Source organism: Ornithorhynchus anatinus, chromosome 1 (assembly GCF_004115215.2).
Source record: "Ornithorhynchus anatinus isolate Pmale09 chromosome 1, mOrnAna1.pri.v4, whole genome shotgun sequence".
Classification (NCBI taxonomy): Eukaryota; Metazoa; Chordata; class Mammalia; order Monotremata; family Ornithorhynchidae; genus Ornithorhynchus; species Ornithorhynchus anatinus.
Genome location: NC_041728.1, coordinates 65,859,517 through 66,003,695, shown reverse-complemented (window position 1 = coordinate 66,003,695; position 144,179 = coordinate 65,859,517). Strand labels below are relative to the sequence as shown.

Here is a 144,179-nt window from a genome sequence, read left to right as displayed (position 1 = left end):
GGAGGGCTTAGTCTGGGAAGGCCTCCTGGAGGAAGTGAGCTCTCAGTAGGGCTTTGAAGGGGGGAAGTGTGCTAGTTCGGCGGATTTGAGGAGGGAGGGCATTTCAGGCCAGAGGTAGGACGTGGGCCTGGGGTCGACGGCGGGACAGGTGGGAACGAGGCACAGTGAGGAGGTGAGCGGCAGAGGAGCAGAGTGTAAGGCATGGGGTGTAGAAGGAGAGAAGGGAGGTGAAGTAGGAGGGGGCAACGGGATGGACAGCTTTGAAACCAGAAGTGAGGAGTTTTTGCTTGATACGGAGGTTGATGGGCAACCACTGGAGATTTTTGAGGAGTGGAATGACATGCCCAGGGCACTTCTGTAGAAAGATAATCCGGGCAGCGGAATGAAGAATAGACTGGAGCCGGGAGAGACAGGAGGATGGGAGATCAGAGTGGAGGCTGATACAATAATCCAGTCCTGCATGGGGTTGGTTCACAGCCTAAGTAGGAGGGAGAACAGGTATTTAATTCCCATTTTTTATTGTCTTATGCTGGCGAGTCGTGTCCGACCCATAGCGATGCCAGGGACACATCTCTCCCGGAACGCCCCACCTCCATCCTGGTAGTAGATCCATAGAGCTTTCTTGGTAAAAATATGGAAGCGGTTTACCATTGCCTCCTTCCGCGCGGTAAACCTAAGTCTCCACCCTCGACCCTCTCCCATGCCGCCGCTGCCCGGCACAGGTGAGTTTTGACTTGTAACGGATTGCCTTCCACTCGTTAGCCATTGCCCAAGTTAGATGACTCTCCTTGACTCTTCCTCCCGTAGTCGAGACTGGCAGAGGACTGGAAACTCTCCAGGTGCCATCCCGAGAGGTGTGTCCTTGGTATCAATGCTTAAAGTTATTTCTAGGAAAAGACAGAGATCGACAGTGTCAAAGGCAGAAGTGAGGTCAAGAAGAATTAGAAATGAGATGAAGCCATTTCAAATCCCCCCTTTACGGTTGAGGAAACTGAGGCAAAGAAAAGTTAAATGATTCATCCGAGGTCACACAGCAAATAACCGGAAGAGCGGAGATTAGTAACCCTGACTCCCGTGCGTCGACTGACTGATTGACTGAAGAGTGCCAAAATGAATAAACAATATTTATCTTCGGATTTAAAATTACGGCACCGCTAGAAGAATGAATAACGGGTGATATCGCTTCAGATTCATATTCTTGGTCTCGTTCCAAGCGCCATGAGTTTGGCTATTCTATACACGATAAATGGCTCTTGTTCAGTTTAGCAAAAACCATTGGCGGCTGAGTGAAAACACCAATCATTTCCTCAGAACGCTGATGTTCCTTCATTCTAACAATGAGATTTTCCTTCACAGTCCAAGAAGGAAATGAATCTGGCCCATGTTGTTTGCCTGGGGCTCAGCGACAAAATCTTTAGCAATCTTGTGTGAGAACCTATAGCCAACCAAACCTGGAAGGAAAATCGCCCCTGTATCATAGGGCGAACTCAGGGTCCCAAGGAGTTTACCCCAAAAGGATCATGAAGGTGTTCCGGCTCCTCTGAGGAGAGCAGCCTGGGGCAGATCCATACCTCTGAACATTCCCCTAAAATCTTCTCAAAGCATTTATGTTTGCTCTCTAGACTGTAAGTTCATCCTCACTGTGCCTCGTTCTCACCTGTCCCGCGGTCGACCCCTGGCCCATGTCCTACCTCCGGCCTGGAACGCCCTCCCTCCTCACCTCCGCCAAACTAATTCTCTTCCCCTCTTCAAAGCCCTACTGAGAGCTCCCCTCCTCCAAGAGGCCCTCCCAGACTGGGTCCTCCCTTTCCCTCCCTATTCCCCCTGCTCCCTCCCTCTGCTCTACCCCCTTCCCTTCCCCACAGCACTTGTGTATATTTGTACATATAATAATAATTAATAAAATGATGTATATATACTTACGATTCTATTCATCTATTTTGACGGTACTGATGCCTGTCTACTTGTTTGTTGTCTCTCCGTGGACACATGTCTCCAGAACGCCCCTCCTCCATCTGCAATCATTCTGGTAGTGGATCCAGAGACTTCTCTTGGTCAAAATACGAAAGGGGTTCTTCCACGCAGTAAACTTGAGTCTTCACCCTTGACTCTCTCCCATGCCGCTGCTGCCCAGCACAGGGGAGTTTTGACTTGTAGCAGATTTCCTGCCACTGGCTAGCCGCTGGCCAAGCTAGGAATGGAATGGGTAGGCCTCCGCTTGACTCCTGTAGCCGGGACTGGTAGAATACTGGAAAGTCTCCAGGTGTCATCCTGAGAGGGGGGCAGCATCGTAGCATAACTAAATTAAGCTCATTGCGTCACTGACAAAGTTTAACTAATCAATCAATCATCAATCAATTTTTTTTAATTTTCCCCAGCTCCCTCTGCCTTCTGTCTTGTCTATGCACTTGGGTCTGTGCCCTTTAAGCATTTGATATTCACCCCACCGTCAGTCCCACAACACTTGTGTACATATTCATGATTTACTTTAATGTCTGTCTCCTCCCTCTTGACCGAAAGCTCTTTGTGGGCAGGAAAAAATCTACCGACTCTTTTGTCCTCTCCCAAGTGATTAATCCGGTGGTCAGTACACAGTAAGCGCTCAATCAGTGGTATTTATTAAGCTCTTACTATATGCAGAGCACCGTACTAAGCGTTTGGGAGTGGCTCAGTGGAAAGAGCACGGGCTTGGGAGTCAGAGGTGGAAAGAGCACGGGTTTGGGAGTCAGAGGTCATGGGTTCGACTCCCGGCTCTGCCACTTGTCAGCTGTGTGACTGTGGGCAAGTCACTTCACTTCTCTGGGCCTCAGTGACCTCATCTGTAAAATGGGGATTAACTGTGAGCCTCACGTGGGACAACCTGATTACCCTGCATCTCCCCCAGCGCTTAGAACAGTGCTCGGCACATAGTAATCGCTTAACAAATACCAACACTACAGTATAACAGAATTAGCAGACATATTCTCTGCCTGTAGTGAGTTTACAGTCTGGAGGGGAGCTTACTCTTTAGTACACACAGTTAATACCACTGGTTGATTATTTACTGAGTACAGAGCACTGGACTAAGCACTTGGGAGGGTACAGTATAATAAAGATGGGAGGCATGATCCCTTCCCGCAAACGGCTCACAGTCTACTGTGTGCAGGGTACTGACCTAAGCGCTTAGGAAGGTACAATACAATAGTGATGAGATTCACAATCCCTGCCCACATGGTGAAGCAGGGTGACCTAGTGGAACAGCACAGGCCTGGGAATCAGAGCACCTGGGTTCAGCTTGATGATGTCTCTAAGTGGGGTCAGGAAGTACTGCTCCTTTAAGGCCCCACAGGCTTCCGGGCCTTTCCCTGTCCTATATAAGGGATGAAGACCGTGAGTCTCATGTGGGACAACTTCATTCCCCTGTATCTCCCCCAGTGCTTAGAACAGTGCCCTGCATGTAGTAAGTGCTTAGCGAATACCAACATTATTATATAAGCCTCCTTAATCAAGCCTCCCCTAGTAGGCAAGTGGAGAGGAGTCAGAGGGTGTCCTGCCCAGGATTTTGGTGAGTGGGGGATGTTGCTGGCTGATTTTGCTACCTTCACTCCATACAATCTTTTAGGGTGGACTGGGTTTGCTGGGATTGGTGATGCCAGTTGTATTGGTGATGGTGATGAAGAGGGTGGGGGAATCAGGGTTTTCAGGGTTGGGCTGATTGGGTGGAGAGGGGATTGCAGAAATGACTTAGACATGTTGTTGATGTGTGTGTGCTGGGGCAGGTCGGGGGATGAAGGTTGGGAGGGCAAGCAGGGATTGTCTCTCTCTATTCCTGTGTTGTACTTTCCAAATGCTTAGTACAGTATTCTGCACACAGTGAGCACTCAATAAATAATAATAATAATGGTATTTGTTAAGTGCTTTGTTAAGTGCCAAACACTGGGGTACATACAAGGTAATCAGGTTCCCAGCTGGGGCTCAGTCTTATTCCCCGTTATACAGATGAGGTAACTGGGGCACCGAGAAGTTAAGTGACTTGCCCAAAGTCACACAGCTGATAAAGGGTGGAGCCAAGATTAGAACCCATGACTTCTGATTCTCAAGCCCAGGCTCTTGCTATTAAACCTTGCTGCTTCTCTAGGATTGAATGAAAAGGAGAGGGATTGGGGTGCTTGATACTGATGGGTTGTGACACGGTTAATGATGTGTATATATTGCGCATTGCCTGGTTAGGGAAGACACGTGGGGAGGGGTTGGGATGGTGATGATTGTGTTGGGAGTTCTGATTTATGTTTCTGATATTGCCGATGGGTTGGGGCTGGGGGGAGGGTCTGAGAGAGGAGCGGGTGGAGGTTGAGAGCTCCTCTGCTTGATTAGTCTGGGGGTGGATGGCATAAGCAGCATGGCATCGTGGCTAGAGCACAGGCCTGGGAATCAGAAGTTTATGGGTGCTAATCCTGACTCCCCCATTTATCTGCTGGGTGACCTTGGGAAAGTCATTTCACTTCTTTGGGCCCTAGTTACCTCATCTGTAGAAAGGGGATTGTGACTGTGAGCCCTATGGGGGACAGGGACTGTGTCCAACCCGATTTGTTTGTATCCACCCGGGTGCTTTAATAAAGTGCCTGGCACGTAATAAGTGCTTAACAATTACCTTTATTATTATTATTATTATCCTTATAAGCAGGTGGGGATGGGTTGGAGGAAGACTTTGGGATCAGATAGCCTTGGTGTTGGAGAAGGTCAGGCTTGGTTTGGGATGACTGCTGACCTGAGGTTGAGGATACTGTGGGGCTGGGGCAGATGACACTTTACTGACAGTGCAAGGGACACGCACGGCCCGTCTCTGTGTGACCCCTGCTTCCACTAGTTCAAGGACTGGGACAAGGTCCTCTCAGTCCTCGCAGAATATGGGGCGGCACTTGGTGTCCAGTGCACACTGGTCATGGTGGGGAAGGGTTATCCCCTGCTGCTGCAGTGCTCAGCCCCCTGCTCCTTCCTACCCTGCAAGGCAGTGGGGGCACGAGAGCGGAGACTGTGTCTCTTCTTCAGGGGGCTGCTTCCCGCTTTATCTCTCTTCTCGCTCCTTCCTCTCCCAACTAGGTGTAAAGAATTGGAAACTCATTTCCAGCCAAATCAATGGATGATAGTCATTCATTCGTTCAGTTGAATTTATTGAGCGCCTACTGTGTGCAGAGCACTGTACTAAGTGCTCGAAAAGTACAGTTCGGCAATAGAGACGATCCCTGCCCAACAACGGGCTCCTAGTCTAGAAGGGGGAAGACAAAGAAACAGACATCAATACATCAATATAAATAGAATTATTGATATATATATACACAATAAAATAAGTAGAATCATAAATATGTACATATATACACAGGTGCTGTGGGGAGGGGAAGGGGGTAGAGCAGAGGAAGGGAGTCAGGACGATGGGGAGGGGAGGAGGAGCAGAGGAAAGGTTTTTGAGCACTTGCTGTATTCAGAGCACTGTCCTTCGTCATATTGTGAACTCCTGAAGAGCGGCATTAATGTCTCGTCTGTGCTGAATTCTCCCAAGAGCTTAGCGGTCGAATAGTACATTCCAAGCGCTTAGTACAGTGCTCTGCGCGTAATGAATGAATGAACTGAGCTCATTCAACGCCCTTCACGTGAATCTGTGGCCACTCCACTGCTCTGCACAGCGTATGACAGACGGTGGATCCACGGGCCCGTCCAACCCAGTGAGCCCGCTGAGGGCAAGGCCACCGTGACCATGGGACTGTCTGTTACCGCGAGCCGCCCGAGGGCAGGGCTACCATCACCTTGAGTCTGTCTGACATAGTGAGCCCCCCGCACAGGCCCCTCGGGGCAGGACCGCTATGACCTTGTACCCGCCTGATATTGTGACCCCTCGAGGGCAGAGCCGCCCTGACCGTGAGCCTGTTTGACAGTGGAAGACCACCGTGACCTGGGACCTGCAGAGCCGCCATGACTGTGGGCCTGTCTGATCTTGTGAGCCCCCTGAGGACAGGGCCACCGTGACCGTGGGCCTGTGTGACATTTTTGAGCCCCCGAGGGCAGGGCCATGGTGACTGTGGGCCTTCTGGTGCTGTGAGTCCCTCAAGGCAGGGCTGCAATGACTTTTTCGCCTGTCTGCTATTGAGGTCTCTGAGGGCAGGACCACCATCACCGAGGGCCTGTCTAATGGCGTGAGCCCCCTGAGTGCAGGGCTGCCCCATCGGCGCATCGTAGACAGACAAGAACGTGAGGCTCGACCTAACAGAGGTACAACACCGATGGAAGAGTGGGATGGGACGTCGTCATCAGAGTCCGCCCTACAGGGACTGTTACACTGGAAGCCCGTGAGCCCACTGTTGGGCAGGGATTGTCTCTATCTGTTGCCGAATGGTACTTTCCAAACGCTTAGTACAGTGCTCTGCACACAGTGAGCGCTCAATAAATACGACTGAATGAATGTGGGCAGGGATTGTATCTCCTACTTGTCTGCTCCAAAGCCCTCGGGGCCATGAGCGTTCCATACCATATAGCCATCCCCTGGCCCTCCTGTTGGCCAGGGTCATCGGTGACCAGTTATATTGCTGTATTGTACTCTCCCGAGTGCTCAGTACAGTGCTTTGTACACAGTAAGTGCTGGATAAATACAGTTGAATGCATGACTGAAGTTTGTATCTGTATGTACAGTTTATATTATTGTCTGTCTCCTCATCTAGACTGTAAGCTCGTAGGCAGGGAATGTGTTCATTATATTGTTATACCGTACTCTCCCAAGTGCTTACTACAGTGCTCTGCACACAGTAACCACTCAAAAGATACGAGTGACCGACTGATCCTGGATCTGCCCCTTGTCCACTGTGTGACCTTGGGCAAATCATTTCTCCGTTCTCCCTTCGACTTAGACTGTGAGCCCCACACGGGACAGGGACTGTTTCCAGCCTAATTAACGTGTATCTATTCCAGCACTTTAAAATAGTGTTTGACCCATAGTAAGTGCTTAACAAATACCATTTAAAAAAAGAAAAAGAAGAACTTACAGAATAGTGTCAAACTAGGCTGGATTGGAGATCGGGGTTAACACCTTGAGACCATGTGGTAAAGGACTTGTCAGTAAAGAATCTTTCAGTAGGACCAGAAATTCAGTTTAAAGACCCTCGCCAAGTAGAAAGCAATTAAGTCAACAATCCATACCAGTAACTGGAGAATAATATTTGCAGTGACACGAATCCCTTACCAGCTCTCGGAGCCACTGAACCTCAACTTTCTGCAGTTCTAAGCCTCCAGTTGATGCTGAAGCAGTATCACTAAAATGCCGACATTTTAAAAGAATCAGAATAAGAACTGATCTTTACTCCTCGCCTGACAAAGAAAATGCATCGGTGTCAGTAAAATGTGAAATTAAGTTTCCTCTTGAGAAAGGGCTGTCATATTTTAGTAGAGGCTTCAGTGCTCTTGAACTCTACGTCGGTCACAAGTAAATTTTCTGCTCCATCTAATGCTCACCACAGATGTTCCATCTATTATAATGGAGTCGGTTTAAAAAAAAACAAAAAACCAAGAACCTTTCATTTGGGTTCAATTCAAGGCTTCAGAAATTTAGCTGCTGTTCCCGATTCAGATACCGATCACGTTATTCCCTCGATGCCTGTGTCTCAAGCCCAGCTCACCATGTGAATGATTAATATCACACGGCCTCATGGATTTTATTTTAATCTCGTTGACAAACTCTAGTTTCAAATGAATGGCTACAGATCTACTAGTCTGTTTCTGGAATGCCAAGTGATACTAGCAGACCGTGTCCAGCTTACTGAAATGATCCTGAGCACGTGGACCCTTCTCTAGATTCCAGAAACTTTAGTAGGAAGGAACCATTCTCTTTATCATTTACTGGAACCCCCGGTGGACCAGAGAATGTCCGCAACCTCGGTGTCATCCTTGACTCTGCTCTCTCGTTCACCCCACGCATCCAATCCGCCACCAAAACCTGCCGGTCTCACCTTCACAACATCGCCAAGATCCGCCCTTTCCTCTCCTTCCAAACCACTACCTTGCTGGTATAATTGCCCATCCTATCCCGACTGGATTACTGCGTCAGCCTCCTTTCAGATCTCCTATCTTCCTGTCTCTCCCGGCTTCCATCTATACTTCACTCTGCTGCCTGGATGATCTTTCTACAGAAATGCTCTGGACATGTCACTCCCCTCCTCAAAAATGTCCAGTGGTTGCCTATCAACCTTCACATGAAGCAAAAGCTCCTCACTATGGGCTTCAAAGCTCTCTATCACCTTGCCCCCTCCTACCTCACCTCCCTTCTCCTTCTCCAGCCCAACCCACATACTCCTCCTCTGCCGACGCTAACCTCTTCACTGTGCCTGGTTCTCACCCATCCCTCTGTCAACCCCTGGCCCACGTCCTACCTCTGGCCTGGAATGCCCTCCCTCTTCACATCTGCCAAACGAGCTCTCTTCCCCCTTCAACGCCCTACTGAGAGCTCCCCTCCTCCAGGAGGCCTTCTCAGACTGAGCCCCCCTTTTCCTCTGCTCCTCCTTCCCTCCCCATCAACCCGACTCCCTCCCTCTGCTCTACTCCCTCCCCCACCCCACAGGATTTGTGTATATTTGTATGTATTTTTCTATTGATTGTATTAATGGTGTGTGTGTATAAATCTATAATTCTATTTACTATTTTAATGCTATTGATGCCTTTCTATTTTTTTGGTTCTGTTGTTTGTCTCCCCCTTCTAGACTGTGAGCCCGTTTGGGGGCAGGGATTGTCTCTATCTGTTGCCAAATTGTACTTTCCAGTACAGTGCTCTATGCCCAGTAAGTGCTCAATAAATGATTGAATGTGTCTGAACTACTTGCCTTGTACCTACCCCGTGCTTAGCACAGTCCTTAGCACATAGTAGGCATTTAACAAATACCACTGTTATAAGCTCACTGTGGACAGGGAATGTCTGTTTATTGATATGTTGTACTCTGCCAAAAACTTAATACAGTGCTCTGCACATGGTAGGTACTCAAATACAATTGAGTGACTATTGTTATCATCATCATCATCCCACTAAAGGTAAGAGTGAAGTGACTTGCCCAAGGTCACACAGCAGACAAGTGTTCTTTCCACTTAAGTCACACTGCTTCCCATGTGGGACAGGTTACTGGAAGCAATTTTACGATGGTCATCCCCTCAATGACAGTTCTCGGGGTTAGGTGTTGGCCACTTAATAATAACAATATTTAAGAGCTTATTATGCACCAAGCACTGGATAATCAGATCATTTCAGACCGGATGAGATTCACAATCTAAGAAGGAGGGAAAGCAGGTATATTATACACATTTTACTGAGGCAGAAACTGAGGCACAAAGAGATTAAGAGGTTTGCCCCAATTCACATAGCAGGTAAGCAGCAGAGCCGAGATCAGAACCCAGATCTCCTATCCGTCTCGTGCTCTTCCCACAAGGTCACGCTGTGTCCTTAAAAGTGAATTAAAATAACTAATTCACAAATCTTCCTACCGAATTTTCTCCGTACTTGTAGCATCGCCAGAAAAGCCCAGACACCCTCGGTGTGGCTGGCCTGTCGATCTTTCTGCTGCCTCGCCTATTAAAACTTTCCCCAAGATGTTCAGATTTTTCTCGCGTGCAGGTTTTGGAGTCAGTCATATTTATTGGGCGCTTACTGTGTGCAGAGCACTGTAGTAAGCACTTGGAAAAGTACAACAGACACATTCCCTACCCACAACAAGCTTACAGTCTAAAGGGGAATGATATGGGTCCAAGTATCTGGATGTACTTGGCTTGTCAGCAGATACTTTTCCTCTTTTTGGAACATTTGGTTTCTTAACGACTTCTCGGTTTCCTCTCGAGCCTTGCCAAGTCCCCTCATTTAAAGAAAGGAGTAAGATTTAACAATGATGAGTTACAGCAGATCCAGTCTTAATGATCCAGTAATGTAATTGCCATACAAAGTGGATGGGTTTTTCTTGTCGTTTCGCTTTATGGTATTTAAGTGCGTACTATGCGCCAGGCACTGTACTAAGCACTGAGGAAGATACAAGTTAATCGGTTTGGACACGGTCCATGTCTCACGTGGGGCTTACAGTCTTTATCCCAGTTTAAAAGATGAGGCAACTGGAAGTAAAGTGGCTTAATAATGATAATGTCGGTATTTGTTAAGCGCTTACTATGGGCCGGGCACTGTTCTAAGCGCTGGGGTAGATACAGGGTAATCAGATTGCCCCACGCGAGGCTCACAGTCTTCATCCCCATTTTACAGATGAGGGAACTGAGGCACAGAGAAGTCAAGTGACTTGCCCAAGGTCACACAGTAGCCGAGTGGGTTGCTTGGCAGTACTCAGCAGAGTAGAGCAAATGGATTACAAGGGAGATGGTAATGGGATGTGGGGAGCACCTGCCCCTTCCTTACAAGTTGGGTTTATGAAGGGACGTGGGTGTTCTCTGGGCCTCAGTTTCCTCATCTGTAAAATGGGGATTCAGTACCTATCTTCCCGCCCCCATAGACTGTGAACCTCATTTAAGAGGCGAACATCCTATACCAGCCCAAATGCTTAATACAGTGTTTGACACCTAGTAAGTGCTTAAAAAATACCATAATTTGGTGAGACGGTGAATATCAGCCTAAACCTCCATTTTCTTTTTACCTTGCCTGCCCACCTGAACCGAGCTTCAAGGACGTGCAGCTTCTTTCCACAGCTGTAGGATACACTGTAGTCCAGAGAAAGACCCCAGCCTTGACCTGACTATGGTGGCGGGACCGGGCAAGCTGGGCAGTAAATGCAGTTGGGCTTAGTCGTTTGTTTGGGAATTGCCCTACCAAGGTATCCAGGACATTGTTGAACCTTGGGGGATTGGTCTTGAAGGAAGACTGACAGTAGACCCAGTCAGTCGGTCAATCGTATTTATTGAGCACTTACTGTATGCAGAGCACCGTACTAAACACGTGGGAGAGTACAATAATAAATAGACACATTCCCCCGACCCCTCCGCTTGCTTCTTATCTCCCCCTCCCGGGTCCCCTTGAGCAAAGATGGTGCTTCCTGGCTACAGGAGCAGGAGTGGAAGTGGGAGGAGGCTGGAGTTTAAAATAAAATCACCAGACACAAAGGCAGACGGGGCCACATCCCTACCTCGCAAAGGGCAGACCAGTTGAAAGCCCGTCAAATTGTCACCATTCTCTTGCCTGCTCCCTTTCCGTTGTCTCTAGGAAATCTAAATGTTTTTAGGGAAGGGGGGAGCTGGGAGGAGAGAGGGAGAGCCGGAAGAGGAGAGCTGGGTTTGGTCGGAAGTCCGTCTGCGGGTTTTAAAGGACGATGACCAGCTGCCCCTTCCCTCGTCTCTCCCTGTCTTCTCCCACCCTACCATTCTGGCACGGAGACAGGGTTAGAGTTGAGTCATCTCAAAAGAATAACAGCTATAATCTCAAAGAATAACAGCTATAATCTCACCGTGGGCAAGGGATATGTCTACCGACTCAGTTGAACTGTACTCTCCCAAGTGTTTAGTAGTCAATCATATTTATGGAGCGTTTAGTGTGTGAAGAGCACACAAGAATATGACAGACACATTCTCGGTCCACAACGAGCTTACTGTCTAGAGTGAGAGCCAGACGTTAAGCAGCGTGGCTCGGAGGAAAGAGCCTGGGCTTGGGAGTCAGAGGTCATGGGTTTGAATCCCGGCTCTGCCACTTGTCAGCTGTGTGACTGTGGGCAAGTCACTTAACTTCTCTGTGCCTCAGTGACCTCATCTGTAAAATGGGGATTAACTATGAGCCTCATGTGGGACAACCTGATTCCCTGTATCTACCCCAGCGCTTAGAACAGTGCTCTGCACATAGTAAGTGCTTAACAAATACCAACATTATTATTATTATTGTTATAAATAAATAACGGATATGTACATAAGTGCTCTGGGGATGGGAAGGGGGGAATGAATCAAGGGAACAAGTCAGGGTGATGCAGAAGGGAGTGGGAGAAGAGGAAAGCGGAGGTTAGTGAAGGCCTCTTGGAGGAGAGGTGCCTTCGATAAGGCTTTGAAGGTGGGGGGAGTAGATATGAAGAGGGAGGGCATGCCAGGCCAGAGGCAGGATGTGGGAGAGAGGTCAGCGGTGAGATAGATGAGAGTGAGGTACAGTGAGTAGGTTGGCATTAGAGGAGCAAGATGGGCAGGCTGGGTTGTAATAGGAGGGTAGCGAGGTGAGGTAGGAGCGGGCAAGGTGGTTGACTGCTTTAAAACCAATGGTAAGAAGTTTCTCTTGGATGTGGAGGTTGGATGGGCACCTACTGGATGTTCTTGAGGAGTGGGGAAGCATGGACAGAACGTTTTTGTAGAAAAATGATCTGGGCGGCAGAGTGAAGCATGGTCTGGCACGGAGGGGACAGGTGGCAGGGAGGTCAGCAAGGAGGCTGGCAAAGTAATCAAGGAGAGATAGGATAAATGCTCGCATTAACATGGTAGCTGTTTGGAGAGGAAAGAATGGATTTTAGTGTTGTCGTGAAGGCTGAATCAACAGGATTTAGTGATAGATTGAACATGCGGGTTGAGTGAGAAAGAGAAGAGTCAAGCATAACTCCAAGGTTATGGGCTCGTGAGGCAGGAAAGATCGTGGTGATGTCTACACTGATGGGAAAGTCAGAGTTTGGGAAGATACGAGTTCTGTTTTGGACACGGTAAGTTGCAGGTGACAGCAGGACATTCAAGAAGAGCTGTCTTGAAGGCAAGAGGAAATGAGAGATTATAGAAAGGGAGAGAGATCAGGGCTGGAGATGCAGCCTTGAGAATCATCGACCTAAAAGATGGTAGTTGAAGCCATGGGAGCAAATGAGTTCCCCAGGGGAGTGGGTGTAGATGGAGAACAGAAGGAGATCCAGAACTTAATCTTGAAGGAACCCCACAGTTAGAGGAGGAGCCCGTGAAAGAGACTGAAAATGAGCAGCAAGAGAGATTGGAGGAGAACGAGGAGAGAACAGTGTCAGTGAAGCAGAGGTTCGTTAATATTTCCAGGAGAAGGGGGTGTTCAACAGTGTCAAAGACACTGAGAGGTCAAGGAGAATTAGGATGGAATAGGGGGCCATTGGATTAGCAAGAAGGAGCTCATCTGTGGCTTTTGGGGGCTTATTACTGTGCTCTGAATGCAGTAAGCACTCAGAGAAGCAGCGTGGCTCAGTGGAAAGAGCCTGGGTTTCGGAGTCAGAGGTCATGGGTTCGACTCCCGGCTCCGCCACTTGTCAGCTGTGTGACTGTGGGCAAGTCACTTAACTTCTCGGTGCCTCAGTTACCTCATCTGTAAAATGGGGATGAAGACTATGCGCCTCACGTGGGACAACCTGATTACCCTGTATCTACTCCAGCGCTTAGAACAGTGCTCTGCACATAGTAAGCGCTTAACAAATACCAACATTATTATCATTATTATTATTATTAGGCCCAGGCAATGGAATCAGTACTCCCAGTTCCTTAGCTGGAATAAAAGATCCCTGGATTGGACATTTATAGTTTGCTGCCACCCAACCCCTCACTGTCCTATACGCCTGTGAAAGAGAACAGGAAAGCGTCTACAGCAAGAGTTAAGCTGGCCGAAGAAGGCAGAAGACGAGCTCAGTTTTCTCCTAGAGATGGTTCCCGAAGAACACCTCTTTGCCAAAGATGAAACAATCGGACTTGGGCCTCGGGAATTCATTTTCCCTCCATCGTCATTCAGAGATAGATTGCTGAGTTAGCCGCTGAAGCTCCAGCTTCCCCAGATTTCCGACCAAGAGAAATCACAGAGCTGTCTTTTTTTTTTTTAATTTCATAAATGCACACTGTAATCTGTAAATGATCACCCTGGTCATTGTACTCGCCAAGAACGGTACCGAAAAATCAATTAAACTGCCGATGAACTCAGATCCATTAGCGATGCAATCAGCATTTTATGCGTATGACCAGCTAGTGTAATTTTCTCTGTTTTCAGAGAGATTCTTCCAACTCTCATCTCCAGCTCTTAATTCTCCCCCTAAAGCACTTAAGTATATTTCATGGGTATCCTTTGTGATTATGCCTTTCTGTTATCACTAGTTGGTCTCCATGCCAACTTCAGTAGAAGTAGATGTACTTCACAGTGAGGAATAAGGCCCAAATTCGGCAGGGAGAAGTCACGATTGTGGGATTACCTGCCTGGAGGCAAGGCTGTTCGGTCGTAAAAGAGAAAAAGCAAAATGTATTTTTCCGTACATCTCCCTCTGAGGCTTCTCAAATATTTAAACAGTGCAAGTTCTGCAGACACAAGTCCAGTAAATTTGGATAGCAATGACATATAACCGTGATACCAAATTCCTAGAGCCGTGTATAAACCGAAGAGGATTGGCAGCGGGAAAATGGATTTACGTGAAATCAAAATAGTTTTCTAGCTGTGTAATCAAAACATGCCCTATATTGAATTGGGGTTCAGGAAAAACATGTGGGTGGAATTTGAATTTCAGATCACAGTAACCAAAACGGCAACAATAGTAATAATAATAATAGTTGGGGCATTTATTAGTTGCTCACTATATGCCAAGCACTGGGGTTGGTGCAATACGAATAGATCAGGCGCAGCCTCTGTCCCACATGGGTCAATACTCTGTCCGAATCCAGCAGTGTAGCCTAGTGGATAAAGCAAGGGTTTGGGGGTCCAGAGGACCTGGGTTCTAATCCCTGATCACCACTTGTCTGCTGTGTGGCCTTAGGCAGGTCACTTAACTTCTCTGGGTCTCAGTTACCTCTTCAGTAGGACCGTGAGCCCCATGTGGGACATGAACTGTGTCCAGCCTGATTAGCTTGTATCTACCCCAGTGCTCTGTACATTGCTTGACACATAGTAAGCACTTAACAAATATTATCAAAAAGCCTTTAAATGCCATCAAAAAATATTTTGCACATAAATCTACAAAAATACAAGTGTGGCTCCACATGCACTTAAAAAAGCAAAACAAAAACGCTGAGAATTAACATTAGCACACCCCAGGGAAGGGTTTTGCCAAGGTTTCCTGCTTATCAGAAGAGAAAAAAATGCCTTTGGTAAATCCCTGTGGCTTAATATATTCAAGAATAAAATCTTGTGTGTCTTCAGCATTTTTTCCTCTATCACTTTTTTGTTTCCCCTCTCTACCTTCTGTCCATTATTATCTTTTCTCACAGTTTCTTTCAAGAGCTTGCCCAAATCACTCATGTGGTGACATTATAAATAATAATAATAATTATGGTATTTCTTAAGTGCTTTCTATGTGCCAAGCACTGTTCTAAGCCCTGGGGAAGAACAAGTTAATCAGTTCAGACACAGTCCCTGTCCCACATGGGGCTCACACTCTCATCCCCATTTTACAGATGAAGTAACTGAGGCCCAGAAAAGTAAAATTACTTCTGCCAGTTTGGTCACGCCGGAGGAATGCGAGTCTACGGTTTGTAAGGCAACTGCAGTTGGAAAAAATACCAACGGGAAAGTTGAATTGATTATTGAAATGGCTGTAAGGGAAGAGGGGTGCTGAAAAATTCCCGCCACCCTCCCCTTACTACAAATCTGTCACTGTAGACCAAAGTTCATCGGGCTATTGGAAAATTCTCCCTGGCTGGCATGGGCAGCGTTCATTCTGGCCCTCTAGACAGTCCGTCTAGACTTTAATAATAATAATGTTGGTATTTGTGAAGCGCTTACTATGTGCCGAGCACCGTTCTAAGCGCTGGGGTGGACACAGGGGAATCAGGATGTCCCACGTGGGGTTCACAGTCTTAATCCCCATTTTACAGATGAGGTAAGTGAAGCACAGAGAAGTTAAGTGACTCACCCACAGTCACACAGCTGACAAGTGGCAGAGCCGGGATTCGAACCCATGACCTCTGACTCCAAAGCCCCTGCTCTTTCCACTGAGCCACGCTGCTTCTCTAGGCTCACTGTGGGCAGGGAACGTGTCTGCCACCTCTGCTGTATTGCACTCTTCCAAACTCAGAGTACAGTGCTCTGCGCCAAGTGCTCTGTACTACCTCAAACTTAAAATATCCAAAACGGAACTCATTTTCCCACCCAAAATCTGACCTCCCCTTGAGTTTCCCGGAAATGTAGACGGCACCACTGTCCTTCCTGACTCATAAGCCCATAACCGTGGTGTTAGCCTTGATTCGTCATTCTCATTCAACCCACGTATTCAGTCCATCACTAATCCGTCCCTTCAACCTTCCCAACGTCACTAAAATTCACCCTTTCCTCCAGATCCAAACTGCTCCCACATTAACCCAAGCACTTATCCTATCCCACCTTGATGAATGCGTCGGTCTTTTTGGTGATCTCCCTGCCTGTCTCGCCCCACTCCGGTCCCTACTTTACTCTGCCGCCCCAATCATTTGTCTACCAAAATGTTCAATCATGTTTCCTCAAGAACCTCCAGCGGTTGCCGCTCCACCTCCACGTCAAACAGAAACTCCTCACCGTCGGCTTTAAGCCACCTTACCCCTCCTACCTCACCGCAACGTTTCCCACTACAGCGTAGCCTGCGCGCTTTCCTCCTCTAATGCCAGCCTGCCTGCTGTACCTCGATCTTTTCTATCTCGCTGCCGACCTCTCGCCCACATCCTGCCTCTGGCCTGGAGTGCCCCCCCGTCCCCATTTTTGACGGACAGTTATTCCCCCCACCTCTGTTATATCGTTCCAGTGTATTCTCCCAAAAGTACAGTGCTCTGCACACAGTGATAGCTCAATAAATAGGATCGATCGATTGCTTCTCCCCCCGTTGACTGTAAATGCCTTGTGTCTACAGACTTCCCTAAGGAATTGTACACTGCGCATCGTAATGCATAACAAATAATGAAAAGGATTTGGGCATTTGTTAAGCGCTTACTGTGTGCTGAGCACTGTACTAAATAATAATAATAATGTTGATATTTGTTAAGTGCTTACTAGGTGCAGAGCACTGTTCTAAGCGCTGGGGTAGACACAGGGGAATCAGGATGTCCCACGTGGGGCTCACAGTCTTAATCCCCATTTTACAGATGAGGTAACGGAGGCACAGAGAAGTGAAGTGACTTGCCCACAGTCACACAGCTGACAAGTGGCAAAGCCGGGATTCGAACCCATGACCTCTGACTCCAAAGCCCGTGCTCTTTCCACTGACCACGCTGCTTCTCTGGGGTATACTGGGGTACTGGGGTAAATACTGGGGTAGATACAAGAAAATTAGGTCCCTCGTGGGATTTACAGTCTAAAGAGAAGGGAGAAGGGGTATTGACTCCCCATTTTACAGATGAGGAAACTGAGGCACAGTCAATCAATGGCATTTATTGAGTGCTCATTATGCAGAGCACTTGGGAGAGTAACCGTTTAACGAGCTTACAGTTTGGAGATGAGCTTATGGTCTAGAGAGGCCCAGAGAAGTTAACTGACTTGCCCAAGGTCACACAGCAGGTACGTGGTGGAGCCGGAAATAGCACCCAGGTCCTCTGTCTCTCAGGCCGTAACCTTTCCAGTAGGTTACACTGCTTCCCACTATCGACTGATTGAGCGATTGCTTCTGAAGCGAGACTCTCCCCCAAACCAACGATGGCGCGAGTCACTCGATCATTCAGTTCAGATCAGGGCCAGGTCCTGCAAGGTCTGGAAGAAGGACACACTGCGGACCAGTGGCAGAGCCGGGATTAGAACCCAGATCCTTCCAACTCCCAGGCCTGTGCTCTCTCCACTGCTGCTCCATTTTCCAGTTTCTAGATCGGACGGTGCTCCCCGATTAGAGCAGTGCCTCGGACCCAGTGACGCCTCAAGAACCGTTAATTGACGAAGACGGTTACTTGGAATCGAAACCTCAGAAGCAAAATCCTACCACTTGGAAAAATCCCGAATCACCGTGCTTTAAAAGAGCCTTGCATTCATCCTGCTTTCCAATTCAATGTAGCTAGGACACATTCTCCAAGAAGACTTCCTTCTGAATCGGTGTCCGTCTACAACCTCGGGGCCGGAATATTTCCTTGCTGTATTAACATTAAGCCCATTTTGTAACGTCAGTTTTAAAGGAGGGCAAGAAAAACACGAACCTCAGACAGTAGCTTGTTGAGGATCTAGATCCGGTAGTCTAGCTGCGTAATATTGCATTTAATAGTTTCCTCCTGGAAGAAGGAGAGCATTCTCTCTCACAGGAGATAGATGGAGAGACAGATAGAAGGGGAGACATCAAGCTGTAGCCCTGGTGCCCCCCTCATAAGACTGGCAAGGGGAGCAAGTGAGCAAATTCCCTAAGGACGTAGTAGAGTACTCTGCACATTGTAACACGCAACGAATAATTATAATTTTGGCATTTAAGCTTTTACTTTGAGCCCAGCAAGTGAGTACCTCTTGTACCACCGGGAAGACAGTCGCACCCCTAACTGGATCCCTGGAGGGTCTGCAAGGGGTGGGAGGGAGCACTGAGGAAGGGGGAACGATTTTCCATAATCTATCACCACTCGATGCTATTTATTGAGCACTTACTACCCGCAGAGAGCTGCACTAAGCACTTGGGAGAGACAGTGCGACGGAATTAGCCGACACGTTCCCTGCCCGTAACGAGCTTGCTGTCTAGAGAAGCGCAGTGAATGTGTCTGTTTGCCGTTCGTTTGTTCATTCGATCGAATCTACCGTGTGTGTACTCCCTAATATTGCCATGATCCGTCTCCTCAGGAAAGCTAATCACTTTGGTAATTGCAAAGCACTCGCATTAAGCTCTGGGATAGGTACGAGATCATCAGGTCCCTCGGGATTCCCGGTCTAAGTAGGAGGGAGAACAGGTAACTCTGTCCCCATTTTGCAGATGAGGGAAGTGAGCAGCGTGGCTCAGCGGAAAGAGTCCGGGCTTGGGAGTCAGGGGTCAGGGGTTCGAATCCCGACTCTGCCCCTTGTCAGCTGTGTGACTGTGGGCAAGTCACTTCACTTCTCTGGGCCTCAGTTACCTCATCTGTAAAATGGGGATGAAGACTGTGAGCCCCACGTGGGACAACCCGATTCCCGTGTCTACCCCAGCGCTTAGAACAGTGCTCTGCACATAGTAAGCGCTTAACAAATACCAACATTATTATTCAATAGTATTTATTGAGCGCTTACTATGTGCCGAGCACTGTACTAAGTGCTTGGAATGTACAAATCGGTAACAGAGACAGTTAATCTACCTATCTGTCAGTTATATTTATTGAGCATTCACTTTGCATAGAGCACTGTTCTAAGCATGTGGGTCAGTACAATCTAAAAGAGTTGGTAGACGCGTTCCCGGTCCCCCTAGATCTTACAGTCTAGAAGAGGAGATAGATAATAAGAAAAGTGAATAAATTACAGATCTGGATGTTCCGTGCGGCTGAGGAAAGGGTGAATAAAGGGTGCAAGGGTGACGCAGAAGAGAGTGAGATAAGAGGAAATGGAAAAGTTAAATGAGTTGCCCAAGGTCACGCAGCAGACAAGTGGCGGAGCCGAGATTAGAACCCAGGTCCTCTGACTCCCGGGCCCGTGTTCTATCCACTAGACCACACTGCTTCTCAGCTAATGGGATGAGCAAACGGTTCATGGTTATATTTAAAGCCCTAAAGTCCTCAGAAGCCAAAGTCTCTCCGAGCGGACCCTCATAACAATTCTAGTCTTGTCCAGTTAAATCTGGAATCGAGTCGGATCGTTTCTCTCCCCCGAGGACCTTGGATGGGAATGTCACTGTGCTGATTTAGACTCGTTCCAACAGCAGCGGGGGAAGAGATGCATTCACTGTGGTAAATATGCTGGTTTCCCAAAAAAAAAAAAAAAAGAAAAAAAAAAGAAAAATTCCCCACACAATCCACAAGGAGAGCTTTTTGGAGAACAAAAGCAGCAGCTTTTATGCAAATCGAATCTCCCAGTAATTAGTCTGCTTTAAATACATATTGCTTAAAATGAAGCCATATTGAGTAAGGGATGCAAGGAATATAATTGTGGCCTCCCTGCTATCGGGGCCACACGAGAACTTTGGTTATAATTGAGCAGATATAAAAATACACATGCCGGTATGTGGGTTTCAACACAAATCTTATGGCTGTCATGAATAAGTAATTTCACAGCGGCACGATGAAAATATACTGTTTTTAGAAAAACCGTATAGAGGAGATCTGGTATCGCTTCAAAGAGCCGGGCCAACGGTACCATATGTCAAAGGAACATTTCCCCAGTTCCAAAGACACTCCGCGTGTAAGGTTACTACAGCATAATGCGGGTGAGTTTGGGAAACTGACATTTTGTTCCCTTTCATCTGACGAGATCGGCGGCGCTACAATAACAAGTGGAGCGGGGTCTTGTGGAAAGATAGATTCGGTTGCTGGCCTGCTGTGTGACCTTGGGCAAGTCACTTAACTTCACTCATTTCATCCGTCGGTGGTATTTACGGTGTGGGGAGCACTGTCCTAAAAGGTGGGGAGAGTATAATGCAGCCAAGTTGGTAGGCATGATCCCTGCCCTCAAGGATCTGATAATTCAGTGGCATTTGGTCAAGATAATGATGGTATTTATTATTATTATTATGGTATTTGTTGAGCACTTACTATATGCTGAGCACTGTTGTAAACGCTGGGGTTGATACAGGGTAATCAGATTGTCCCACTGGGGCTCACATTTTTTAATCCCCATTTTTAAAGGTGAGGTAACTGAGGCACAGAGAAGCTAAGTGACTAGCCCAAGGTCACACAGCAGACACGTGGCGGAGTGGGAATTAGAACCCACGTCCTCTGACTCCCAGACCTGGGCTCTTTCCACTAAGCCACGCTGCTGCCATGTGCCCGGCACTGGACTACATTCTGGGGTAAGTGCAAGGTAATCAGGCTGGACCCGATCCCAGTCTCGCGGTCTAAGTCGGAGGGGGCGTTGGTATTGAGCACCCATTTTGCAGAGGCAAAAATTTAGGCACAGAGATGCTAAGCGATTTGCCCCAGGACACACAGCGGGCAAGTAGCAGAGCCGGGATTAGAATACAGGACCTTTGAGTCCTAGGCCCGTGCTCTTTCCGCTAGCCCACGCTGCCCGTTGAAACAAGCCCCCAAGTGATCAGGCTCTTTGCATCGTATCATCATTAATCCCGACATTCAGAGTGGTTTAAGAAGGGTTGGGACATGCTGGGTATTTCTACTCCCATGCGAAAACCAAGCAAAAAGCAAAAAAAATCAAGAAACAAAATAAAAAACAATAGAAAATATATTTATGTACATACATAAAGAGTGCTGCTCTTTGCAGCTAGACAGGCCAGAGCTGTAAAACAGTAGAAGTATGTCAGAGTAGCCTAAGCACTTAGTCCACTACTCTGCATGTAGTAAGTGGTCAGTCAGAAGGACCTGGGTTCAAATCCCGGCTCCGCCACTTGTCTGCTGTGTGACCTCGGGCAAGTTATTTAATTTCTCTGTGCCTCAATTGTCTTGTCTTATGCCACCGAGTCGTTTCCGACCCATAGCGACCCCACGGACACCGCTCTCCATCCGCGATCGTTCTGGGAGTGGATCCAGAGAGTTTTCTTGGTAGAACTCCGGAAGCGGTTTACCTTTGCCGCCTTCCGCGGAGTAAACGCGAGTCTCCGCCCTCGACTCCCTCCCGTGCCGCTGCTGCCCAGCACAGGGGAGTTTTGACTCGTAGCCGATCGCCTTCCACTCGCTAGTCACTGGCCAAGCTGGGAATGGAATGGATAGGCCTCTGCTTGACTCTCCCTCCCATAGCCGAGACTGGTAGAGGACTGGAAACCCTCCAGGTGTGACCCTGAAATGGGGTGCCTCAGTTACCTCGTCTTTAAAACAGGGATTGAGTCTGTGAGCCCTCTGTGGGACAGGGACTGTGTCCAACCTGATTTGCTTGTATCTACCCCAGCGCTTATTATACTGCCCGGCAAACAGTAAATGCTTAACTAATACCATAAAAAACTATCATTGATTGAGCTACGCTGTACATATCGTTGTTTTTCAGAGCAAGGATGCGCTTCCAGTCCACTCTGGCTCTGGGCAGTTTGGGAAGGCCAGATGTTCACAAATGTCTGACTGGGCAACTGTCCTCCCTGTCAGCTCAGGTAGGCCAAGACCGCTCTGCAACCAGGCGCGTCCAGTCCCGCGTCCCCAGGCTTCTCCAAGGCCCAGCTGGTCCGTGAGCTTGTGAGAGGCCCCACTTTTCCTCATCTCCCTCTCCCTTCTGCGTTGCCCTGACTCGCTCCCTTTGCTCTTCTCCCCGCCCCACACCAGCCCCACAGCACTTATGCAAATATCAGTAATTTTATTTATTTGTATTGATGTCTGTCTTCCCACCCCTGGATTGTGAGCTCGCTCTAGGCAGGGAGTGTCACCGATTACTGACTTTCCCAAGCGCTTAGTACACCGTAACTGCCTAATGAATACGATTGAATGAATGAATGGATAGGGGACGGGGCCTGGGAGCCGGAAGCACCTGGGTTCTAATCCCAGCTCCTCCTCTAGTCTACTATGAGACCTTGGGCAAATCTTCTCACTTGGGGACTCGGTTTCCTCATCTATAAAATGGGGAGGCCCACGTGGGACAGGGACTGTGTCCAACCGGATTAATTTGTATCTACTCGGGTGCTTAGAACAGTCCTTGGTGCGTAGTACGCACATTAGCAAATAATAATAATGATCATGGTATCTGTTGAGCGCATATTGGGTGTCAGACACCGTAGTAAGCAGTGGGGTGAGTAGAAGCAAATTGGGTTGGATACAGCCCCTGTCCCACCTGGGGCTCCTATTCTCAAGATGGCACCCAATCAATACCATAATCATTATTATTATGAATTAATTTTCCTCTTGCCTTCCGGGACCTAAATTCTCATCTGCACTCAGCGTTTAGGTCAGAAGGGGTACAGAGTGGAGGGAGCTGCCCTGGGAGAAAGTGGAGTGCGGGACGAAGCGAATAGAAGCAGTGGAAAGATCAGGGGCCTGGGAATCAGAGGACCTGGGTTCTAATCTTGACTCTGCCACGTTGTGGGCAAGTCACTTCACCTCTTTGGGCCTCAGTTCCCTTCATCTGTTAAAAGAGGTTTAAGACTGCGAGTTCCTTTTGGGACTTGAACTGTGCCCCATCTGATTAGCTTGTATCTACCTCAGTGCTTCGTACAGTACCTGGTACGTAGTAAACGCTTAACAAATACTATTCCAGTCTTCTCAGTTCTTAGAGCTCGTCTATCCAGCCGCCAACCTCTCACCTACGTCCTGTTTCTAGTCTGGAATGCCCACCCTCTTCATATCTGACAGACGGTTTATCTCCACTCCTTCCAAGTCTTTTTGAAGTCACATCTCCAAGAGGCCTTCCCCGATTAAGCCCTCCTTTCCACTTCTCTTTCTCCATTTGAATTTGTTCCCTTTTTCCACCCCTCCCTCAGCCCCAAAGCACTTATGTCCATATCCATAATTTATTGATTTAAATTAACGTCTGTCTCCCCTTCTAGACTGCAAGCTGGTCGTGGGCGAGGAACGCATCTGCTAATTCTGTGTATTAATAATAATGTTGGTATTTGTTAAGTGCTTACTATGTGCAGAGCATTGTTCTAAGTGCTGGGGTAGATACAAGGTCATCAGGTTGTCCCACATGAGGCTCACAGACTTAACCCCCATTTTACAGATGAGGTAACTGAGGCCCAGAGAAGTTAAGTGACTTGCCCACAGTCACCCAGCTGACAAGCGGTGGAGCCGGAATTCGAACCCATGGCCTCTGACTCCCAAGCCCGGGCTCTTTCCACTGAGCCACGCTGCTTCTCAAATAATAATGTTGCTATTTGTTGAGTGCTTACTATGTGCAGAGCACTGTTCTAATCACTGGGGGAGATACAGGGTAATCGGGTTGTCCCACGGGAGGCTCACAGTTAATCCCCATTTTACAGATGAGGTAACTGAGGCCCAGAGAAGTGAAGTGACTTGCCCACAGTCACACAGCTGACAAGTGGGAGAGCGGGATTCGAACTCATGACCTCTGACTCCGAAGCCCAGGCCCCTTCCACTGAGCCACGCTGCTACCCATTGTATTCTGCTTAGTACAGTGCTCTGCACATAGTAAACACTCAATAAACATGATTGATTGATAGAAACCGGGACTCAAGCATCCTCCCAGTCCTCTGTGCTCTTTCCACAAAGCCATGCTGTTTTTCCCCAGAGTCTATTGATACTATCAAGGTGTTTTCCAGAAAGAAGGACAATAAAAGGCATTGTTTGTTGATGCTTTCATTCATTCAATAGTATTTATTGAGCGCTTACTATGTGCAGAGCACTGTACTAAGCGCTTGGAACGAACAAGTCGGCAACAGATAGAGACGGTCCCCGCCGTTTGACGGGCTCACGGTCTGATCGGGGGAGACGGACGGACGAGAACGATGGCGATAAATAGAGTCGAGGGGAAGAACATCTCGAAAACAGTGGCAACTAAATAGAATCAAGCTTTCATGTGCTCCCTTTTAGTTTTATTCAAGACAAACATCTTCAAGTCAGTGATTTCAATATCATGTACCCGGCAAACTCTGGAAGCGATTCACACAAAGAAATTGTGGTATTTGTTAGGCCCTTGTGGGAATTTTACTAAGTGCTGGGGTGGATAGGAGCAAATCGGGTTGGATAATAATAATGTAATAATGTTGGTATTTGTTAAGCGCTTACTATGTGCCGAGCACTGTTCTAAGCGCTGGGGTAGACACAGGAATCAGGTTGTCCCACGTGGGGCTCACAGTCTTCATCCCCATTTTACAGATGAGGGAACTGAGGCACAGAGAGGTTAAGTGACTCGCCCACAGTCACACAGCTGACAAGTGGCAGATCTGGGATTCGAACTCACGAGCCCTGACTCCAAAGTCCGTGCTCTTTCCACTGCGCCACGTTGATGCAGTCCCTGTCCCCCAAAGGGCTCACAATCACAATCCCCTTTCTGCAGATGAGGTAACTGAGTCCCAGAGAAGTGAAGTGACTTGCCCAAGGTCACCCAGCAGACAAATGGGGGAGTGAGGATTAGAACCCAGGTCCTTTTGGCTCCCGGGCCTGGGCTCTTTCATGCTGCTTCACAGGACCACACCCCCTGCCCACCTTCTGCTCCTTCTCAGGCCTTGCTGGCCGCCTTCCAAGGGGAAGACCGAACGCAGCTGAGGTGAACTGAGGCAGGAGAAGACCGGGGCCCTCACGGAGACGGACGGAGGCGGGGAGTCGCTCCCATCCCTCTCCTCCAGGGGAAAATTTCTGGAACAGCTGTCGTTCCATCCCTCTGGATTTTGTGTGCACATTCTCTTGTGTTTGTCCAGGCTTTCAGAAGCAGCATGGCCTAGTGGGAAGAGCACAAGCCTGGGAGTCACAGGATCGGGGTTTTAATCCTGGCTCTGCCACCTGCCTGCTGTGTGACCTTGGACAGGTCACTTTACCTCTCTGGTCCTCATCTGTAAAATGGGAATTCAATACTTGTCCTCCCACTGAAACTGAGTCCCATGTAAACGGGGTCTGTGTCCAATGTGATGAACTCGGATCCAGCACTTGTCAGAAGGCCCATTTGTCCATGAGGGATTTTTGATTCAGCTTCCCTGTTCCTTCCTAGGGAAACAGCATGGCCCAGTAGTATGAGCACGGGCCTGAGAGTGAGAGGAGCTGGGTTCTAATCCCAGATCCACCACTTAATAATAATAATAATGTTGGTATTTGTTAAGCGCTTACTGTGTGCCGAGCACTGTTCTAAGCACTGGGGTAGACACAGGGGGAATCAGGTTGTCCCACGTGGGGCTCACAGTCTTAATCCCCATTTTATAGATGAGGGAACTGAGGCACAGAGAAGAACAAATTTAATGGAGAGTAGGTCTTTCTAGGGACCAGGGTAGAATTTTGCCAAACCAGAAGCAGCCCTGAACACTGCCAGCCACCAGACGAACCCTTTTTTTTGTTATTTTTCATTTCCCAAATCACCTGGGGTTAACGGCATCTCTCTGCCCTGGCACCATTTTACTAAAGGAACCGCGGAGTTATCGACGCGTACTCTGTATCGGTTACATTCAACCAGGCCAGCAATGACGTCTACATCTATAATTGATTTTAACGCCTGCCTCCCCCTCTAGATTGTAAACTTGTGGGCTTATTGTACTCTCCCAAATGCTTAGTACAGTGCTGTGCACATACTAAGCGCTCAATACCCTTGATGGTGCTCTTCACTCTGCCAGTACATTTCCACAACTGATTTTAATGTCCGTAACTCTCCGGTAATAATAATGATAATGTTGGTATTTGTTAAGCGCTTGCTGTGTGCAGAGCACTGTTCTAAGTGCTGGGGTAGATACAGGGCAATCGGGTTGTCCCACGTGAGGCTCACCGTCTTCATCCCCATTTTACAGATGAGGTAACTGAGGCACAGAGAAGTGAAGTGACTTGCCCAAAGTCACACAGCTGACAAGGGGCCGAGCCGGGATTCGAACCCATGACCTCTGACTCCAAAACCCATGCTCTTTCCACCGAGCCACGCTGCTTCTCTAGCCACGCTGCTTGTCTGCTGAGTGACCTTAGGCAACTCAGTTCACTTCTCTGGGTCTCGGTTTCCTCCTCTGTAAAATGGAGATGATTAAGAGCGCAAGCCCTATGTGGGACAGGGACTGTGTCCAACCTGATTATCTTGTATCAACCCCAGTGTTCTGTGCCTGGCACATAACAATACCATTATTATTATTATTACTATTATTACCTTACCTCAACATTCTCCTCCTACATCCCAACCTCCCCACTTCACTCTTCCAACACCATCTTATTCACTGTACCTTGATCTCATCTATCTCACTGCCAACCCCTTGTCCATGTCCTCCCTCTGGCCTGGAACTCCTCTCCTGTTATCATAATAATAATAATGTTGGTATTTGTTAAACACTTACTATGTGCAGAGCACTGTTCTAAGCGCTGGGGGAGATACAGGATAATCAGATTGTCCCACATGAGGCTCACAGTCTTAATCCCTATTTTACAGATACAGAGGGAACTGAGGCACAGAGAAGTGACTTGCCCACAGTCACACAGCTGATAAGTGGCAGAGCCAGGATTCGAACCCTCTCCCAAACGCTTAGGGTAGTGCTCTGCACATAGCAAGTGCTCGATAAATACCCTTGATCGATCGATTGACCAATTGCTCCTTAAGGACACCCCCCCCCCCCCAGGCTTCGCAGGGCTAACCTACAAGTGAAGTTCTCAACCTAGCCCTGCTTTCCTTCCTTTAAGGACATCTTACCAACCTGTCTCCCCTCAGGATGGCACCTGGGGAGTTTCCAGTCCTCTACCAGTCCCAACTGCGGGAGGGAGAATCAAGCAGAGGCCTACTCATTCCATTTCCAGTTTGGCCAGTGGCTAGCGAGTGGAAGGCAATCTGCTACAGGTCAAAACTCCCCCGTGCTGGGCAGCAGCGGCACGGGAGAGAGTCGAGGGCGGAGACTCGAGTTCACTGCACGGAAGAAGGCCGTGGTCAACCACTTCCGTATTTCAACCAAGAAAACTGTGTATTTTTACCAAGAAAACGATTGCAGATGGAGGTGGGGCGTTCTGGGAGAGATGCGTCCACGGAGTCGCTATGGGTCGGAGACGACTCGACAGCATAAGACAAGACCAACCCGTCGACCCCTTCCCTCACCCTTCCTTCTGTCAGCCAAGCCGGGCCTCCGGGATCTGGGGCGGGGGAAAGGATTTCCGTTTGGCCTCCCGAGAAGTCAGATATCCCTCTGATAACCCGCCCAAGTCCTGTTTGAAAATGAAAAATGAGTTACAGTTACCGATGCAAGGCCACTGATAACTCGGTGACTTCGAATGCATCCTCGCCGGCACTTGTCAGAGGCCCATTTTGTCCATGAGGGATTTTTGAAAATATCTGTAAAACCAGACGAACAGAGCAGCATTCCCAAATGTACACCTTATTATACAAAAGAAATATTCTGCTGCATCAAGCATTTCTTATCATACACGCTCTTCACCTCCGCACAGTAATTTGATTCCTTTTTCTTCAACTACATCCGCGCGGGTCTTGTACCTACAAAAGAAATAAAAATGGAAGGGATTGCTTTTTTTGTTTGTTTTAACAATAAGGGAAGCAGAGAATGAGAAAGAGTCGGACAATTTATTAGAAACTCTTTTCAAGGTCAGTGAGCAGATGGTAAGAATTCGTTCATTTAATCGTATTTACTGAGCGCTTCCTGTGTGCAGAGCTCTGTACTAAGCGCTTGGGAAGTACATTTCGGCAACAGTAGAGACAATCCCCGGCCTACAGTGGGCTCAAGGTCTAGAAGAATTGCCTCCTGTGTCTACTCCATGATCTATCCAGCCCGGGACCTTGTCATGGAACAGGGTCGCCAGAAAATTTGGAAGAACCAAGATCTATCTGCTTACCGGTCCACCACGCTCATAGTTCTGGATGGACCAGCCAGGACTCCTAACTCTCCCTTTTCCCACCCTGAAATCCCCTTCCAGTGACCCAGCATGGCCAACGCCTCTCCATCCTTGATTCTTCCTCCAGTCACCCAGCACAGACCATTCGATACCCCTAATTCTCCCCTCTCCATCCCCGACTCTCCCTCCAGTGACCCGGCATGGTCCGTCCAACACCCCAACTCTCCCCTCTCCGGCCCGGACTTTGGACCCAGCATAGACCATCCAACATCCCTAATACTCCCTTTCCCAGCACTGACTTACCCTCCAGTGTCCCAGCGCGGGCCCTCCAACACCCCCTCTCTCCCCTCTCCATCCCTGACCATCTCATCCATCCTCCAATGCCCGATCGTAGACTCTCTAATAATAATAATGTTGGTATTTGTTAAGCGCTTACTATGTGCCGAGCACTGTTCTAAGCGCTGGGGTAGACACAGGGGAATCAGGTTGTCCCACTTGAGGCTCACAGTTAATCCCCATTTTACAGATGAGGTAACTGAGGCACAGAGAAGTTAAGTGACTCGCCCACAGTCACGCAGCTGACGAGTGGCAGAACCGGGATTCGAACCCATGACCTCTGGCTCCCAAGCCCGGGCTCTTTCCGCTGAGCCACGCTGCTTCCCCCATTCTCCCTTCTCCATCACTGACTCTCCTTCCAAAGACCAAGGATGGACCAACCAACACCCCAAACAATCAATTGACCCATCATCTGTATTTCCTGAGCACTCACTATGTGCAGAGCACTGTGGTAAGCACTTGTTTTCTGTCTTCAGAGTGATCCATGTAAGGAATGACTGAACCGAGCACTAGATCTTCATTTGGAAAACCCCCCGAACAAGACAGCACTCAAAAATGATCATTATAGGTGAGGGGAAGTTGGTGCTAAGTACGTTTTCGACTTTCGATACGTCATTGGACGAGTGGTCCATGCCGGATCACTTAATAATAATAATTGTCATATTTGTTAAGTGCTGTTTTAAGCATTTCACAGACGCTGTTCTAAGCGCTGGGGTAGAAGCAAGCTTATGCAAGTCTGATATATAAGGGTTTTGCCATTGTCTTTACGAGATGTTCTTCCCCTCGACTCTATTTATCGCCATCGTTCTCGTCCGTCCGTCTCCCCCGATTAGACCGTGAGCCCGTCAGACGGCGGGGACCGTCTCTATCTGTTGCCGACTTGTTCGTTCCAAGCGCTTAGTACAGTGCTCTGCACATAGTAAGCGCTCAATAAATACTATTGAATGAATGAATGTATACAAGTATAATATACAACGTGTCTGTATATTATACAGACAAATTTCCCTGCCCATAATGATTTTACAATCTGCGGTCTAACTCTCCCTTCTCCATCTCTGACTCCCCTTCAAGAAGCAGCGTGGCCTAGTGGATAGAGCAGAGGGCTGGGAGTCAGAAGGACCTGGATTCTAATCCCAGCTCTGCCACTTGTCTGCTGTGTGACCTTGGGCAAGTCATTTCACTTCTCTGTGCCTCAGTTACCTCAGCTATAAAATGAGTATTAAGACTGTAAGCCCCAGGTGGGACAGGGACAGTGCCTAATCTAGCTTGTATCTACCCCAGCGCTTAGAACAGCGTCTGTTAAATGCTTAAAAGAGCACTTAACAAATACCACAATTAAGCGTTCCAGCATGGACCACTCATCCAATAGTGTATCGAAAGTTGAAAACGTACTTAGCACCAACTTCCCCTCACCTATAATGATCATTTTTGGTAGTTGTCTTGTTTGGGGTTTTTCCAAACAATAATAATAATGTTGGTATTTGTTAAGCGCTTACTATGTACAGAGCACTGTTCTAAGCGCTGGGGTAGACACAGGGGAATCAGGTTGTCCCACGTGGGGCTCACAGTCTTAATCCCCATTTTCCAGATGAGGGAACTGAGGCACGGAGAAGTTAAGAGACTTGCCCGGGGTCACCCGGCAGACAAGTGGCAGAGCCGGGATTCGAACCCATGACCTCTGCCTCCAAAGCCCGTGCTCTTTCCACTGAGCCAGGCTGCTTCTCAAATGAAGATCAAGCGTTCGGTTCAGTCATTCCATACATGGATCACTCTGAAGACAGAAAACAAGAGAGGACCTTAAATGTGGAATACTTCATTCCGGAAGGATTTTGATGATCAATGTGCCTGAGTCATCTCATTAGCTAATATGCTTGCGGAGGGCTTTTCTGTTGGTTCATTTCTACTGAAAAGTGCCTGGCCTCTTGGATTTTCGCATATCCAGAAAACGAAGCATTAACAGAAAGTTCTGAAACTTAAGGGAGTCATTTACAAGGGACGGGGTGTGGAAAAGGGCAGGACGTGATGAAAAAAGGGATACAGCTCCCTTAGGCAATTCTTTCCCACTTCTGAATATATCTGTTTCAGAGTCATAATAGTTCCTGAAAGCTCTACTTTTTGCCTACTGGAGGTTGAGCCAAAAATACAGTCAATCGACATGATCAAATCCAAGTTCAAAGGTCAGCTGTGACTCACTGGAGCTGCATGAGAGAGAATATTAATATGTATTAAGTGTTTACTACGTGCCAAGAACTATACTAAGCAGCGGGGTAGATACAGAATGAGCCGGCCATGAAGAAATAGGTTGGCCTAGCATGAGCTTGGGAGTCAAAAAGACCTGAGTTCTAATCCACATTCTGCCACACATCTGCTGGGTGACCTTGGGCAAGTCACTTCACTTCTCTGTGCCTCGGTTACCTCATCTGTATACTGGGGGTGAAGACTGTGAGCCCCATGTGGGACAGGGACTGTGTCCAACCTAATTAACTTGTCTCTTCCCAGCACTTAGAACTGCGCCTGACACATAATAAGTGCTTACCAAATGCCATTATTATAATTATTATAATTATTATTACCCCTCATGGGGCTCATGCTCTAAAGGAGAGGAAGAACAGGTATTTCATCCCAATTTTTTAAACGTAGAAACCGAGGAAATTAAGGAACTAGGAAATTAAGGAACTTGCCCAAGGTCTACACACAGTGAAGCCCGGACCTCTGACTCCCAGGCCCGTGCTCTTTCCACTGGGCCATGGTGCTTCCCGTTATATATTCAGATCTGTACCAGAACCTCTCAAACAGTGCCTGCGACATAGGAAACACTTAACAGATACCATAGTTATTATATAAAATTGTTTTAGATGCTTTTTACAGCAATGAGAAACATCACTAAACTACTGTTTAATATTTATTAAAGTCATAAGCATCACGACAGCCAAACAAGGTGAATTTGCAAGACAAGGCAAGCCACGTGGAAGGAGTACGGGCCTGGGAATCAGAGGACTTGGGTTCTAAACCCAGGTCCACCACTTTCCTCCTGTGTGACCTTGGGGGAGTCACTTAACTTCTCCGTGCCCTAGTTTCCTCATCTGTCAAATATAGATTCAGTACCTGTTCTCCCTCCTATTTAGAATGCGAACCCTACTTAGGGCAGAGACTGTGTCAATCAGAATCAATTAATGGTATTTATTGAGCACTTATTGTGCGCAGAAAACTCTACTAAGCACCTGGGAGAGGACAATACGTAGAGTTGGTAGACACATCCCCTCCCCACAGTGAGCTGACAGTTTACAGGTGGAAACAGACATTAAAATAAATTACAGATATCTTCAGAAGTGAGGCTGAAGGTGGGGTGAATATCAGGTGGGGAGTTCATGGTCGAGAAAAGTGATGCTCAGAGAAGTTAATTGGCTTGCCCAAGGTCACTCAGCAGGCAGATAGAGGATCCGGGATTAGAACCCTGGTCTCCGACTCTGTACTCCTTCCGCTGGGCCGAGCTCCTTCCCAAACGAGTAGGGGGACAATGGGAACCAAAATATTTTAATAATAATAACGTTGGTATTTGTTAAGCGCTTACTATGTGCAGAGCACTGTTCTAAGCGCTGGGGTAGACACAGGGGAATCGGGTTGTCCCACGTGGGGCTCACAGTCTTAATCCCCATTTTACAGATGAGGGAACTGAGGCGCAGAGAAGTTAAGTGACTTGCCCACATATCATCAATCACAGGTATTTATTCAACACTTACTCTATGCAGAGCACTGCACTAAGCTCTTGAGGGAGTCCGATATAACGGGGTTGGTAGACATATAGCCTGCCCGCAGCGAGCTTACATCAGCATAGGACTGATGTTGTCCTCTGATGGCCCCAGCGATAGTCAGTGTAATAATGTTGGCATTTGTTAAGCGCCTACTATGTGCAGAGCACTGTTCTAAACTCTGGGGTAGATACGGGGTCATCAGGTTGCCCCACGTGAGGCTCACAGTCTTAATCCCCATTTTCCAGATGAGGGAACTGAGGCACGGAGAAGTGAAGTGACTTGCCCACAGTCACACAGCTGACAAGCGGCGGACCCGGGATTGGAACCCACAGTCTCTGACTCCCAAGCCCGTGGTCTTTCCACTGAGCCACGCTGCTTCTCTGCTGCAGTGTAGCCGCCGTGGCCTTGGCTATCCCGGGAGCCAGCTATTTTCCACATTCCCTCTACCGACGTCCGCCACCTGAAACACCCTAGAGACGTCGCTTCTGACAGCGTAGCTCCAGAGGTCCCTCCCCCTACTTCTGCCTGTTACTTTGGGGAATAAAGATCAACGCGGGTGCTCAATAGAATCATCACCCGTCTCCAGAACATTCACCGTGCAGGAATAAAAGCATCTGCCGCTCTCTCACGCAAATTTTCATCTAACACCCCCCCTCCCCGCTCCCACCAATCCAGAGGTATCACACTATTGTACTCTCCTAGCACTTAGTACAGTGCTCTGCACACTTTAAGGGCTCAATAAATGCGATTGAATGGATGAATGAATGTCTGAATTCCCCTCCCTCTCTTCCACTCTTTTTATTTTTCCTTTAATGGTTTCTGTTACACGCTTACTATATCGAGCACTTAATACAAGGCCATGCACGTAGTTAGCACCCACTGTACTCGTCCGCTCAACTGTATATAATAATGTTGGTATTTGTTAAGCGCTTCCTATGTGCAGAGCGCTGTTCTAAGCGCTGGGGTAGACAAAGGGGAAGCAGGTTGTCCCCCGTGGGGCTCCCAGTCTTCATCCCCATTTTCCAGATGAGGGAACTGAGGCACAGAGAAGTGAAGTGACTCGCCCACGGTCACACAGCTGACAAGGGGCGGAGCTGGGATTCGAACTCATGACCCCCGACTCCAAAGCCCGTGCTCTTTCCGTTGAGCCACGCTGCTTCTCTATTTTCATTACCCTATTGATTTTGTTAATGAGATGTACATCACCTTGCTTCTATTTATTTGCTATGGTTTTAATGAGATGTTCTTCCCCTCGATTCTATTTATCGCCATCGTTCTCGTCCGTCCGTCTCCCCCCGATTAGACCGTGAGCCCGTCAAAGGGCGGGAACTGTCTCTATCTCTTACCGATTTGTCATTCATTCATTCCATAGTATTTATTGAGCGCTTACTATGTGCAGAGCACTGTACTAAGCGCTTGGAACGAACAAGTCGGCAACAGATAGAGACGGTCCCCGCCGTCTGACGGGCTCACGGTCTGATCGGGGGAGACGGACGGACGAGAACGATGGCGATAAATAGAGTCGAGGGGAAGAACATCTCGTAAAAACAGTGGCACTATTCCAAGCGCTTAGTACAGTGCTCTGCACGTAGGAAGCGCTCAATAAATACTATTGAATGAATGAATACCTTTGATTGGCGTGCCAGGCACTGTTCTAAACCCTGGGGTAGATACAAGCTAATCAGGTTGGACGCGGCGCATGACCCACATGGGGCTCACAGTCTCAATCCCCATTTTACAGATGAGGGATCTGAAGCCCAGGGAAGTGAAGTGACTTGGCCGGTCTCAATCCTCATTTTACAGATGAGGTAACCGAGACACAGAGAAATGGAGGGAACTGCCCGAGTTAATAATAATAATAACAATGTTGGTATTTGTTGAGCGCTTACTATGTGCCGAGCACTGTTCTAAGCGCTGGGGGAGACACAGGGGAATCAGCTTGCCCCACGTGGGGCTCACGGTCTTAATCCCCATTTTACAGATGAGGTAACTGAGGCCCCGAGAAGTGAAGTGACTCACACAGCGGACACGCGGCGAAGCCAGGATTAGAACCCAGGTACTTGTGAGTCCCGGGGCCCGGGCTCTAGCCACCGTACTGTGCTGCTCTCTCCCCTAGACACGGATGGAGACAGCCCCAGATTTCCTGATTAGACTGTAAGCCCTTCTAAGGGCAGGGACTGTCTCTATCTGTTACCGATCTGTACATTCCAAGCGCTTAGTACAGTGCTCTGCACGTAGTAAGCGCTCAATAAATACGAGTGAATGAAATGTCATTCCGTGGCTCAGTGGAAAGAGCACGGGCTTGGGAGTCAGAGGTCATGGGTTCAAATCCCGGCTCGGCCATTCGGGCAAGTCACTTCTCGGTGCCTTAGTGACCTCACCTGTAAAATGGGGGTTAAGACCGGGAGCCCCACGTGGGACAACCTGACTCCCCTGCGTCTACCCCAGCGCTTAGAACAGTGCCCGGCACGTAGTAAGCGCTTAACAAATACCAACAGTATCATTATTATTAGTCCAAAATGTAGCTGAGGGTCACCAACCCCCTCGGGCTCTGTTAGCTGTTTACTGTGCTTTCAGATCCGGATTCCATTTTCTACCTCCAAAGCCTTACTGACGGCACATCTTTTCCGAGAGGCCTTCCATCACTAAGCCCTCCTTTCCTCTTCTCCTACTCCCTTTTGTCTTGCCCCGACTCACTCCCTTTATTCATCACCCCCCCCCCCCCACCAGCCGCCATCCTGGCCCCGTAGCATGCACGTAACATATCTGTAATTTATATATTTTTATGTCTGTCTCCCCCTTCGGACTGCAAGCTCGCTGTGGACAGAGAATGTGTCTGTTATATTGTTATATTAGTACAGTGCTCTGCACACAGTCAGCGCTCAATAAATACGATTGATTGAATGAACTTAGGACAGTGTTCTGCACACAGTAAATATGAGTGAATGACAGGGAATGTGTCTGTTATACTAGTACAGTGCTCTGCACACAGTAAGCGCTCAATAAATACGATGGGATGAATGAACTTAGAACAGTGTTCTGCACACGGTAAATACGATTGAAACACTGATTTAGATTCCTCTAAACACCCTAACTTTCCTCAGAATACTTTTTTTTTCCCGCCTTTATTAGCCAACAAGGAACGCAGCCTTGAGACGATGACTTCGAGGGGTTCTGAAGCTCCCTATTTTTCATATACGTGGCTCAGTGGAAAGAGCCCGGGCTTGGGAGTCAGAGGTCATGGGTTCGACTCCCGGCTCTGCCGCTTAGCTGTGTGACTGTGGGCAAGACACTTCACTTCTCTGTGCCTCAGTTACCTCATCTGGAAAATGGGGATTAACTGGGAGCCTCACGTGGGACAACCTGATGACCCTGTATCTCCCCCAGCGCCTAGAACAGTGCTCTGCACATAGTAAGCGCTTAGCAAATACCAACATTATTATTATTATTTATTCTTCCCCCCCAGCATGCACGTAACATATCTGTAATTCATATATTTGACTTTGAGGGGTTCTGAAGCTCCCTATTTTTCATATATGAAAAACTATAATTATGGTATCTGTTAACTGCTTATTGGGTGTTAAGCCCTGTTTTTAAGTGCTGGGGTAGCTACAACCTGAAAACCTTGTCTATCTATATCTATCCCCACACTTAGTACAGTGCTTGGCACATTCATTCATGCAATAGTATTTATTGAGCGCTTACTATGTGCAGAGCACTGTACTAAGCGCTTGGAATATACAGATCGGTAACAGAGACAGTCCCTGCCCATTGACGGGCTTATAGTAAGCGCTTAACCAAGACCACAATTATTATTGTTATTGTATATCTTAGAGAAGCAGCGTGGCTCAGTGGAAAGAGCCCGGGCTTTGGAGTCAGAGGTCATGAGTTCGAATCCCGGCTCTGCCACTTGTCAGCTGTGTGACCGTGGGCGAGTCCCTTCACTTCTCTGTGCCTCAGTTCCCTCATCTGTAAAATGGGGGTGAAGACTGGGAGCCCCACGTGGGACATCCTGATTCCCCTGTGTCTACCCCAGCGCTTAGAACGGTGCTCGGCACATAGTCAGCGCTTAACAAATACCAACAGTATCATTATTATTATATATAATGCATTTTTATTATTCTATTATTATTTGGGATTATGAGGCATTTCAGGAGGCTATGGAAGTAGAAACGTCTCTGCTGCGGTGTTGCCTTTTCAACTTTAGTGAAGAATTTGTCTAATTCCTTCATCAGCCACCTTGCCTTGGGCTAATGCCTTCTGAACACTCGAATCCCCTCTCCATTAAGATCATTTTTCTTCCGTTGTTTTTATGAGTGCACCTGCTTCCTTGGAAAATGGATGCAAGACATTTTAATCCCCAGCTTTCAGGAGGCGGGACAGAAGGCCTAACTTTCTGTCTGCGGCAGGCTCTTGCAGGGATGCATCGGGGTGTCAACATCCGCAGAGGTCATCCACGGACGGTCCCTCGGAACGAGGAGCAGTGTGGCCCAGTGGAAGGAGCTCCGGCATGGGTTCTAATCCCACCTCCCCCACCCTTCCTTTTTTTTTTTTTTTTTTGGAAGTGGCATTTGGTAAGCACTTGCTACGCATCAAATAACCTCTCTCGGTCACACCTGGAGTTTCCAGGCCTCTACCCGTCTCGACTACGGGAGGAGGAGTCCAGCAGAGGCCTGTCCCATTCCAGAAGCAGCGTGGCTCAGTGGAAAGAGCCCGGGCTTGGGAGTCATGGGTTCGAATCCCGGCTCGGCCCCTTGTCAGCTGTGGGACTGTGGGCCAGTCACTTCACTTCTCTGGGCCTCAGTTCCCTCATCTGTCAAATGGGGATGAATAATAATAATAATAATAATGTTGGTATTTGTTAAGCGCTTACTATGTGCAGAGCACTGTTCTAAGCGCTGGGGGAGACACAGGGGAATCAGGTTGTCCCACGTGGGACTCACAGTCTTCATTCCCATTTTACAGATGAGGGAACTGAGGCACAGAGAAGTTAAGTGACTCGCCCACAGTCACACAGCTGACAAGTGGCAGAGCTGGGAATCGAACTCATGACCTCTGACTCCAAAGCCCGTGCTCTTTCCACTGAGCCAGGCTGCTTCTCTAGACTGTGAGCCTCACGTGGGACCACCTGATGACCCTGGATCTCCCCCAGCGCTTAGAACAGTGCTCGGCACATAGGAAGCGCTTAACAAATACCAACGTTATTATCATTATATTATATATATATAATATTATATAATTATTATTATCATTATAGAAGCAGCGTGGCTCAGTGGAAAGAGCCCGGGCTTTGGAGTCAGAGTTCGTGGGTTCGAATCCCGGCTCGGCCACTTTTCAGCTGTGTGATTTTGGGCCAGTCACTTCACTTCTCTGTGCCTCAGTTCCCTCATCTGCAAAATGGGGATGAAGACTGTGAGCCCCACGTGGGACAACCTGATTCCCCTGTGTCTACCCCAGCGCTTAGAACAGCGCTGTGCACATAGTAAACGCTTAACAAATACCAACGTTATTATCATTAGTATAACAGGGGGAGCGCCAGGCCTCGGGAACAGCCAGGCCGGCCCACGTGACCCGGCCCCGCCCTATCTGGTCACGTGCTCTGGCCCCACCCCTCTCTGGTGACGTAATGGCCCCGCCCCTCTCCTATTTCGTGTCGTGGCCCCGCCCCCTCGGGTCACGTGCTCCTGTCTCTCCCCTCTCTGATTCCGTGCAGTGGCCCCTCCCTATCTGGTCACGTGTTCCGGCCCCGCCCCCCTCTGGTGACATGTGGCCCCGCCCCTCTCCTAATACGTGCCGTGGCTCCGCCCCCTCTGATCACGTGCTCCTGCCCCGCCCCCTCTGGCTCTGTGCCGTGGCCCCGCCCCCTCGGTCACGTGCTCCTGCCTCTCCCCTCTCTGGTTCCCTGCCGTGGCCCCGCCCCCTCGGGTCACGTGCTCCTGCCTCTCCCCTCTCGGATGCCGTGCCGGGGCCCCGCCCCTCTGCTATCACGTGCCCCGCCCCCGCCCCCTCCCGGATCGCGCACCTCCCCCGCCCCGCCCCTCGTTGGTCACGTGCTGCGGCCCCGCCCCTCCCTGAATCTGTGCCGTGGCCCCGCCCTTCTCTGATCACGTGCCCCGCCCCCTCTCGGATCGCGCGCCCTCCGGCCCCTCCCCTCTCCGATTCTGGGCCGTGGCCCCGCCCCTTCGTGATCACGTGCTCCTGCCCCGCCCCGATTCCGTGCCCCGGCCACGCCCCCTCTGCGATCACGTGTCCAGGCCCCGCCCCCTCGGGCCACGTGCCCCTCCCTCCCCTCCATCCCGCCCGCCCGGGGTCCTTCCAGGAAGGCCCCCTCGACATAGGTGCCCCTCTCTATGCCTGAGGGGAGGCCCTCGGGGCCGCCCCGCAGATCGCCTCCGGGGCTCCGCCGGGGGTGGGGACGCAGACGCGCAGGAGTCTGTCCAGCTCGGAAGGGGGTCCGGAGTCTCCGGGAGGGGAGGAAGGGCGGAGGGGGAGGGGCGGGGTGACAGGCAGCGCGCGGGGCAGCCGGCGGGGGGGGGAGGGGGAGGGCGCGCGGACATGGCGATGAGCGGGGCGCTGCTCCGGCGCTTTGCACGAGCTGCATCCACAGGTGACCTCCTGACCTCTAGGCACCGACCCCCCCTCCACCCCCCGCGCCGAGCCTTCCCTCGCCTGCATTGCGAGGTGCAGAGCACTGTGCTAAGCGCTTGGGGAGAGCGGCCTGCAGCAGGAGAGCTGGAGGTTTAGAGACTGGGTGCAGAGCATTGTGCTAAGCGCTTGGGGAGAGCGCCCTGCAGCAGGAGAGCTGGCAGTCAAGAGATTGGGTGCAGAGCATTGTGCTAAGCGTTTAGGAGAGCCGGCAGTCGAGAGATTGGGTGCAGAGCATTGTGCTAAGCGCTTGGGGAGAGCGCCCTGCAGCAGGAGAGCTGGCAGTCAAGAGATTGGGTGCAGAGCATTGTGCTAAGCGCTTGGGGAGAGCGCCCTGCAGCAGGAGAGCTGGCAGTCAAGAGACTGGGTGCAGAGCATTGTGCTAAGCGTTTAGGAGAGCTGGCAGTCAAGAGATTGGGTGCAGAGCATTGTGCTAAGCGCTTGGGGAGAGCGCCCTGCAGCAGGAGAGCTGGCAGTCTAGAGACTGGGTGCAGAGCACTGTGCTAAGCGCTTGGGAGAGCGCCCAGCAACCGGAGAGCTGGCAGCCTGGAGACGGGGTGCAGAGCATTGTGCGAAGCGTTTGGGAGAGCACCCCGCAGCAGGAGAGCTCACAGGCTAGAGACCGGGTGCAGAGCACTGTGCTAAGCCTTTGGGAGAGCGGCCTGCAGCAGGAGAGCTGGCAGTCTAGAGATCGGGTGCAGAGCACTGTGCTAAACGCTTGGGAGAGTGGCCTGCAGCTGGAGAGCTGGCAGTGTAGAGACTGGGTGCAGAGCACTGTGCTAAGCCCTTCGGAGAGCGCCCTGCAGCAGGAGAGCTGACAGTCAAGTGCAGAGCACTGTGCTAGGCGCTTGGGAGAGCATCCTGCAGCAGGAGAGCTGGCAGTGTAGAGGCCGGGTGCAGAGCACTGTGCTAAGCGCTTGGGAGAGCGCCCTGCAGCAGGAGAGCTCACAGTCTAGAGACCGGGTGCAGAACACTGTGCTAAGCGCTTGGGAGAGCGGCCTGCAGCAGGAGAGCCGGCAGTGTAGAGGCCGGGTGCAGAGCACTGTGCTAAGCGTTTGGGAGAGCGGCCTGCAGCAGGAGAGGCGGTCCCGGCCCGCAGCGAGCTCGCAGTCTGGTGGGGGGAGAGGGGAGACGAGCCTTGGCGTTGTGGCCTAGTGGGTAGAGCCCGGGCCTGGGGGTCAGAAGGACCTGGGTTCTAATCCCGGCTCCACCACACGTCTGCTGTGGGACCTGAAGCAAGTCGCTTCACCTCTCGGGGCCTCGGGGCCCGAATCTGGAAAATGGGATTCAGAGTGTTCGTCCCCCATCGGGGGAGGAACTGTGTCCGACAAGTCCGAGGTCATGAGTTCGAATCCCACCTCTGCCCCTTGTCGGCTGTGTGACTGTGGGCAAGTCCCTTCACTTCTCTGGGCCTCAGTGACCTCATCTGTAAAATGGGGATTAAGACTGCGAGCCCCACGTGGGACAACCTGATTCCCCTGTGTCTACCCCAGCGCTTAGAACAGTGCTCTGCACATAGTAAGCGCTTAACAAATACCAACATTATTATTATTAACAGTGCTCTGCACATAGTAGGCGCTTAACAAATACCAACATTATTATTATTATTAACAGCGCTCTGCACATAGTAAGCGCTTAAATACCAACATTATTATTCACTTCTCTGGGCCTCAGTTACCTCAGCGATAAAATGGGGGTGAAAACTGTGAGCGTCACACGGACAACCTGTATCTCCCCCAGCGCTTAGAACAGTGCTCTGCACATAGTAAGCGCTTAACAAATACCAGCATTATTATTATCTAGCGAATGTCAGGTGTGCCCCGCCAGCTCGCTGTGGGCAGTGAACGTGTCCGATGAGTATCTGTGATCCTCTCCCAAACGCTTACAACAGTGCTTTGCACGCAGCGAGCACTCCGTAGATGCGATTGGGTGAATGCATTTGAACGACTTTACTCGAGGATAAACAATTGCCGAGCCCCGCTTAGCAGCATGGAGCGCCGCAGGGAATTTCACGTTTGGTTTTCCCGGCGGTCCTGGAACGGATCCCCATTTATAATTCGTACGTCTCTTGGAAAACCTGCCCCACGGGTCCTCCGTCGATGAAATAACCACATTTTTAAGGAACGGGATCCCGGTCGAATCACGGACGGTGCCGGTTCTCAATTGCCGCCGACGGTGTCTAATCGCAGTCGAGGAAGAAGGTTTCCTCCTTTAGTAATAATAATGGTGGTACTTGATAAGCGCTTACTATGTGCAAACACTGTTCTAAGCGCTGAGGGGATAGAAGGTGATCAGGTTGTCCCACGTGGGGCTCACTATCTTCATCCCCATTTTCCAGATGAGGGAACTGAGGCCCAGAGAAGTGAAGTGACTTGCCCCAAGTCGCAGCGGCGGAGCCAGGATTCGAACCCATAATAATGTTGGTATTTGTTAAGCGCTTTCTATGTGTAGAGCACTGTTCTAAGCGCTGGGGTAGATACAGGGCCATCAGGTTGTCCCACGTGAGGCTTACCCTTAATCCCCATTTTACAGATGAGGTCACTGAGGCACAGAGAAGTGACTGACTGGCCCACAGTCACACAGCTGACAAGTGGCAGAGGTGGGATTCGAACCCATGACCTCTGACTCCCAAGCTCGGGCTCTTTCCACTGAGCCACGCTGCTTCCCTGTGACCTCTGACTCCCAAGCCCGGGCTCTTTCCACTGAGCCAAGCTGCTTCTCTAGTTTCTTCGGAAGCAGATTCATTCCTCCAGGCGTATTTATTGAGCGCTTGCTGTGTGCAGAGCACTGTACTAAGCGCTTGGGAGAGGACAGTATAACAATAAAAGGACACATTCCCTGCCCGCAACGAGTTTACAGTCTAGAGGGGGGAGACAGATATTAATATAAGTAAATGAATTACGGATCTGTCCATAAATGCTGTGGAGCTGCGGGGGGAGGATGAGTAATGATCATCACGATGGTACTTGTTAAGCGCTTACTGTGCGCCACGCACTGTTCTAAGCGCTGGGGTAGATACAAGGTCATCAGGTTGTCCCACGTGGGGCTCACAGTCTTCATTCCCATTTTCCAGATGAGGGAACTGAGGCCCAGAGAAGTGAAGTGACTTGCCCACAGTCCCACAGCTGACAAGAGGCAGAGCTGGGATTAGAACCCATGACCTCTGACTCCCAAGCCTGGGCTCTTGCCACTAAGCCACGCTGCTTCTCGGTATATCTTAAGGCTAAGTAGGAGGGAGAAGAGATATTTAAATCCCCATTTTAGTCACTTGATTGTATTTATTGAGCTCTTACTGTGTGCAAAGCACTGTACTAAGTGCTTGGGAGAGTACAATATAACAATAAACAGACACATTCCCTGCCTGCAACAAAAGCACCTAGTGCGGTGCTTATAGGCTAGAGGGGAAGACATGAAAATCAATTAAGGAGATGCAGCGTGGCTCAGTGGAAAGAGCCTGGGCTTGGGAGTCAGAGATCATGGGTTCGAATCCCGACTCGGCCCCTTGTCAGCTGTGTGACTGTGGGCAAGTCACTTCACTTCTCTGTGCCTCAGTTCCCTCATTTGTAAAATGGGGATGAAGACGGTGAGCCTCACGTGGGACAACCCGATTGCCCTGTATCTACCCCAGCACTTAGAACAGTGCTCTGCACACAGTAAGCGCTTAACAAATACCAACATTATCATTATTATTACCGGAGAGTTACGGACATTAAAATCAGTTGTGGAAATGTACTGGCAGAGTGAAGAGCACCATCAAGGGTATTGAGCGCTTAGTATGTGCACAGCACTGTACTAAGCATTTGGGAGAGTACAATAAGCCCACAAGCTTACAATCTAGAGGGGGAGGCAGGCGTTAAAATCAATTATAGATGTAGACGTCATTGCTGGCCTGGTTGAATGTAACCGATACAGAGTACGCGTCGATAACTCCGCGGTTCCTTTAGTAAAATGGTGCCAGGGCAGAGAGATGCCGTTAACCCCAGGTGATTTGGGAAATGAAAAATAACAAAAAAAAGGGTTCGTCTGGGGGCTGGCAGTGTTCAGGCCTGCATCTGGTTTGGCAAAATTGTACCCTGGTCCCTAGAAAAACCTACTCTCCATTAAATTTGTTCTTCATGGAGTTTTATCTGTGGTAATTACCACTTTGTTCACTGCGGGTACGTGAGAGTTAGTGAGTGTGCACAGCGTGAAGATGAAAGGAACTGAGCTAAAATTCATTCAGTAGTATTTATTGAGCGCTTACTATGTGGAGAGCACTGTAGTAAGCGCTTGGACAGTTGGGCAACAGAGACAAAAGTGAAGGTGTTCCATAAACGTATATAATATGAATAGGTGTGTGGATATATAAAATAAGTCTTCCAGTAGTTCACCTTGCGACTTTGTCCAGATTTGACCCAGTTGGACCAAGTCACTCAGAATTTTCCGGAGTTTTGTGTTTTTGAGGGTTTTTTTTAATCTGAAGAATGAACCTAAAGGCCACACCTTTATAGCAGTGCTGAGAATAATGGAATGAAAGGTGTCCAATGCCTTCAGTCTCCTTAAGGAGAGGCTCCAGAAAAAAAATCCAATGATTCTTTTCTGTTTCATCCCCTCAAAGCTACCGTCCTGAGAGGACAATAGCGTCTGTTGCTTCCTCGAGAAATATCTGGTGCTAAACTTGGAGTTTATTGGTTTGATGTTGCGCTTCATAGCTATTAACTCGGGACAGTTGCGTTGTCCTTTGCAAATTTTTCCTGCCTAGTTTCATTCATTCCTTCAAACGTATTGAGCGCTTACCGTGTGCAGAACACCGTACTAAGCGCTTGGGAGAGTAAACTACCACAGCAAACAGGTTCCCTGCCCGCAACAGGCTTCTGGAGTTGGTGGAAGCTCTTTGGAATGAACGAGCAAAGACGCGATGAAGGAACCAGAATACGGTCACTGGGTCTGTGACCGGCACCTGACCATCGGTGCTGGGTTCGGGGGCACGATGAGTCTGTGGGAGTTTTTCCAGAGTTTGGATTTCAGAATTAACTGCTTGTCCGGTATTGGCATTTCATATTTTTAAACAGGAGCAAAATTCCGTTATTGCGCTTACCCCACCTCAGTTATATCAGAAATGCAGCGCGATGTTTTGAGATTTGCTTTGGGGGTCCCGGCGTGTCCCGCCGTGTCCATTTGAGGGGGTCACCGGGGCCGGAAGGAGCAGCCGTGGGTGTGAAGGCCTCAGATTGCTTAGTACAGTGCTTTGCGCACAAGAAGCGCTCAATAAATACAGCCGACTGGCTGCTAAATACGATCCACTGGCGGATCGTTTGGGGCAAAACCAGAGGGCCATGGCAGAGTAATGGAGAATCAGTCCATCAGTGGTATTTGTTGAGTGCTTAACGTGTGCAGAGCACTGTACCGCGCGCTTGGGAGAGTACAATATACCCGAGTAGGTAGACACGTTCCCCTTGTTAAGATGTAAGCCAGTCTGGCGTTAAAATTCAGTAGAACAACCGCGGAAGAGCACTTACCAACGAGCCCTAGGTCCAACTATAGCAGGTGATTTGATTATTTCGATTGGAAAGTCAGATTCGCTTCATGCAGCCAGTTGATTTTCTGCCATTCTCTATCGGAGTTGGAGTTTGAGCAGACCTGGTTTCCCCTAGTATTCTGATAATATAATGTTGGTATTTGTTAAGCGCTTACTATGTGCAGAGCACCGTTCTAAGCGCTGGGGGAGATACAGGGTCATCAGGTGGTCCTACGTGAGGCTCACAGTCTTCATCCTCATTTTACAGATGAGGTCACTGAGGCACAGAGAAGTGAAGTGACTTGCCCAGAGTCACACAGCTGACAAGGGGCAGAACTGGGATTCGAACTCATGACCCCCGACTCCGAAGCCCGTGCTCTTTCCATTGAGCCATGCTGCTTCTCTATTTTCATTACCCTATTTATTTTGTTAATGATTATTAATAATAATAATGTTGGTATTTATTAAGTGCTTACTGTGTGCAGAGCACTGTTCTAAGTGCTGGGGTAGATGCAGGGCAATCGGGTTGTCCCACGTGAGGCTCACAGTCTTAATCCCCATTTTACAGATGAGGGAACTGAGGCACAGAGAAGTGAAGTGACTTGCCCACAGCCACACAGCTGACAAGCGGCAGAGCCGGGATTCGAACCCATAACCTCTGACTCCCAAACCCGGGCTCGTTCCACTGAGCTACGCTGCTTCTGATGCAGCCTATAAAGTAAAAGCTTTACTTAGATAGGGAGCAGCATGGCCTAAGGGTTAGAGCGTGGGCCGAAGACTCAGAAGAATTTGGATTCTAATCCTGGCTCTTTCACTTGCCTGCTGGGTGATCTTGGGTCACTGCACTTCGCTGTGCCTCAGTTCCCTCATCTGTAAAATGGGGATTAAGACTGCGATGCCCATGTGGGACAGGGATTGGGTCCAACTCAGTTACCTTGTGTCTACCCCAGCGCTTAGCATGGTACCCGGCACATAATAAGGGCTTAACAAATACCATCAAAAAATGGTAGCCAGTTACTCTCCCGAGCGCCTAGTACAGTGCTGTGTACACAATAAGCACTCAAGAGATACAACTGATTGATTAATGATGATGATGGCATTTATTAAGCGCTTACTACGGGCAAAGCACCGTTCTAAGCGCTGGGAGGGATACAAGGTGAACAGATTGTCCCACATGGGGCTCACGGTCTTCATCCCCATTTTACAGATGAGGGAACTGAGGCGCAGAGAAGTGAAAGGACTTGCCCATAGGACCCGGGCTCTGGAAAATGGGGATAAAATTTGGGGGCCTCACATGGGACATGGACTGTGTCCAACCTGATTAGCTTATATCTGCTCCAGCGCTTAGTACAGTGCCAAGCACGTAGTAAACACGTATCAAATAGTATTCAAAGTGAAGTGAAACATGGAGTAACTTGGAGCACCGAAAGACTCGGCCTCCCTGAATGTTATGCTTTACGTTGACTGGATCAAGAAGAAATACATTTTTCCTCCCTTTTTCAGGCCAGCTTTTGTCCAAACAGCTTTACCCGAACACCGTGGCAGCAACTTCTACCTTCACTTCAACGAATACCCTCTCCACTGGTAAGAAGATTAAAATAGCGAATCAAATGCGTTTTGGGGTAATAGATCATTTAACATCCGTAACTTCTCTATACCTCAATTACCTCATCCGTAAATATGGGGATGAAGACTCCGAGCCCCACGTGGGACGGGGGACAGTGTCCAACCCGATTAGCTCGTGTCTACCCCAGTGCTAGGATTGATACTAAAGGAACTAGTAATCAAGAAATATGCCAAAGATTAACGTGATAAAGATCTGCTTTGAAGAGCCCGGGAAAAAGATCTTGAAACGTGCTGACAGAACAATTGCCACACAAATACAAATTGTCAATTCTGTGGTGTTTCCAGTGACGCGTATGGATCCGAAAGCTGGACAGTGAAAGAATGGGATAGAAAGAGCACTGATTCTTTTAAAATGTGGTTTTGGAGAAGGCTTTTGCAAATACCTTGGACTGCCCTAAAAATAAACAAATGAGTTTTGGGAGACGGAACGTGAGTCCCATTCGACCAGAGTGGTCTTTCGATGGCCAGATAGCTTGACTTAGATTAGCGTATTTTGGACGTAGAGTCAGGAAGACTGATTCTCTGGAGAAAGCCCTAGTGCTAAGAAAAGTCCAGGGAAAGCGTGGAACAAGCAGCCTGGCAGCTAGATGGATAATAATAATAATAATAATTATGGCATTTGTTAAGCGCTTACTATGTGCCAAGCACTGTTCTAAGCGCCGGGGAGGATACAAGGTGATCAGGTTGACCCACGTGGGGCTCACAGTCTTCATCCCCATTTTCCAGATGAGGTAACTGAGGCACAGAGAAGTGAAGTGACTTGCCCAAAGTCACACAGCTGACTAGCTTCTGAGCCGGGATTTGAACCCACGACCTCTGACTCCCAAGCCCGGGCCCTTGCCACTGAGCCACGCTGCATCTCTAGGGGCCACACCAATGATAATGGAAAAACTGTTAGCCCGGTTACGGGTTATGGCAGGAGACGGGATGATCTGGAGAAAATAATAATAATAATGTTGGTATTTGTTAAGCGCTTACTATGTGCAGAGCACTGTTCTAAGCGCTGGGGTAGTTACAGGGTAATTGGGTTGTCCCACGTGAGGCTCACAGTTAATCCCCATTTTACAGATGAGGTAACTGAGGCACAGAGAAGTTAAGTGACCTGCCCAAAGTCACACAGCTGACAAGTGGCAGAGGTGGGATTCGAACTCATGACCTCTGACTCCCAAGCCCGGGCTCTTTCCGCTGAGCCACGCTGCTTCTCTGATCCATCCATAGAGTCACTGAGAATCGGAACCAACTTGACAGCACTTGATGAAATAACTCAGGGACTCGGTATGGCTCCTGGCACATAGTAAGCACTTAATAATAATAATAATAATGTTGGTATTTGTTAAGTGCTTACTACGTGCCGAGCACTGTTCTAAGCGCTGGGGTAGATACAGGGTAATCAGGTTGTCCCACGTGAGGCTCCCAGTTAATCCCCGTTTTACAGATGAGGTAACTGAGGCCCAGAGAAGTGAAGTGACTTGCCCACAGTCACACAGCTGACGAGCGGCAGAGCCGGGAGTCGAACCCATGACCTCTGACTCCGAAGCGTCTTTCCACAGAGCCACGCTGCTTCTCTGCAAATGCCATTAAAACAAATCCGTCTCGGAAATGTCTGGGGCTTGTTAGAACCTATTGAGTGCCCTGCTGAGCCTTGGAGATTAACACGCATACAAACACACACACTTCCCACCCCCCCCCAGTAACCAGTAGGCACAGCTCTGAGCAGAAGGCAGAAATTTCTTAGCCGAAGAGGGTCGGAGCTTGAAAAAGCTGAACCGGTTCGATCAGCCAGAAAGAGGGTCTCGTTTGGTGGCAGTGACCGCCCAGCTTTGGCCGAGCCACGACAGGGACTGGTGGCAGAGTCCCTGGACGGGATTGGACCAGCGGTCGATGTTGATCCTAGCCCTGGCCCCGATAAGTAATGATAATAATTCATTCAATAGTATTTATTGAGCGCTTACTATGTGCAGAGCACTGGACTAAGCGCTTGGGATGAACAAGTCGGCAACAGATAGAGACGGTCCCTGCCCTTTGACGGGCTCACGGTCTGATCGGGGGAGACGGACGGACGAGAACAATGGCAATAGGGTCAAGGGGAAGAACATCTCGTAAAAACAGTGGCAACTAAATAAATAATTGTGATGTTCTGTTAAGTGCTTACTATATGCTAAGCACCCTAATAAATGTGATATTTTGTTAAGTGCTTACTATATGCTAAGCACCCTACTAAGTGGTGGACACAAGCAGATCAGTTTGGACCCAGTCCCTGTCCCACATGGGGCTCCAGTCTCATTCCCCATTTTATAGACGAAGTAACTGAGGCACAGAGAAGTAAAGTGACTTGCCCAGAGTCACACAACAGACGCGTTGGCAGAGCCGGGATTAGAACCCAAGACCTTCTAGCTCCCCGGCCGGTGCTCCGTCTACTAAGCGTGGCTCAGTGGAAAGAGCCTGGGCTTCGGAGTCAGTGGTCATGGCTTCGACTCCCGGCTCTGCCACTTGTCAGCTGTGTGACTGTGGGCAAGTCACTTCACTTCTCTGTACCTCAGTTACCTCATCTGTAAAATGGGGATTAACTGTGAGCCTCACGTGGGACGACCCGATTACCCTGTATCTACCCCAGCGCTTAGAACAGTGCCCTGCACCTGGTAAGCGCTTAACAAATACCAACATTATTATTATTATTACGCCATGCTGCTGCTTTTGTATGTACCTCTCCAGAGATGCGTGGGAGCTGTGAGTCGGTCGACGGGGAACGTGTCTGCTAATTCTCTTGTATTCTATTCTCCCAAGTGCTTAGAACAGTGGTTCGCACATAGTAAGCATTCAGTAAATACCCTTGACTGACTGATGCAGACACATGGCCACCACTACCATAGTTTATAATAATAATTGTATTCGCTGAGCACTTAGGATGTTCCAAGCACTGTACTAAGCTCTGGGATAGATACAAGCCTATCAGTTTGGACACAGTCCCTGCCCTACATAGGGCTCACAGTCTTCATCCCCCTTTTACAGACGAGATAACTGCGGCACAGAGAAGTTAATTGACTTCCCCGCGGTCACTCGGCGGACAAGAGGCAGAGGCGAGATTAGAACCCAGACCCGCACTCTTTCCAGTAGGCCACCCTGCAGGCCATTCTACTCTTGAAGGATCCAGCAAGAGGAAATAGCTTAGGTCCCAAAATGTTGGGTGACGGTTTTATAAAAGGGAATAATGCCTGGCAGTGGGGGGAGAAGCGGGAGAGGAGGGAGGGCATTAAGTCCTGGATTAGATTATCAAGCCAGGGCTACTTCTGGGACATCTTGGAAGCTCTGGGCAACTTTCCCTGGGACAGGAGGGGAATTGATTAGGGATGACCTGGTCGTTGCATCCAGGTTTTTCAATCAATCACCAGTGGTATTTATTGAGCACTTACTATGTGCAGAGCACTGTACTAAAGCCCTTTGGAAAGTAGACTGTAACAGAATTAGCAGACAGCTTTCCTGCCCATAATGAGTTTTCAGTCTACAGGAGTTATGCTTCCAAAAGGATTAATTAATTACTAATGACGTTTGGCTAGCTGGGCCATTGCAGATGGCAGTTCATGCTTACTATGTGCCAGGCACTGTTCTAAGCACTGGGGTAGATACAAGATAATCAGGGCGGACACAGTCCCTGTCCCACATAGGGCCCAAGGTTTTACAGATTCAGAGTTTTACACTCCTCATTTTACAGATGAGGGAACTGAAGCGCGGAGAAGGGAAGTGGCTTGCCCAAGGTCACACAGCAGGCAAGTGGCAGAGCTAAGATTAGAACCCAGGTCCTTCTGACGCCCAGGCTCTATCCACTAGAAGCAACTTTATCAGGGAAGGATCGAATCTCCCGCTGGGCAATTAAAAATGAAAGCCACCCACCACAGTGGCGACTTGGCCAATTCACACTTTCACAAAGCCTAAAAATCAATTTCTCAGCACTGCCATTTGCCAAACCTTTATAGGCCAAATGTATTATCTGCAGTGATTTTGTCTTCCGGACCGTGAAGGATCCGTTCTCGTGAATAATAAGAATTTGAAATCTGGCAATGGGAAGAATTGATTATTATACAGCTAGTGTACTTTCAATCATCCAATCGTATTTATTGAGCGCTTACTCTGTGCCGAGCACTGCACTAAGCATTTGGAAAGTACAATTTGGCAACAGATAGAGACAATCCCTACCCAACAACGGGCTCACAGTCTAAAAGGAAGATCAGGGATCATAAATCACCGAACAGGGCAGGAAAGGGTTTTACAAATAAAGTTGAAATCATTATCTTGTGGAAGCTAAAGGGCGGTTACGTAAGGAAGTAAAAATGATAGCAAAAACATAATTTAAGTGATTTGAATTCCAAAACGAAAAGATTGGGTCATTTTCATTTATGTAGAACACCCACATTAAGTAAATCATGCCCGTGGCTGCCTTTCTTGACTTAAGTCACTCTTTTGTACTCCCAAGCATTTAATACAGTGCCCTGCACACAGGAAGTGATCAATAAATACCATTAATGATTACCAGGTAGAATGTTTTCATGACTGCTACCCACTTCTACCAGTGAGCATTCATGGCCTAGTGGATAGAGCCCGGGCCTGGGAGTCGGAAGGACCTGGGTTCTAATCCCACTCGGCCACTTATTTGCTGTGTGACCTTGGGCAAGTCACTTTACTTCTCTTTACCTGTTACCTCGTCTGTAAAATGAGGATTAATACTCTGAGCCCAGTGTGGGACGGGGACTGTGTCCAACCTAATTACCTTGTATCTCCCCCAGTACTTAGCACTTAGTACACTTAGTATAATAACCCCTAACTGCAGGGGTCCTTCAAGGTTCAGTTCTTGATCCCCTTCTATTCTCCAGCTACAATTACGCCCTTGGAGAGCTCATTCGCTCCCAAGGCTTCAACTGTTATCTCTAGGCAGATGACACCCAAATCTCTATCTCCTCCCTTGTTCTCTCTCATTCCCTCCAGGCTCGCATCTCCTCCTGCCTTCAGGACATCTCCACCTGGATGTCCTCTCGCCACCTAAAACTCAGCATGTCCAAGATTGAGCTCCTTATCTTCCCTCCCAAACTCTGTCCTCTCCCTGACTTTCCCATTACTGTAGGCAGCACAGTCACCCTTCCCTTCTCACAAGCCCACAACCTTGGTGTGTTCCTTGACTCCGCTCTCGCTCACAACCCCACGTATCCAGTCCGTCACCAAATCCTGCCGGTCTCACCTTCACAACGTCGCCAAGATCCATCCTTTCCTCTCCATCCAGACGGCTATCTTGCTGGTACAAGCTCTCATGATATCCCGACTGGATTATTGTGTCAACCTCCTCTCGGATCTCCCTTCCTCCTGTCTCTCCCTTCTCCAGTCTATTCTTTATTCCGCTGCCCGGATCATCTTTCTACAGAAACTGTCTGGGCATGTCACTCCCCTCCTCAAAAAACCTCCAGTGATTGCCTATCAACCTCCGTATCAAGCAAAAACTCCTCACTCTTGGCTTCAGAGCTTTCCATCCCCTTGCCCCCTCCTACCTCACCTCCCTTCTCTCCTTCTCCAGCCCAGCCCGTACACTCTGCTCCTCTGCCAATCTCTTCACGGTGCCTCGTTCTCACCTCTGCCTCCATCCACCCCGGCCCACATCCTACCTCTGGCCTGGAATGCCCTCCTTCTTCAGATCCACCAAACTAGCACATTTCCCCCCTTTAAAGCCCTACTGAGAGCTCACTTCCTCCAGGAGGCCTTCCCAGACTAAACCCTCCTTTTCCTCTGCTCCCCGTCCCTTCTGCACCACCTTGACTCGCTCCCTTTGTTCTCTCCCCCCGCCCCACAGCATTCATATGTATATATCTATAATTCTATTTAAATTTATATTCATACATGTTTACTTGTTTTATCTATATATACATGTATACGTATATATCTGTAATTCTATTTATTTATATTGATGCCTGTTTACTTGTTTTGATGTCTGTCTTCCACCTTCTAATAAGGTAGGCTGTTAGCCCAGTGTGGGCAGAGATTGTCTCTCTTTATTGCTGAATTGTACTTTCCAAGCACTTAGTACAGTGCTCTGCACATAGTAAGCGCTCAATAAATACGATTGAATGAATGAATAAGTACGATTGAATGAATAATCACTTAATAAATATCAAAATGATTTCTTTTTTAGTATTATAATTTTATGATTAATGACATGAGAGTTGTGTTTTTGGGTGTGTGATGGCATTTGTTGGCAGGCTTTCTTTATTATGTTGTTGACCTAATTACTCAAAAGCGGCATGGCCTAGGGATAGAACCTGGGCCTTGAAGTCAGAAGGTTCTAGCCCTGGCTCCGCCACTTGTCTGTTTTGCGACTTTGGGCAAGTCACTTCACTTTGCTGGGCCTCAGTTCCCTTATCCTTAAAATGGGGAGTAAGACTGTGAGCCCCATGTGGGAAGGGGACTGTGTCCAAACCAATTAGCTTGTATCTACCCCAGTACTTAGAACAGTGCCTGGCACATAGCCAGCACTTAACAAATACCACAACTGTTATTATTCTTATTAATTGTAATTATTCATAACATGGGAAATTATACTAGAGCTGTGTTTCTGGGTATGTGATGGCACGTGTTGGCAGGCTTTCCTTATGTTGTTGTCCTGATTAATGTGCATTCGGTTGGGAAGCAGGATAAAGCTTTTCTTTTCCTCCACAGGCAACTTGTCATGGGCAAGAATTGGGACCAGCCACTCCAACGTGTCTTGGGCTCTCCACACCCAGTATTGTGTGTTTGCTCCCGGCAACCTTACGGCGCAACAACATCGGCAGTACAGTTTCTTCAATAAACGTAAGTCAGACGGTGTCATAAAACAAACAGCCACACTCCTGTAAGGGAAAGAGAAGATTCTGGCACTTCTTGGTTCTCGTTTTCATTTTGCCTGTCTGCGATCCATTCGATTTCCTTCCAAAGGCCCGGTCGATTCGATTACTCGGACGCCGGTCGTTGTTCGATCTAGGTTTTAGGGCTCGTTTTTCAGGGGAAGGAGAGGAGCCTCGGCCTCTTCGCTCGGTCAGTCGCTCTGGAGTGGGAGTTTGGATACCAAAGTTCGGTTCTCCGATGGGCAGTTAGAGACATTGCATCAGCAGGTCTACTACACTCCTCGCTTCTGTCTTTTTACGTCGCTTTCTGTCCATTGTTTTACCTCCCTTGTGTTTCTGGGGCCTTGTCTGTTTTCCTCTCATGAGTTCTTTCCCCATGCTTAATACGGTGCTTAACACATAGTAGGTATTTAAATACTGTTTCTTTAGTGCTAATGCTGTTATTTCTACCACCACGAGTATATTAGAGTGTAAGCTGCTTGTGGGCAGTTCTGCTGCTCTTGTCCCAATCCTTCTATAATGAATTCCACCCAGAGGGCACTTAATAAATAGAATTACTACCACTGGTAGAAATATGTCAGTGCAGCAGTTTAGCTGCCATTAATTATTTCCCTGACTCGTGAGGGTGCCTGTCTTGACTCCTGAAATCATATAGGAAATAGGGAAGTAGCGTGGCTCAGTGGATAGAGCCCGGGCCTGGGAGTCAGAAAGTCATGGGGTCGAATGCCAGCTCTGCCACTTGCCTGCTTTGTGACCTTGGGCAAGTGAGTTGACTTCTCTGGGCCTCAGTTCCCTCATCTGGAAAATGGGGGGTTAAGACTGTGAGCCCTATGTGAGATAGGGGCCGTTTCCAACCCGATTATCTTGTATCTACCCCAGCGCTTGGAACAGTGCCTGGCAGCGTGGCGCAGTGGAAAGAGCACGGGCTTTGGAGTCAGGGCTCATGAGTTCGAATCCCAGCTCTGCCACTTGTCAGCTGTGTGACTGTGGGCAAGTCACTTAACTTCTCTGTGCCTCAGTTCCCTCATCTGTAAAATGGGGATTAAGTGTGAGCCCCACGTGGGACAACCTGATTCCCCTGTGTTTACCCCAGCGCTTAGAACAGTGCTCGGCACATAGTAAGCGCTTAACAAAATACCAACACATAGTAAACACTTAACAACTACCTTTATTATTATTGTTATTATTAGATCGGATGTGCACATTCCATTTCTGCATTTAGTACCAACTAAATGCAGGTGTTCAGCGAGGTGGGGAAGGAAGGGAGAGGGAGCACTTTGGCAAAGAGTTGGTTCCAAAAAGGATCAGGGCAAGTATAGGAAGGAAACAGATCAAGAAGAGAGAGGTGCCGGAGGGGGAGGATAAGGGGAAGGGACACAAATCCTAACCTAATCCAGGTGGTCCTGAAAGTGCAGGTTTCTGTCACGGAAACTGATGGTTTTCTTTTATTGTCCTTTCCTCTTCCACATTCAGTCCCTCATTTTTCAAGGAGTCCATCGTATTGATTGAGCACTTACTGTGTGCAGAGCACCCTACTAAGCACTTGAAAGTACAGTACAATAGAGTTGGTAGTCAGGTTCCCTGCCCGCAAGGAGCTTACAGCCTAGAGGACCGTATGTTGAATTAGCTGCTGTTTCCCATTCCCCTTTTCCTTCCTCTCTTGTCTCTCCTAAAGCGGGAGAATATGTTGAATTAGAGTGGAATCTATTGAATTAAAAGCTTCTGTTTGAAGTAGTGGGTTTGTGCATGCTCAATAGTATGTGTGTGTGTTGGGTGAGAGAGAGAGAGAAAGGAAGGAAGAAAGGAAGGAGAGAGGAAGGAAGGAAGGAGAGAGGAAGGAAGAAGGGAGAGAGAAAGAAAGGAAAGGAGAGAGAGAGAAAAGAAGGAATGAGAGAATGAAAAAGAAAGGAGAGGAAGGAAGGAGAGAGAGAGAAAAGAAGGAAGGAGAGAGAAACAAAGGAAGAAAAGGAAAGAAAGAAAGGAAAGATAAGAAAGAAAGAAACTGACTTCCTTGGACCGTGGATCAGAGGGTCTGTGAGGCTCTTCCAGATCTATGGTTCTATTGCTAATTATCTATCAGAGCTATTGATAGAGTGCTAACTGTGTGCCGAGCAGTGTACTGAGCACTTGGGAAAATACAGTAGAGGTGGTAGTCATGCTCCATATCTACAAGGAGCTTAGTCTTAAGTGCCAGTTTTGTTGAAAAGGGGAAGGCTGGCTTGTGACACTTTCGTACAACAAACCGAATAATAATTATAGAAGAATTTGTTCGTGATGCCGTGTACTTGGGGAACCGAAAGGACTTCTCGTACATCCTCGTGCCTCTAGGACAGATTCCAACTAAATCATGCCAGGCTGTTGTTAATCTTGATGAGTAATCAATCATATTTATTAAACTCTTATTGTGCGAAGCACTGTACTAAGGGCTTGGGAGAGTACAATGTAATAAAGTTGGTAAACATATTCCCTGCCCACAACAAGCTTATAATCTAAAGTACAAAATCTCCAAAAAAGGTAATTCCATAATTACCCTAAGCAGCGAAGCCCCACGTTTTGTAGCTGTAACGTACGTATTTTGCACCATTTTGCTGACGTGAACGTATATTGCAGAAAAATTAAGTAAGATCACGTTCAATTATAGCTTAATGTGGAGAATATAGTCTGGTGGAGCCTTTATGAGTTATGCTTGGGTTGGTACAGTTTATCAATGTTTGAATGCTGCCATCTAAATGTATTTGATTAACTGGTTTACCGTGGCATGACATTACAATAGATTATTTTGTTTAGCAGCAAAGGTGATTATGTAATTTGTTAAAATGTTAGAGGAATTACTTCTTAGAGTGAGAGTTTCTCGAGTTGGCTACTCCTGCGCTGGAAATATGTCCACCAACTCTGTTGTATTGTTCTCTCCTAAGCACTTAGTCTGGCAATCTGCACACAGGAATCGCTCGACATACTCTTGATCCTGTGGGCATCAACATCAGGGAGCGACCCATGGGGGAATAAGTAGAGAAAGTCCTCCTTTGGTTCATTCAGTCATATTTATTGAGCTCTTACCATGTGCAAAGCACTGTACTAAGCGCTTGGGAGAGTACAATACAATAATAAATGGATCTGTTCCCTGCCCACAACGAGCAACAGTCTAGAGCGGGAGACAGGCATTAATATAGATAATTGACTTTAGCAAGATAATAATGTTGGTAATTGTTAAGCGCTTACTATGTGCAGAGCACTGTTCTGAGCGCTGGGGAAGATACAGGGTCATCAGGTTGTCCCACTTGAGGCTCACAGTGAATCCCCATTTTCCAGATGAGGTGACTGAGGCCCAGAGAAGTGAAGTGACTTGCCCACAGTCACACAGCTGACAAGTGGCAGAGCCGGGATTCGAACCCATGACCTCTGACTCCCAAGCCCGGGCTCTTTCCACTGAGCCACGCCACTTCTCTAAAAAAGTTGACCTTTGTCTTATAAAACGAGCGGTTCTAAGAGAGTTGTCTATCAGTTACAGTGGTGAAACCCTCCGGCCCTGGCTTATCATCAGTAGGGCGGTGGGGGGGGGGCGGGGGGAGTCACCGTTTGGAATAGGGAGAGAGGAAGGAAAAAAGCCGTGTATACTTGGGGAGTCCTTCCCATTCCCAAAAGCCCCTGCCTTCTTGGCTAATTCTCAGGAGCATGAAGGAAAAGAAGAATTATGGTGGTGGGTGGGTGTCAAAATCTGTACTGAGCCCTGGAGTGGGTGCAAGATGATCAGTTTGGGCACAGTCCCTGCCCTCTAGACTATAAGCTTATTGTGGGCAGGGACTGTGATTGTTTGCTGTGGTATTGTACTCTCCCAAGCGCTTCGTACTGTGCTGCGCAGAAGCACCCCATAAATACCATCGACCGACCGACTGCCTCATAGTCTATAGGGGAGGGAATTGGATCTCAACCCCATTTTACAGATGAGGAAAGTGAGGCCCGGAGCAGTGGAATGACTTCCCCAAGGTCACACAGCAGACAGGCAGCAGAGCCAGGAGTAGAACCCAGATCCTCCGATTCTCAGGGCTGGGCTCTTTTTCCTAGACTTCACTGTGTCCCTGTGACTGTGGGCAAGTCACTTCACTTCTCTGTGCCTCACTTCCCTCGTCTGTAAAATGGGGATGAAGACGGTGAGCCTCACGTGGGACAACCTCATTCCCCTGTATCTACCCCAGCGCTTAGAACAGTGCTCTGAACCTAGTAAGCGCTTAACAAATACCAACATTATTATTTTCCTTCGGTGGCGGGAGCCGGGGCTGCCAGAAGAAGGGCGAAGATATAGTTGATTAAACTGTAAACCCGTCAATGGGCAGGGATTGTCTCTATCTGTTGCCGAATTGTCCATTCCAAGCGCTTAGTACAGTGTTCTGCACATTGTAAGCGCTCAATAAATATTATTGAATGAATGGTTTCGAGCAGCTCACCGGCTCAGCCTTGGCTCTCGGAAGATCGCCGTTATCTGACAGTCGGGCCAAGGAGTATATAGATAAGACGCAGCTCCTAAGTCCTAAGAGGGTGGAAGAAAAAGAAAAGAGAGCTCAGGCAGGGAAGGCCTCTTGGGGGAAATACGTCTCCAATAAGGCTTTGAAGCAGAGGAGGGTATTTGTTGGATATAAAGAGGGAGGACGTTCCAGGTCAGACGCCGTGTGGGCGAGAGGTCAGCGGCAAGATAGACAAGATGGAGGTACAGTGAATAGGTTGGCATTAGGGGAGCAAAGTGTGAACGTCTAAGTGGATATTGAAGTCTCCAAGGATCACTGTCGGGATGGAGAGAGAGAAGGAATGTGAAAAAGGGATGAACGCATCTTTCAATAATATATTATGACATTTTTCTTTATATTATTGTCTGTCTTCCCCTCTAGACTGTAAGCTCATTATGGGCAGGGAACTTCCCTGCTAACTCTGTGGTATTGTACTCTCCCAAGTGCTTAGTTGAGCTCCCAGTAAATACCACTGATTGGTGAATACGTTCTCTGCCTAGAAGAAACTTAGAATTCTGCCTCTGTCTGTGCGTGATTTAGAAGGAATTGTTGGTTTGATATTGGACCCTTCAACCACGGGTAAACGTCTACTGATTCACCATCAGTGACGTCATCCCTGAATGCAAAGCACAAGTATCATAGAGATGCAAATAAATTTCTTTTCACTTCAAGGCTGAATAAAACTATAATTTAAGGTTATGTTAACTGAATCTTCTTAGTGGAAGAACTGCCTCATTGATTTTACAGTAGAGCAAAGAAATATATCTTTTCCTTTGGGTTTTACGTTTGCTCTTTCAAAGGTTTCACTTTTAAAATATTGCATTTTTTCATTCATGTTATTCCATAATATTAAGATTTATTTTTCTTAAAACCCATTACTTTTTACTTCCCTTTCAGTCTGTCATGGTCAATGTGTTTATAGTTGAAGGAAAAAACGTACTCTGTCCTGTAATAGAATGTCAAAATGTTACATTTTATTCTCCCAAGGGCTTAGTACAGTGCTGCGCACACAGTAAGCACTCAGTAAATATGAGTGATTGGTTTATTATTGAGAGCTGGAAAGGCATCTAAATTCATTGTCATTATTATTCACTTTTAAGTGCTTACTATCCACCAGACAGTGTTCGAAACACTAAGTTGCAAGTTAATCTGGTTGGGCACAGTCCATGTCTCATATGGACCTCCAAATCCAAGTAGCGGGGAGAACAGGTTTTGAATCCCCCATTTTCCAAATGAGGGAACTGAGGCACAGAGAAATTAAGTGACTTGCCCGTGGTCACACAGCAAGCAATAGGCAGAGGCGGGATCAGAACCCAGATCCTACGGCTCCCAAACCCATGCTTTTTCCACTAGGCCATGCTGCTTCTCCTAATGTTTTTTTTTTTTTTTTTTTATCAACAAGCAGCTACGACTTCTTTTTAAAGGTATGGATTTTATCTTTGGCCATCGAAGCTGGATCCCCCCCCGACCCTAGCCTGGTGACCGGGTTCAGCAGGCCAACCCGGAGGACCCAAGAGTGTGTGCTTTCAAACCTGCCTCCGATTCTGCGGTTGGCTTCCCCTAATAATAATAGTAACAGTAATAATTGTATCTGTTAAGCACTTACTATGTGCCAGGCACTGTCCTAAGGACTGGGGTAGATAAAAGATAATCGGGTTGGAACACAGTTCCTGTCTCACATGGGGCTCATGGCCTTAACCCTCATTTTCCAGATGAGGCCCAGAGAAATGAAGTGACTTGCCCAAGGTCACACAGCAGACAAGGGGCAAAGCCAGGAGTAGAACTCAGGTCCTTTTGACTCTCAGGCCCGTGCTCTATCCACAAGACCTCGCTGCGTCTAAACAGTATTTGTTAAATGCTTACTAGGTGTCAAGCACTGTTCTGGGCGCTGGGAGAGATCATAGTTAATCAAGTTGGACAGTCTCTGTCCCATATGGGGTTCAAAGTCTGTAGGAGGGGGGAACAGGGATTGAATCCCTACTTTGAAGTTGGAAAATGAGGCACGGAGACGTAAAGTGATTTGACCAAGGTCATACAGCAGAGAAGTGGTGGAACTGGGATTAGAACCCAGGCCCAGGCTCTTTCTACTAAGGCACGCTGCTTTGCCGCACCCCCTTTCAGGACACCGGCTATCGATTGCAAGCCTCCACCTAAGTGGGAAGGGAAGTTCTGCAGAGCCCATAGATTCCTGTCCACCACCCTGAAGGGACTCGTTAAGCTCGTGGGAATCGTGACATTTAAGTGCTTACTAAGTGCCAGGCGCCGTACTAAGCGCCGGGCTGGATACAAGCCAGTCCGGTTGGGCCCAGTCCCTGTCCCACGTGGGGTTCGTGGTCTCAATCCCCATTTTCCAGATGTAACTGAAGCCCCAGAGAAGTGAAGTGACTTGCCCACGGTCACACAGCAGACAAGTGGCAGAACCCATGACCTTCTGACTCCCAGGCCTGCGGTCTATCCACGACTTCTCCCAGTATACAAGCAGGCACCCCCTTACCCTCTCCGTGATCTAAATGGCGCTGTGTGAGCCACGGGGGCGATTATATTCTGGAAGGCTTTTCTCAGTTCTCACATTCTTCAGGGATTTTCTCATTGCCCTCCTTGGTGTGTTCATCACCTCAGAGTAAATGAAATAGTCATCCAGTTTATAGACTGTAAAATTGGGCATTTGGCTCGTCCCATAAAATGATCATTTTCAAGTGAAACACTGACTGAAAATAATTATAGAACAGCATATTGTTTTTGTAAGCCGTAGCCCATCAGTTACAATTGGGGTGTTTGGATTGTAACCCATAAATTGAAACCAAATATAAATACATTCGGAGAGCCCTCCGAAAGCAATCTTTCTTGCATGATTGAAAAGTAATACTGTCAGGGAAAATGTTCTTGCATTTTGATTATGGAAATAAGGACGGCAGCATTTTGGAAAGGAAGCGAAATCCATATCGTCAGCCCCTGGGTTAAAGGTGGAACCCATAGGTAGTAGCTTAGCTAGTAGTTAGAGAAGCAACATGGCCTAGTGGATAGATCATGGTCCTGGGAGTCAGAGGACCTGGATTCTAATTCTGCCCCCTTCACTGGTCTACTGTGTGACCTTGGGCAAGTCACTTCACTTCTCTAGGTCTCAATTTCCTCATCTATAAATGGGGATTAAGAAGGTGAGACACATGTGGGGTCAGGACTGTGTCCAGCCCGATTTGCGTGAAGCCACCCCAGGGCTTAGTGGTGCCTAGTATATAGTAAGCACTTAACAAATGCTATAATCATTATTATTATCATTATTATTATTATTACCAGACTGCAGATAAAGCCTAAGGAGGAAATCCTTTAAAAAGATAGACCCTGTCGTTCATTTAAGAAATTCATCAGAGAATAGTGCCATGACAGAACAGTGAATAATTAGCAATTCAGTCCTGTGGAGACGGTGCTAGGAGTAGTATGTTGTAGTAGATAGAGCCTGAGCCTGAGAGTCAGAGGACATGGGTTCTAATCCTGGCTCCCCCACTTGTCTGCTGTGAGACCTTGGCCAAGCCATTTCACTTCTCTAGGCCTCAGTTACCTCATCTGTTAAATGGGGATTGAGACTGTGAGCCCCACATGGGACCAACCTGATTTGCTTGTGTCCACCCTAGTGCTTAGTACGGTGCCTGGCACATAGTAAGCACTTAGCAAATGCTGTAATTTTTATTACTATTATTATTGGCCGTACTTTTGAACCATGTGCTAATCCTGACCACTGATCTCATTCGAAACCAGGCGGCCTGATTTTCGGCTGCTCTGACCGCTCGCTGTTACTGGCTTAATCCCGGTTGACTTTGTGTCCATTATCTGTCGTCTTAAACATTCAAACTCCCTTCACTATTTTTTGTTTAATGGCATTTGTTCAGCGCTTACTAGGTGCCAGACAGTGTACTAATCCCTGGGGTAGATACAAGCTAATCAGGACTCACAAGGGCCTCCCACTCTAATTGAGAGGGAGAACAGGTATTGAATCCCCATTTTCCAGATGAGGGAACAGAGGCCCAGTGAAGTGACTTGCCCATGGTCACAAGCAGACAAGGGGCAGAGCAGGGATTAAAACTCAGGTCTTCTGACTCCCAGGCTCGTGCTCTAGCCACTAGGCCATACTGCTCCTTCCTTCATCTCTTACTGCCAAGTCCTATGGCTCACAAGTGGTACCCGGGCTAACGGAAACCTGGGAAGAAAGCCCAGTGGGTCTGGAGTGATGGAGGGCAGGACCTCCGCCCCGTCCCCAGAGAAACGCTCTAGTTTCGGGCATACCTCCCTTACGTGGCCTGAATGGCATCATGACATCATAATAATAATAATTACAGTACTTGTCAAGTGCTTACGTTGTGCCAAGCACTATTCTAAGCACTGGAGTAGATAAGAAGAAGAATGATATTTGTTAAGCACTTACTCTGTGCCAGGTACTGTACTAAGCACTGGGGTGGATACAGGCAAACCAGGTTGGACACAGTCCCTTGTCCCACATGGGACTCACAATCGCAATCCCCATTTTACAGATGAGAGAACTGAGGCCCAGAGAAGTGAAGCGACTTGCCCAAGGTCCCAAGCAGACAAGTGGCAGAGTGGGGATTAGACCCCATGACTTTTTCATTCCCAGGCCTGTGCTCTATCCACTACAAGTTAATCAGGTTAGACACAGTCCCTGTCCCCCATGGGGCTCACACTCTTAATCCCCATTTTACAGATGAGGCAGCTGGGAACCAGGGAATCGAAGTGACTTAACCAAGGTCACACAGCCGGCGTGTGGCAAAGCCAGGATTAGAACCCAGGTCCTTGCTCTGTCCATTAAGTTGCACTGCTTCGGGACAGTATCCCATTCCCCTGAGTGACCAATAGCTGCTCGTGCCATCACTCTCCACCCTGTGGGCACCTCTCTACTGCTGCCGGGACCTGGGCCTCTGCTAATCAATCAATCAATCAGTGGTTTCAATTGAGCGCTTACTATGTGCAGAGCACCATACCCCGTACTTGGGAGAGTACACTAGAACGATATGACAGGCACATTTCCTCGTCTCGGATACTGTGCTCAGAGCTCCGTGAAGGGCGACAGTCTTGAGGACGAGGGAGACTCAGAGCCAGCCTGATCAGTTGAAGGGGTTTTTAACAAATGGGTGAGTTTTTCTGTTTTTCCGCCCTCTTTTCCCCAACTCCCTCTTCCTACCTTGTCTGTGCACTTAGATCTGTACCCTTTGGGGACTTGATAGTCACCCGTCAGCCCCACAGTTCTTTGGTAAATATCTGTAAATTATGTATGATATTGTCTGTGTCCCCCTCTAGACTGAAAGCTTGCTAATAAAAACAGTGGTATTTGTTAAATACTATGTGCCAAGCACTGTACTAAGTGCTGGGGTAGATAGAAAATATCCAGATCCCACAAGTAGGAGGGAGAATAGAATTGAATCCCCATGTTACAGATGAAGGAATGGAGGCCCAGAGAAGTTAAGTGAGTTGCCCAAGGTCACACGGAAGGTAAGTGGCAGAGTCGGGGATAGAGCCCACGCCCTCTAACTCCTAGGCCTTTCCAGTAACCACGCTGCTTTTCTTAGAGGACATGGAATGTGTCTACCAGCTTATATTGTACTCTCCCAAGCGCTTATGCAGTGCACCGCACACCGTAGGCATTGAGTAAATATCATTGATTGAGGTAAACCATGAGTGACGTTATCAGCTTAGATTCCCTCCTGTGCCAGTGGAGGGAAGTGATATTAAGATTTGGTTGAGGTTGGAGATGGAGAAAAAATGACTGGGAAAAGGTACAATAATCATGAAGTGATTTTGAAAGAGTGAAAATGCATGCAGAAAAAGTACCCACTGATTAATTATGCTGATCTAAAACGGTGATGATAAAAACAAAATGAAGAGGAACCAGAGAAATAGAATGCTTCCATATTATCACTTAACGTTGGTCTTGTACTCATCAGAGAAAAAAGCATTAGGTTTTCTCTAATGCAATTAAACTGCTTAAAAGTCAGCAATAAATATTCTCTGCCACTGTGCGGGCAAGCAGAATACAGCATGAGCAAGAAGGGGAAAATGTCCAAATTAGCACAGTAAAAGAAAGAGACAGCTATGTAGAGAAGCAGTGTTGCCCAGTGGATAGAACACAGGCCGGGGAGCCAAAGGACCTATGACCTTCTGATTCCCAGGTCCGAGCTGTATTCCTACACCATGCTTCTATATTGTAAGCTCGTGGTGGGCAGGAAATCTATCTATCCACTATATTGTTATATCGTACTCTCCCAAACAGTAAGTAGTCAATAAACACGATTGATTGGGAACTGGATCAGATGGAGAGAGCTCCCCTAATAATGTTACTACTAATAGTGGTAATTGTGGGTGTTGGAAGAAGTTACCCCTCCTCTCAAGGAGCTTCCAGTTGATTAGGGGAAACAGACATTGACATAAATAAGAGAAATGTCAAGGTATAAATCCTCCCGCTGCTAGCAGTCACCGACTCAGGTAGCTTTTCAGCAGTTAGCAGAAATGCAGATTCTGTGAAACCGTGTCAAAACGATGTTAAAGTTGCCCTTTAGTAAATCCAGTCACTACTCCTAGTCTTAATTCCTGAAGAAAGGAAACTAGTTGTCACTTAATATAGCATTTGTTCTCCCCTGCATTGAGGTGACTCAATTTTTACACTGGGGAGACTACTTTAAAGTTTTCTGAACGTACATATATTTTTTGAGGACTTCAAGCCATTGTAGAGAAGTGTTTAATGTTGGAAATCGCTGTGGGGGAAGTTAAGTGGTTAAATATTGATGTTTTGTTTTAATTTACCCAGTATTTAGACACTGATTAAATCTAAAAGTACATCGTATCCGCTAGGCAAATTCGTACTGTTTTCTAGGGTGTGAAATTTTCCGTCATTTAGTTATTCAGTGTTGTTTATTTCTTATGTCAAAAACACGTTCGCAACTTCCTGCCAATGAATTTTAGTGAAAAAGAGGGTTTCTCTGTTCTCCGAGATAGACAATTGGAAGACCATTCCTCCCTAACCCCTCATTATGCACAGTCCCATGTTTAACCCAAAGCTACCCTACTTGCTCATCAAAATTGTCATTATTCTGTCTTCATGAACTGCTAAGGCTATAATGCTCTCCTGTGACACTGATGTAATGATTAACTTTTTAAATTTACTTTTCGGCTCAAAACAATGGCGAATTTTGATTTGCAGTGCAGAAATCTATTATGAGAAGAGGGCCAACGTCAGACATTTGGCTTTCTCGAGGCAACAATTGAATGTGCCACCCCCAGACGCCACATCCATCCATCCCCCACGCTCCCACCCCAGCTCTGTGTGGTGCAATGACATCATTGGCAATATTTCCTGAAGGAGCATTCCCTAGCGGCCACCCCTGTTTATTTTCATCGCCAGCGCCAGGCCAGTCGTGGTGGATAGCAGCAATGGTGTGGTGCTGGTGGTTTTTTTGGTGGTGGTTTTTTCCCCCCCCAAATGGTATTTGTAAAGTGCTCACTATGTGCCAGGCACTGGACTCCACACTGGAGTAGGTGCACGCTAATCAGGTTGGACCACAGTCGTTGGACCACTGTCTTACAGAAGCAGTGTGGCTCAACAGAAGCAGTGTGGCTCAGTGGAAAGAGCACGGGCTTTGGAGTCAGAAGTCATGGGTTCGAATGCCGCCTCGGCCACTTGTCAGCTGTGTGACTTAGGGCAAGTCACTTAACTTCTCGGTGCCTCGGTTACCTCATCTGTAAAATGGGGATTACTGTGAGCCCCACGTGGGACAACTTGATTCCCCTGTGTCTACCCCAGCGCTTAGAACAGTACTCAGCACATAGTAAGCACTTAGCAAATACCAACATTATTATTATTATTATTATTATTAATCCCCATTTTGCAGATGAAGGAACCGAGGCCCAGAGAAATGAAGCGTCTTGCCCAACGTCACAGAACAGACACATGGAAGAGCCGGGGTTAGGACCAGTGTCCTTCTGATTCCCGGGTCCGGGCTTTTTCCACAGCTTCGGGTGTCCTAGTCGCGGGGGCCAGCGGGGAACCACCCGTCACGGTGCCGTTGTCGGAATCGATGCCCATTCTTCATCCCCTGGGGGCTGGCAGCCCGTCAGGGGCCAGCCCACGACGAGGCTGCTGTCCACCTTGTCCCCCCATGGAGGTGGTCGAACCTCAGCCCTTTGGGAGAATGAGAGGAATTCTGTTCATATCCCAGTGCCAGCTGGGTTTCAAGTCATTTTTGACTCCTTCAGGGGTAATAATAATAAGAATAATTATGGTATTTGTTAAGCACTTACCATGTGCCAGGCATTCTACTAAGCGCTGGAGTCCATGCAAATTGGAATGGACACAATCCCTGTCCCACGCAGGGCTCACAGTCTCAATCCCCATTATATAGATGAGGTAACTGAGGCACGGATAAGTGAAGTGACTTGCCCAAGGTCACAAAGCAGACACGAGGCGGAGCTGGGATTAGAACCCATGACCTTCTGACTCCCAGGCCAGGCTCTACTGAGCCATGCTGCTTCTCTGTGGTTGGCTTATGCGGTTGGCTTCCAGCACATTATTTCTTTTCCACTCTCTCCGTTTGTTCTATTCTTGAAAAAAAAAGTATCTTTTAAGAAGTAGGATCATCTTTTGAAGGGCATTCTGGCTGGGGTCGTCTGCGATGGCTTTGATTATTTTTTGCACGTAGATGCTTTAAATGACCCGACCGGATCTACAGCGGGACAGACTGCATCGGTACAGTATCAGATCCCTCCTTAAGAGAAAGTTAAAAACCGGCAGTGCGAGGTAATCTAAGAAACCAACATGCTCCTGAATGATATATTGAGAAATTAGGAAAGTTTTAATAAAATGAATTTCAAAGGAGATCACAGATTTTGTTAGTTTTTCCTCCCTTATTTTTGCTTGGTTGGGTAATCAAACAATGAGCGATTTAAGGAATACAGAACAGAGACTTCCCTTGGGTGACCAAAAGATGCAATAAACCTGGAGATTTATTTTCAAGGAAGCAATGTACTCTTTTTATTTTCCTCCAAGGTCATTGTTCTTCATGTTTTGTTTTTTGTCTTTTAGTAGTTTAAGGGCTTAGTGATATTTTTGAAAACCGCCTAGCTCTCCTTCTGTCACTTTCATTAAGGCCAAGTGATCTCTTCTAAAGAAAAATGGTGATGGAGTGTTGACTCAAGGTAGATTTGGTGGCAAATGAAGGGCCTAGCCTTCTTATACTTTCATTCAATCGCATTTAGTGAGCCCTAACTGTTTGCAGAGCATTGTTCTGAGTGCTTGGGAAAGTACAGTACAACAATAAACAGACACATTCCGTGCCCATAACAAGCTTACAGTCTACAGGGCTTATACCACTGACTGCGTGTGTGTCTCTCAGTCTCTTTGTCTGGGATTCGCTCCCTTTGTTCATTCATTCAGGTGTATTTCTTGAGGGCTTACTGTGTGCAAAACAGTGTACTAAGCACTTCCCTGGCTTAGTGGAAAGAACTTGGGAGTCAGAGGCTGTGGGTTGTAATCCTGCCTCTGCCACTTGTCAGCTCTGTGACTTGGAGCAAGTCACTTCACTTCTCTGTGCCTCAGTTGCCTCATCTGTAAAATGGGGATGATGCATGTAAGCCCTACGTGGGACAACGTGATTACCTTGTATCTACCCCCAGCGGTTAGAACAGTGCTTGGCACATAGTAAGCACTTAACAAAAACCATAATTATCATTATTATTATTCACTAAGGCACACTGCTTCCCTTTGCTCTGTGAATCCATATAACGAGGACGGTGATTTGACTTTTGTTATTTTTCCATTTTAAAGTCTGTGAATAGTAGAGTTTTACTCTTATTTTCTTTGCCCTACTTGAAGTAAGTTTTGGTACTGTACTTTCATTCTCCCCATGCTGGTTTTTTATTTTTATTTATTTATTATCATATGGTGTGTGTGGGCTGCTCGCTCTCCATGAGGCTTTGCCTTTTGAGTTGAATCATTTTAGAAAAGCAGTTAAGCTATTGATTTTTACATGACCCTAACATGAGTAGTTACAAATTCAATCGTATCACAGTTTTTACAGTCAAAAATCAGTATTTCTGGCACTCTTTTATAATAGCTGAACAATTTCAACTTTTACTGGTATATTATCATAGGAGACCTTTTATATACCTTAGGAACATCTAAAAGATTAAGTATTTCAGAATGGGATTTTGATTTGAGCAGGGTAATATTTTTTAAGCAAATAAAACGATCTTACCATTGACAAGGAAAAATATACCAGTACGAGAAGTTATGTTGTCCTTACAGAAGTGTGATGGTTGAGGTTATTGTGAATCGGATAATGCCTTCCTTTATGCTGTTTATTAAGGCCTTTCTCTGGGCTTGGAGCTGGGGGAGATAGAAGATTCAGGATCATGAGAAAAAATAAATCAAGGGTATGGATTGGGTGCTTTCTATGTGCAGAGCACTGAACTACACACTTGGGAGAGCACACTACAACAGAATCAGAAGGCACATTAGACTGGAAGCTCTTGGGCAGGAAATGTGTCTGTTTATTGTTATATTGTACTCCTAAGCACTTAGTACAGTGCTCTGCACACAGGAAGCACTCAATAAATACGATTGAATGAATGAATGAACTTAGTTCAGTGCTCTGCACACATTGAGCACTCAGTACATACTATCGATTGATACAGCACACCATTATTCAGAGGCACGCATTCCAGCAAGCACAAACCAACTGAAGTGTTGCGGTGGGCTCTTTTGGATGAGAAACCGTAACAACTGAAAATAATTATAGATAAGCATAATATAAGTGATTTATGACCAATTACTAATATTTTCATTTTCTGGGAAGTAGAGTTGATTGTGGTGGGATTACCCGAGAAGAAAATGTAAAGTACCACAGGAGTCTTATTTTAGGCCTAGTGGAAAGAGCACGGGCTTGAGAGTCGGAGGAGCTCTAATCCCCACTCCGCCACTTGTCTGCTGTGTGACCTTGGGCAAGTCACTTTATTTCTCTAGACCTCAGTTACTTCATCTGTAAAATGGGTTTAAGACTGTGAGTCCTACGTGGGACATGGACTGTGTCCAACCTGATTAGGTTGTATCTACCCCACAGCTTAGAGCACTTAGTAAGCACTTAACAAATTCTATCATTTTTATTATTATATTTCTCCGTCCCTCAAACTACACACACTAGATTGGGAGCTCCTTGAGGGCAGCGAATCATTTATATTGATTCCGTTTTACTCCCCAAAGTCCTCTGCACACAATAGCCATTCAGTAAATACTATTAATTGATTTTGATTATGAGTCACTTTTGGATTGTGAGCCCCCAGGGAAGGGACTGCTTCTAATTTCCACTTGTGTATTCGCTCCTGGTGCTTCAAACAGTGCTCTGCATGTGGGAAGCGCTTAATAAATAGCATTTCTACTACTACTTAGTGTTTGGTAATTGTGTGGTCCTGAGAATTCAATTTATGTCAAGGTTTTTGCCCTGTAATACCATAAGTGGTTTGGGTTACGTGTGACGCATGGTGAAGTATCATAGAATTAAGTAGTTTTAGAAGCAAAGAATCAACATTTTGCTTTATTCTTTCTTGGATTAATGACAGATTTGAGCTGTCCTGCCCTGTCTTGGTTTTGCTGTGGAATTGTTTTCCTCTCCTTTGAAGCTGGGAAAGAAAGATTGAAGTATTTTGGTCTCCTGTTTAGTATGCCCTCCCACAGTCCTTCCAGCGCTTTATCATCCCTTTCTTTCAGGTGCCTTTTGGTGGCTTATTTCCTCATTTGTAGTTTTATATCATAAGCATTTGATTTGGGTAATATCTTAAGCACCATTTGTTTGATTGTTTTTCCCCCAGTCCTTGACATTCATTTAAATTGGAAAAGTGATAGTTTAATAATTAGATTTCAGTGCTGTGGTGAGCATGTGTACCATATTTCTGGGCATTCCTTTAAGTGATATAAAGTATCGAGCATTCTGGAAGAATGATGATGTGGAAATTTCAATGACGAATATTGCCGTCCCTCATTGCAGAAATGTTTTGTATATCTTCTTAGCATGCTTGGTAGCCCGGGAGGCAAAATCGATACCCAGCTCTTATGTTCTGTTGGATTTCGAAAAGATGTAAACAAGTGTGTAAAGGCAAAACACTCCTGTCATTCTGTGGGAAAATGCCAAGGCCTCTTGAACCCCATCCTGAGTGATCCGTCTGCTGGCGGGTTGTAACCCTTGAAAAAGAATAAGACAAAGGAAGGGAAAATGAGGCTCTCGGTGGTTTGAGAAAGCGAGGAATTCTGTGGTTGCGTTCCATTGCTGGTGTATGTAGGAGGGAGCAGATGGTGTGAAGAGAAGAACTGTGGAGGTCGTGGAAGGTAACCGGGAATCCGAGACGGAATGTTAGCGTGGCCTCTTGGAGCAGTCCAAGAGGAACGCTATCCAGCTGCCAAGACGTGGCCAATGAAGACAGAACCTCAGCGTTGTTGTGAGGAGCCAAGAAAATGGCCCAAGACGGGCCGACCAGGAGCAGGGGAGAGATCCCCTTAAGAGGGATTCAGACAAAATGACCAGGGTTTGTCGGTCAGTCAGAAACAGCATGGCCTAGTGGTTAGAGAGCGGGCCTGGGAGTCAGAAGAACATGGGGTCTAATCCCAGCTCCACATAATAATAATGTTGATATTTGTTAAGCCCTTACTATGTGCCAACCTCTGTTCTAAGCGCTGGGGGAGATGCAAGGTTATCAGTTTGTCCCATGTGGGGCTCACAGTCTTAATCCCCATTTTACAGATGAGGTAACTGAGGCCCAGAGAAGTTAAGTGACTTGCCCAAAGTCACACAGCTGACAAGTGGTGGAGCCGGGATTAGAACCCATCACCTCTGACTCCCAAGCCCCTGCTCTTTCCCCTAAGCCTCGCTGCTTCGCTGTGTGACCTTGGGCAAGTCATTTCACTTCTCTGGGCTTCCATTACCTCATCTGAAAGATGGGGTTTAAGAATAGAATAGTGCTTGGCATTTAGTTGTCGCCAAACAAGCGCCAAAATAGTAATTATTATTATTAGTATTAGCTACTGAGCCACACTTTGGGCAGGTCATTGTACTAAGCTGGGTTTTTCAAAGAAGTTGTAGGTATGGCTCCTACCCTCAAAGATGGCAGCCTCATAAACGTAGTCACCTGAGGTGAAGTGAGATCAGAGAAAAGGTGGGAGAGGGCAAGGAAGTGGGAGAAAGGGAAAAAGGAAAAGAAGAAATCAAGGGCATGAGGAAATGCTGACAGAGGAAGAACTAAGGGAGGGAACTAGTCTCAAAGATCTTAGGCCGGGAAGTCAGAGGATCTGGATTCTAATCCCGGCTCCGCCACTTGTCTTCTGTGTCCCCTTGGGCAAGTGACTTCCCCTCTCTTTACCTCAGTTCCCTCATCTGTAAAATGGGGTTCAATGTCTCTTCTCCCTCCTACTTAGAGTGCCAGCCCGATGTGGGACCTGATGATCTTGTATCTACCCCAGCACCGCGAACAGTGTTTGGCACATGGAAAGTGCTTAACAAACACCACGGTTATTACCATTATTATTATTCCCTCACCCAGCCTGGGCCTGGTGTTTCTGATCAATCCAGAAGATTTGGCGGCTATTGGTATCTGTCTTCCAGTCAGCTCAGGGCATTTATTGAGTGCCTGCTCTGCGCTGAGGGTTCTGTTAGGTATTTTGAAGAGAAGTCGACGACATGATTCTGGACCTCAAGGATCTGCCAGTCTAGGAGACCCAGCAGTGTCCCCGCCACCTGAGGAAGTGGGCAGCAGAGATCAATGCTTCCCGGTCATTCGGCTCTTAGAACAGTGCTTGGCACTTAGTGAGCGCTTAACAAGTACCATTATTATTATTATTGCCATCAGGCTATGTGGTGCCAGTGCCACCAATCACTGGAATTTAGTGAGCGCTTACTGTGTGCAGAGCATGTACTAAACATTTGGAAGAGTACAATATAACAGTAAGACCCATTCTCTGACCACAACAACCTCTAGAGGGGGAGACAGACATGAATATTAATACATATAAGTATAAATAAATATAACCTAAATGGTGGTAGAACAGAGTATAGTGGGAAGATCTTCAAGTTACTTGTACCAGGGGAAGTGCGGTACAGCTCTTCAGTAAAATTAGGTGACCTCAACCGTTAGGATTGTTCTTTCCCATATCTGTCTTCCTCTGCAGTATAAAGAGTTTCGAGTAGTGCATTCAAGTAAAGTGCATTCAGTTAATTTTACAAGCAAGGAGATAGCAGCAATTTGTCTCTGAAATTAAAAGAATATGTTTTAATGCAGCTGATACGATTCAGTTATTACGATTGTAATGGAGCCCTTTTATTAGAAGAGCCATTCTTTCAAACCTAGACGTACGAGCCATTAACCCGATTAATGTCCACGTCTCCCTCGGATCGTTGCGGGGAACATTGATTCGGTCTGAAGTTGACTCAATGTGGGCATTACATTCACAGGACTGCGTTAGCACCTGGCCTGGCTTCTCATTTGATGTCGAGCGGTCACCGGTCAGCCTGGGGAAGCTACTCAAGAAACTCTGGGGGAAGGCCCTGGTCTCCCAGCCCGATAGGAAGTCACGTGGCTCAGTGGAAAGAGCACGGGCTTTGGAGTCAGGGCTCATGAGTTCGAATCCCAGCTCTGCCACTTGTCGGCTGTGTGACTGTGGGCAAGTCACTTAACTTCTCTGTGCCTCAGTTCCCTCATCTGTAAAATGGGGATTAAGACTGTGAGCCCCACGTGGGACAACCTGATTCCCTTGTGTCTACCCCAGCGCTTAGAACAGTGCTCGGCACATAGTAAGCGCTTAACAAATACCAACATCATCATTAAAAACCCTGGAGACTTCAGCAGGGGATCAGTCCGGTGTCCCGTTGGCACCGCGCTCATTTCATTCATTCATTCAATATTCATTCATTCAATAGTATTTATTGAGCGCTTACTATGTGCAGAGCACTGTACTAAGCGCTTGGGATGAACAAGTCGGCAACAGATAGAGACAGTCCCTGCCGTTTGACGGGCTTACAGTCTAATCGGGGGAGACGGACAGACAAGAACAATGGCACTAAACAGCGTCAAGGGGAAGAACATCTCGTAAAAACAATGGCAACTAAATAGAATCAAGGCGATGTACAATTCATTAACAAAATAAATAGGGTGACGAAAATATATACAGTTGAGCGGACGGGTACAGTGCTGTGGGGATGGGAAGGGAGAGGTGGAGGAGCAGAGGGAAAAGGGGAAAATGAGGCTTTAGCTGCGGAGAGGTAAAGGGGGGATGGCAGAGGGAGTAGAGGGGGAAGAGGAGCTCAGTCTGGGAAGGCCTCTTGGAGGAGGTGATTTTTAAGTAAGGTTTTGAAGAGGGAAAGAGAATCGGTTTGGCGGAGGTGAGGAGGGAGGGCGTTCCAGGACCGCGGGAGGACGTGACCCAGGGGTCGACGGCGGGATAGGCGAGACCGAGGGACGGCGAGGAGGTGGGCGGCGGAGGAGCGGAGCGTGCGGGGTTGCCGGTAGAAAGAGAGAAAGGAGGAGAGGTAGGAAGGGGCAAGGTGATGGAGAGCCTCGAAGCCTAGAGTGAGGAGTTTTTGTTTGGAGCGGAGGTCGATAGGCAACCACTGGAGTTGTTTAAGAAGGGGAGTGACATGCCCAGATCGTTTCTGCAGGAAGATGAGCCGGGCAGCGGAGTGAAGAATAGACCGGAGCGGGGCGAGAGAGGAGGAAGGGAGGTCAGAGAGAAGGCTGACACAGTAGTCTAGCCGGGATATAACGAGAGCCCGTAATAGTAAGGTAGCCGTCTGGGTGGAGAGGAAAGGGCGGATCTTGGCGATATTGTAGAGGTGAAACCGGCAGGTCTCGGTAACGGATAGGATGTGTGGGGTGAACGAGAGGGACGAGTCAAGGATGACACCGAGATTGCGGGCCTGCGGGACGGGAAGGATGGTCGTGCCATCCACGGTGACGGAGAAGTCTGGGAGCGGACCGGGCTTGGGAGGGAAGATGAGGAGCTCAGTCTCGCTCATGTTGAGTTTTAGGTGGCGGGCAGACATCCAGGTGGAGATGTCCCGGAGGCAGGAGGAGATGCGAGCCCGAAGGGAGGGGGAGAGGACAGGGGCGGAGATGTAGATCTGCGTGTCATCTGCGTAGAGATGGTCGTCAAAGCCGTGAGAGCGGATGAGTTCACCGAGGGAGTGAGTGTAATGGAGAACAGAAGAGGGCCAAGAACTGACCCTTGAGGAACTCCAACAGTTAAAGGATGGGAGGGGGAGGAGGCTCCAGCGTAGGAGACCGAGAATGATCGGCCAGAGAGGTAAGAGGAGAACCAGGAGAGGACAGAGTCCGTGAAGCCAAGGTGAGATAAGGTACGGAGGAGGAGGGGATGGTCGACAGTGTCAAAGGCAGCAGAGAGGTCAAGGAGGATCAGAATGGAGTAGGAGCCATTGGATTTGGCAAGAAGGAGGTCACGGGTGACCTTAGAGCAGTCTCAGTAGAGTGGAGGGGACGGAAGCCAGATTGGAGGGGGTCTAGGAGAGAATGGGAGTTAAGGAATTCTAGGCATCGATTGTAGACGACTCGTTCTAAGATTTTGGAAAGGAAGGGTAGTAGGGAGATAGGACGATAACTGGAGGGGGAAGTGGGGTCAAGAGCGGTCATTGTCATATTTATTGAGCACTTACTATATGCAAAGCACCGTACTAAATCCTTGGGATAATACAGTATACAATAAACAGACACATTCCCTGCCCACAACCAACTTACTGTCCAGAAGGGAGAGTTCCATCTTCCAGATGCCAGACTGGCCTTTTGGGTCATGATGATGATGTGATTTGCTAAGTGTTTACTGTGTGTCAAGCCCTGTTTAAGTCCTAGGGTAGATACAAGGAAATCAGTTTGACACAGTCCCTGTCCCCCATGGGGTTCACTGTCTTCGTCCCCATTTTACAGATGAGGGAACTGAGGCTCAGAGAAGTGAAGTGACTTGCCTAAGGTCACACAGCAGACAGCAGGCTGAGTCAGGATTAGAACCCAGGTCCTTCTGATTCCCAGGCCTTTGCTCCATCCACTACACCACACTGCTTCTCTTGAGTGTATTGTGTGTTACAGTCCCTCTAGACTATACACTCATTGTGGACCAGGAGCATGTCACAAATGCTTAGTACAGTGCTCTGCATATAGTAGGTGCTCAGTACACAGATTCTCTATCTAATTTATGTGTATGTTGTGCTGCCTAGGTAAGAGAATATGGCGGCATCATTTGATTCTCGGCCACCAATGGAAACCTTCGGCTGCATATTGGGTTTCCTGGGCATGAGCTGGTACATAACTAGGGAAGCAGCGTGGCCTACTGGGGAGAGTGCCATCCTTGGAGTCAGAGGACCTGGGTTCTAGTCCCAGCTCTGCCACCTGCCTTCTGTGTGACCTTGGGCGAGTCGCTTCACTTCTCTGTGCCTCAGTTGCCCTGAATTTAAAATGGGGATTCTACCCTCCTTCCTCTGACTTAGGTCATGAACCCCATGTGGTCACAAGGACCATGTCCAACCTTATTTGCTTGTATCTGCCCCGGTGCTTAGTACAGTGGCTGGCACATAGTAGATGCTTAACAAGTTCCAATAAAAAAAATAAAGAAATAGACTTCAGTTTTCTTCAGACGTAATATCAGTACACAGCAGTGCCCAAATCTGCAAAGTGGTTTGTGTGCAGTTTCCCTTAGTGTGTTTGCTTTGAGAACACTGTGTATCCGTGGCTTGTGTGAAGACTGAGGCCATGCCCAGTGGGTAATCAGTCTGTCCATTATATTTATTGAGCGCCAACTGTGTGCGGAACACTGTTTTGAGCACTCTGAAGAGTACAGTGTAACAGATACATTCCCTCCCCACAACGAGCTTACAGTCTAGATGGGGAAACAGACAGTAATATAAATAAGTAAGCTACAAATAAGTACATAAGCGCCATGGGGCTGGGAGGGGGGGTGAATTAAGGGAGCAAGTTAAGGAGAGGCAGAAGGGAGTGGGAGAAGAGGAAAGGAGGGCTTAGTCAGGGAAGGCCTCTTGGAGGAGACGTGCCTTCAATAAGGCTTTGAAGTGGAGGAGAGTCATTGTTGGATTTGAAGAGGGAGGCATTCCAGGCCGGAGGCAGGACGTGGGCGAGATAAACAAGATTGAGTACAGTGAGAAGGTTGGCATTCGAATGTAGGTAGGTATTACCGTCCTTGAGATCTAACCCTTAGGGTTGACTTTGATGGCGCAGACAAGCAGACTCTGGTTTGGATCGAGAAAATCCCAACAGATTATTCCTCTGGCGACCCAGAGCCACCACGGTCTGTTCTGACCTTTTCCTAGTATTTCAGCTAGGAAAGTTTCAGGGAGGAGGAAAAGAAGTTAAGATGAAAACTTTGTATTTTGCGGTCAATTTTCAGAGCCTTCCAGCTTTCCTTATTTCAGAACATTCTTAAAGAAACTGAGAGAATGACCTTTAAAATTGAGTCCCCGGTGTTTATTCTGATTTAGCGTGTCAAAGCATTTTAAGTCACCATTAATATCTGCAGTGAGTTTTCCAAATTAAAAATAGAGGGATTGGCTAAAATAGTATATCATATGAGAAAAGGTATTAGCCTGGGCTGAAATCATATGTTTGTGTTCATATATCAGTTTGTAGGATGGGTGGAACTCTTGTAGGAAATATTGACACTTTTACCAGCATTTATAGTAATAAGAAAAAAATGCACCTATTAGCCTGTATTCATTTAATTTGCAATAGTGTCTTGGAAATCTCTTGGTTTGAGATGGTTTACTGCAGAGTTTGGAATCAGGAATTATTAAGTGCCTCCTAAATGCTAAGTCCTGTGCTGAGCGCTGGGGTAGAAAGAAGGTAATCAGATCAGACTTAGTCCCTGTCTCACACAGGGCTCACAGTCTTGGAATAAAGGAGAGTTAGTATTTGATCTCCATTTGACAGGTAAGGAAACTGAGGCACAGAGAAATGAAGTGACCGGCTCGTGGGTGGAGAGTAGGACGCAGATTGTACGATTCCCAGACCTGAGCTTGTTTCTCCAGGGCTTACAGTCTTTTCCGTTTTAAAAACATACGGACAGTCAATTCAGCGTTAAGATGGAAAGCTTCCCTCTGTAGATCCGAAATGAAATAAGGTGTTTGCTGTTAAGTTGGGTTTTTATTTTATATAGTGGGAATCTCTGCTTTCAGGCCAAGCTCGGGGAGAATTATGACCCATTTCGGACAATATGAAATGGAAGCCTCGGAAACCGTTAGATCAGAAATAAATCATTTCAGAGCTAGAACTCTGAAAAACAATGAAAACTAAACTGGCAAATGATGAATTGTATGACATTGTATTCTTCAACCAGGCTGTTGCAAATACTTATTCTTGCCATTGTTTTTATCGATTCCATAGCTTCGGCTTTCTGAAGCGATCGTCCATACCGAGGCAATGATATGATTTAATTTTCAACAAGGAACGTTGCTCATGAGTTAAGATATTTTAACTGCTTACAGCTCACTGCAGGAGTAGTCGGTATCTTGGTTCACTCATTCTTCTTATGCTTCAAAGGTTGACAGATAATTGTTTCCTGGAAACACTTTTTGCTGAACCGAGCCCCAGCTAGAACACATGCTAGGCTGACATAATAATAATAATGTTGGTAATTGTTAAGCGCTTACTATGTGCAGAGCACTGTTCTAAGCGCTGGGGTAGACACAAGGGAATCAGGTTGTCCCACGTGGGGCTCACAGTCTTAATCCCCATTTTACAGATGAGGTAACTGAGGCCCAGAGAAGTGAAGTGACTTGCCCACAGTCACACAGCTGACAAGTGGCAGAGCCGGGATTCGAACTCATGATCTCTGACTCCAAAGCCCATGCTCTTTCCACTGAGCCACGCTGCTTCGTGCCATCCTTCTCATCAGTCGATCTGTGGCATTTATTGAGCACTTACTATATGCAGAGCAAACTGTACTAAACACTTGGGAGGGCACAGTACAGCAGAGTCGGAGACATGTTGCATGTTCACAGCAAGCTTGCCTTCTAGAGGTAAATTGACAAAATCATTTTATCAGAAAATTCTGAATAATAATGATAAAAATAATAATGGTATTTGTTAAGTGCTTACTATGTGCCAAGCACTGTTGTAAATGCTGGAATAGATGCAGGGTAATCAAGAGTCCCATGAGGGGCTCACAGTCTTCATCCCCATTTTACAGATGAGGTATCTGAGGCACAGAGAAGTCAAGTGGCTTGCCCAAAGTCCCACACTGATAAGAGGCGGGGCCAGGATTAGAACCCAGGGCCTCTGACTCCGAAGCCCGTGCTCTTCCCACTAAACCGCGCTGAATCGAGTAGTAGTATCTATTAGTCATATTTATTGAGCGCTTACTGTGTTCAGAGCTCTGTACTAAGCGCTTGCAAGAGTACAGTATAACACTAAAACAGACACATTACCTGCCCTCGTGGAGCTACGTCACAGATGTGCAGAATGTCGTACCTTTGTGTGATTTTTTTTCCCTTTGCTGTAGAGCCAATTAATGCCCAAGTATATGGGATCCTGGGAGAGGAATCAGGGTCTTTAATGATTGTATTCCAAGGTCTCATTACATAATTGCGGTATATCTTAAGTGCTTTCTATATGCCAGTCACTGTGGATACAAACAAATCAGTGTGGAAACAGACCCTGTCCCACATGGGGCTCCCAGTCTCAATCCCCATTTTACAGATGAGGTAACTGAGGCACAGAGGAAGTGAGGTGATTTGCCCGCTTGTCAGCCGACAAGTGGCAGAGTCCGGATTAGAACTCACAATCTTCTGACTCCCAGGCCCCTTCTCTATCCACTATTCCATGTTGCTTCAGTAAATGAAAGGAATAGGCCCCGCTGGAATACAAACCTAGGATCTCCTGTCCACTAGATAGGTGCTTTAACCAACTAAGCATTTTATCGTCTCTCATCATAATTACTGAGACATATTTACTGAGTGCCTACTGTCTGCCTGACCTTATTACTAAATTCTGGAGATGTAAAGTTTATAAAACTCTACCATTCGAGAGATAACTTAGTCCTACCCTCTCACCCTGTTGCTTCAAATCTGCCTGTGCTCTGTAATCGTCTGTCTGGGAAACTCAGGCAACACCCCTTTTCTCTCCCCTCACCCCCGACCCCGAGACTCCACCAGAGTTTGAATCAATCGATCGATAGTATTTATTGAGCATTCACTGTGTGCAGAGCACAGTATTAAGCGGTTGAGAGAGTACAGCACAGTAGAGTTGATAGGCACATTCCCTGCCCACAACAGGCTTATAGTCATTCTACAAAGTCGCCTGCTGTCCACTGGGGTTAGCCGGAGCGGCGGAGGTAGGGGTAATATGCAAAATGCTCGTGAGCTTTGTGGTTTTCCTAGTTGTTGGGTGAACAACAGTGATTTGATAGCTGTTGTACTCTCCCAAGCGCTTAGTGCAGTGCTCTGCACACAGTAAGCGCTCAGTAAATACATTTGAATGAATGAGCGAATAATCAAGGAAACACTGAACATGGTCGGTTTGGCCACCACACTTTAACCTGTGAGTACAGCGTATTTTCTTGCTAACAAACACTGGCGGCCGACTTTTAAACTTGCCCGCTTGCTCTGCAGTCCAATAATAATCAAGGGATTATTGCATTTTTTTAATGGTATTTGTTAAGCGCTTACTGTATGCCAGGCACTCTGCTAAGCTTTGGGATAGATACAAGGTAATCAACCAGTCAGTCAATGGTATTTGTCTGCTGTGAACTCACAAGAAATGTGTTTTTCATATTGTACCCTCCCAAGTCCTTAGTAAAGTGCTTTGCACACAGTAAGTGCTTAATAAATACGATTAAACGAATGAATGCAGAGCACTGTACTAAGATCTTTGGGTAATACAGTACAGCAGAGTTGGCATTCATTCAGTCACATTTCTTGAGCGCTTACTGTGTGCAGATCATTCACTGCCCACAGCGAGCTAATCGTCTAATCAGGTTGGACACAGCCCCTGTCCCACATGAGGCTCACAGTCTTAATCCCCATTTTCCAGATGAGGGAACTGAGGCACAGAGAGGCTGAGTTGCCCAAGGTCACCCAGCAGACAAGTGGCAGGGCTGGGATTAGAACCTAAGTCCTTCTGACTCCCGGGCCTGTGCTCTTTCCACTAGCCATGTGGCTAAAAGTGAAAGCCCCGATATACAGCATGAATAGGCGGTTAAATTCTGGAGCTGGAATGTTTATAAAACTCTACAACTCGAGAGATTATCTAGTTGTACCCTCTCACCCTGTTGCTACAACTCTGCCTGTGCTCTGTAATCTCATTGAGTATCTACTCTAGCCATTATGAAGCAACTCTTTTTTGTTTTGTTCATTTGGGTATTTTAAGATGAGGAAACTGAGGCCCAGAGAGATTAAGTAAATTGCCCAAGTGCTAAGCCTGGACCTCAGTTTGTAGTAATGGTCCTTGATTCTCTTGCTTTAAGAGTGAGAGAAGAAATGATATATTTATCGGGTGAATGTAAAGAACTAGAAGGGAACCAGTAAGGGCAGTCAAAGACATTTTTTTCCCCTTAGAATCCCTAAGTAGTATAGGAATATTTTAAGCTTTTAGAAGATTAGCCATCTTTCGTATACTTTAATGATTTCATTATATTTTTTTCTCCGCTTGTGGGTAAGTGTTAAAAGAGGCTTGTTAGTGCAGCCAATTTCTCGACTGGAGAAACTTGGATCTACTTAACAGTATTAGACATTTTTCACAGATCGTTTGTTTTACTTCCATATAATTTGGACCTGCTCTTGGAAAAAGAGCACATTGACGTTGTAGTGAAACACTGAAGCCTCCTTTTAAGTGCAAATACTGCGGGAACTGCTATTGCAGCGATTTTTCTAACCATGATCTTTGAAATGGAAATGAATATAAGCATCCTTCAGCAAATATTTTACTACAGAATTGGTATAGGATGGACCTTTAACTCTCTCCTTAGGCCCCCTGTTCCTCCTCCTCCCCCATCTCTCACCCCCAGTGATCTGGCCACCTATTTCCTCACGAAAATCAACACAATCAGGTCTGAGCTCCCCAAAGTCACCCCTCCGCCTCTCCCCTCCCCCCACCAACCCTGTCCCCTACTTTCCCATCCTTCCCTGTGGTATCCTCAGAGGAGATCTCCTCCCTCCTCGCAAGTGCCACCCCCTCCACCTGCGCCTCGGACCCCATTCCCTCTCACCTTATTAAAACCATCGCCCCTGCCCTCCTCCCTTCCTTAACTTCTATTTTTAACCACTCAATCTCCAAGGGCTCCTTCCCCGCTGCCTTCAAACATACCCACGTCTCCCCCATCCTAAAAAAACCCGCTCTTGACCCCACTTCCTCCTCCAGTTATCGTCCTATCTCCCTACTACCCTTCCTTTCCAAAATCCTAGAACGAGTCGTCTACAATCGATGCCTAGAATTCCTTAACTCCCATTCTCTCCCAGACCCCCCCAATCTGGCTTCCGTCCCCTCCACTCTACCGAGACCGCTCTCTCTAAGGTCACCCGTGACCTCCTTATTGCCAAATCCAGTGGCTCCTACTCCATTCTAATCCTCCTTGACCTCTCTGCTGCCTTTGACACTGTCGACCATCCCCTCCTCCTCCATACCTTATCTCACCTCGGCTTCACGGACTCCGTCCTCTCCCGGTTCTCCTCTCACCTCTCTGGCCGGTCAATCTCGGTCTCCTTCGCTGGCGCCTCCTCCCCCTCCCATCCTTTAACTGTTGGAGTTCCTCAAGGGTCAGTTCTCGGCCCTCTTCTGTTCTCCATTTACACTCACTCCCTCGGTGAACTCATCCGCTCTCACGGCTTTGACGACCATCTCTACGCAGATGACACGCAGATCTACATCTCCGCCCCTGTCCTCTCCCCCTCCCTTCGGGCTCGCATCTCCTCCCGCCTCCGGGACGTCTCTACCTGGATGTCGGCCCGCCACCTAAAACTCAACATGAGCAAGACTGAGCTCCTCATCTTCCCTCCCGAACCCGATCCTCTTCCAGACTTCTCTATCACCATGGATGGCACGACCATCCTTCCCGTCTCTCGGGCCCGCGATCTCGGTGTCATCCTTGACTCGTCTCTGTCGTTCACCCCACACATCCTATCCGTTACCGAGACCTGCCGGTTTCACCTTTACAATATCGCCAAGATCCTCCCTTTCCTCTCCACCCAAACGGCTACCTTACTTCTACGGGCTCTCGTTATATCCCGGCTAGACTACTGTTGTCAGCCTTCTCTCTGACCTCCCTTCCTCCTCTCTCATCCCGCTCCGGTCTATTCTTCACTCCGCTGCTCGGCTCATCTTCCTGCAGAAACGATCTGGGCCTGTCACTCCCCTTCTTAAACACCTCCAGTGGTTGCCTATCGACCTCCGCTCCAAACAAAAACTCCTCACTCTAGGCTTCGAGGCTCTCCGTCACCTTGCCCCTTCCTACCTCTCCTCCTTTCTCTCTTTCTACCGGCAACCCCGCACGCTCCGCTCCTCCGCCGCCCACCTCCTCGCCGTCCCTCGGTCTCGCCCGTCCCGCCGTCGACCCCCGGGCCGCGTCCTCCCACGGTCCCGGAACGCCCTCCCTCCTCACCTCCGCCAAACTGATTCTCTTCCCCTCTTCAAAACCCTACTTAAACTCACCTCCTCCAAGAGGCCTTCCCAGACTGAGCTCCTCTTCTCCCTCTACTCCCTCTACCACCCCCCCTTCACCTCTCCGCAGCTAAACCCTCTTTTCCCCCTTTCCCTCTGCTCCTCCCCCTCTCCCTTCCCATCCCCTCAGCACTGTACTCGTCTGCTCAACTGTATATATTTCCATTACCCTATTTATTTTGTTAATGAATTGTACATCGCCTCGATTCTATTCAGTTGCCATTGTTTTTTTGAGATGTTCTTCTCCTTGTCTCTATTTATCGCCATCGTTCTCGTCTGTCCGTCTCCCCCCGATTAGACCATAAGCCCGTCAGACGGCAGGGACCGTCTCTATCTGTTGCCGACTTGTTCATTCCAAGCGCTTAGTACAGTGCTCTGCACATAGTAAGCGCTCAATAAATACTATTGAATGAATGAATGAATGATATCAAAAAGCGTTGCTTCTCAGCAACAGTATCAGCAGCATCAGTTGCTAAGGGTTTTCTGATCCTTAGAGAATTAGAACAAAATCATAGTATTGCAGAAGAGGAGCAATCCGTTCAAATTTTAATAAGCGTTTTCGCAGTTTGTCATTCATTCAGTCATATTTATTGAGCTCTTAATGTGTGCAAAGCACTGTACTAAGCGTTTGGGAGAGTACAGTATAGTAACAGGCAGACACATTCCTGCCCACAGCGAGCTCACAGTCTAGAGGGGGTCGTATATTAATATAAATAAATTATAGATCTATACATATATGCTGTGGTGCTGAGAGGGAGGATGAATTAAGGGGCAAGTAAAAGCGGCGCAGAAGGAAGTGGGAGAAGAGAGGAGGGCTTAATCGGGGAAGGCTTCTTGGAGGAGATATGCCTCTTTTCATTCCTCATTCTACTCAAGATATGCCCTCCTTCCATAAAGTGGAGACCTAAAGTACAATGGAAGGTGTCCAGAGTTCGTGGGGAAACGTGAACAGTCACTTCAGATATGTGGTGCAGAGTAGCTGCGGCTTTGTTCGTGGGGAGAAGGATGGATTAAAACCAGCCCATTGCTTGTCCGGCGATGGACATTAGCCCAGTTTAATTCAGGTTGCCACCGTGAATCTTGGGCAGGACGCCAGGTCTCACTGGACCGAGCCTGGCTGGCTTTCAGGCCTGTTGTTCCAATGCAGGTGTGTTTTAACATGGTGAAGCTTTGGTTTTCAGAATCTGGAAAACATAGCACCTCAGGAAAGGGTCTCGGATTCCTCCCGGTTTTCTCACACAAAGCACTGATGCTGTTTGGAGAATTAGGGAGGGATCTTCCAGAATCCCTCCTTTACCGGACCCATTCTGCTCAGAGAAGTTAGGAGTCACAAATTTATGCCGTCCCGTCAACAGCAAAGAAAGTTCATTCTGAACCCCAGAGAATTCAGAATGAGAATCAGCGTGCCTAGTGGATAGAGCACAAGCCTAGGAGTCAGAAGGACCTGGGTTCTAATTCCGGCTCCGCCACCTTTCTGCTCTGTGACCTCTCTGTGCCTCAATTACTTCATTTATAAAATGGAGATTGACTGTGTGCCCCATGCGGGAGAGGGACAGTGTCCAACCTCACAACCTTGCACCTTACCTCACGCTTAGTATAATACCTGAGCCATACTGAGCGCTTAACAAATACCATGAAGAAAAAATCCAGGACCATTCCTTTGCTTCCATCCCTGAAAAGGCTGAAGAAAGAGCTAAGAATCACACTTCCCCAGTTCATCCCATTATGATTTTTTTTAACCATAAAAAATAGTCATTTTATCCCTAGGCAAGTTCCAAATGCTAGTGTCCACAGAACCACAACGACAGAGATCCCTAAAAGGGCTCAGGTTTCCCGAGGCAGGAAGAAGAGTGCAGACACATTCTCCTCTGGCAGAATAGGAGTTTCCCCATTTTTTTCTTTTCCTTTCATTCATTCATCCGTTCAGTCCTATTTATTCATCGCTTACCGTGTGCAAAGCACTGTCCCAAACAAAGGCAACTAGCTTCATGAAAGAACATGAAATACCTCCTCTTCTATACAGATGGCCTTTTCCTGCTGGGGGGGAAGCAAGGGGCCTGGTTAAAATTTGGAGTCATCCAAACACTGGGTGACACTAACAGCATAACTCGTTCATTCATTCATTCATTCATTCAATAGCATTTATTGAGCGCTTACTTTGTGCAGAGCACTGTACTAAGCGCTTGGAATGTACAAATCGGTAACAGAGACAGTCCCTGCCCTTTGACGGGCTTACAGTCTAATCGGGGGAGATAGACAGACAAGAACAATAGCAGTAAATAGAATCTAGGGGATGAACATCTGATTAAAACAATAGCAAATAAATAGAATTAAAGCGATGTACATTTCATTAACAAAATAAATAGGGTAATGAAAATATATACAGTTCATGACCTACTAACAGGACTTTTGGACATGAGCATGACCCGGGGGAAAGAGCCCGGTACTGGTTGTCAGAAGATACTCCACCTAGTCAGCTCTGCCACTGGCCAGCTGTGTGTGACCCTGGGCAACTCACTCAGCTGCTCTTGGGCCGCAGTTTCCTTACCTGTAAAATGGGGATGGGCTATCTGCTTTCTCTGCTCCCCAGATTAGGAGACAAAGTAAGACTGTCACTGTGTCTAAACCGATTGATTTAGACCTATCCCAGTGAGTAGCACAGCATAGGCACTTGATCAATACTCAAACTATGTAATATTTTGTAACCCAAGTCAGGTCAAAAGGGCTGAATATGTGTCCTGGAGGGTGCACAAATTTTCTAAGTAGCCTAGGAATCACTCAAGCGCTTGTTTGGCGTATTGGCACATTTTGCTCTTCTAATGCCAGCCTGCTCAACTATACCTTCATATTGTCTAACACATCTGCAACCCCTTGCCCATGTCCTTCCTCTGGCCTGGAACTCCATCCTGACCATATACATCAGACCACCAGTCTCCCCACCTTCAAGACCTTATTTTGGTCACATCTCCTCCAAGAGGCCTTCTGTACCTATTCATTATTTATTCCAATGTCTGTCTCCCCCTCTAGAGTGTACTCTCTTTGTGGGCAGGAAACACATCCACCAACAATATTTTCTTTTACTCTCCCAACTTCTTAGTACAGTGCTCTGCCCACAATAAGCGCTCCATAAAGCAGCATGGCCTAATGGGTAGAGCACACACCCGGGAGTCAGGCGGATCTGGATTCTAATCCCGGCTCTGCCACTTGTCTGCCGTGTGACCTCGGGCAAGTCGCTTCACTTCTCTGGGCTTCATTTCCCTCATCTGCAAAATGGGGGTTAAGACAATCCCCTGTGGTACAGGGATTGTGCCCAACCCAGTTTGCTAGTATCCACCCCAGTGCCTAGAAGAGCGTCTGGCATACAGTAAGTGCTCAGTAAATACCTTTGATTGATAGAGTGCAGAGAGGTGCCTCTGATTTTGCCAGGCTGACCTTCCATTTTTATTCTGGAAGGTGGTACTGGCGATGGCACCTTTGAGAACCTGTAGCATCTCCTCAGTCTCCCGTAGGCTGGGGAAATCTCCGTATATGTGTCAGAACAGGGTTTCCATTCAGTGGCATGGCAGTAGATCCCGGTGCTTTGCCATTCCTTTATCGAACAATGGTATTTATTGAGCACTTTCTATGTGCAGGGCGCTTGGAAAGTAAGTACCGTACAAGAGAGTTGGTAGACATGTTTCCTGCCCACAACAAGCTTACAGTCCAAAGACCTGAATGGGCTTTATGACTCTTGACCCCCACAATGAACTCTTCAATGATGGATGCCTGAATGTTGGTTTTTATGGAATTTAAGTCCTTACTATGTAACCAGTACTCTTCTAAGCACTGGACTAGGCACAAGTGAATTAGATTGGACACGGTCCCTATCCCGCATAATAATAATAATAATAATGTTGGTATTTGTTAAGCGCTTACTATGTGCCGAGCACTGTTCTAAGCGCTGGGGTAGACATAGGGGAATCAGGTTGTCCCACGTGGGGCTCACAGTCTTAATCCCCATTTTACAGATGAGGTAACTGAGGCACAGAGAAGTTAAGTGACTCGCCCACAGTCACACAGCCGACAAGTGGCAGAGCTGGGATTTGAACTCATGAGCCCTGACTCCAAAGCCCGTGCTCTTTCCACTGAGCCACGCTGCTTCTCCAATGGGGCTCGCATGGGGCTCACAATCTGAGGGGGAAGAACAGGTATTTATAATCCCCATTGTAGTTGACCTAGAGGCACAGAGAAGTTAAGCGATTTGCCCAAGGTCACACAGCAAGCAGTTGGCAGAGCCAGGATTAGAACGAAGGTCCTCTGATTCCTAGGCCTGGGCTCTGTACTCTAAGCCACGCTGCTTCTCTGGTGACGATATGGAGTGTTTTCCAAGCTCAACAGGGTTTCATCTTTGATAACAGAGGGTAGATTTAGGATAACATTGAAGGGGTTTTTTGTTTTGTTTTCTTTGTAGTATTTGTTAAGAATTTACTATGTGCCAGGCACTGTACTAAGTGCTGGAGTAGATACAGATTAATCCGGTTGGACACCGTCCAGGTCCCACTTGTGGCTCAAAGTCTTAATCCCCATTTTATAGACGAGGGGACCGAGGCACAGAGAATTGAAGTGACTTACCCAAGGACATCCTGCAAACGAGTGGCAAAGCTGGGGTTAGAACCCAGGTCCTCTCCCTCCCGGGCCTGGGCTCCGTCCACTAGCCCACGCTGCTTCTCTTCAGGGTTTATTACCATCTCTTCGGGATTCCCTCATTGTCTGAAATGAAGCTGGAGCTATCTTCACGCCTCAGAATGGTGGCTGGGATGTCGGCTGGACCATAAAGCCTCTTTTATGATATGTAGTAGTTCTTGGTTTGGAGGAAGCCTCCATGGCTGTGGCTCTTGTCCGCTTTGGCTTCCTACCACCTGTTGTAGAGAACCCTTGACGTCATTTGCATCCCACACTGTAGGTTTCTGTCAGCTCGTTTCTGCCTGAGTTATGAGGAACTGCAAGGTACTGTTGATTCAGGACTTGTTTTGTGGCACCAGAGAATTGAAAGGGTAATATTAGTTCTCAGAAATGCCTCTTATTCCAACGGCAATTTATCTGAATTGAGGCCCTAAATGTTCCTTTAAAATCTATTTGCAATAAACAACCATAATCTCGTTTTAACAGAGCCTCTTATTTCACCAGCATAATTACAATTAGAAATTGCTCTACGGTGCATAAAGAAACAGCCAGCTATACCACTCCAGATATTTATTTTTTACACTACCTGTAGCTTTGTGACGTACAAGACCAAACACAGTGATTTCATGTCATTTTAGCTAAAATTGTCACCTAAATATCATGTTCCCTTCTTGATTACCTCCTCACCACCCCCCCCCCCCGCCCAAATGATTCATAAGTCCATTACTGTTAAAATCCTTATTATGATTCTGAGTTAAAGGATCACTCCGGGGTTGATTTCCATTTTATTATTTTCTTTTAAATTGCCTGTGCTGAGCTCACTCGGCTTTTTAGGTCTCGGAGAGAAAAACAAAATGTTAGTCAAAATTCAACGAACTATTACTTAGTTGATTTTATTTTAACCAGTGCAGCTCCATAAATGAAATCATCTCTGTCATAATATATAATCCATGTGGTGACGGTATAGTGTGTACCATTGTTTTAAGAAGAGAACTACATCAGGGAACGATCCGGATCATTAAGGATTTATGTGAAACATCCCGATCCAGGAGGTGTTGTGAACGTGTCAGTTTGAATTGTTCTTGTGTTGTTTTCGTCTGAAAAACCCAATTTATGAAACTTCTTTCATTACAGTGACAGCGGAAGAGCTATGGAAGGGTGTTTTGGCAGAGACCGGGGTTGGAGCAAGGAAGGGAAGAGGCAAGAGAGCGAAGAAAAAGAGGAAAAAGGACCTCAACAGAGGCCAGCTTGTCGGTGAAGGTAAGCTCGTTACCAATCACCAGTTATTTACCCATCTGTAAATGTGATCAGGCTTGCAAAATGGGGGCAGTAAACCAAACGGTTTCATAACGCTCATCATCCCGTGAAAAATCTAGGGTGGATTTAAGTGAGTTCAGCCACGTGACTGATATCGACATGCTAATCGAGCCATCGAGGACAGCCACAAAAACACTCCAGTCTCGTTTGTGCTCTTGGGATGAGGGAGTCAGCCAGTCAATCGAATTTATTGAGCACTTACTGTATAAGGAGCACTGTACTTAGCACTGTACCTAGTCCTGGGGAGAATACAATAAAATAAACTCATTCCCTGCCCACAGTGAGCTTACAGTCTGGAGGGGAAGACAGACCTTAATATAAATAAATCACAGATGGAGTTCAGTTCAATTCTGTTCCATTCAGTCGTATTTATTAAGCACTTACTGTGTGCAAAGCACTGTACTAAGCACTTAGAGGAGTACAATACAATAAACAGACACATTCCCTGTCCACAGTGAGCTCACAGTCGAGGGGGGGGACAGACATTAATATGCATACATAAATAATTGATATCTACATATGTGCTGTGAGTGGCATGTGCCTCTCCAAACTGCCCTGGATTTACGTTGAAAGTGGGATGACAAGTGTACGCCACTTGTTGGCTACCCACCCTGGCCTCCTGCACTTCGTATGTCGTCTCGTTACTCTGCGTGTATTGCATATATTGGCACCACCTCCTTGCCATGCTTTCACTCACCCACCCCACCACCCTCAAGCTAAGCCACTAAGGTGGCTCCAGACTGTGAGCTCGTTGTGGGCTGGAGTGTTTGTTGTTACAGTGTACTCTCCCAAGCGTTCAGTACAGTGCTTTGCACACAGTAAGGGCACGACGAAGCTTGGCTGCTCATCGGAGACTCAGGAGCTGCCAGGGGTCCCCTCCCTCCTGGAGGCAAAGAGTTCAACCTTTGCTGTTCTTCTTTGGCTGCCTTTCCAGCTTTCTCCAGCACTAGGGCAGCTTGCATTCCTTACTCATCAGTGCCATTCATGGATTGATGGCGGCTTCAGAAGAAATGACGCTACTTGGTAAGCACTTACTGTGTGCCAAGCACTGTTTTAAGCTCTGGAGTAGATGCAGGTTCATCAGGATGGACATGGTCCCTGTCCCACTTGGGGCTCAAAGATAAGAGTAGGAGGGAGTAGAATTTAATCCCCATTTTACAGATGAAGAAACTGGGGGACAGAGAAGTAAAGTGACTTGCCCAGGGTCACACAGTAGCATCGTGGCAGACCTGGGATTAGAACCCAGGTCCTCTGACTCCTGAGCCAGTGCTGTTTCCACTAGGCCCCGCTGCTTCTCAGAACTTCTCCTTCCCCATCTTAACCTCAGTGATCATGATAGTGGTGAGCCATCTCATGAGATGATAAAGTTTCATGCCGCATTTAAAGACATTTTCAAAAGGCCGGCTGGATTCGGGGGTATAAAGATATAGCACTTGGAAGTTCGTTGTAGTACTTTACCCAACACATTTGGGTTATTTGTGTTGATATTACTTAGAGGTGAAAGTTTTTTATTTCTGTATTTTAAATCTCAAGGGCGCTCGGGTTTCCTCTGGCCGGGTCTGAATGTGCCCATCCTTAAAAATGGAGTGCTGCAGGGAGTTGCCCAAAGAGGAAAAGAAGAGCAAGAGAAGGTCCAGGCAGAGATGTTCCAGCAAAGGGAAGAATGGGAAAGAAAGAAAAAAATGAAGGTTAAAAGAGAGAGGGGCTGGGCTGGAAACTCTTGGGGAGGCGTCAGTCTCGGACCCCCGGATCCTGGGCCCAGAGGAGGTAAGAATTTTTTCCTTTTCCCTCGTGACAGCCTAATGGGCCGGTTTTCCACAGAAGGAGCATATGGAGATCTGGAATGGATTGGTCCTGAATTTGCAGGAGGCTAGCCTGACCACCTGTCACAACATCGCGCGGGGATGGGTTCGAGAATCGGTATGACGAGAGAGAGACAGGAGTCATCAGGCCAAGCAGTGCCAGATGTATTCCATGTGGCGAATTGGACTCCCCTTTCGTTAGGAGTATGCTTATTTAGTTACTCATCCGCAGCAAAGCGCCTGCCTTCCTCTCCACGAACACTTCCCACCCGGGAGGTTTCCCAACTTCTACCTGCTGGCGAGACCGGGAAGCAGGCACCAGCTGTCTCTAGAGGCTGTCTTTCAAATCATTCAGGGACGAGCTAACCTTCCAATCTCTTGGCCGTCAAGTTTCCTGGCCTACCTTTCCACCCTCGTGCGGGCTACCTTTCGAAACACCCGGCAATTGATACCCATTCCTCCTTACTCCAGCGAGGCGGTCCAATGGGTCACTCGGCACCTAGCGGGGTCAGGCAGAATGACGTCCCCAACTCTGGATAGAGGCGACTCACCACGTCGGTTTGACGGAGTCCGTCGAGTCCCCTCCACAGATATACGCTGCAACTTTTCGATTCGCGGCCGCGTTTGGGGGTGCTCGTGTGATGAGACTCATCACACGTTGATCTTCCAAATGACCAGACAAAGCAGCACCCCCGGGCAGTATGGCATAGCGATGGTCATCATGGGCATTTGTTGAGTGCCGGTGTGCAGAACACTTGTACCGGGAGCTTTGGGAACATTCATCATTTGTGAAAGTCTTGTTTTCTGCCCTCCCAAAATTACAATAAAACAGGGAAGACAGCAGCAGAAAGTCAACTACCCTGATGCCCAGCAAATAGAAATGGGGTGGCTCCTGTAGAACATTTAAGATTTTAGAAACCCAGCATTAGCTGAACTACATTAGAATCCAGAAAATGCATTCGTTCAGTTAAATTTATTGAGCGCTTACTGTGTGCAAAGCACGGTTCTAAGCACTTGGGAGAGTACAATATAACCTTAAAAACATTTCCTGCCAACAACGAGCCATATGGGGGGCTGGGGAGGGTGGTTGGAGGGGGGAGAGTTTGTGTTTGTGTGTCTTTTCATCAAACTCCTGAAAATGCCTTTGACTGTGGGTGGGTTTTAAGGGTGCACTTGTTGAATGTATGCTTTTTTAAAAAATGGTATTGGATAGCGCTTGCTGTGTGCCTGGTACTGTACTAAGTGCCTGGGTAACTACAAGCTAATCAGGTAGGCCTCAATCAATGTCCCACATGGTGCTTACAGTCTTAATCCCCATTTTACAGACAAGATAACTGAGGCACAAAGAAGAGAAGTGACTTGCCCAAGGACACACAGCAGACAAGTGCCAGAACTGGGATTGAAAACCAGGTCATTCTGACTCCCAGGCCAGTGCTCTATCCACTAGGTCACGCTGCTTTCATTCAACATCTGTCTGTAGGATTTAAATTTTACATAGGGAGCTTTTATAAGGTTTCGTGAATTGCCTCGTTATCAATCTAGTCTGACAGAAGCTGTCTTGAGCCAAAGTCAGTGACTGCATCTTTATTATGTATTCAGAGCATATTAAAGGGCCTTGGCCTTATTCCCGACTTATCTCTCTCGTTCAACCCACATGCTTGACCTGTCTCCAAATCCTGTCGTTTTTACCTTCGCATCATTAAAATCAGCCCTTTCCTCTCCATTCAAACTCTACTAGGCTGATCCAAGCCCTTATAATAATAATTTTGGTATTTAAGTATTTTCTATGTGCCATGCACTGTACTAAGTGCCGGCGTGGATACAAGCAAATTGGATTGGACTCAGTCCTTGTGCCTTATGGGGCTCACCATCTAAATCCCCATTTTACAGATGAGGCACAGAGAAGTGAAGTAATAATGTTGGTATTTGTTAAGCGCTTACTATGTGCAAAGCACTGTTCTAAGCGCTGGGGGGATACAAGGTGATCAGGTTGTCCCTCGTGGGGCTCACAGTTTTAATCCCCATTTTACAGATGAGGTAACCGAGGCACAGAGAAGTAAGTGACTTGCCCAAGGTTACACCACAGACAAGTGGCGAGGGTGGGATTAGAACCCATGTCCTTGTAACTCCCTTACCATATCCCACTTTGACTACCGCATCAGCCTTCTCATTGTCCTCCCTGCCTCCTGTCTCTCCCCACTCCATACTTAACGCCACTGGCCAGATCATTATTCTAAAAAAAAAAATTCAATCCATGTCTCGCCACTCCTCAAGAACCTCCAGTTCTCGAGTGGTTACCCACCGCCCCTCTCCCCCCCCCCCCCCCCCCCCCCCCCCACCGCATGAAACAAACTCCTCACTGTCAGCTTTAAATCACTCAATCAGGTCACCCCTCCTATCTTGATTTTTCTACTACAACTCAACCTGCCCACTCTACTCCTTCAAAACACCTCATTTGGGTCTAGCTCACTGCTAACCCCTTGCCCACATCCTCCCTGTGGCCTGGAATCTCCTCCTTCTTTCATATCTGACAGACAGCCACTCTGCACACCTTTGTAGGCCTAAAATCACACCTCTTCCCCGACTGAGCCCTAATAGCCTCTACTCCCTCTTCTTTCTGCATCGCCTAAGTACTTGGATCTGCTCCCTCTTAGTTACTTGATATTCATCCATCTCCAGTCCCACATATCCATACTTTAAGGTCTGGCTCCCCCTCTGTAAACTCCTGCTGGGCAGAGAACGTGTCTACGAACTCTGTTGTATTGTACTCTTCCAAGTGCTTCGGACAGTGCTCTTTCCGCAGTAGGTGTTCAATAAATATGATTGATACATACCATTGATTGACTGGAAAAAAATGTTTTTTTTAATCTTGCAACAGGTGCTACCAGGTTAGCCTTCGCTAAAATCTCTCAAATGCTTCTTTATTTAAAGGACTCGCCAAGATAAAATCAGTGAGTGTTACCAGTCTCAGTTCTCGTGTCATTTGAAATGAACAGCTGTCTGCTGGGTTCACCTTGACACCATCAGATATAAATTGGACTAATTAGCTGTGGTAATTTTAGCTCCGAAAACCGGGTTTTTTAAGCACGTTGAAAGGCAAATAAGGGTGTCTTGGAGCGTGAGAGATGTTTCTCAGCTTGACTTGTATTTCAGTATTAGTGATGAGGGAAATTTGAGGGGAGTTGTACTTTCCAAGTGCTTAGTACAGTGCTCTGCACACAGTAAGTGCTCAATAAATATGACTGAATGAGTGAATCTCCCATATAACAAAGCTGCCCGTGATGGCTTCACGGCTCTCCCTCTCAATTCCCCTCTCCCCTCCTCCTTCTCTCCCCCACCTGAGCTACCCTCTTACTGTACCTCGCTCTTGACTGTGCTGCATCCAATACACTGCTCAAGACTTTCTGCCCTTGCCATTTCTGCAGAGCACTGTACTAAGCACTTGGAAAATACAGTTCGGCAACACATAGAGGCAATCCTTACCCAACAACGGAATCACAATCTAGAAGGGGGAGGGAGATGAAATGAGTTCACTGGAGCCTTTTGAGGAAGGCAATGATGTGTTCCAAGCAGCATTTTCAAAAGACACTCCGAGCAGTTGAATTTAAGAAGGGAGAGATTTGCGGCAGGGTGAGGAATGAGAAGAGTGTAAGGGTAGCTAAAAAAACTTGTCAAAGATGACATGCAAGAAGACTAATCAAGGTGTGTTCTGTCATCCGTATATTGCCTTCATTAGGTCCCTGTGTCAGTAATAATAATAATGGTATTTGTTAAGGGCTTACTATGTGCCAAGCACTGTTCTAAATCCTGGGATAGATACAAAGTTATCAGGTTGTCCCACGTGAGGCTCCCAGTCTTTAATCCCTGTTTTACAGATGAGGTACTGTTCGTTCATTCATTGATAGTCATTGAGTGCCCACTATCTTTTTATGGTATTGGTTATGTGTTTACTGTGTTCCAGGCACTGTACTAAACACTAGAGTAAATACAAGATAATCAGGTTGGACCCAATCCACATGCCAGGTGGAGTCACAGTCATAATCCCCATTTTCCAGGTGATGAAACTAAGGCACAGTAAAGCCAAGTGACTTGCCCAAGGATACAAAGCAGATAAGTGGCAGAGCTGGGATTAAAACCCAGGTCCTATGACTCCCAGGCCTGTGCTTTTGCCGCTAGACCATGCTGCTTTATTATGTGCCAAGCCCTGTATTATGTGTTTGGTAGCATAAAATAACAAAAGAAGCAATCTCCGTCATCAAGTTGCAATTTAATAAAGCCATAATCAGTCTAATGATGGACCCTAAAAAATTGAATTGGCGTACTACGGCTCTCATTTGACTTCCCGAGTGAGGCTGTTGACCCAAACAGATTGTCAGGTGTAAAACGAGACGCTCTATTCAGTTGATGACTGTTTCGCCCAGCTTTCCGAATGAGATGCCGTTGCCCAAATTCCTGATCGACAACTGCTAACGGCTTTGTGCTTTCTTTTCATTCTGCTCCTGAGCTGCCGGAATGGCCCCGAGCCTCACAGAGCTTCAGCAGGTACAGGGAACCAGAAAGGGTTAGGCTGGAAAAAGTCAGGCAGACTTTGCGGTAAACTCTGAGGCGAGGTTGGTAGTTGTGACTAAAATTCTTTGTTCGTTTTCCCACATAGGTTAGCAGTGAAAGCAGGCTCACCTCTTGAAGTGGGGAGCCCAAAAATGGGGATTTTTGCTTAGAAAATTATCTTCCCTCAATTTTCCTAATCTTGCCTTATGGTCAGGGAATGTTTCCATCAATTGTATTGTATTGTACTCTCCCAAGTGCTTAGTTCAGTGTTGTACATATAGCAAATCAGTCAGTGAATGAATCAGTCGTATTTTTTGAGCACTTACCGTGTGCGGAACATTGTACTAAGTGCTTGGGAGAGCACAACCCAACAATAGAGCAGATATATTCCCTGCCCACAGTGAATTTACAGTCTAAAGGGGGAGACATTTATATAAATAAGTAAATTTTGGATATGGTCATAAGTGCTGTTGGGCTGAGGGGTGGGTGATGCATAAAGGGAGCAAGTCAGGGCGATGCAGAGGGGAGTGGGAAAAGAGGAATGGAGGGCTTAGTCAGGGAAGGCCCCTTGGAGGAGGTGTGCTTTCAGTAAGGCTTCGAAAGTGGGGAGAGTCATCATCGGTCGGATATGAGAAGGGAGGGCATTCCAAGCCAGAGGCAGAACGTGGGCGAGAGGTCGGTGGCAAGACAGTGCTCTGTACACCGTAAGCGCTCATTAAGTAACGGCGGAATGAATGAATGAATAGACGAGATCGACGTTCAGTGAGTGGGTTGGCGTTAGAGGATTAAAGTGTGCTATCTGGGTGGTAGCAGGAGGGTGGTGAAGTGAGGTAGGAGGGGGTAAGGTGATTGAGTGCTTTAAAGCCAGTGGTAAGGAGTTTCTGTTTGATGTGAAGGTGCACTTCTTACAGTCCTAAACTGGGCCTAATGATTATACCCCACAGAAGCATTGTGCGGTCCTGTTTTGTCTTATGCTGTCGAATCATCTCCAACCCATAGGGGTGTATATGAATAATAATAATAATTATGGTATTTGTTAAGCACTTACTATGTGCCCAGCACTGTTCTAAGCACTGATAATGGTGGTTACCATTTAGAGTTCCTGCTGTTTAGATGCTTAATGGCTGAACTCTCAGCAAAGAAACATAAAGCAGTGAGTAGGACCCGTCCGTTACCTTTTCTTTAAGTTTGGGAAAAAATCAAGCCTGCAGTGCGAAAGAAATCTTCTTAAGAGGAAACTTTACTGTAACTGTCTGCCATTAAATCTTTGCTGAGAAGGAGAAACTGCCTAATGTTTTCTGTGTGCGGATCACACAGTGTGCATGTTGGCATAGAGGAAATTAGTAGGGCTAGTATTGATAAACTCTCTGATTCATGTTCCCCCTCTATATTAAACATAAAAATATTGTAACTTCCCTACAGAAATGGTTACGGTTACATCGTATAAGCGCAAAATCAAAATGAACAACAGTAATGGAACCAGTAGCCGAGTAAATGCCATCTAACTGGGTAGCTCTCTGTTCTTGGTACTTTATTCTAGGAGCTAAATAGCAGTTTCTATTTCTAGTGGAACTAATCTTTCTCCAGATACTTCCTTAGGTCTGACAGCTTTATCAGCTTTGTCTTCTAATGCAAAGTTCCTTCTCCCCCTTTAGTGCTAGGATTTGGAGAATGTATTTCTATAGAATAAGGTGGGGGAAAGTATTGACATTCTTTTCTGTTTCCTCGAAGAAAAGAACGGCTAGGTAATAATAATAATTGTGACATTTGTTCAGCGCTTACGATTTGCAGGCACTGTACTAAGCACTGAGGTAGATACAGGGTAGATACAAGCTAATCAGTTTGGACTCAGTCCATGTGCCCCATGGGTCTCACGGTCTTAATTCCCATTTTACAGGATGAGGTGCCTGTGGCACAGAGAAGTGAAGTGAGTTGCCCAAGATCACACAGCAGACAAGGGACAGAGCCAGCATTGGAACCCAGGTCCTTATGACTTCCAGCCCCTTGCTCTTTCCAATAGGCTACACTGCTTCATAGACATGGTTGTGTGGGGCCTAGGGACAGCCTGACCCTCTCTACCCAGATGCGTGCGATGTTCAAGCTCATCGGCGAGAGGGAGGAAGGAGCCTCTGCTGGACTCAATCTCCCCATTCTGTTCTTCTCCTAGACAATAGCAATTAACTCAAAGGGGAAATGTTATTTCACCAGCCACCTTAACGCGTGGCACCTCATCTTCCTCCTTTCGTCTACCGTCGGCAGTGAAGCAAAAATGGAAATTTCAGTCCCGATCATATTAACCGCTCATTTGGGTTTTAAGAAGATTGGTTGACATTAACCAAATAGACTTTTGAATACAAATAATCCATATTGCACAGAAGGAAGAGTAATATGAAGAACGGTAACGGGCAGCTGGAGGGATTTTCCCGAAGTTAAAATACATAAAATCGTCCCCTCGCCGAGGCCTTTGCATCTTGTTGTCTTTTGCGTTAGGAGAAATGGTTGCCATTACTTAGGATTGAGGGTTTTTGTCTAGGGAATGAGACTCAAATATTTCATCTCCCACAAGATACATGAGACAATTTGGGCAAGCTTCATTAATTTTTGTTCTGCCCCAGGGATTAGCAACCCATGACTGAAAATGGGAAAACATTGTTTCATTTGGCCTTCACTTTCCAGACATGTTAAAAGGCAGAATTTCCCCCGTTAGCTGTTCTTTCCAAGGGTGCCAGCACTTTCTTCATTTTGGAAGAGCCAGTCTAAAATTTCCATCCCTCATCTCCTCTGCATAAAACTCAAAGAGTGAAAATAGCCATAAAGGGAAAATTGGAAAATTAGCTCATAACACAACTGAGACCAAAAACAATAATTTAACTCAATAATCAAACTGATATATTAAAAAATTCCATAATGATAATCATGGGATTTGTTAAGAGCTTATTCTGTGCCAGATACTGTATTATGTTCGTGCACTATAATTGAGATTAAATTTGCTTGAATTTCAGTATATTCTGCAAACCTGAAATATCTTCACTTAATGTGTGTTTTAAGAATACAGGAAATAAAGGCTCATTCCCCTTCCACCAGAATCTTGTTTAGCAGTAGAGACTTTAACACAATTCTTTGGTTAATTTGACAGATGACAACTCACCCCACATTCAAGCCCTCATAAAGTCTGACCTCTAGCAAGTGTGTCCCTGATGAATTCCTCCCCCCACCCCAAATCCTCTGAGCACTGGTCATCTCCAGCACTTCTAAACTTACCTATACCCAGCCTTGGCAGTTTGGGAATCGGTATGATTCAGTTGTCCATTTAATTGCTCACTTCGTTTACTGTAGTTGTGGATATCCTCATGCCCGTCCTTCAACCAATCAATCAGTGGCATTTATTGAGCGCTTAATGAGTACAGAATACTGTATTAAGCGCGTGGGAGAGTACAGTCTGACAGAATTTGCAGGCACATTCCCTGCCCACAATGAGCTGACAGTCTAGGAGGGGACAGAATTAATATAAGTAAATTTAAGCTGTGGACACAAGGGCCGTGGAGCTGAGGAAGGGTAAATAAGGGTGCCAATCTGAGCGCAGTTCTCCAGCTTAGAATATCAAGCTCCTTGTTCTCAGGGACCAAGTCAGTTCTTTGTTTTGCACTTTCCATGAGCTTAGTACAGAGTTTTGCCCCAACTGGACACTCAGAACATACAACTACTGTACCACAACTAAAGACAATAATGATAATTATAGTATTTGCTAAACGCTTTCTACGTGGGGGGGGTAGATACAAGGTAATCAGTTTGTCCCACGTGGAGCTCACAGTCTTAATCCCCGTTGTACAGATGAGGTAACTGAGGCACAGAGAAGTGAAATGACTTGCCCAAGATCACATAGGAGACATGTGGCAGACCCGGAGTTAGAAGCCATATCCTTCTGACTCCCAAGCCTGTGCTTTATCCACTAAGCCACCCTGCTTCTCACAGGTTTAGGAGTCAGAAGGACCTGGGATCTAATCCCGGCTCCCCCACGTGTCAGTCACGGAACATTTCTGGACAACAGGGTTACAGCCCACCACCTATTTCTCCAGGGGATTGTGAGGATAAATAAGATTAAATTCTTAGGTTCAGCCTTTCTCTTAAGTTTACCTCTTTTCGAGATGAAAAATCCATCCCAGACCACTTCATCGTCTATTTACAAAATGGTTTGTTCTCACACAACAAAAGTACTCCACTTGTGAGGATTGATTTTATTCTAATCACACATTCTTTTTCTATTTCCGGCGCTTACAGAATCCCTTTCAGGGTACAAAAGGCGAGTACAGCTAATTTCCTTTCCGCCGACAAGATCAAACCTGGGCACCAATAAAAATCGAATGCGGGAAAGTTGTTATTCGATTTAGAAGAGTGGCTTTTCAGAGGAGACAAAGGATTTATTTGAGAGCGCATATCAGAAGATTAAGCAAGTCAGTACCTTTAGGATGAATAATTGTTGCCAGTGTGCTGGATGGAAAATGGCAGCTGAATCAAGAAATATTTAAACTGCTTGCTTTCCCAGGCTGCCCTTTCTGCCGAATTCAGTGTCCAGAAATAGATAAAAGAACCTGTTTTTCCCTGCCTTAGATCAATAGACTAGCCTCCAAATAGTCGTGCTGTTTAATGCAGAAATCCGGAAGTGTGTTGGATGGGCCTTTCGATACCTCATGAGAAAAAGGCATTGAGCAGGCAAGAGCAGGTGTTTACGACTTTATAAAATGTGAAGTGTGACCATATCAGAAAAGTGGAACTATTTTACCACGGGTGTGGCTTCGTCAAAGAAAAGGTGTATCTTGCAGTTCAACCTGTGATTCCCATCTTTAAGATCCGTCGTCCCCAACAAATTATACCCAATCGCCCTCTTCGATAGCCTCTCACTTTTTCAGGTGCTAGATGAAGCTCTCCTCTTTTGGCTAAGTATGGCTGTGCAGCAGTGTTGATCTTGGCCACTATAAACTCTCGCAGGGCTGTTCCTGTGGCGTCACTACCGTGCACTTGTACTTTATACACTCCCGAGTATTTAGATTTTCATTTGTCGTCCCTTATCAAGGGTGTATATCAAGGGATTTCCTCCCTGAGGACTGTAATAATAGTTGTGCTATTTCTTAAGTGCTTACTATTTGCCAAGCAACATCCTTAATGCTGGAGTAGGAACGGGATAATCAGGTCAGACCCAGATCCTGAATAAAATTGACCACTCGAACCTCTGTGACCTTCAAATCCGAGTTTCTCCTTTTCCATCCATGACTTAAAAGTTCTTAGTGCTATATTTGTCCCCACATGAGAAGCAGCATGGCGAAGTGGATAGACATTGGGCCTGGGAGTCAGGAGGACATGGGTTCTAATCCTGGCTCTGCCACTTGTCTGCTCTGTGACCTTGGGCAAGTCGCTTCACATCTCTGTGCCTCAGTTACCTCATCTGTAAAATGATTGAGACTATGAGTCTGTCCGTTCCCGGCACTCAGTACACTGCCTGGCACACAGTAAGCGCTTAACAAATACCACAGTTATTCTTATTAAAGCCCTCAATTCCCCCCCCCCTTGCATATCTCTCTTCCACTTGTATTTGTACCATTTCTTCACCCCAACTCCATCGCACTTCTATGCATATCCAGAATATATTTTAGATATCTACCTCTTCCTCCTGATTGAAAGCCCTTGTCTCTGGGCAACATGTCTTCTAACTCTATTGTACTCCCTGACATGTGTGCTTAGTACAGTGCTCTGCGATTGATCCTTTATAGATCACGGGCCTGGGGGTCAGAAGGACCTGAATTCTAATCCTGGCCCTTCCACTTGTCGGCTGGGTGACTTAGGGCAAGTCATTTCACTGCTCTGGGCCTCAGTTCCCTCATCTCTAAAATGGAGATTAAGACTGCGAGCCCCATATGAGGCGGGACTGTGTTCAACTTGATTAATTTGTACCTACCCCAGTGCTTGACACATAGTAAGCACTTAACAAATGCCATCATCATCATCACTTGCAGCTGTAACCTCCTTATAGGCATGTCTACCAACACTGCTGTATTGTTCTTTTCCAAGCACTTAATACAATGCTCCAGGCTCAGAAAGCGCTCAATAAGTACCACTTTTTGAACGGTGAGCAATCACTGAGCAGCATGAAGTATCTCCACTGTTTCTGTAGTCAGCTCTCGTCCTTTCTTCCCTTCCTTCTCGTAGGTTTCTACAGGGATGCATCGACAGGGAACATGTCTAACCAACTCTGGTGTATTCTCCCAAGCAGTTAGTACCGTGCTCTGCACCCAGTAAACACTCAGTAAATACCACTGATTGACTACCATCAGATTCAAGCTTGGTAGTGCCATGATGACTTCCAGAAATTTTGCCCCCAGGGCCAAACCTTCACATTTTGCCCAATTTCTCCTCTTGGAAAGACCTCACCCTCTAAGGTGTTCATGACCTAATGGCAAGACCATGGGCTTGGAAGTCAGAGGAGGTGGGTTCTAATCCCAGCTCTGCTGCTTATCTCCTCTGTGACCTTGGGCACGTCACTTCCCTTATGTGCCTCACTTCCCTTATCTATCAAATGGGGATTAAGACCGTGAGCCCCATGTGGGACGGGGACTGCGTCCAACCTGATTTATCTTCCATCTACCCCAGTGCTTAGAACAGTGCTTGACACATAGCAAGCGCTTAGCAAATGCCATCATCATTATTTTTATTAGTCTTAGGAGAGGGAATGCGTCCGTTTATTGTTGTGTTGTACTCTCCCAAGCGCTTAGTCCAGTGCCCTCCACACAGTAAGCGCTCAGTAAATACCAGTGAATGAGTTCAGAAGAATGCTCTGCACACTGAAGTTGCTCAACATGTAAATATCGATTGGACGGTGGATGCCTTCTCTGCCGCCATGAGCCTCGTTGCCCTTAAGGCGAGGGGAGCCACGTGGCTTCTCGGTGACCTCTCCTTTCTATAAAAAAAGAAAAGGCCCCGCACATAAAGTTCCCATTGCTCAGTGTCATCTGTTGAATCTGCTTTGGAATCTTCCAGTTCTTCCACCACCACCCCCACCTCAAAGATATGCAGCGTAACATTTTCCCTCTTAGAATCAAGATTCCATAGCCCTAAATGATGAACGTAAGTAGTGTTACTGTTGTTAGTTTGTAATTCATTCATTCATTCACTCAGTCGTATTTATTGAGTGCTTCCAGTGTGCAGAGCACTGTCCTAAGCGCTTGGAAAGTACAATTCAGCAACAGATAGAGACAATCTCTACCCAACAACGGGCTCACAGCCTAGACAGAGGAAACAGACAACAAAGCGAAACAAGTAAACAGGCATCAATAGCATCAAAATAGGTAAATAGAATTATAGATATATACACATCATTAATAAAATAAATAGAATAATAAATATGTACAAGTATACACAAGTGCTGTGGGGGTGGGGAAGGGGGTAGAGCAGAGGGAGGGAGTTGGGGCAATGGGGAGGGGAGGAAGAGCGTAGGGAAAGGGAGGGCTCAGTCTGGGAAGGCCTCCTGGAGGAGGTGAGCTCTCAGTAAAGCTTGGAAGTGGGGAAGTGAGGTAGTTTGGCGGGTGTGAGGAGGTAGTTTGGCGGGTGTGAGGAGATAGTTTGGCGGGTGTGAGGAGGGAGGGCATTCCAGGCCAGCGATAGGACATGGGCCAGGGGTTAATCTACAGTTAACATAATTTGAATGCTTTCACATTGTTCTCTAAGTACTTCCAATTAGCCTATCCTCTTCCATCAAGCTGTCTTCTCTGTTGGATGTCATCTCTATTTTCTTCCTCCCCTGTTTTCTTCCACTCTGAATATTGCCATTTATCTTTGTTTCTGCCCCTGTTTCCTGTCAGGCAGGATAACCTTGGGGCCCTTTTCTTGTAACCTGCTTTTTGCCAGAGCCTAATTTTTCCAGCCAGTTTTTTTTTATTTGTTTTCCACCAGTTTTTTTTTATTTGTTTTCCACTGGTAGCAGTGTTGTGAAAAAGTTCCCTGCTGCCTTTGTTGATCAGTTTCTTTCCCAGCCTACCCTAGTATTAGAGAAGCAGCGTGGCTCAGTGGAAAGAGCACGGGCTTTGGAGTCAGAGGTCATGAGTTCGAATCCCAGCTCTGCCACTTGTCAGCTGTGTGAATGTGGGCAAGTCACTTCACTTCTCTGTGCCTCAGTTACCTCATCTGTAAAATGGGGATTAACTGTGAGCCTCATGTGGGACAACCTGATTACCCTGTATCTACCCCAGCGCTTAGAACAGTGCTCTGCACATAGTAAGCGCTTAACAAATACTAACATTATTATGAGCAGCCACTGGAGGCCTACCCCTTTCCATTCCCAGCTTGGCCAGTAGCTAGCGAGCGGAAGACAATCTAGTACAGGTCAAAACTCACCCGTGCTGGGCAGCAGCGGCAGGGGAGAGAGTCAAGGGTGGAGACTCCCAAGACTGTGAGCCCCACGTGGGACAACCTGATTCCCCTGTGTCTACCCCAGTGCTTAGAACAGTGCTCGGCACATAGCGCTTAACAAATACCAACATTATTATTATTATTATTATTATTCATCCTCCTGATATTTTTCAGTGTAATTTATTTCATGAATTGCTGTCATTATTTTTTTTTTAGGGTGGGGAGGGGAGGTGTTTTTTAAGCACTTACTCTGTGCCAGACACCGGCGTAGATACCAGCTAATCAGATTGGATACAGTCCATGCCCCATGTGGGGCTCACAGTCTTAATCCTCATTTTACATATGAGGCAAGAGGCACAAAGTAGTTAAGTGACTTGCGCAACGTCACACAGCAGACACAGCGTGGATTAGTGGTGAGACCACGGGTTTGGGAGTCAGAGGACCTGGGTTCTGATCCTGACTCCGCCACTTGTCTGCTGTGTGACCTTGGGCAAGCCACTTAACTTCTCTGTGCCTCGGTTACCTCATCTGTAAAATAGAGATTAAGACTGTGAGTCCCACAAGGGACACCCTGATTACCTTGTATCTACTCCAGTGCTTGAAAGAACAGTGCTTGGCACATAGAAAGCACTTAACAAATACCATAATTATTATTATGTGGCAGAACTTGGATTAGAACCCAGGGCTTCTGGCTCCCAGGTCTGTTCTCTGTCCATTAGGCCACACTTGGAGATCATTTTGAATCGACTGAACGTGCTGCTCCCATTTAGTTCCTCTTTTCCATTTATTACAAACCAAATCCACACCGGTACATCCATCAGAGACCTCTGTGTTAGTTGCCGCCATCATTTTCTTTTTGGCAATCTAATGCCATTTCTAATCCCAGTGTAATATCCTGTTCTCTTATTTGTTCAGAGGAACTCACCTTCCGGGTCTGTTACCTCATCTGCAAAATGGGGATCGAGGCTGTGAGCCCCATGTGGGGCAGGAACTGTGACCAACCTCATCAACTGGTGTCTGCCCCAGCCCTTAGAACAGTGTCTGGCACACAGTAAGCACTTAACAGGTGCCTTTAAAAAAAGGAAAAGGAAGACCACCGTAACCAAATTGCCTGATAACTTTGTCCATGTCCACCAAGTGAAAATAAAGCTGGTTCAGCTTCGTGGACCCTTCGGTGGGGTTTGTTGAAATCGGGTTATCTGCTGGGGTCTCAGAGTTAATTCTCTATTACCTCAGCTCTGTTGGGTTGCCAAGGGTGAAACTTTTGCCTGGTACTCGTAACGTCTCATAATGGCTGGTCTCCCATTGGAAAGGGTAGCTCTGAAGTCTGTGCCTCGTCAGATTCTAATTACTCTTTTCCGACTCTGATCGTGTAAAGCTAGTAACTAATGCCACTGTGTTTTTCACCTGCCTTTTCTAAAATTAGGGCAGCCATTTGAAGATCCTCCTTTAGATTTTGTCCACCCAAGAATAAATAAGGCCCTTGAATAAAATGTTTCCAGCCACAGGCAATGTTTATTGGTAATTTTAAATTCCTAGGAGCCGTGCACAGTTCCATATCTAAACATATATCTTTCTTCACTCATTGGTCTTCTGATTCATTGAGCTTCAGGTGCCCCGCTGTGTTATTTCCCTGTTTTTCAGTCCAGGGGCTGAATAATTTTTCGGTGACTGATAGGTATATTTTAAAGACCTCACCTATGAAGGGAGACAACTCCCTCTTGCTCAGCAAACACTGCTCAGCCACTTCCTTTTTCTGGAACCTTCCTTTTCCTCATTTTCCAGGTAGCAAGGGCTTCTTCTTCTTCCTCCTCCCTGAGAGTTGCTGGGGGAAGGTATGAAGCCTTGCTGTATCACTACAACTCCATCTGGCTATCTACCATGATTTTCTTCACCTAAGGCAGGGAAACCTAACCAGGAACAAGGAGAAAGACATTTTAAAAATCTCATTAAGTGGAACACCCTCCCTCTTCATATCCTACAGACTTTGACTCTCCGTACCTTCAAAGCCATTTTGAAAGCACGTCTCCTCCAAAGAGACCTTCCCTGATTAAGCCCTCATTTCCTTTTCTCCCACTCCCTTCTGTGGCGCCATGACTCGCTCCCTTAATTCATCCTCCCGCCCAGCCCCCACATCACTTATGTCCATTTCTTTAATTTATGTACTTATCTTCATTTCTGTCTCCCCCTCTGACCTGTGAGCTCTTTGTGGGCAGGGATTGTGTCGGTTTTATTGTTGCATTGCGCTTTTCCAAGCGCTTAGTATATGTTGTGCATACAGGAAGTACTCAGTAAATACCACTGATTGATTAACTTGCCCTCTGCAGTAGGGTGGTAAAAGTCATAGACTTTTAGCAGTCAGGGTGGACAGATCTGTCCACTTTCAACAGCAAGTTTTTTGGTTGTTTTTTTTTTTAATGGTCTTTCTAAGCGCTGTGGTAAATACAAGCTAATCAGGTTCAACACAGTCCATATCCCACATCAGGCTCACAGTCCCAATCCGCTTATTACAGATGAGATAACTGAGGCCCCCCCAAAATGAAGTGACTTGCCCAAGGTCACACAGCAAAGTGGTGAGCTGAGATTAGAACCCAGGTCCTTTGTCTCCCAAGCCAGTGATCTTTAATTAGGCCATGGTATCGTTTGAATGTTGGCCCTTGGAGAGGTCGTCAATTAGTTAAAGATGATTTGTCCTTACTCTGAGTAAAAATATTCAGTCAATCTTGCCTACTGAGTGCTTACTGTTTGCAGAGCATTGTACTTACTGCTTGGGTAGGTACAGTACATTAGTTGGTAGACTCGTTTCCTGGCCAAAAGGAGCTTACAGATATTAAAACGAATGAGGTATGTTCTTAAGCACTGTCGGACTGAGAGTGGAGTGAATAAAAGCATATAAATCGATCAATCAGTCGTATTTATTAAGCACTGAACATCCAAGTAGAGATGTCGTGAAGGCAGGAGGAAATGTGGGATTGCAGAGAAAGAGAGAGCTCAGGGATGGAGATGCAGATTTGGGATTCATCCTCATAGAGGTGGTAGTCGAACCCCCTGGAGCTATTGAGATCTCTAAGGGGATGGGTGTAGATGGAGAATAGAAGGGAAACCAGAACTGAGCCATGAGGGGCTCCCACAATTAGGGGGAGGGAGTTACAGGAGGAGCCCACCAAAGACACAGAGAATGAGTGGCCAGAGAGATACAGGAGAGGACAGTGTCAGTGAAGCTGAGGTTCGATAATGTTTCCAGAAGAAGGAGGTTCATCAATAGTGTCCAAGGCATCTGAGAGGTCGGAGGATTAGGATGGAGTAGAGATGGTTGAATTTGGCAAGAAGGAGATGATTGGTGGCCATCGAGCGGGAGTTACTCTGGAGATTAAGGGGTGGAAGTCAAATTGAAGGGGGTCAAGGAGAGAATTGGAGGAAAGGAAGTAGAGGCAGCAGATGTACACAGCTCGCTCAAGGAATTTAGGGGAAAATGTTTGGAAGGAGCCTTGGGGTCAAAGAGGGTTCTTTTTTTTAATACAGGGGAGACATGAGCATGTTTGATAGCAGTTGGGGAAAAGCTAGTGTAGAGTTGAATATGGCAGTCAGAGAGGGAGGAAGAGAGGGGGCAAGAGCTTTGATAAGATATGATGGGATAGTTCGGAAGCACAGGTGGAGGGGGTAGGTTTCGAGAGGAGGCAGTAGATCTCTTCAGATGCAAATCCAAGTGCCTGGGTGACACAGAAGGGAGAGGGATTAGGGGAAATGAGGGCTTAGTTGGGAAAAGCCTCATGGAGGAGGTTCTTTTAAATAAACTTTGAATGTGGGGAGAGTGGTGGTCTACTGGAATTGAAGGGGGAGGGATTTCCAGGCCAGAGGTAGGATGTGGGCAAAGGAGCATGTTGAACTGGGGACTGATGCCAAGGAGCTTTCATGTTGTTGGATTGTAGACATTTTGATTTATGGCCCTATATCATTCTTAGGTCCGCTAAGGGGAAAAAAAACCCTTTAATAGAATGATGCTGTGATAGCTGAATGGAATTGGAGCAGACACACACCCACACGTGTATATGTTTATAACTGTCCATTTTTCTTTTCTCTTGACAGAAACCTATGAAGATTTTGACACTAGAATACTCGAGGTAAGCATTTCGTCTTTTGAGCACTGATTTTGAAACCCTGACCCCTTTTGGAAAGCTACGTGATTAATGCCCCAACGTTTCTATTAGGAGACAGGTAGATTGGGTGAGGAAAACCCAAAATAGTTTTAGTGCGCTCGTTCATGGTTTCTCATCTATCTTCTGGGCCACAAAGATATCATCTGATGAGGAAATAATTGGAAAAGGCAAAACTCTTGGAGAGAAAGCAAAAGACTCTTTCTCCCACTATGGCAAATTTGTTCAATACATTTCAGGGATGCCCTTTAATGCTTATGTAGCTGATTCCCCTAAAATTAGCCAGCTCCGGCTCCCAGTTGAGTTGTGAAACGATTTTCAGGGAAGAAAAGGGTGTCTTAAATAAGCACCATAGAGGCGGAGATTAGTAAGCCCAAAGGTCTGTCTTATGCATCACCTGCCTGAGCTCAGGGCCAAGAATGAGGGAAGGGGGTCGGTGTCTTCTCCTTTACAGGAGTTTTAGCACCCAACCTCTGGAACCAGGAGCAAATGAATGGAGGGGACTGGTCTTCTCTCCATCCACTAGTGGCTGTTAGCATCCTCCTAGGTGCAGAGGGGAGACTGCCATTTCATTTTTGGAAGATTTGGGGCCATAGGAGTGAATAATGGGAGAAAATTAGGACGACCCAGAAGGGAGTGAGAGAAGAGGAAATGAGGGCTTAAGGAGTCATGTCTCCAACAAGGCTTTGAAGGTGGGAAGGGTGATCGTCTGTCAGTTAAGAGGAGGGAGGGTGTTCCAGGCCGGAGGCGAGATGTAGGTGAGAAGTCTTGCCCTTGTGCAGGGTTGGTTTTAAAGGAGTTCTGTTTAAAAAGCCTTTTGGCCCTGAGACGCATCTTTTTGCATCCAGTCGCCAAATGGCGGGATTATGCTTTCCTGAGCATTTTTTGATGAGAATTGTAAAGTGACTGTAAAATCTAAATTGCTTCATAACCCAGTTTTTTATTTGCTTTTTAAATCTCCCTGGTCAAAGATTAACGATATGTACTTGGTGTGATCTGCCTAGCCAATCGTAGCTCTTGTAAGCATAGAGGTATCTTAGAGGCATGATTTAGAAAACGACGAAACAAGTAAATTAGAACCATTTATTAGAAAGGCATTTTCCTCTTACGTTTCTGTGCGTGTGCCAGTAAGGAGTGATAATGTTACACGCCGGCATTGGGAAAGGTAATCTCAATGAGAGAATTGTCCTTGCAGAGAGGTTATTGAGCTCTGTGGTTTTTGGTCAAGATCAACCTTGGCCCAGAGAGCTCTGCTGTAAGTGTTTTGGATAATGAGCCCCAAAGAAGAGTTTTAAAGAGTGGTTATCACATAGATTTTGTAAAGCGGGGGGGAAAAAAAGCTTGTTATGAGTCCTCGTTGTTCCCAAAGATAATCACAGGTACTGAACTTAACAAATGCCTCTCTAATTTATCAGTGACAATGAAAAAGCAAGGTGTTGGGAGGGAGTAGTGTTCCTTGTAATTAGCAAACCAGGAAGCTTTGGGAGAGGTATTGAGAAAGATTGGAAAATTTACACAGTTGTGCCAAAGAGAGGGTACACAGGCAAATTAGTCAGTTTTGTTGAGTGCTTACTTTGTGCAGAGTTCTGTACTAAGCCTGGGGGAGAGTACAATACAATAGAGTTGGTTAGACACATTCCTTGCCCACTGTGAGCTTACAGTCTAGAGAATATGTACAGAAGTGCTGTGGGACTGAGGGAGGGGCGACCGAAGGGGTCAAATCCAAGGGCCAGGGTGATGCAGAAGGGAGTTAGAGAAGAGGAAATGGAGGGTGTAGTCGGGTTAAGACAGAGCATCTGATAGTAGTGTTTTGGGTGGTGAACTAAGACACAGTTTGAGTCACTAATCCAAAGAGGATCCCAGTTTCTTTTCACTGTAATGACCCTCTTGTGCCCTGTGGGCAGGGAATGGGTTTACCAGCTCTGTGGTGGTGTTATATGGTACTCTCCCAGGCACTCGGTACACTGCTCTGCACACAGTAAATGCTCAGTGAATGCCATTGATGAATCGATCGATGGACATTGTGCTGACATTTCTCCTGGCTATTTTTCTTAACATTTTAATGAGCGATATGTAACAGTGGTAGTGAAAATACGTACCTAAACTGCCAGCCATTGTGATGTTTGCAGTCCAGAAAGCACCAGAGGCATAAGCTTTCCGCTCGGTCCATCTGAAATTGTGGCCCAAGTCCAAACTGAAGCGATAAAGAATCAAGATTTTAGCTATCTGGTGAATATCCGTACCTGGGGTGCAAACTTGTGTTTAATGTTCCCTGTTAAAGGAAAGTTTCGAGAGAGTACATTTAATGCCATTTTGTCAGCAAGATTCTTGACAAAAATTCTTGATAAAACTGGAAGCCTGTTTGAAATAAAGATTAGCTTTTACTTCCCAGCCAAATTCAAATTTTGTTGGCCGTCATCCAGATGGCAAGGTAAGCAGTCCTTTGACACGATATGCATTGCTTCCCGATTTCAATTGTTAGCTCCTAGAGGAAAAGGACAAAGTCTCTCTAATTTCTGTTTTACAAAATTAACAGTGTCATGCCCAACCTAACACCAACAAGCCTTTTTTGAGGATCCCAGGTGCTTCGTACTCTGCACAAGTAAGCGCTCAATAAATACAATTGATTTCATTTATTCATTCAATAGTATTTATTGAGCACTTAACTATGTGCAGAGCACTGTACTAAGCGCTTGGAATGTACAATTTCATCATCATCTGGTGCTTGGGAGAGTACAGCAGAGTTGGTAGATATAATAATAATGGTATTTGTTAAGCACTTACTGTGTGCCAAGCACTGTTCTAAGCCCTGATGTTCCCTACTTACAACAAGCCTACAGTCTAGACCTTTATTTTATGTGTATTTCTGCAGACACATGGAAGATGTCATGTTCTCCTAGTGTTTCATATGATTTAGGGTGCGGGGATGAGGGTGAGGGGGGAGAGAAATTGTATCTTTTGAGTTAAGTACTGATACTCTCCCAAGCGCTTAGCCCAGTGCTCAGCACTTAATAAGCACTCTATCAGCTTTGAAGGAGGAGGGAGCTCAAGACAAGGGGGAGGACATGAGCAGGAGACCAGTGGCAAGAGATAGAAGATTGAGGTGCAGTAAGCAGGTTGGTGGTCAGAGGGGTGAAGTGTGCGGGTTGGGTTGTAGTGGGAATTGAGTGAGGTGAGGCGCCTTCCCTGACTAAGTGCTCATTTCCTCTTCTCCCGCTCCCTTCTGATTTACCCTTGCCCTTGAATTTCCTCCCTTTTTGCACACCTTCCTCAGCTGCACAGCACTTGTGAGAAGCAGCATGGCCTAGTGGCAAGAGCCTGGGCTTGGGAGTCAGAGGACGTGAGTTCTAATCCCAGCTCCCCCACTTGCCTGCTTTGTGACTTGGGGCAAGTCACTTAACTTCTCTGTGCTTCAGTTAACCACATCTGTAAAATGGGGATTAAGACTGTGAGCCCCATGTGGGACAACCTGTTTAGCTTGTATCTCCCCCAGCGCTTAGAACGGTGCTTGGCACGTAGTAAGCGCTTAATAAATACCATCATCATTATTATTATTATTGTGTACCTGTCCGTCATTTATTTATATTAATTCATTCAATAGTATTTCAATAGTATTAATGTCTGTCCCCTCGCTAGACCGTAGGCTTGCTGCGGGCAGGGAATGTTTCTACCTACTCTGTTACATTGTACTTTCCCAAGCACTTAATTCAGTGCTCTGCAAACAGTAAGCACTCAATAAATACAATTGATTGATTAATGTGACATTTTTGGGCAGTGGGGAAACCTCTGCTCTCCAGTTTTTTTAGAAAAATGATCCAGGCAGCAGAGTGAAGTGTGGACTGGAATGGCGATGAGGTAGGAGGCAGGGAGGTCAACAAGGCGGCTGATGCAGTAGTAGTGGTGTGGATGGGATACGACATATACTTGGACTAGTGTGGTCGCAGTTTGAGTGGAGGGAAAGGGCAGCTTCTAGAGATGAAACATAAAATGGAGATGATAAAACTTGCCTCTCTTCCCTCCCCTCCTTCTCTCTGAGGGACTTTTCAGGCCAGATAAGATCGGTGATATTAAATAGCATGGAGAAGCAACACGGCCTGAAAAGAGCCCGGGCCTGGTTGTCAGAAGGACCCGGGTTCTAAATCCGACTCCGGCACTTGTCTAATCATGTGATCTTGGGGAAGTCACTTTACTTCGCTGTCCCGCAGATATGTCATCTGCAAAATGGGGATTAAGGTTGTGAGCCCCATGTGGGACGTGGACTGTATCCAACCTGATTAATTTGCAAATACCTTAGCACAGAGTAAGCAAATGCTTAAATACCATAAAAGAAAATTGGAAAGGGGAGATGCTATAGACCTTCAAGATATTTTTCTGCACTTACTTTCCCTATACTTTATGTGGTTCCCGTTTATCTCTCTTATAACCCCTCTCCAAAGTAAGAAAGGATGAGCTGGAAAGTGTCCGGCTTGTGTTCCCCAGGCAGGTCTGGTTGTGGGAAAAGCCAAAATGGGGACCGTCCCGCGAAGGGGAGGTGAGGGAAGCCACCCAAAGCACGATGACAGGCAAACACTGGACTCTTTCATCTTTGACGACGCAGAGAAATCACGCAGGAACTCCACCCAACTCACCGGACTGAAGCCTAGCTAACCAAACAAAGAAGCAAAAAAACCACTGATGAGTTTTTTCACAGTTTCGAGGAGGAAAGATTCAGGGACCATTAATCCAAGTCTAATGAGTGCATCTACTAAGAGCAACAGTGATAAAATATCGTCCTCAGAAAAACCACAAGCGCCTCTCACAGGCCAAACAAATTAAAACCCAGTGAAGCAGGGCTTTTGGGACACTGAGTATTTATCTAAATAAAATGGAAATAATTATCGGTGCCATTCTGCAAAACAATGCATCCAAGTTAATTCAATGTGCTCGTTTTTGAGCAAACCGGGGTTTTTCCCACAGTAAACCATCAGAAATGATTGAGAACATCTGGCAATCGTGCCGGTCATCAGATCGCGCTTTATGCAAACAGATTCGCCAAATTCTTCTTTCTGGAGTAGGAGGTTGTATAACTGGCCACCAGCCTTGCTTGGAGAGACCCCGGGTTCATGGATCAGCTGGTCCTTTCGACTCCTTCTTGGGCTCTTTGGCACCAAGCACCTATGGCCCTCAGATCTCTGCATAGTGACCCAGTTAGCAGGATGAGGTGACTGGTGAGAGTTGCGCCAGTGTACTGACCTAAGGAGGTTGGCCCAGGCATGAGCTGTAAATAACCCGATCTTTGGCCCAAGTGCTCTCCCTGATGATTGCACTTGTTCCAATCGTTTCTTTCTTTCAAAATGAAATCAGTTAGTACTCATGTCCCGGCCATCAAGTGCCCACAAAGTGAATTGGTGTTAAGGAATTTGTTGGGTTTGGGGTTAGCAGTTTATGTGATACTTCTGACTAGAAAACTTGGGGGAAAACCGTAATGGCTACCCTCTTTGACATCCATCCTTAACAATGAGTAAATCGGTGGTGTTTATTAATAATTGATAACTACCATCTTGCAACTACCCCAGTGCTTAGAACAGTGCTTGGTACATAGTAAGTGCTTAATAAAGTACCATAATTATCAATTATTAATAAACACCACCGATTAAGAGTGGGAGCCTGTGTCTGGTGGGTGGGGGCTCCCACTCTTAATCCCCATTTTACAGATGAGACCCAGAGAAGTAAAACGACTTGCCCAGTATCACCCCAGTAGACATGTTGTGGAGCCGGGAGTAGAATTCAGGTTCTGACTCCCGGTCCCGGGTTCTATCTACTAGGCCTTGGGACATTTCTTTGGTGTTGAGAGGTGGAGTTACGCTCCGGATGGGAATCGGAGCCTGCCCGGATCCCAGACTCCCATCAAGCCGTCTCGGGTGCCGAGCCAAGCTGGGCCTGCCAGAGTCCTGTCCCCTCATAGAGAGCAGACCTCCGGCTTTGAGGAGAAAGGAATCACAGCGCATACATATCTCGCCTGCCCCCCAGCTCGGAAGGGGAAAGTGGGGAGTTGTTGGGGTTGTCCAAATGGGCCAGTTCAGCTGTGGGCCACCCCAGCGGGAGTCTCCTTTTTCCCTCCCCCGTTCATCCGTGGTGGGGCCTAAGGTACAGGAAAACAGCTGCAATGGCTCCTTTTTTATTTTTATGTTTTTTTATGGTATTTAAGTGCTTACTATGTACCAGGCACTGTTCTAAGCACTGGGATAGAGAAAAAGTAAATCCGGTTGAACACAGTCCCTGTCCCACATGGGGCTCACAGTCTCAATCCCCGTTTTACATATGTGGTAACTAAGGCCTTGAGAAGTGAAATGATTTGCTCAGGGTCACCCAGAAGACATGTAGTGGAGCCCAGGATTTGAACTCAAGTCCTGCTGACTACCAGGCCTAACCACCAACCCCGCCAAGGGGAGCACAGAGTGCCCTTCTCTTTACTCTCCCTGTGGCTCCTCACCTCCACCATCCCCCCATCTTCCCTCTAAGCAAGCACCCGGAAGCCAAAACGCAAGAACTCTGCCAATTCGCTCCCCTGCCCTGACCCAAGCAGAACCTGTCCCAGCCGCCCTCCATCTCCAGTCTCCTGGAGTCGGAGGGGACATTTTGGAATATATCAGCAAAGTCAAACTTGGCAGCCGTCGGTTCCGAAGATGTCAGGCCGGCAGTTACGTCAAAATACTTGGAAGGTCGGCCCGGTGCACTGTGCATAATACCGTGAGTAAAACCCAGAGCCGGCATTAGTGTAATAATTGGTGTCTGTCAACACTAATTAAAAATAGCCTCTTTTTTTTCCCACGAGCTAAAGAATATTGTTAATGAACTAAGGAAATGAAGAGTCTGGTTTCAGCAGTCTTTGAACTCCAGAGAAATAGGCTGTTGATTCAAAATGCCGGTTTCAAAAATGGGATGTTTTAATCCTAGCCATTTTGGAATCACGTCTCTTACAGCTGTTCCCATTTTCATTCTTGCCTTTCAGTGCCAAAAATGCACTCTGAATTGCACACACAATAAAATATTCGAATGCCTTTGCAAGCCATTGACAATTAACATTGCCGCCCTCGACTTTTGCCAAGGGGATCGTGGCGGGGAAGTGGTGCTGCGAAAAATGTGTGGTGAAAAATGGCCCACCAGGAGAACTGCTGCTTGAGTTTGTTGGTTTATTTTTTAAATGCATTCTACAAATTAGACACTGGTATATACTTTCCTTTAAAATGCCGCTTCATTAAAAAGCCCGCATTCAGATTGAAACAAAAAAAGTTTTCACTTCCTCTCCATCTTACGGTTGCCTGGCAAATTTGCACTCCCAGAAATACACTATGGAGCGCGGCTTTCAAAAAAATCACGGAAAACGTTTTAAAGTCAGATGAGACAGAATTAAGAATCCCCAAACCTGCCTGGGAAACAGTGGATTTTAGGGGAAATAATTTTTTTTTTCAACCTAACTCTCTTTAAACCACACCTTCCCAGAGCAAATGTAAATCCTGGTGCCACTGCCATATTTGCAGGTGGGATCATCAATCATTCATTCAGTCAATGGGTGGTATTTATTGAGCGCCTGCTCTCTGCAGGGCGTTGAACTAAGAGCTTGGAAGAGTACAATACAACAGATTTAGCAGACTAGTTCCCTGCCCACAGTGAGTGATTTGTATTTTAGAGGACTGGATACCAGTTAGCCCACCTGAGGGACCCCAGGGTCAGCACATCATCCTAGGAGACTGTCAGGCAGCCAGCTCATTGTGGGCAGGGAATGTGTCTATTTATTGGTCTGTTGTACTCTCCCAAGCTCTTAGTACAGTGTTCTGCACACAGTAAGTGCTGATGGATGGATTAAAACTACTGATTTTTCCTTCAGTCAATCAACTGTTTATTGAGCCCCATCTTTCTTCTCATTAGACCATGTCGATTTGTGTTTATAGTCTGTGATTCCTGTGAATTGCTAATGGCCCAGACTTCTAGTTATCATGCCAAAAATGATTTGGGGGAGAAAGTTTGGAGGTTTGGAACTCCATAGAAAGCTTATTCACATTAATCTTAATAAACTCGTTAAGCTTATTAGGGTCAAGATTAGAACATCTAGTCAAAGTTCCAGTAACAAATTGGTTTTAACGCTTTTGGATCTTGGACAGAGCACACTGTTATTATTATTATCATCATATTTACTGATCTCTCTGTGCCAAGCTCAACAATTCCACAAGAAGCTCGCAGCCTAACCAGTGAAAAATTAGATGGCAAAATCTAAGTCAACAATTAAAAATCAAGAGCTTCAAGATAAGCAGCTACAAGAGTCTTTGGAGGAAGCAGCTGGGTCCTTTCCCTTCCTACTCCTCAGGCAAATCCCCTGCCTCCCAAGTGTTCTAGAATTTGGGAAGGGGGCGCTTCATCATTCCACGGCATTGGAGAAGAGCAGGCAAGGCTACCCCGACCAAAGGTCAGCCATCTTCCCTGAGATTGGAGACCCTCAACTCCCTGCCGGCTGGTGTTCTCCTCTCTGGATCTTACTGCCCAGTGACCGGTCTCCCATCTCAGGTGTAAATCCAGCCCATCTGGGGAGTGGGTTTTGGCGAGGGGTGACTGTACAGATGAGGAAGTACTGGGGAGGAAGGGTAGGCTACCATTCGGAGCCCTTGGCGTTTTGTGGTGAGGGATTGCCATCATCTTCCACTCCCTTCTGCGTCGTCTTGACTTGCCCCCTGTGCGGTCACCCTCCGCCTCCCCTGTCTTCCCAGCCCCACTGCACTTACGTACCTATCTGTCATTTTATTTCCTTGTATTGAGGTCTGTCTCCCCCACTCTAGACTGTAAGCTCGTTGTGGGCAGGGAATGTCACTGCTTATTGTTATGCTGTACTTTCCCAAGAACTTAGTAAATGTGAATGAATGAATGATTGGAAAAAACTTCAGAATAACGGGGGGACCGATTGGAGAGATCGCAGGTGTATGGGCTGAGAATATCTCCAAGAAAACATTTTAATAACAGTTGTGATATTTGTTTCGGCGCTTACTTTGTGCCAGGCACCATTCCGAGGAACAAACCCACAAGCAAACAGGTAATAATAATAATAATAACAATAATTGTGGCATTTGTTAAGCACTTACTAGTGCCAGGCACTCTTCTAAATGACGGGTGGATACAAGCAAGTAAGGTTGGACACAGTTCCTGTCCCACATGGGGCGCTCAGTCTCATTCCCCATTTTATAGCTGATCTCACCTGAGGCCCAGAGAAGTGAAGCAACTTGCCCAAGGTCACACTGCAGGCAAGTGGCGGAGCCAGGATTAGAACCTATAACTTTTCTGACTCCCAAGCCTGTGCCCTATCCACCGATGCTGTACTGCTTGTTAGAGAGATGGCATGTGATGCCGTAGTTATTCACATTGTTGGTGACTTCCGACCATTGGCACTGCAAAGCAGATGGGCAAATCAATCAGTGACCTTTTTTGAGTGCATTCTGTGGGCAAAGCACTGTACTAAGCACATGGGAGAGCACAGTACAACAGAATTAGCTCACACATTCCCTGCCCATAACCAGCTTACAGTCTCGAGGGTAGTGCTTTTAACCACCAAAGGGTTAAAAGAAGTAGGGGTGATGGTGATGACAAAGCAACATGGCCAAGTGGATAGAGCACGGGCCTGGGAATCAGAATGATCTGGCTTCTAATCCCAATTCAGCCACGCGTCTTCTGTATGACCTTGGGCAAGTCACATCACTTCTCTGTGCCTCAGTTCCCTCATCTGTAAATTGGGGGTGTGAGCCCCATGTGGGACAGGGACTGATTTGCTCATATTCACCCCAGCTCTTAGAACAGTGCCTGGCACATAGTAAGTGCTTACAAATGCCGCAATCATTATTATTATTATTACCTGTTTGCTTTTGTGGGTTTGCTCCTCAGAACAGTCAGAGGTCTTTCAGGTAAAGAGTTCATTGAAAAACTGCTTATTACAGTTCTCCATTCAACTGTTGTCCTTTCCCATTCCTTCCCTCCTCCCGGCATCCCCAGCGAGATTGTGAGCCCCACTTGGGACATGAACCATGTCCTACCTGATTAACTCGTATCTACTCCAGCGTTTAGATCGGTGCCTGGCACATAGTAAGCGCTTAACAGATACCATTTAAAAACTGAGAGAGATGAGGGCAACGCCATGATTACGGGCTTGTGAGATAAGGTCGATAGTGGTATTTTTCTACAGTGATGCGGGAAACAGGGAGGACAGGGTTTGGGTAGGAAGATTAGTGGTTCTGTTTTGGACACGTTTAGTTGGAGGGGTCAGTGGGACTTCCAGGTAGAGATGTCCTGGAGTCAGGAGGAAATGTGAGACAGCAGAGAAGGAGAGCGATGAGGGCTAAAGATGTACATTTGGGAATCAACTGCTTAGAGATGGTAGATGAAGCCAGAGTGAATGAGTTCTCCAAGGGAGTGGGTGCAAATGGAAAACAGAAGAGGAGCCTGTGAAAGAGAAGAGTTTGGTTCCCAGTGTCAAAGGCAGCTGAGAAGCCAGGGGGATTTGGATGGAGTAGAGGCCAACAGATTTGGCAATTAAAAAGCCATTGTTTATTTTAGAGAGGGCTGTTTCTAGGGGGAGCGGAGGAGGTGGAAACCAGATTGGAAGGGTTGGAGGAGAGGAAATGGAGACAGTGGAGGTAAGACAGCTATCTTAAGAAATTTGAAGAGGAATGATAGGAGGGAGATGGGGACATAAGTGGAGGGGCGAGCCATGGTATCAAGGGAGGGTTTGTTTTACGCTAGGAGAGAAGTAAGCACGTTTGTAAGCAGTGGGGAAAAAGCCATTGGAAAGAGAACGGTTGAAGATGGCAGTCCAGGAGAGAAAAAGAGAAGGAAGCGGGACTTTATTTGTTCAGTTGTATTTATGGTGCGCTTACTGTGTGCAGAGCAGTGTACTGAGCGCTTGGGAGTGTGCAGTACCACAACAGACACATTCCCTGCCCACAATTAGCTTACTCTTAGTACAGTGCTCTATGTACTAAGCGTTCAAGGAATCTCATTGATGGATGGAATGATGGAAATGAGGCTATAGGGAACCAAATCTGGGCTAACGGGAACATCAGCGGCGAGTATAGAAGCGTGGTCCGTTACCTGGGACCATTATGTTATTTGATGAGCGATTACTATGTGCGGACACTGTAGTAAGCATTAGCATCTATAATAATTGTGGTATCTGATAAGCGCTCACTATGTGCCAGGAGATATAAGGTAATCAAGTCAGTCACAGTTCCTTTCCCACATGGGGCTCCCCATTTTACAGATGAGGGAACTGAGGGACCAAGAAGTGAAGTAACTCGCCCAAGGTGACAAAGCAGATAAATGGAGTAGCTGGGTTTAGAACCCAGGTCCTTCTGACTCCCAGGCCCGGGCTCTGTCCACTAGGCCATGCTCCTTACTGTGGGCAGAGCGTGGCACTAAGTGCTTAAGAGAGTACAATGCAATAGAGTTGGGTTTTTTATCATTATTATTAAATTTGTTAATGACTTCCCACGTGGCAGGTACTGTACTAAGCATTGGAGTAGATACAAATTAATCAGTTGGACACAATCCATGCCCCACATGGGGCTCGGGGTGTTAGTCCCCATTTCACAGATGAGGCCCGGAGAAGTAAAGCGACTTACCCAAGGCCACCCAGCAGACCAGTGGCGGATCCGGGATTAGAACCCGGGTCCTTCTGACTCCCAGGCCCCTGCTCGATCCACTAGGCCACGCTGATTTTCAAGTTGGAGTTTCGAATGTAGAACACCCACCCGTCGGTATCCCGGCTCCCGTCGGAGCACGCGGGCCGTGGCGCAGGGCCCGTTCTCTCAGGAATGGTCTGGGAGCCATCCCGCAGCCAGCCATTCCGTGGGACACCATCACCACCTGCTGGATCGAGAAAGAAAGATTCCGGGCTGTTGTATTTGTATTTGGTTTGCTTTTGTGCTATTTGTTAAGTGCCAACTCCAGGAAAGAGGTGTCTGAACTCGCATGAGACTTGTAGGCTCATCCTATAGACTTTAAACTCATTTGTGGGCAGGGAACGTGTTTACCAAGTCTCTTTTGTACTCTCCCACCCGCTTAGTACAGTGCTCTGCGCACAGTATGTGCTCAATAAATATGATTGAATTTTTTTTTTTATCGTGTATGTTAAGAGCTTAGTAAGTGCTAGGCATTGTACCAAGCTCTGGGGTAGATACAGGTTGGACACAGTCCATGTCCTTGGTGGGGCTCACAGTCTCAGTCCCCATTTTGCAGAGAAGGAACGTGGCTTAGTGGACAGAGGACATGGGTTATTATCCCAGCTCCACCACTTGTCTGCTTTGTGGTCTTGTGCAAGTCACTTCACTTCTCTGTGCCTCAGTTACCTCATCTGTAAAATGGGGATTTAGACTGGGAGCCCCACATAGGACAACCTGATTACCTTATATCATCCTCAGTGCTTTTAGACTGGGAGCCCGCTGTTGGGCAAGGATTGTCTCTGTCTGTTGCCAAATTGTACATTCCAAGGGATTAGTACAGTGCTCTGCACACAGTAAGCGCTCAATAAATACAATTGATTGAATGAATGAATGCTTAGAACAGCGCTTGGCACATAGTAAGTGCTTAACAAATACCATAATTATTATTACTATTAGATGAGGTCACTGAGGCCCAGAGAAATGACTTGCCCATCGTCACACTGCAGAAATGTCAGAGCTGGGATTAGAAGCCGGGTAACTCTTGTTGCCAGAGTGCCTGATGAAAGCCCACATTCTGGTGCCCGTAAGCCAAACAGAGGGTTCTGCACCCACACCTGGCCGACTTGATGTCTCAAGGGTCTTCTTGCTTTCCAGGTGAGAAATGTGTTTAACATGACAGCGAAAGAGGGAAGAAAGAAATCCATCCGTGTCCTAGTGGTTGCCGGGAATGGACAAGGAGCAGCGGGTGAGTAAAGCAATAAAATACCGCTTCTTGAGAATCAACAACTGGCAAGGGGCCGACTAGGTCGGGTCCTGATGGGTGCTGTGAGAAGCATACGGACGTTAACGGTTCTCTCTGCCTTCCAGACCCTTTGCAGCCTTCTGTCCCAGCCCCTCCGACAAAGCCGACAAAATGAGTATGGGAAGACACCTTTGCGTGTGTTCTCTCCCCGCTGGAGTTTTCGTGTATATCTCGAAAGACCCTGGGGGCTTCCGGCTGAGAAAATCAGTTGGCCAGCACATATTGCAGTCTATTTTTCACTCCGAGAAGTGACGTCAATAGCATGGGGGCATTTAAAGATTCAGAGCTTTAGATGGCACCTGCTGAGCAGTGCTGACCTTCAGATACCCTGTCCATCCATCGTTAAATGTTGGAAGTTCTCTTTTTCACCCTTTTTTCACAGTCCGCAGTAGTAGTAATATTCAATTGTGTTTATTGAGCGCTTCCAGGATGCAGAGCACTATACTAAGCAGTGTATTGTATAACACTATATTATACTTAGAGAGTGCAATACAACAATAAACTGACACATTCCCTGCCCACAACAAGCTTACAGAATGACTGAATACCAGTAGTAGTAGAAAGAGCAGAAGCATTTATTGAGCTCCTACTAGGTGCAAGTCACTGTACTAGCCGCTTAGGAAGTAGGTTAACAAGGCGACACTTTCCCGACCCACAAGTTGCCGAGAAAAGCGGATGAGCGACCTTGGGCTCATTTTGTGAGCACCTTGGAAGCAGTGGTCCACCAAAGCTAAGTAGTCGCCCAGTTTACCACCACCAGCTGGGGACGGAACTTTTTTTTTTCCAGGCCGTGAGCGGTCCAAGCTCCAGCCGACTTTCCCACGCTGTGTCGAAAATGTGCAGATCCCACAAAGCCGTCAGTTGGGTTTGCTTTGCAGTAGCCACGTGAGTGGTTCTTTCTCACCTTTTGTGTTCTCCTTCAGGAATTCTCAGAACGACCACAGCTGCGTGTTGAGTTTCCTGAGCATTTGGAATCGTTTAAGACAGTATCATTCTCCATCTGGCCTGTATCTTTTCAGAGCAAGCCCAGGTTTAATGATTTAAAAATACTCGAGGGCGGTTAAAAACATCCCTCTATCTGCTGGCATCTGAATTTCGGTGCCCTCCATTCCGTGCACCTGAAAGGCAAAGTGGTAGAAGTGACAGCCCGAATCCGGTTTAGAGCCAGCAGGGAATGTGTCTGTTAATTGTTATTTTGTCCTCTCCCCAACGTGTTATACAGTGCCGTTCACACAATAAGCGCTCAAGAAATACGATTGACTGACTATAGCTTAAGGAGTCCTCCCTGTCCGAGTCTTCCTTTTCATTAACATCTTTGCTCGTGTCTCGTAGGTTTTGCTGTGGGGAAAGCCAGCGACCGGATGAGCGCTTTTAGAAAAGTATGTACGTTTAAGACTTATTGAATGGTTTTATTGAATGTAAAGACCGTATCCCCATTAAGCTTATTACCAGTCCATCAATGGTCGCGATACCCTGTGAGCTAATTTATTTTTTCCACTGCTTGGAAATTATGTGGGCTTGCTCTTTGTCAAGACCCAAACCGTCAATTATAAGGTAGATGCACTCTGGGGCAGGGGTGGGGTAAACCTTCTCTGACTTTGTAAGGTGAAAAAGATCCATGGAGTCCTGTACTCATGGACTACGGCAGCAGGGAGGAGCTTCCTGGACTCTCTGCTCCCTTCTAACAAAATGCAGAGCTTTAAGCACTTAGTATTCATTCATTCATTCATTCAATAGTATTTATTGAGCACTTACTATGTGCAGAGCACTGTACTAAGCGCTTGGAATGTACAAATCGGTAACAGATAGAGACAGTCCCTGCCCTTTGACGGGTTTACAGTCTAATCGGGGGAGACGGACAGACAAAAACAATAGCAATAAATAAAATCGAGGGGATGAACATCTCATTAAAATAATAGCAAATAAATAAAATCAAGGTGATGTGCATCTCATTAACAAAATAAATAGGGTAATGAAAATATACAGTTGAGCGGACAAGTACAGTGCTGAAGGGAAGGGCGAGGGGGAGGAGCAGAGGGAAAGGGGGGAAAGAGGGCTTAGCTGAGGAGAGGTGAAGTGGGGGGAAGAGGGGGAGCAGAGGGAAAAGGAGGAGCTCAGTCTGGGAAGGCCTCTTGGAGGAGGTGAGCTTTAAGTAGGGTTTTGAAGAGGAGAAGAGAATTAGTTTGGCGGAGGTGAGAAGGGAGGGCATTCCAGGACCACGGGAGGACGTGGCCCAGGGGTCGACGGCAGGATAGGCGAGAGTGGGGGATGGTGAAGAGGTGGGCGGCAGAGGAGCAGAGCATGCAGAGTGGGCAGTGGAAAGAGAGAAGGGAGGAGAGGTAGGAGGGGGCAAGGGGATGGAGAGCCTTGAAGCCTAGAGTGAGAAGTTTTTGTTTCGTGCAGAGATTGATAGGCAACCAGTAAGCGTTCAGTGCAGTGCTCTGCTCAGAGTACGTGCTTGATAAATACGATTGAATGAATAGTGCCCAAGTCCCGTGTCGTTGTGGTACACACACACACACACACACACACACACACACCCCGCCCCCAAAGCCTGCCAGGGGTTTCAGACTTGGTTAGACTTGAAAGCATTAATTCTGTGTGGACGCACATTCCAGACGCTGGAGGAAAAGGCCGTGTAACAGGAAGGTAAAGAAATGTATTTCTCCTTTGTTTCTTTCAGGCCAAGAATAAAGCAATTCACTACTTGCACTACATAGAAAGATACCAAGACCATACAAGTAGGTATTGCTGTATTTTTAAGATTATATAGGTTTGTAAAATTGTCGGAAAGGCAGTATGTAGTCATTGGATACTTTGGTTTTTTTTTTTTTCTTCTTGTTTCTTCCTTTTTAAAAGTAAGGCTCATTTTGAATTCCGGTCCCGGCAATAGAAGTGAGATGTATAAATTATGTCGCAGGCTACGGAAAGGAGAGTTTACCCAAGATCGTGTTGCTAGGCAGAAGAGATCTCTATTACCTGTTAAGAATATGTCACCCTTCCCATCCCTTCCGCCCCCGCCTCCTCCTCCACTTTCATTCAGTTTTGGATCAATCACTGACTAAGGGCATGAAAATCAATGAAGACAAATCATGTCAGAGACTTATAATGCGGGCCATTATTCACCGGGAAGGAAACAGATAACAAAATGTGTCTGAGATCTCCAGGACCTAAAGTCTCTGGGACTTGGACTCTGGCTTTCAGCAGTCCGGATTAGACACTGGTGAGCAGTGGTACAGAATGATGAAAATCAGATGTAGCTTTGCAAGATTAAGGACCCAGACTTTGCAAGGATCAAGAAAGCACCCAAGTTTATGTTCTGAGCGATGATGCGGTAGTGTAGTATGAGAAGATATCACCTCTCTTCCGCTAATTTTCAGGGCCACATATCGCGGTATTTGTTGAATGCTTACTCTTTGTCTAAGCGCTGGGGTAGGTACAAGGTGATCAGGTTGGATACAGTTCCCATCCCACACAGGCCCCACAGTCTTAATCCCCATTTTACAGATGAGGGAACTGAGGCTCAGAGAAGTGAAGTGGCATGCCCAAGGTCACCCGGCAGACAAATGGCGAACCAGGTTTAGAACCCAGATCCTTTGACTCCCTGGCCCGGGCTGTATCCACTGGGCTATGCTGGTTCTCGGGGTTTTCTTACCAACTGTAGAAAAATGGCTATTTGGGCACACCAGCCTGGAGGAGGCCTTGGGAGAGCTCGAGTGACCAAGTACCAGTGGCCCCAGGTTATTGGTCTGAGTCCCATCGTTCTTAATGATGACGTGATCTGAGCATTTCAGAGAAGCGCCTTGGCCGAGCGAAGCGAAAGTTACGTGTTTGACCCAGAGGGCCTCATCCGTGAACTAACCAGGGGAAGCGAACCAGGGAGTGAAGGAGGGGGGTGAGAGATGCACCGTGGCCTAGTGGCTAGAGCACGGGCCTGGGAGTCAGAAGAGCCTGGATTCTAATCCCAGCTCCGCCATATCTGCTGTGTGACCTGGGGCAAGTCATTTCACTTCTCTGAGCCTCACTTCCCTCATCTGTAAAATGGGGGTTAAGACCATGAGCCCCTTGTGGAACAGGGCCTGTGCCAACCCGATTTGCTTGTATCCACCTTAGCGCTTAGTACAGTACTGGCACATAATAAGCACTTAATAAATACTACAACTATTATTACTGTTTTTATAATTCAGCCTCTGGTCCTAATCCAACCTCTCACGCACCTCCTAAAACAAAAGAGCTAAAGGTAAATCGTTCAAGAGTCCAAAAATTGAATTATGCCTTTAAAAGCCAGCCACTCAATCAACGGATCTAGCAGTGTTGCTTAGTGGTTAGAGCACTGGCCCGGGTGTCATAGGTTCTAATCCTGGCTCTGCCTCATGTCTGCTGTGTGACCTCAGGCAGATCACTTCACTTCTCTGGGCCTCAGTTACATCATCTGTAAAATGGGGATATAGATTGTGAGCCCCACAGGAGATAGGGACGGTGTCTAATCTGACTAACTTGTATCTACCCCACTGCTTAGAACAGTGCTTGGCACATAGTAAGTGCTTAACAAGTACCATAATTATAATTTTGATTATTATTAACAGCGTGTCATGCTCTCAGCAGGCTTAGGGGCTCTCCTTTATCCTGAAGTGGCTTCGCCTTTGTTTTCTTTCCCTTCTCTTCCTCTTCCATCGCTCCTTCTGGTGTCCGTGCCACCCAGCCTGTGCTTAAAAAAAAAAGTAATAGTGATAATGATGGTATTTGTTAAGCGCTTACTATGTGTCAAGCACTGTTCTAAGCGCTGGGGTACATGCAAGCTAATCAGGTTGGACTCAGTCCCTGTCCCAGGTGGGGCTCACAGTCTTAATCCCCATTTACCAGATGAGGGAACTGAGGCCCAGAGAGTGAAGTGACCTGCCTGAGGTCACACAGCAGACATGTGGCAGAGCCTTCTGACCCCCAGGCCCGGGTTCTATCCAGTACGCCGTGCTGCTTTCTGATATCCGCGTGGAAATGGAATTCTGCATCTGTAACACGATCTTCTTTTTCCCTCCAGTCTACCAGGATATTTCATTAACTTTCAAAAGGACAACAATCAAGATGAAGAAACAACCCCGCGGTAAGTAGAAATGATCTCTTCAGTGGCTGAGAATCATTGCCCAGGTGAAAGATTAGTAATTCAGTCTGAGGATAGTTTGAAAACCATTCGGACCCTCAAGGCTAATGGGTAATAACATTGTGGTGGTGTACTAGAGTGAAAGTCCAGTGATGCTGCAGGTGATTTTCTTTCCAAGGCGGGTTATATTTAGCGTGTATCAGGGCCAGGCACGGTATTTCTCCCAGCCTCATCTGTTCTTGGGGCTGATCCCAATCCCTAGGAGGCTCCGCTTCTCTTGTCTTGTTTTATGCTGTCGAGTCATCTCCGACCCTTAGCGACACCGTGGACACATCTATCACGGAACGCCCCACGTCCATCTGCAATCATTCTGGTAGTGGATCCGTAGAGTTTTAGTGATGCTCATTAGTGTCAAAGGAATCGCGATTGCCAGAGGAGCTGAGAGTTTTTGTCATTTCAAAGAAGCAGGGTGGCCTAGGGGAAAGAGCACAGGTCTGGGAGCCAGGGGACCTGGATTCTAATCCCGACTCCGCCACGTCTCTGTCGTGTGACCATGGGCTGGTCACTTCACTTCTCAGGCCTCGGCGGTGAAAAGGGGATTAAGACTGCAAGCCCCATGTGGGACATGGACTGGGTCCAACCTGATTAGCCTGAACCTATCCCAGCGCTTAATTTAGGGCCTGGCACATAGTAAAGCACTGAACGAGTACAATATTTTTTTAAAAAATGAATCCAGGGTTCTGTCCCTATCTTGCTCTGCGGTATTTCAGTGCCATCTCAGATATTGCTGAAGTTGATCCAGGGACCCTGGCCCTTCCGTGTGTGTAGCGTGCAGGGGGGATCATTCCTCCTATCATTTGGGGGGACGGGGTTGGCTTGAAGCAGCCTGCCTTCTCCCCTGATCCAACCCCGTAATACAGTGCTCTACACATAGTAAGCGCTCAATAAATACGATAGAATGAGCGAATCCCACAGTGGGCATCCCACCTCTCAAGGTGCTCCCAAGAGTTAATTTACAACCTCATCTCCCTCTTTGGGTCTGGATCCTCTAGACTGTAAGCTCTTTATGGGCAGGGAACTTGTCTGCTGATTCTGTTGTATCATGCTCGCCTAAGCCCTTAGTACAGTGCTCTATGCATAGTAAGTGCTCAATATGGGTTCAAATCCTGGCTCCGCCACTTGCCTGTTGTGTGACCTTGGGCAAGTCACTGTACTTCTCTGCACCTCAGTTACTTCATTTGGAAAATGGGGATTGAGACTGTGAGCCCCACGTGGGACAGGGATTGCGTCTAGCCCGCTTTGCTTGTGTCTACCCCAGGACTTAATACAGGGCCTGACATATAGTAAGCGCTTAAAAAATACCATTATTATTTAAATTTATAATTACCACTGATTGACCAATTGATCCTCCCAGGCAGGTGGTGTCGAACCCAGCTATTTACTACCTCCTGCATTAATCCAGTCAGTCATTCAGTCTCCATCTGGCCCTCATCTCCAGGGAGAAAACTCCCCCCAACCCCCCAGGATCATGCCCACTGAGATGCTGCCTCAGCCCCTGCTCACCCACCCTGGTGCCCCCCGCCCCCCCGGGGAATCCCCTCTCTGCCCCTCCACATCTCCCGGAGTCAGGATTGGCAGCATGTTCAAGAAGCTGGGGTGAGGGGCCACTTAAGCTTCTCACCCACCTTCTCCCTGCCTCAAGGTTGATTTGGATATTTGATAAAGCCAACCATCTGCCAGTCCCATGCCTGAGATGGGCGACATTCATCTTAACTCCCGGGACTATGCAAGTCCTGGATTCATTCAATCGTATTTATTGAGCGCTTACTTTGTGCAGAGCACTGTACTAAGTGCTTGAAATGTGCAATTCAGCAACAGATAGAGACAATCTCTGCCCAGTAAAGGGCTGGATCACTGGGGATTTGCGAGGTTCATGTCACAGCACTGAAGTGACTTCTGATCTTTAACCCCCTCTCTAGAAATGAGCTTTGTGGTCCCCCTCCCCAGCCAAACATCGTTCCCCTCAAGGGCCAGACCACATCGGGGCTGTTTAGGATTAGGGAGCCTCCCTCTTGGCCGGAGCCTCGATTGACCCAATCAGAACCACCGCCCGTTATCCCACCGATTAAACCGAGGCAGAGCGACAAACACAATGACACGTCTACGCTGGCCAGGCGGGCCATCCAGAGTTCCATCCCACCCCCCTCCATCTCATCTCATCCTATCCCCTTCTTCCCCATCTCGAGCCATCCCCACTCAGACTTGAAACCCTTGGGGCCATGTTGAGCACTCAGAGGCGGGAGGGAGGTAATTCTAAGAATGAATGAGGCGGCCTGCAATTCACCGTGAAAACTCGTTATTGGCAGGAGACATGTCTGCCGATTCTGTCGTACCGTACGCTCCCAAGCGCTTAGTACGGTGCTCTGCACAAAGTGAGTGCTGACTAAATACCATTGATGGGCTGATTGAGTGTGTGGCAGAAACCATCCCAAGTTCCAAGGGGTGGAAGAACACTTTATAAAGCTTGAGCAGCAGTTGAGTGGGTGGATGGACACAAATGAGCAGAAACTCCAAAAAACGGAGTTTTACAGACGAGGTAACTGAGGCACAGAGAAGTTAAGTGACTTGCCCACAGTCACACAGCTGACAAGTGGCAGAACCGGGAGTCGAACCCATGACCTCTGACTCCGAAGCCCAGGTTCTTAAGAGCATAGCAAATACCATAAAAAAAATGGTGGAGAGGCACCTTTAGTAGTTTCCTCCTCATCTCCTGGCCACCCATCTTCCCCTGAACAACCCAAGAACCCACATCCACATCCAGAGCTAAGCACTGAGGTAGATACAAGCTAATCAGGTGGGACACGGTCCCTGTCACACTTGGCTCACGGTAGCAATCCTCATTTTACAGATGAGGAAACTGAGACAAAAAGAAGCTAAATGTCTCGCTCATGGTCACACAGCAGGAGACTGGAAGAGCCAGGATTAGAACCCAGGTCCTTCTGACTCCCAAGCCCATGATCTTTCCACTAGGCCCCACTGCTTCCCAGCTTGAGAAACTATTTCTCCCAGATCGATTGTTTTCAACCTCTGCAACTCTTGGCCAGCTCTAAATGAGATTCACTGTGCTCAGCAAAGACTAGTTTTGTGTGTTGGAGGGGTGGATAATTCCTATAATTCCCCCTTGAAATCTGGATCTTATGGATCTTAGAATATCTAATTATAAATCTAACTCTCCATCTCTTTTATGGGCTCTTCTGCCTCCCGCCCCCTAACTCTAAGGGTCCCTCGAAGGCTCAGTTCCGAATCCCCTTGAATTCTCCATCTTCACTTATTCCCTTAGAGACCTCATTCACTCCCATGGCTTCAGCAACCATGTCTATGCAGTTAATTCCCAAGTCTACATCTCCATCCTTCTCTGCATTCTCTCATTTCCTCCTAACGTCAGATCATTTTTATTTGAATATCCTGCCGACACCTCAAACTTAACATGTCCAAGGTAGGACTCCTCATCTTTCCACTCAAATCTCTCTCATTTTTATAGACAGCACCCCCATCTTCTCTGTTGCATAGGTTCGTAACCTTGGCATTGTCCTCACCTCATCTCTGTCATTGTCTGTCACCAAATCCTATCAACTCAACTCTCACAACATTCCTAAAATCCACCCTTTCTGCATCCGAACTGCTGCTGCGCTGATCCAGGCACTTATCCTATCCCATCATGACTACTGCATCAGCCTCCTCGCTGACCTCCCGGCCTCCTGTGTCTCCCCACTGCAATCCCCGCTTCACTCTGCCGCCTGGATTACTTCTCTAAAAAGGACATTCAGTTCATGTCTCCTCAAAAGGAGGTTGCCCATCCACCTGCGACAAACAGAAATTCTTTACCATCAACTTTAAAACACTGAGTCGTCTAGACTGTTAGCTTCCTGTGGGCCGGGAACATGTCTGCCAACTCTGTTGAATTCTACTCTCCCAGGTACCTGGTACAGAGCCCGGCACCCAGTAAACCCTCAATAAATACCACCGACTTACCCAATCAGCCTGCCCCCTCCTAATTTAGCTAGCTGATTTCCTACTACAACCCAGCCCACACACTCGAACTTAGTCTCGATGACCTCTCCACTGAGCCCTCGCCCACGTCCTCCCTCTAGCCTGGAACTCCCTCCCTCTCATATCCGACAGAGCACGACTCTCCCCACCTTTGAAGCCTTCTTAAAGTCCAAGAGGCCTTCCCCAACCAAGCCTTATTTCCCCTACACCCTCTCCCTTCTGGGTCGACCTCTTGCTTGGATTTGTGTCATTTAAGCACTGAATATTCACCCTAAACTCGGCCCCACCATACTTCTAAACATATCCATTATTTATTTTAATGTCTGTCTCCCTCTCTGGACTGTAAGCTCATCCTGTGGGCAAGGGCGGTGGCTACTAACGCTTGTATCGTACTCTCCCAAGCACTCATTCATTCAGGCATATTTATTGAGCACTTACTATGTGCAGAGCGCTGTACTAAGCGCTTGGGAGAGTACAATATAGCAGTAAATAGACACATTTCTTGCCCGGAGTGAGCGTACAGTAAGTACTCTGCACCCAGTAAGCGCTCAATAAATACCACTGAAGGATTGATTAAACCTGGAACATCTCGTGTGGGATAGGTAGAGTGCAGTTAATTTAAACATTTTTAAAAGCAGCACTTTGTCTAGGGGTTACGCAACTCCAAAGAGCTATTTTGTGGAAGTAAATGGAGGAAAGAATTCTAATTGGGTGCTCTGTGCTCGACTGCACTAATATTTCCCCTTTGCTTTGAAGCTATAATTGAAAAACCAACTGCTCCCATTAGGTAACATTTGTTTTGCCATTTAAAAAAGAATCATTTTTTGCACTTGGGCATATAATCGGTTTTTAGAGGCATTTACACCTCCTCGCGGATATCCGTCGGACAGGGCTCTGCACACAGTAAGCGCTCAGTGAATGCGGTCGATCGATCCGTCACCGCTTCGGAATCCGAAGGAGTGAATGGCCAAGACCCTTGCTTCCTGAGCCTTGGTCATGCCCGGAGACACCCCCCTTAAGCATCGTTCCCGCTCAGTTCAGATCACTCCCCCACAGTTCAGATCGCTTCCACGTCAAATTGGGTGTCCGCCTTTCAGTTAAAAGGCAACTGCTGGGAAAGTGGTGGAGGTAATTGGTGTGGTGGTGGTAATTGGTTGGCGGTTTGGATTTCGGGGAATGGCGTCAAATGGGCAGTGGCAGTTTCTCAGAAGGAAAGTGGGGAGCTCCAGGCTGACAGAACATCACTTTGAACTGGAGCCTGACGCTCCCTTTCACTCTCTGATTTTGCCCCCCCTTTGCCCTCTGGACAGATAGTTGTGAATCTAAAGAGTGAGGAGATTCACCCCGGAAAGAGAAATGTGGATGTGGGTTCTTGGGTTGTTCAGGGGAAGATGGGTGGCCAGGAGATGAGGAGGAAGCTACTAAAGGTGCCTCTCCACCATTTTTTTTATGGTATTTGCTATGCTCTTAAGAACCTGGGCTTCGGAGTCAGAGGTCATGGGTTCGACTCCCGGTTCTGCCACTTGTCAGCTGTGTGACTGTGGGCAAGTCACTTAACTTCTCTGTGCCTCAGTTACCTCGTCTGTAAAATGGGGATTAACTGTGAGCCTCACGTGGGACAACCTGATTACCCTGTATCTACCCCAGCGCTTAGAACAGTGCTCTGCACATAGTAAGCGCTTAACAAATACCAACATTATTATGTGCCAGGCACTGTACTAAGTGCTTAGATGGATACAAGCTAATCAGATTGAACACAGTCCCTGTCCCCCATGGTGCTCACCATCTTAATTCCCATTTTGCAGCTGAGGTAACTGAGTCCCAGAGAAGTGAAATGACTTGCCCAAAGTCCCACAGCAGACAAACGGCAGAGCCGGGTTTAGAAGCCAGGTCCTTCTGACTCCCGGGCCTGTGTTCTTTCCACTACTTTTTCATAATCTCTAGCAGACTGCCTAGAATGGTAGATTGGACATCATCCTCTCCATGGTCATGTCTGCCCCTCTGAGAGACACAGGCACACAGCCCCTCTCCCAGGAGAAGACCACCCCCCCCCCCCCGACAGTCTTCCACTGGGCTTGATCTCTGACGGTCTGCAACCCACTGGTGTTTTTCAGGCTATGGTCTGCGTTGCCACCGGGCCATCATCACAATCTGCAGGCTCATCGGAATCCGGGACATGTATGCCAAGGTCACCGGGTCGGTCAACTTACTGAACCTCACCAGAGGAGTCTTTAAGGGCTTATCCAGCCAGGTGAGTGTTGATTACGGCATCGGGGGTGGGCAAAATGGGGATTCTGCTTAATGTTCTTACAGTTTAGTAAGTCCGAAGTGCCCACTAGATTGAAAAATAATTTTGGGCAGGGAAGGGGTCTGCTCATTCTCCCGTCTCTTACTCTCCCAAGTGCTTAGAAAAGTCCTCTGCAAATAGTAATCGCTCAATAAATACCACTGATTGATTAATAAGGCCACCCTAGAACCTTCTCTGTACCTGAATCGAGTCTTGAGAGTACCACATATTTTGGCCGTTTTTCTCGGGATGGATTACCGTATGGAACGACCCCTCTAAGGACGATCGTGCCAATGGCAGTCAGTCCGCATTACACCTTCAAGCGATAGTCACCGGACTCCCCCGAGAAGCGTAAAGCAGTTTTGGCTGTGCCTTGAAACCTCACCCCATTGAAATGTCAGCAGACACATCCCGAAATCGCGTCTATGCTTGACCTTAAAAAAAGCCCCATTTTTATGAGCGTTTCGAAGTCGTGTCTTCCTGCTTCTCCGTTTTTACGGCCAGAATCGTGTGTCTTGCCGCTTTCAGCAGTGCACGCTTTCCCACCACCTCGTATAAGATTGATTTCAGTAAAATTCCCAATCCTGATTGTAAATTCTTCCCCCTTCATTCACCTACCATTTCAGCTACGGAAAGCAATCCCTCACAGCGTTTGGCATTCTATGATTCACACAGAAAATACCAACCCTCCAGTACCACTGAAGCCCAGGAGGGACTGAGAGGGGGCTCGAAAAGTGTGATGTCGAGGCTCACTCGATTCCGCTGATTGACCTCTAGGGCTGAGCATTGAACTAAGCGCAGGGGTGAATATAGGATGACCGGTTTGGACACAGTCCCTGTCCCAGTTGGGGCTCATGGTCCAAGTAGGAGGGAGGTGGATTGAATCCCTATTATCCAGATGAGGAAGTTGAGGCCCAGAGATGAAGCAACTTGCCTACAGTCACACAGCAGACAGGTGACAGAGCCAGGGTTAGAATCCAGGTCCTCTGACTCCCAGACATCCACTAAGCTGTTTCCTTTTGGTCCAGGCATCAGTGACCTAAGAATTTGGGGAGGTCAGGGTGGAGGAGGAGAGAAAAGGTGGTGACTTTCCCTGTGGAACTACCATCCCTTCAGTCTTTCTTCCTCCCTTCCACTGCCTCATTCACTCACTCTGTCAGTCATCTTCATTGAGCACCGCCTCTCTGCCGAGCACTGTACTGAGCACTGGAAAGGGCACAACAAGAAGCAAAGGACACGGTTCCTGCGTTCCAGGAACTTAGATTCTCAGCCCTGAAAGTCCCAGGTCACCCCACAGCATTGACCTGTCCTGGAAACAGTGGGTCCGCAACTCAGATTGCGTCTGGATGAGATTTCCAGTTTGAATTCCAAGCAGAAATTCCACTTTGTATCCACATTGGTTAAAATGGTTTCCCTTGTGGGCATTCTCACCTTTCACACTAGACTGTGAGCTCCTTGTGGGCAGGGATTGTATCTATCAGTTCTAGCATATTGTATTCTCCCTAGTGCTCTGCGTATAGCAAGGGCTCATTAATTAAAATACGAGAAGCAGCGTGGCCTAGGGGAAAGAGCCCGGGCCTGGGAGTCAGAAGGACCTGGGTTCTATTCCCGGCTCTGCCACTTGTCTGCTGTGTGACCTTGAGTAAGTCACTTTGCTACTCTGGGCCTCAGTTACCTCATCTGTGAAATGCGGATTAAGATTCTGAGTCCCTTGTGGGATGTAGACTGTGGCAAACCTGATTAATCTTGTATGTCCCCCAGTGTTTAGTAAACTGCCTGGTGTATAGTAATCACTTAACAAATACCATTAAAAATGCATACATAAATGCAAATATACATAAATAGATCAATGCCACTGACTGACAGTGCCCAAGGCCGACCCAGGTGGTTAGTCTGTTGGCCCAGAAAACCGTATACAACATATCTCCCTTCCTGGGTAAGATGGCTTTCCTCTGCCTGCTGACTGAGTACCATTTAATATTAATAATAATGATGGTATTTGTTAAGCGCTTACTATGTGCCAAGCACTTGCTAAGCGCTGGGGTAGATACAGGGTAATCAGGTTGTCCCACATGAGGCTCACAGTCTTAATCCCCATTTTACAGATGAGGTAATGAGGCACTGAGAAGTTAAGTGACTTGCTCAAAGTCACATAGCTGACTGGTGGCGGAGCCGGCATTAGAACCCATGACCTCTGACTCCTAAGCCCGTGCTCTTTCCACTGAACCCACCACCCCGGGACCACCCGCTTTAAAGGGACAAGAAAAGGGAGCCTTTGCCTTGCAATTAAACCCACTGCACTGACTTTTATCCCGTTCCAAAACAACCCAGTTCCCTGTGATCCAAGAGCTCAGCCCGGAGGCGGGGAAATCTTCTTGTCCAAGCTTGAGTCCTTGGTCAGTGGTCAAGACTCTAGACTGTTAGTTCATTGCGGGCAGGGAATGCGTCCACTTATTGTTGTGTCGTATTCTTCCAAGCGCTTGGTACAGTGTTCTGCCCAGAGTAAGCACTCAGTAAATTCAGCTGAATGAATGAAGCCCTCAGTCTTCTCCAGCCACTCTGGACGGCCTCATTCCCAGCCAGAAACCTCTGATGCCTCATCGTAGGCTGAAAGCGGCATGGCTCCCTCATTCCTGTGACGGAACTCGATAGGTGCCAAACGGCCGCGTGGCTTCAAAGCGAGTGGCTGCTGCCTGGCGGCTCTGGGGCCCACCTCTTCAGCCTGGCATAAAAAACTGCAGGTGTCAGTGGAGCTTCCGAGGGTTTTTCTGAAACCCAACTTTCCTAGTTTGCTTTTCGAAGAGCCTAAGCACTCCCCTTCACCTTCCTGATGCTTCAGCTTAAGCCCCGCCCCCCAATTCCGCCCCTCCCCGCCCACCAGTACTGGAACAAGTCCTTTTCATATCAAGCTCTGCCAATCTTGGCCCTGGGAGTAGCCCTCCGGGTCCCAGAGCCTGGCACAAGAATGATGCGGCCCGGGGGCTGGGTGTCAGCCCCTCGGGACCGCACTCGCCTCTCCGTCTCCCACCGAGGGTGACTTGGACTGCCCTGAAACACCGTTGACCCCCTGGGTTCCCGCCTGATCGAGAATGAGTGCATTTTAAGGTTCAGACCTGGCGACGGGCTCCGAGTCTTTCCACGCGTCGCTCAAAGGAAGCCGGGCATGACAAACTGGAGTTCCCAGAGTGGTCACGTCCCTTTGTTTACATCCATGCCCACTGTTGCCATGTCTGTGCCATCCAAGGGAGGGTGGAACCTTTAAAGAATTCCAGTGGCATTGGACTAACGTGACATCTGTGTGTTGTTGTTGGGTTTTTTTTCCTTGTGGTATTTGTTAAGAACTTACTCTGGGCCTGTCACTGCACTAAGCACTAGGGTAGCCCCATGACGGATCAGGCTGGACACAGTCCATGTCCCACATGGGGAAGCTCAGTCCCAATCCCCATTTTACAGATGAGGTGACTGAGGCCTAGAGAATTGAAATGACTTGCCCAAGGTCACGCAGCTGACAAGTGGCGGAGGCGGGATTCGAACCCTGGTCCTTCTGACTCACAGCCCTGTGCCCTATCCATTAAGCCGCACTGCTTCTCTTGCTCCTGTCCCCACGATTCAAGAAGTGACCACAGCAGGCAACTGCAGACCCTAAGAGAGTTTGCTGAATTTGCCGTTCCACAACACTGCTATCAATCTCCAAGTGGTCTTTGCCGAATTTCCTTCCCGCCCTAAAATTATACGGACATTTCAGCATTCAGTTTCCTCTTGCTGAGATAGCTTTCCTGTCCCCGAAAGAGTCCGGCATGTCCTTGAAGTCTTTAAAAAAATAATCCTACCTCTTTTTTTTTTTCCTCTTCAAGTGGTATTTGTTGAGTGCTTACTATGTACCAGACACTGGAGTAAGTGCTGGGGTAGATACAAGGCAATCACATACAGTCCGTGTTCCACATGGGGCTCACAGTCTGAATCCCCATTTTATAGATGAGGAAACTGAGGCCCAGAGAAGTTAAGACTCGTCCAATATCACCCAGCAGACAAGCGACAGAGCTAGGATGAGAACCCAAGTGCTCCCAACTCCCAGGCCCTTGTTCTACCAGCTAGGCCACGTTGTTTTTTGATTTCACCTTGAGTTTGTATAGCACTTTCACTTGGCCTAAAGCTCTTTATTTGCCCCAGTAAATAGAGCACCGACCTGGGAGTCAGAAGGTCATGGGATCTAATCCCTGCTCTGCCATCCATCTGCCGTGTGACTTTGGGCAAGTCACTTCACTGCCCTGTGCCTCAGTTCCCTTTTCTGTAAAAATGAGATTATGCAGTTGAGCCCTCTCTGGGACAGGGACTGGGGCCAACCCGATTATCTTGTATCTACCCCAGCACTTAGAACAGAGCCTGGCTTATAGTAAGCGCTTAACAAATACCGGAATTATTATTACTATCAGCAGACTATATTGTGAGGAAGGGATGGGTGGTGGGAATCTCCCCCGTTTTCCCGAGGAAGGCTAAGTGTTTGGCGCTTGGTGAGCGTTTAATAAAGGCTCCCACTAGTACTTCTCCTGAGGGTCATCCACGGGCTGGGGTCAGAGGTCAGACTAGACCCCCAAGGCCACCGCCAGTCGGTAACCCAGAGCCTTCTTCTCCCTGTCGCCCAGGAGACGCACCAGCAACTGGCCGACAAGAAAGGCCTCCACGTGGTGGAGTTCCGGGAGGAGTCTGGCCCCCTGCCCCTGCTCGTCGCCTCCCCGCTAGGGGTGCTCAGCAAGGAGCCCGAGCCCGAGGACCAGATTCCTGACACCAAGCTGGACTGGAGCGATGTCAAGGCCAGCCAAGGCTTCAAACGCTCCATCTGGTCCAATTTGAAGAGGCCGGCATCCTGACCTGCCCAAGGCCCAAGTTGCCCGAACGGGCAGGGCTACGGCTTTGCCATCTGACCCCACGTCGTCCAGCATCGCCGAAGCCGTGGGGCGAACATTTCCACACGTGTTATCGACTTCCCGCCATCTCAGCCGTCTGCAGCGGAGCTGCCCGGGACGGTAACCGCTTCAGCCTCCGGGACTGCACTGGCCAAAGATCCGGTAGCCACCATGGCCTGTTCGGGTTTCCTGGCTATAAAATCGAATTTCAAACCCTTTGGAACAAAAATAAAGGATTCCTCCCAACCCGAAACTCTCTTTCATTTGTGATCTTTGGAAAGGGGAGAGAGGGTAACGGTCAGTGCACTAAAGAACCGAAGTAAAGGTTCAGTCTCTCCGCTCTAAGCAGAGGCCGCGTGCTGTCCCCAGGTATCAGAAAAATATCCTTGTTGTGATTACCTCACCTTCAGCACAGATCGATCAGAAGGTTGGCAGCCGAGCCAAAGGATCCGAGGGCAGAAAGGTAACCGGTGTAAGGGGAAGAAAGGGAATTGTTGAAGAGGGATTTCATGCCAGCTCTAATCCCTCCGGTGACCTATTTCAGAAGCTAGAGGTGGGGGTGGGCGTCTTTTTTGTTTGTTGGAGATATTTTCTCCCTCAGTTTTTAAGAACTAAAGTAGGTTCAGCCTCTAAGGCCCCCAAAATGTGTTTTCCCTCGTTTTAAAGCAAAAAGTGAAATCAGAATAGATCAAGAAGGCCGAGAGTTCAGTGCCACCCTGTGTCTTTAGTCGATGTAAATCCAGGTACGTTACATAAAGCTGATGATTCTGGAAAACCCACAAAATCCTGACCCGGGATTTAACTTTCAGTTTCTTGCTGACAAAACTCTGTGCATTGGAGCTGTGAGTGCTTGCTCTTGTCTAGCAAAACATCTGGTGCGCAAAACTAAAAGCAGGACCCGGGGAAAGCCCTGCTCTTCCCCAAGGTGACTTGATTAATAGTAGGCATCCAGAGTGGAGCAAAAAGCCATTTTGATGAAATCAGCAGGACCGAATAATTGTTTCCACAAATAGTCTTGGAGTTGTCTTCCTTTTTCTCTCTCCTGACTGCAGGTGTCCAGGCAGCAGATCAGCCGAACCCCACAACCACCCAGACCCCCTGATTTCTCATCCTAAATTCAACGAGAGCCGAGACGGCTGGGGGAGCCGGACGCTGGACCTCGGAGCCTTGGACCAACAAGAGTAAAGAAATGGATAAGGGCGAAGGACACTTGGTGATTAGTTGGGGAGAATTTGATAAGTCTAGGGGCAGGAGTTCAGTTGGAGGCCATGGGGTGATGAGCAAGAGAATGCCTTCTAATCCTTCCTCTGCCACTTGTCTGCTGTGTGACCTGGGGCAAGTCACTCCTCAGTGCCTCAGTTACCTCATCTGTAAAATGGGAATTAAAACTGTGCGCCCCCTGTGGGACAGGGACTATGTCCAACCTGATTACCTTGTATCTACCCCAGCATTTAGAACAGTGCTTGGCACGTAGTAATAGTACGTGCTTAGCAAGTACCATAATCCATTATTACTGGTTCTATGATTTCACGTTTTTGTCTTCCAAGTCCCGTCTTGGGGTTCAGAGATGTAAAGAAAGGGGTTGAGTCTAGACTGTAAGCGTGCTGTGGGCAGGGAATGTGTCTTACTAATTCCGTTATATTGTACTCGCCCAAGCACTTAGCACAGTGCTCTGCACACAGGAAGCATTCGATGAATAAATACTAGTAATGGAACCCTAGAATTGCAGAGCCGGAAAAGATCTCAAGAGGTCATGTGGCCCAGCCCCCTGACTCCAGACAAGTGAATGAGCACACCATAATAATCACTGTAGAATTTGTTAAGTGCTTACTAGGTGTTAGGCACCTTTCTAAGCACTGGGATGGATACAGTCAAATCAGGTTGGACACAGGTCCTGTCTCTTATGGGACTCGGTATTAATCCCCATTTTACAGATGAGGTAACTGAGGCACAGAGAAGTGAAGTGACGTGCCCAAGGTCACACAGCAGACCATTCAGGATAAGTGGAGTCCATCTTTGCCCTCAAACGCAGGCATCTGATCCTTCTCCAGGATTTTCCCTTCCAGGGAGCCTGAGAAAGCGGAGCTGCTGAATCAGCTGCAGCGCTGACCTACCAGGAAGAAGGCCCGAGTAGTTGTCCTGGTTTCCTGGTTGTTCCTATGTTCTGTTGCCCGGGCAGGAAGTTCCTCTGTGTGTCTAAACCGAAATACATCTCTCTTTTTGAAATGCTAGCCACCCTGTCCAATTTTTACTCTCTTCAGAAAAGCCGCTTCCTCCAGGAGGTATTCCCTGATGGATCCCCCCCCCCCCCCCCGTAGATCGTAAGCTCCTTGGGGCCAGGGAACAGATCTACCAACTCCTTGGTATTGTTCTCCCAAGCTCTGAGTACAGTGCTCTGCATAGAATAAGCGTTCAATAAATACCATCGATTCCCTCTCTGTTCTTAAGCCCTCACCAATTTGATTCGTTATGGATTGTTTTATCCACTCGTGGTTGTTTTATCTATCAATTCTCACATTTTTAACCATTGTACATTCCTCACTTGATGACGGCTTGCCTTTCCCAGTTGTCTTTAGGCTCCTCCAGGGCACAGTTGTGTCTTTTATGTCTCCTGTTAGTTCCCCAAGCCCTGGAGAACCCTACACTCTCAGCTGTCCTCTACTATTCCATAGAGAGAGGCCTAATCACCTGATCCCTCCTCACCTCCGCCAAACTCATTCTCTTCCCCTCTTCAAAACCCTACTTAGAGCTCACCTCCTCCAAGAGGCCTTCCCAGACTGAGCTCCCCTTCTCCCTCTACTCCCTCTACCTCCCCCCTTCACCTCCCCACAGCTTAACCCTCTTTTCCCCCCATTTCCCTCTGCTCCTCCCCCTCTCCCTTCCCATCCCCTCAGCACTGTACTCGTCTGCTCAACTGTATATATTTTCATCACCCTATTTATTTTGTTAATGAAATGTACATCGCCTTAATTCTATTTATTTGCTATTGTTTTAATGAGATGTTTATCCCCTAGATTCTACTTATTGCTATGGTTCTTGTCTGTCCGTCTCCCCCGATTAGACTGTGAGCCCGTCAAAGGGCAGGGACTGTCTCTGTTACCCATTTGTACATTCCAAGCGCTTAGTACAGTGCTCTGCACATAGTAAGCGCTCAATAAATGCTATTGAATGAATGATGACACCTACTACCACTCAGACACTTCCAGGGGAGATCAAGGACAATGGAGAAGTTAGAAAAGATGGAGAAAAGAAATCTTTTCACTTCTTTCCATTCTGCCCTGGACAAGACTGTTAGACCAAGCTGTGGCTGTGATGGTGGAGGGGTTAGTGGTGGAAATGAAGGTAGTAAATTAGCACGGTGTAGTGGATAGAGCACGGGCCTGGGAGTCAGAAGGACGTGGGTTCTAATCTCGGCTCCATCACGTGTCTGCTGTGTGACTTTGGACCTTCACTTCTCAATGCCTCGGTCAATTCGTCTGTTAAATGGGAATTGAGACTGAACCCCACGTGGGACGGGGACCATGCCCAACCCAATTTGTATCCACCCTGGTGCTTAGTACAGTGTCGAACATATAGTAAAGCTTAACAAAAGCCATCATTATTATTATTATTATTATTAGAGGTGGCGGTGATGGTGGTTGGGAGTTGGTGCTGGTGGTGGAAGGTGTGGAGGAGGCGGTGGTGATGATGGTGGAAAGAGCCCAGGCTTGGGAGTCAGAGGTCATGGGTTTGAATCCGGGCTCCGCCACTTGTCAGCTGTGTGACTTTGGGCAAGTCACAACTTCTCTATCCCTCAGTTACCTCATCTGTAAAATGGGGATGCAGATTGTGAGCCTCAGGTGGGACAACCTGATTACCCTGTATCTCCCCCAGCGCTTAGAACAGTGCTCTGCACATAGTAAGCGCTTAACAAATACCAACATTATTATTATTATTATGGTGGTGGGAGGGTACCGTGTCGGGTGGCGTGATCCCAGTTAGCAGGGTTGTGCGGTGTAGCCACAGCCTGCTAAGCAGGGAAGTCCCCGCCACCCAGCCCTGAGTCTCCCCTCCCGCTTCCTCTCCTTCCCTCTCCCCCTGGCTCTGCAAATCCCATCCTGCCCCCTGTGACCCCCACCCATGTACACACCACCTATCCATTTCCCTTGGCTGAATCCAAGGCGTTTTCTCTCCTTGTGCAGGAACCATCTTGGATCGGGCTCCGCGCTGCCAAGTTATGGAGAAAGAAGACTTCACAGACTCTGCGTCCCGAGCGGGTATGTCAGAGACAAGTTTAGTGCTTCTCTTGTCTCATGCCGTCGAGCCGTCTCCGACCCACAGCGACCCCACGGACACGTCTCTCCCAGAACGACCCACTCTCTGTCTGCAGTCGACTGGTAGTGTAACCATGGGGTTTTCTTGATAGAAATACAGAAGTGGTTTACCGTCACCTCCTTCTGCACAGTCAACTTGAGTCTCCGCCCTCGACTCTCTCCCATGCCGCCATTTCCCAGGACGGGTGAGTTTTGATTTGGCCTGCCACTCGCTAGCCACTGGCCAAGCTAAGAATGGAATGGGTAGGCCTCTGCTCGACTCTACCTCCCATAGTCGCGACTGGTAGAGCATAGAAGACTCTCCAGGAGTGACCCTGAGAAGGGAGATTAATGCTACTCACGCTTTCTCTAACACTAGCAGAGAGTGGTGGTTTACAGGCAGAGTTTCCTCTCCTAGACAAGGCCAGCTCCAATTCACGGAATAAAGAGTTTCTTTATATACACTTGAGGATAAGAGCACAGTACAGGATATACACTTTAGAGGAGTAGCCTGGCAAAGTGGGTAGGGCCCTGGCTTGGGAGTCAGAAGGTCGTGTGTTCTAATTCTGGTCCACCACTTGTCTGCTGTGTGACCTTGGACAAGCCACTTAACTTCTCTGTGCCTCAGTTACCTCGTCTGAAAATGGGGATTAAGACTGCAAACCCCACATGGGACAACCTGATGACCTGATGACTCCAGCGCTTAGAACGGTGCTTGGCACATAGTAAGCGCTTAACTAATACCGTCATTATTCTAATTATCAAGTCCTTGGAGGGCACAGATCCAAATGCGTAGACAATGTAGAAGGGAGGGGGAATAGAGGAAGTGAGGGCTTGTTTAATCAGGGAAGGCCACGTGGAGGAACTGTGATTTTGAAAGCCTTTGGAAGTGGAGAGAGTGATGGTCTGTTGTATATGAAGGGGGAGGGAGTTCCTGGCCAGAGAGAGCACATGGGCAAGGGTTGGGTGGCGAGACGGATGAGATCGACGTACAGTGAGTAGGTTGGCATCAGCGGAGTGAAATGTACGGTCTGGGTTGTAGTAGGAGATCAGCACAGTAAGGTAGGAGTAGATGAGCTGATTGAGTACCTCAAAGCCGACGGCAAGGAGTTTCTGCTTGATGAGGAGGTGGATGGGCAACCGTTGGAAATCTTTGAGGAAGGGGGAAATATGGACCGAAGGGTGATAGAAGAATGATCCTGTCAGCCCAGCGAAGTAAGGACTGGAGTGGGAAGAGATGGGAGACAGGGAGGTCATTGAGGAGGCTGATGGCAGTAGTCAAGGCGGGAGTCAGTAGGTCAGAGATTCTAATCCCAGCTCCATCATTTGTCTGCTCTGTTACCTTGGGCAAGCCACTTCCACTTCTCTGTGCCTCAGTTACCTCATCTGTAGAACGGGGATTAAAGACTGTGAGCCCTACGTGAGGCAGGGACTGGGTTCAACCCGATTTGCTGGTATCCACCCCAGCACTTTAGTAAAGTGTCTTGCGTATAGTAAACGCCTAACAAATAACCATAATAATAATTATTTATTATTATATGATAAGTGCTTGCATCAGCATACTAGCAATTTGGACAGATAGGACAGGATGAATTCAAGAGACATTGTGAAGGTAGAATCAACCGGATTTGGTGACAGATGTGTGTTGAATCAGTCGATCAGTTGTATTTATTGAGTGCTTACTGTGTGCAGAGCACTGTACTAAGCACTCGGTCAAGTAACGAGAGAGATAAGTCTAGGATAATTTCAAGCTTATGTGATTGTGTGAGGCAGGGAGGATGGTCGTGTTGTCTGCATTGATGGAAAAGTCAAGAGGAGAAAAGGGTTTGGGTGGGAAGATGTGGTGTTCTGTCTTGGGCGTGTGAAGTTTGAGGTGGCAGTGACACATCTCAGCGCTTAGTACAGTGCCTGGCACATAGTAAGCATATAACAAATGCTATCATTATTATTATCCAGGCAGAGATGTCTTATGTGATGCTGCAGAGGAGAGAAATCAGGACTGGAGATGTAGATTTGGGAATCATTCACATAGAGATGGTAGTTGAAGCCCCTGGAGTGAATGAGTTCTCCCAGGGAGTGGATGGAGGTGGAGAATAGAAGGGAATCCAGAACTGAGCCTTGAGGGATCCCCAGAGTTAGAGGTTGGGAGGCAGGGGAGGAACCTGAGAAAGAGATTGAGAAGTAGCGGCCAGAGAGGTAGGCGAAGATCCAGGAGAGGACAGCGTGAGTGAATCCCAAGTTGGATGAAGTTTCAAGGAGAAGGAGTTGACAGTGTCAGAGGCCACAGAGAGGTGGAGGAGGATTAGGTTGGAATAGAGCCCATTAGATTTGGCAAGAAGGAGATCCTTGATGACCATAGGGAGGGCAGTTTATTATCCTCTCAGTCAGTCAGTCGTATTTAGTGAGCACTCACTGTGTGCAGAGCACTGTACTAAGTGTTTGGGAGGGTACAATATAACAATAAACAGACACATTCCATGCACCGCCCCCCAAGTCTCAGTACAGTATCAGTAAATACAATTGATAACGCTGCCATGCCAACGATGTATCCCAGAACCTATCTTCGAGAAAGAATATTTAAACACTCTGTCCATGAAAACACCACAGTGCCCCTTTCCTGCCTAGCCCCTGCCGTTTGGGTTAGTAGTGCTCAGACACCAGTGAATAAGAGGGGAAAGATATAAGGTTAAAACCAGAGATGAGAAGTTGTTTCTCTTTCTATCCTGAATTTGTAGAGCATTTTTATTTTCCATAGCTCTTTCACATTCCTTGTCTCCTTTTCTCCTCAGCATCTGTGTGGAAGTCAAGAGATAGATCCCCATTTTGCAGATGAGAAAACGATGAGCGCAGGGCACTGTATTGGGCACCTACTGCATGTAGTGCACTGTAGAGAAGCAGTGTGGCTCAGTGGAAAGAGCACGGACTTGGGAGTCAAAGGTCATGGGTTCAAATCCCGACTCGGCCACTTGTCAGCTGTGTGACTGTGGGTAAGTCCCTTAACTTCTCTGTGCCTCAGTTACCTCATCTGTAAAATGGGGGTGAAGACTGTAAGCCTCACTTGGGACAACCTGATGACCCTGTATCTACCCCAGCGCTTAGAACGGTGCTCTGCACATAATAAGCGCTTAACAAATACCAACATTATTACATTAGAGAAGCAGCGTGGCTCAATGGAAAGAGCACGGACTTGGGAGTCAGAGGTCATGGGTTCGACTCCCGGCTCTGCCACTTGTCAGCTGTGTGACTGTGGGCAAGTCACTTCACTTCTCTGTGCCTCAGTTACCTCATCTGGAAAATGGGGATTAACTGGGAGCCTCACGTGGGACAACCTGATTACCCTGTATCTCCCCCAGCGCTTAGAACAGTGCTCGGCACATAGTAAGCGCTTAACAAATACCAACATCATTATTATTATTACTGGTCAGAACAATGTCCTGGGTTCCTGCTGGG

The 144,179-nt window shown here is 47.4% G+C and overlaps 1 protein-coding gene across 2 annotated transcripts; it reads left to right on the top strand.

Moving 5' to 3' along the window:
- Positions 1 to 38,947: 38,947 nt before the first annotated feature.
- MRPS5 (mitochondrial ribosomal protein S5) lies at positions 38,948 to 136,690 on the top strand. 2 transcript variants are annotated; one of them, XM_029074393.1, is made up of 12 exons: positions 38,948 to 39,021; positions 46,060 to 46,140; positions 52,876 to 53,007; positions 88,037 to 88,162; positions 89,753 to 89,986; positions 107,053 to 107,087; positions 119,951 to 120,041; positions 121,431 to 121,477; positions 122,782 to 122,839; positions 125,137 to 125,199; positions 131,361 to 131,497; positions 136,177 to 136,690. In XM_029074393.1, the coding sequence occupies exons 1-12, from the start codon at positions 38,970 to 38,972 to the stop codon at positions 136,399 to 136,401; spliced, it is 1,281 nt and encodes a 426-aa protein (XP_028930226.1). In that variant the 5' UTR covers positions 38,948 to 38,969; the 3' UTR covers positions 136,402 to 136,690. The 2 variants fall into 2 exon arrangements, with proteins under 2 accessions (XP_028930226.1, XP_028930230.1); XM_029074397.1 differs by lacking the exon at positions 46,060 to 46,140.
- Positions 136,691 to 144,179: the final 7,489 nt, after the last annotated feature.

Excerpts from the sequence above, each read along its gene's own strand:
- MRPS5 (XM_029074393.1), top strand. The coding sequence starts at position 38,970 with ATGGCGATGAGCGGGGCGCTGCTCCGGCGCTTTGCACGAGCTGCATCC. Across the intron at positions 107,088-119,950 it reads TTGACACTAGAATACTCGAG|GTGAGAAATGTGTTTAACAT; the intron begins GTAAGCATTTCG and ends CTTGCTTTCCAG. Across the intron at positions 122,840-125,136 it reads AAGATACCAAGACCATACAA|TCTACCAGGATATTTCATTA; the intron begins GTAGGTATTGCT and ends TTTTCCCTCCAG.